At 34.7% G+C, this 144179-nt stretch overlaps 1 protein-coding gene and 1 long non-coding RNA gene across 2 annotated transcripts; both read left to right on the top strand.

Moving 5' to 3' along the window:
• Nucleotides 1-35471: 35471 nt before the first annotated feature.
• On the top strand, nucleotides 35472-43597 carry LOC145663777 (uncharacterized). Its single transcript, XR_014127267.1, has 3 exons — nucleotides 35472-35529; nucleotides 37605-37710; nucleotides 43344-43597. It is a non-coding gene; the product is annotated as an uncharacterized LOC145663777 (long non-coding RNA).
• Nucleotides 43598-54445: 10848 nt separating this feature from the next.
• LOC145663776 (innexin inx2-like) lies at nucleotides 54446-88793 on the top strand. The gene is made up of 3 exons (XM_081729863.1): nucleotides 54446-54497; nucleotides 56299-56355; nucleotides 87121-88793. The coding sequence occupies exon 3, from the start codon at nucleotides 87122-87124 to the stop codon at nucleotides 88343-88345; it is 1224 nt and encodes a 407-aa protein (XP_081585989.1). The 5' UTR covers nucleotides 54446-54497; nucleotides 56299-56355; nucleotide 87121; the 3' UTR covers nucleotides 88346-88793.
• Nucleotides 88794-144179: the final 55386 nt, after the last annotated feature.

Below are 144179 nucleotides of genomic sequence, written 5' to 3'. Positions count from 1 at the left end.
TCAACAAACAGCATATGACTACAGACTTTGTACCCATCTACCTCCCCACTGGAAACCGGCACATAAATTATTTTCAGAAGGGGAGATGTTTTAATGTTTTACAACAATGATGCGCGTAAATCTTTAGAAAGAAACAATGCTGTAATTAGCTCTATAAATATAATCACATTGATCTATGTTGTTTAAGAATTAGAAAAAAGTACACAATTAAGTGTGACCTCATTATTACATCATTACTCATATTCCTATTTGCTTTCAGTCCTTCCCTCTAGCTTAGTGGCTAGCGAAAAACTTTGGTTCACGGGTACCAACTTTGAACTCCCTGTGGGAGGTGACAGAGATGCTAATAATCCAACCAAATGTCTTTGCTGCTAAACCTTCACTTCGTAAGACAACAAAGAAATCATGTCTATAGTGAAAGAAACTAATATGACATAAGAAGAGATTGTCGTGTTCTTTATTTACTAAAATATTCCTGTTAATAATTTATTTCCGTTTTACACAAAGCAATAGAAGCTGGTTTTGGTTAACCAAATATAAAACGTCTATTCATAGAAACACTCATGACTCCATTATAAGTAATAATCAATAATTTCTCAACTAATTGATCATATTAACTTTATTTGCGTCAACTTATTTAATATATATTGATCGGTGAATGTTGTAATGACTAGCGGAAGCTAAAATGTCTGACAAGTTATTTGTAATAATAAGGAATTCTATTCTTCCTGTGTCCTCCATGGGGTATAGCAGTTACGGTGCACGAGCACCGAGCTCGATTCATGGCGAGAGATTATTGAACACATTACAGTGGTTCAAATTCTAGGTTAAAATGTAGATCCACATCTCATATAGCCTCTGCGAAAGAAACGTTAAATTCCAGTAAACAACATCAATTCTCCCTGTTCAATATACCTAGGTAGAACGGTCAAGATACCGTACATATATGTAAGAGGTACTACATCATATTCAACTGCCGTTTGTGACACGGGAGAACTGAATATATTCCTTGTGGGAGGGATACATGTAGTATGGTCTAATGGTAAACTGTAGATTCATATTTCACTTAGCCTTTCTGCTGACAGGGAAATAAAATTTAAAAGAAAGAAATGTAATTTAACTTTTACAGTTCGCTGTTGAACCTCGAATTTTTACAGTCTGCCTCAATAAATCTGAAATCAGTCACATCTACTCTCTATAGATAGTGAATACTTATTCACTATATACTTGTTCTATTATCAATAACTGAGACAATTTGAACAGTTTTATTCTACATAAATGAAAAGAAAGTAAAATCTCTGTTATCAGAAACTTCTCTAAATTACTGAACCAAAATTATTGAAATAAATTATGTATCTAACAAAGAAGCGGCGGCTTACTCACGACTGAACAAGTCTAACTGTGTTGCTGCTCAAAGAAAGCTGTGATCTCCTGTTTTTCCGATCCTGGAAATTATTTAATATTTTTTACAGCAGCTTTCATATAAATAAGTAAAGGGATGAATAGAACACTTCCTTAAGTAATGCGTAAACGGCCAACAATTTTTAAATATCTAAAGATATATCGAATATGGACAATTAAATGTAGTTCCACTTACCAGCTCCTACTGCACCACAAAACAAAATGGCCGCACTATGACTTCGCCTCCTCAGCCCGCTATCTCCAAGAAGACCAGCTACCCACAATAGTTGCACTAACTCAAGTGAGAGACGACACTAGAGTCTCTATGCTTGTCAGGATAACAGAAAGCCCGCGAAAGTTAAACGGACGAGAAGTATGAATCATTGAGGCGTATGTGATGGGCGTTTTCTTGTTGTTTTCTCCCTACTGTTTACCGCTCTTTTCAGATCAAGGCATCGGTGTTTGTCAGACGAACATTGCTATACAGTCATTTAAGCTAAGGCTATTAATGCAAAAAAAAAAAAAAAAAAAAAAAAAAAAAAAATCAAAGGCAGTAATCTATAAAATCAATACCAAGATCTAATATTTTAAATGCAAAAAAAAAAAAAAAAGTTTTCACCTTTATTTTGAATTTTGTGAAACGCAAATTGCAACTTGTGCCACTATAAAATCACACAATCAATTAATTCCCTTATATGCAGGGGACGGTCATTCATAAATAGAGTCTGATGGGGCTACGTCAAGGGAAGACAAACTCAGGAGGACGGGTGAGCAAGCAAACTTTCGTGGACGACCGACAAAAGTGCCATCCATATCGTTTGAAGCTGAACAAACAACCAAACAAAATCAAAATCAGAAATTACTGCAGTAGAATGTCTGTAATATTCTTTAATATAAATACATTTAGAAAAACGTAAGTTCTATTCATGAAACCCCAACATGAAAATCTACAGTAGGAGTCAGCAAACTGCATCCCGCGGACGAAATAAGTCCCGTCGCTTCTTTTTATCCATTGTGTGGGCTTTATTTTGAATTTTGGTGTACATTTGCACTTATTTATAATGTGGCCCTACAAAAAAAAAAAAAAAAAAAAAAGTATCGATCTCTGAGCTACGGGATCAGCAGAAGCTCCCGGCGTGCAAAGCTGTGGATCACAGCCTTTGCTGTCAAGCCGAAACTACGTGACTGAACTTGACCACCAAATAAAAATGTTTTCATTCCTTAAACACCGGGTTACTTGCACATTAAATTTGGTTTATATTCGGTTTGTAGTTACCTAGAAAAGAATACCGCATACAAGCCAAGACAAAATTAGTCTGTCCCTGAACGAGCTCAGCCACCACTGAGCTTTGTTCCTTGGATGGTAGGCTTCTTGTTCACAAATTTGTTTTTCAGATCCGACTAGTAGTTATCAAAAAATAAAGTTCCACACATAAGTTGGATTAAGAATATCCGAGCTGCGGCTGTCCCTGCCCGAGCTCGGCCTACTATAGCAAGCTTTATTCTTTGGGCAATGTGCTGCTTCAATCCCATTTTGGTTCAGGTCCGGCCAGTACCTACTGATAAATAATGTACATCACATAAGAGAAACGAGTCTATCCAAGGCCGAACCTGGCCACCAAATATAACGATCTTAATTCTTTAGATGAAAGGCAACTTTGTCACTAAATTTGGTTCATATCCTGCCAATAGCTACAGAGAAAGAAAGTATCAAATACATACGCACATACACATACATAATATACACCTGGAATAAAACTATCAGCTACTGTGCGCTTACGTCGGAAGTTAAAAATACTGTAATAAAAGGAAATCAAGCATTTTTAAGAGTATTTGAAAACCATGTTCACCTCACTTACGCTATCCTCTGATCTTAACTTCTTTGTTGAGAACCGATGACCACATGTTCTAAGAGGGATGCGAAGCAAAGATTAAACTAAAAGTTCTTCCTATGCTCACATTTTCCTGTGAATGTAGACATTTTTCCTTCCTTCTTTGTTGAACTTTAAATAATTGAATGCTGTCCCCCTGCGACCCCATCATTTCCACCTTTGCATGTGAGGTTATCGAGGGTGAAGGATAAAAGCATACTCTAATTCTCAAAAGTGTACATTATTTAAATTGGTTTGAGTACGGATTGACAGTTCACATCACGTGCCATTTTAATTGTTTCAAAGTATTGTAGCTAATCAGAGCACAGTATAATTTATACGTATTACTACTAGTCCATTCTCCGAGTTATTCTGGTTCCAATAGAGTGGATAATCAGTTGGTGAACACTCTTTAAACTATCACGATTGAGAGAAAGTGTGTAATAGGATAAGCTGTAACTGTCTAGAAGAAATATAATTATTAATCATGAAATAATTATTCAAATTATTTTATTCTTTCGGAGATTAAACAAAGAAACATCCTCTTCTTAATTATTCAACTCCCGATGCGTCGCTTAAAGTTCTCAATTTATCTATGATAAAGCTTCAGCTAACTACATGATTCAAGACAAAAGGATGTTCATTGTAAAACACCCTTATCTTTTAATAACTTACTATCAACATAAGATCGTAATGTTGGTACGTCCGTCTGTCAGTTTATCATACGGAAACTAATGAACAAGAGCGAATTTATGAATTACGTTTTTTGGAGTAAATAGTTGGAGCGATTATAACGACCGAGTTGTTTAATGGACTCAACCCGTTAAGATCTTTACGGATAACGGCGGATTTCTGCTGATTTCCTATTCAAAATATAATACTCATCCTTAACAATACGTGTATGATACTCGGAAATATAGGAAGAATCTGAATTAATCATACAGATAAATATACTCTTCAATTAAATAACAAATTGTTCTCCACATGAAGTAAAATATTAGTATGAGCTCCCATGGACTTTCGTTGAGCGTAGGATTAATGTACACATATCCTGAACAAGGGACTCGGCTCCATTTCCAATGGGAATGCATGTGGTTCGGATCCTATTTCTCTCGATTGTTTCTGCGTCTTATTTCTCATAGAGCTTGAGTGCTCAAAAGAATGTTAAAATTCAAATCATCTATTAAATGCCTACTTAATTTTGATACCGGTAATCTTAGCACTAAAGTAAAAATCTATACTTATTTTAGAAATTAAGAAGAAAACATAAAGTGACTCATTAACTCTATTGAGTCAATTCAGAATTAACAAGAAATTTCTTTTATTTTAAAATGTATTGAATACAGTAAGTTTCGAAACACGTATGATTTCTACAGTTTAAACGAAACAAAGTTTCTTTTACATAAACAAAATTCCTAAATGATTAATCCCGAATGAAAAGCATAAGTATTTGTAACTTGTAAATGCTTAAATACAGTAGAAATTGTTTTCTAAGCTTTAAATTTGAGTTTTTCTTTTGTACTCGGCTCAATCTATGTTTTCTCCGTGAATATATCTAAAAGCAGCATAATGTTGCTGGGGATGCCAGAAATGAAAAAATAGGGAAGGATGAGACAAAAAGAAACGAGGAAAAGAAGATCAGTGTTAAAAGATAAACTGCAACAAGGGTTTTGATTCTCTTTCTTATGTGTTATCATAATTTTTCGTCATCGCTTCCCTCTATTATCAAACATGTTATTTCAGAAACAGTTTTCTACAGCTCCTTTAACTTGTCATTTGGAACAGACAGAGTTGACGGAATAATGGAAACAAAAGTTATGTGGAAAGAAAGTTCTGTTAACATTTGATTCAATAGAGAAAGGAACACAGATATTGCAAATTATTTTATAACAAATTATTTGATATGTACATTTTATAATAGTCGGATGTGTACTTTTTAAAACAGTGGATATGTAGTTTTTATAATAGTTGAGGTCATAATGAAAGGAAAATTGTTATATTTGAATGAACAGAGGAAGGAACGCAAATATTGTAAAATCTTTTTAAACACTTTTTAAATATTCTTTTACTCGACATTTTTTCATAGTTTGTTATTCAAATACTAACATATCCTCATTTTATTGTCCTAACAAACCAATATATGTTGCCAAGAAATTATTTTAGATTGATCAAGCCCCTGGTGTGGTAACAACAGTATTTCATGTCACGCCCCCCTCCATTACGAAATCCAGGCTAAATGAACAAATATATGTTGCCACTAAGAATGATCGAGCCCCTAGTGTGATAACCATAGTATTTCATGTCACGAGCCGCCCCCATTACGAAATCCTGGCTACGTGTGTGAGCAAGGAATGAACGATGAAGGGGAAGTGTATTCTTTGGATGCTTAATTGATTGGAGTAATCTCTTCCCTCTACCTATTGCCGTTCTGGCTCTATAATGATGCACGTTAAAGCCAGAAACGATTGGTTTATACCATTCCAATGAATGATTCACCTCCATCAACACATTTGATTCCTAACTCTTGATCGTGTGTGTCCTGGCCAAAATTAATGGTGATTCATCAAGTAATTGTTAAAATATTTTTTGCCCCGGATGAACGAACACATAGACAGATAGTGAAAATATTGGAGAGAGCTTTTGGCAAAACAAATTAATTAAAAAACATTGTAGTCAGAGTAATTAAAGAAAAAGAGAATATCAACGAAAGGAGCTAACAACTTTATCGTAAATTACAAATATGAGGTAGATTGCCCCGAATAAATCACAGTTTGGTTAAAACTCAAAAACATTTTGAAAGTAACCCATGGAATATGTATTTCGTAAGTTACTGGAGATGGATTAACTGATGCATAAACTTCTAGTGAGAGAAGTCACACCGGTAAAAATTAAAGTTTTCTCGGTTGAAATTAAAAGAAGAAAACGTTCTTAGTGTATTAATTGTTGTATACAACAAATAATACATGAGATAATCATTATTTCCTTAGCTTCAAGCGATACAATTTTAATTTATACAAATATGACTTACCTCACGAGCTGTAACACCATCAACAGAAATAATTCCGTAAGGCTTAACATAATGAAGATAATATTTCCCAAAATTCTAATCCTTCTTCGGTAATCATTACAGAATATTTTCCCTACATCGAGAGGAAGATTTAAACCCTTTTCCTTGATAAACTTAAACTTTAAAAATAAAGTATTCGTTGAGCTGTCTAAAGCCAGAACGAACTAACTACATTGTTCGTGCTGTTGGATATTAGGCCTTATAGAAAAAGGGGAATTAACACGATCTGCTGCGAAAAGAAAATACTATTATGATAGAAAGGCCTTGGTATATTTAAGATTTCAGTTGGATTAGTAGTCTGAAGAAGGAAGTGATATACTTCCGAAACCGTAACATTTCTAATTAATTTATAATAAACATTACAGACAGCCTTATTAGAAAGTTGTATTTGGTTTGTATTAAAGAAAATACTATATGTGAAAATGGCTTGCTTTGGTTTTTTAGATACACGTAAAACAGGAAAGCAAATAATAATAATAATAATATGGCCCATACTGAATGATATTATTTATTTGCACTATCTGAAACTAAAGCACGTTAAGTACATTTTCCGATTTCTCAATTTAATTTGAGTTTCGTGTATTTTATACTGAACCTTATGTTACACCAAACTAATTGTAGACATTAACACAATAGTCAAGTGAAACTGATTTCTCAATGACAATAGCTCACCTCAAGTAGTACTGTTTGCATAACTGCCACTTTCCCTCAACTAAAAGGAAAAATGGTAGTTTACTCGGGCTTTAGACAGCTCAAATATTAATGAAGACCAGAGCCGTAGCTATAGATTTCATCGCTCGGGATGAGTAGAATTCGGCACCCCATCACTCTCCTTACAAAGCGTGTTTTTCTTATAACATATGAGAGAAACAGCTTTTGTTCTTATGATACGCTGAATTTTTATTAAGCAGCTTGAACAGAGCATTGCAACAGCCAAAAGCGATCACTGTATTTTTCTACAAATAAGAGCTACTTTCAAGAGACTTACTTTCAACTTTTTGTTAAACTTGACAAAACTATCTTTGGTTGTAAACAAATCCACTTGGAGAACAGTTATGGAAAATTACAACTATTTACAACGTTTCATACTATCGATAAGATTTGAAGTTTCAATACATTAGATACATGTGCTTTCAAAATGTTCAAAATGTGTGACAACATTAATTTCCACTAGTAATTGTAAACGTGTTTAATTTTATTTTGTATGTGACCATACAAATACCATCTTAATTTCGATTTTTTTACGGCGAAAAATATTTTCTGAAATATGACGGAAATTCAGAGGGAGCCTTCTTTGAGAATTTCTCAATATTCAACGATGGAGGTAAAGAATGTGTTTAATATTTATATATAAAATCCAAAATATAGTTTGGTTAGAACATATGTTAGAAATTATAGCAATTACTTAATTTTTTAGTGAATGAAAATTCTGAATTTAAGGTTACTTATTATTAATTAACATATTAAAATACACTAACTCTCCCTCTCCCTCTCTCTCTCTCTCTCTCTTTCACACACACACACACACACACACACTTATATATATATATATATATATATATATATAGAGAGAGAGAGAGAGAGATAAAAATAGCACAATACTAGATATGTATGCACAAAAATATATCCTAGTGCTCGATGTAGAAGTGATCCCAATAAATTCCTTCAAATTGGAAGCATTTTATATGTCAATGGAATAACAAAAATAACTGATATTATGTCTTTGTAAAAGACGAAATTCGTTGGGTTAAGTTCGGATCCCTTTAAGCCACTATTCTACAATTGCTTCAAGTTCGGAAATGGTATTACTTCCTTTGTTCACCTTCATATTTAATAACTATTCCCGCGCAAACAGCAGCAAGTGTGTACATCTTCAATCCTTTCATTTTTATACTTTCATTCTGACCGTCGTGATTAATCCGATTGTATAGAAAAACGTGATTAACTAAGCAAATCCTTCACCATCAAGACGCCGAACACGTGTTTCAGCCTTCGAGCGTTTCTGATTTTAAAACTGCGTACACTCAGTCATTACTCGGCACCTCGTCATTAAGAAATCATGTATAAAAACTTCCTTTAAGTAATAAGTAAAATATTGTGACTTATTGAAACGTTTGGATTGCCAGCGGAGCAAGCATGAACATTTTTAATAAATCCTTTTTCTTTCAAATCGACTACAATATTGATTGAACAGGGCGCTGATACTTTTTAGGGGCGACGTGTCATTTACTCATTTCCAATACGCTTTTTTCTTCCTGCTCGTTCGTCGCCCTCTTGCTATCGGCGCCCGGGGTGATCGCCCTGCTCACCCTCCTCTAGCTAGGGCTCTGATGAAAACACATCTCAAATTAAATGAAAGTTTGGTTGTTTAACGTAAAACATTAGGAATTACTTTACATTAATTAAGTATTTTCCTTAGTCCTTTATGAATAAAATGCAATTTCTAGTTTTAGGACTTACTCATATGCCCTTCAGGCTAATGGAGATGGATAATTAATGGAAGTGAATGATTATAGAATACTTGGTCAAATGAAAACGGCCCAGGGCACGGGAGAACAGTGAGACAACGTATGAACGCCATCTTGTCCACCACAAACTCACATGGCTTGGGATTGGAGTAGGAGTTCGACACACCACCAACCCTTGATACATTTCGATCTCAACCTAAAGAATAATTCTTAAACTACATTTATGGAATTATTTAAAGGCTTATTATATTGAAACATCCTTTTGTCCAGTACTAGCAGAATGCTTATTTTTCGTAAGAGATGAATAAAATTAGTTGAAAATACAGAGTGGCCCAAAAGTAGGTATGCAGTCCCATACTGATCGGTCATGACATTTTATATAATTTACTTATTGTTATACATTCAGATACTGACTTAGTTTCTTCCTTTTCTGTTCCTAATTTATTTTCACTTGTACCTCATTACTTTAATCAATTAAAATGTCATACTTGATCGATGCTGGCCTGTATTCCTACTTTTGGGCCACCCTGTATATCAAAGAAAGCTAAATACATATTCTACTGGCTTCGAAATATTTCTTAATATAAGATTAATTTTACTGGAGTAATTAAGAGGTTCACATTTGCTTCTTTCAGTAGAGGTCATATTTCGTTAGCGTTGCCGTTTGTCTAGAGTACATAGGAAATATTTCTACAAAATTTCAAAGGTGTACATTTAATAATTTTGGGGACCTGGAGAACGAAAAATATTCAAGTTCCTCTTTTCCTCATTAAGAAATCACATTTTGTTAAATTCTACTTTAACGTTGTCCTGCAGTATTATGTATATACAAAATTTCAAGATTGTAGCCGTAAAGTTTCGGAAATATTGTGATAAGTGTATCGATGTACTTCTAATAGACAAGTAAACAGATATTTAAAACTGAGAAGGTTTCCGTAAAATTCTCTTTTTCCAAGTTTAGTCACAACTAGTTAAAATAATTTGTATTTGATCTTAGAAATAAGTCATTCAGGAGAATACCAACAGTACTTTGCATCTATGTTGTATCTTTAAAAAAAAAAAAAAAAAAAAAAAAAAAAAAAAATGAAAAAGTTTGAGATTAGCGACTTTTTTTGGATGGGTCAGTATGTTATTGTAATCGACTTCTCCATCAGAAAAGTCGCTGACTTTCAACTAATCTCCAACGTTTTCAAACTTTTTGTCCTTGTGTAATGATGTTGTGTTTTGTTTTTGAGATACGAGGTAACTACAAAGTACCGTTAATGTTAATATACCATATAATCAACTAATTTCCTACAGAGAATGTTGCATTTTTATGTATCGTAGTGCTGGTTGAGCACGAAACCAGTCCTAAGAAACTGACAAACACCCTTTGACTATAGATCTAATATATGCTCCCATTTACTCAACGGAAACTGACGCATAAACCATTTACGGAAAGGGAGATGTTTTACAATAGTTATATGTGTATATCCTTAGTGCTGTGATTGCGTTGCATAAATATAACCTGAGTGATGTATCTTGTTCAACAATTAGAAAGAAACAAGACTTTTATTTTTTTTAAATGTCCTTGACCTCATTAAATCCGGCCCTATTACTATAGCACTCAGGCCCGTATTTAGGTAAGTGCTATTCTGTGCTCGAGCACAGGGCGCCAGAATTTAGGGGCCGGCAAAAATTTTGAAATTCTTTTTAAGATTCACAATAAAGTAATATTTAAAAAGTAGTAACTCGGAGAGTCCCGCGCAAGAGAGAGAAAATATGTTAATGTGATTAATTCGCTCTAATTACATTAGTTACTAATTAGCTAGCTTATCTGATTATTTTTAGAAAGTAATTTTCTCCCACCTCTACTCCAAGGGGTGAGGATGAACTTGAACATCATGAAAACTGATACCGCTAGACTCAGCTACCTCGAAAACTATGAATTCAACACTAATACCTGTCGTTTTCGATTATTTTTAAAATCTTGCCCCCTCCCTGGCTAGTGGAGTATAACCTTGAAGTTGAATTGGATTAAAACTTCGCTTCACTATTAAAACTTCACTATTCACTTCTCAGCGACCTCAAAACTATGAATTTAACTAATATTGGTTGTTTTCCGACAACGTTTGGGAGATGATTCCTGACACCAAGATAAGACAAAAAGTATAGACCAACCTGGGTGCACAAATGCTTGATTTTGGATTTACAGGCTGCCGAAAACATTAAAAAAAATGAACTTTAAAGGTCCATAGCTTCAATACTATGGGACCTACCGGAGTCGGGGCAGGACTTTATTTAAGAAATAGTATGAGCTCTATCCAAATATCCAGGATCCAGGACTAGGATTCTGCAGTACTTCAGCAACAATTTTTATAGACGTAGTTGGTGAGTACTTCAAGTTATATCCTCTAGCCAAACTCCCTGTATAACAATTGTTGCGGAAGTACCACAGGATTATGAAAAATGTATTTTCGGATAGCGCACATATTATTATAGTTCCTTAGTGAAATCTTGACTGACTACGGTAGGTTACATAGTTTTGGAGCTATGGACCTTTAAAGTTCATTTTGTCTTGTTTTTGGAAGCCTGTAACTCCGAAAGGAAGCATTTGTGCACCCAGGTTGGTCTACACTTTTTGTCATATCTTGGTGTTAGGAATCACCTCCCAAACGTTATCGGTGTTTTGAAACACCCTGTATAAGTACGGGCCTGAAACACTACTCACCTTCCTATTTGCTGTTACCTCTTCCCGCTAGTCTAGTGGCTAGCGGGCGCCTGCCTTTGGTTCACAGAATCCCGCATTCGATACCCGGTAGTAGATCATTACTTTGGTAAACAGTAAATCCATGTCTCATATAGTCTTGTAGTTGACAGAGATGCTGACCAATTGAACCAAATCTATTTGCAGCCAATATTGGACGCACATAAGAGAACAGAAAAGTCAACTCTGGTTATAGAGGTATTCCTATTAATAATTTAAATTCCGTTTTCATGAATGAATAAAAGCTGTTTTTTGATAACGAAATATAAACATTTATTAGATCTTTACATACTCATGACTGAGTTAAAAGTAATAATTAATGATTTCTCAACTAATTGAACACATTAGCTTTATTTGCTTGAACGACTTACACATATTAATCGTTGAATATTTAAAGACTTCTAGAAAGATAAAAAGATTGACACATTATTTCTAATAATGAAGAAATTCTCCGTATATACTCGATGTAGTCTAGTGCTTTAGTGCATGTACCTTTGGTACACGAGTCCCGGGTTCGATTCATGATGAGAGACTATTGAACACCTTACGGTGGTTCGAATTCTAGATTAAAATGTAAGGCAGTGCAAAAGAGACGTTCAGTTTCCATAGATATCAATTGAAGAACCCTGCCGAACAACGATATGTTACATTTTAGTGATTTCGAGAAAACGAAAAAAAAAAAGAAAAGAAAAGAAGTAATATATTTCAGAAATACAAAAGGAGAAAATCAAACGAACTGGTAGTGACGTTCTTCAGAGTATCAAAAAACGTAAAATAAAGTAGAATAAACTAGCCTGCATGAAACAACGGGAAGTTTTTCTCGAAAGCACTAAAATGTAACATATGTCGTTGCTCGGCGGGATGCTTCAATTCTTCGTGTCCAATACACAATTAACGAGGTATCGAGTATATATATATCGGGTGTTGAAAGGTGACTCCTGCCACTGAGACAAGAAAAAAGTTCTTTTGAACTTTCGGCTATCGGACATAGTTTCGGATCTACAAGGTGCCGAAAGCGTGGGAAAATGACTTTCGGACGCCAATAGTTCGGAAACTATCCAACGTAAAGAGGGCGGGTAAAAAATTCACTGAAGAAGTCATACCTGCTGTATTGAATTTTGCATGTTTCACAATCCTATCATGCACGCGCAAGGGATTTCCCAAAGAAACGTAGGGAGTCCCGGATAATCTGCCAAATGAAAATTGGTCTAAATGGATATGAATTGATAGGGTTTCTACCAGGTAACAATAATTAGTTTGTATTGAGTCGATATCTGGAACAAATACAAAATGGTGGACACTTACATGCCCGTTGTGTGTGGTTGCATAATCGCCAGGTTCGGATGCTGGCCAACAGTAACCTTCTGAGTATTAAGTGTAGCGAATTTGTACTCAAATGTTCTAGAAAGACATCTGGAGTGTCGATAGAGAACAACAGATGAAGCAGGGTGATTCACATGTGTGGAAACGCTTAACGAAAAATGCCCAGAAATGCTCTCACAGTCAGTAAACGTGAGTTCAAAGCGTCCGAAATGTAAGGATTAGCGTCAAGAACATGAAACCCATTGCCAATTCAGCAATAATATTCCATCAATCCTATGCAATATGATCTGCACGGTTGCATACCAATAATGATGCAACAACTGAGGCCAAGTTGAAATTGAGCAAGGGGACTCACAAAGAACTGAATAATCTAAAGGAATGTCACTAGTAGGATCGCATGATCGATATTGAAATGTGGCCAATGTGTGTGTTGATATCAACATGTAGCTAATGGACAAATGTCAACATGTCCTACTACTGTGACACCATCCCAAGTGCGAAAACTAGGAAAATAACGTACATTCTGCTATTACATCTGGTGCACTTTTTTGTAAAACAAAACTAAGACACGATTGTATCAATGTCCCTCTTTGTTTGGACATTGTCCCACAGTCGACACATATGAAAATATATCTCTTAATCTATGGTTCAAATTCTGATAGAGCCTGAAAATAACAAACTTGTATCATGTACCACGTCTTCTGGGACATATAACGTACTCGAACTATAGGAAAAATACCTCCAGAAATTCGTATCTTACATACAGTGCACATGTCAAAACAAAGACCAGAAACGAACCAATTTGGCACATGTAACACTACTACTGGAACACCATACATATGGAAAATAAAATGACATGAGAAATAGGAAGAAACGTCTTAAAGCTCTGATTGTTTACAACTGTGCTGTAGGAGTAAAAAAAAAATGAAACACACAAGCATGTCGGGAGGCTGTACAAGAGCGCTTGCCAAACAAAGTGGGTACACTCCTCAAAGAAATGAATATAGAGAAAATGAGGCTCCTCGAAGCCTCAGGACTAGAGCACTCGCTTTCGCTTGCGTGGCCGCAGTTTCCAATTCAGCTGGGAGCCTACGGCCTCAGATTCAAGACCCGAGTAGTTATTTTCCTATTTTTCGCACGTGGGACGGTGTTCCAGTAGTAGGATATGTTGACATTTGTCCATTACCTACATGTTGATATCAACACACACATTGGCCATACTTCAATATCGATCATGCGATCCCACTAGTGACATTCATTTAGTTTACCCAGTTCCTTTGTGAGTCCCCTTGCACAATTTCAACTTGGCCTCAGTTGGCCTCATGGTAGGATTGTGAAACATGCAAAATTCAACACAATAGGTATGACTTCCTCAGTGAATTTTTTACCCACCCTCTTTACGTTGGATAGTTTCCGAACTATTGGCGTCCGAAAGTCATTTTCCCACGCTTTCGGCACCTTGTAGATCCGAAACTATGTCCGATAGCCGAAAGTTCAAGAAAACTTTTTTTTGTGTGTGTGTTTGTGTCAGTGGCAGGAGTCACCTCCCAAGAGTTGTAACATTTATTTTGCAACACCCGATATATATATACGATACCTCGTCAATTGTGTATGTAGGAAAATGTCATAGGGCATATCACATGGTGTTGTTGCGGTGATCCACAGGTCCCTCCTTCAAGGGGGCCCAGGGGCCAACTTCAAATTTTCAAATGGAAACATGTATTGAATCATAACTCATTCAATAGTCCTTGAAAAACGAAACACCTTTTGCAGGAAACAATTTTCGATTTGGGCCACCGTTTTCAACATGGCCGCAAAAAGTCCTACATCAGTTTGAAGTTGGCACCTGGGCCCTCTTCACGGAGTTCTCTGAGGGTCACCACAACAACACTACTTTATATGCTTTATCATCGCTCTCTATTTCAGTTTTTGTTTCATCTCTCTATTCTCAGCGGTTTCTGATTTAAGCCTATAAGCACTGGGGTTTTATCTGGTACAGGACCCACTTTTTGCTGCCATTTTGAAAACGGTGGCCCAAATCGAAAATTGTTGGGCCCCTTGAAGAAGGGCCCTGGGGATCACCACAACAACACCATGTGATGTGCCCTATGACATTTTCCTATCTCAGTTTTTATTTCATCTTTTTATTCTAAGAAGTTTCGGATTTATAAGCACTGGACGTTTTATCTGAAACACCCTGTATATATACGCAAGAAGTATTACTGTATTATATAGAACTGTCGTTCGTGGTATGACACGTATATTCCTTATGGGAGGGGCCAGTGTACGAAGTGAAAAAAAAAGCAGAGGTGGTATGTTTTATTACGATTTTGAATCGACATACCGGCTATCTAAATGTTGAACTATAGTGAGGGTATGTTGCCTAAAAGATTGCATTTCTATTTACATAATGACTTAAAACTACAGGCTAACTTCTCTCTAGTTACAGTAAGGGAGAACAGGAAGAGACATTGATCCCTCGCCAACAACTTTCTGAAAAAAAAAAATATGCCCTTAAATTATGCTGTATTATAGAGAATTATACACAAAAAATGTTCTAAAACCGAGTTTTTGTATTAACAATTTCCTACTAGAAAACTCCCGAACCCCCCGCTCGACTGAGGGGTATTCCAAACACCCTGGAATATCCGCCCTCTACAGCAGACATCCCTTAAATCCGCCCATGCTCAAGACATAACATGTATATGCATTAAGGCAAGACACACACATATATAAAAAAGAAACAATTCAATATGGCATATCAAAATATAAACTAGTTGAACTTCTTTGAAGATACCTCATTTTAAAAACAAAAGATAGGAGAAAGATAACAAAAATGTCAGTGTTATCAACTTAGAAATTATTTCTACGTAAAAAAAAAATATTTTTCCTGCTATTCGTCAATTACTGTGTATAAGTATGGATATGTTAAAGGTATATCAGCATTCACTTTCCAGTGACGGTATGTCCTGATCATTGAAAAACCAGAGGCGATATGGCATACCACCGCATACAGTCTCACTTCGACCACTGGGAGGGGATACATGTGATATGACCTAATGCTAAACTATAAATCCGCACTTCAGCCAGCCTTTCTGCTGACAAAAGCAATTCAATTTAAAAGAAAGGATTATATCTTAGCTTTTACGGATCGCTGTTGAACCCTGAATCTTTACAGCCCGGCTGAATAAATTTGAAATCCCTTAAACGCACTCACCATCGATAGTTACTAATACTACTTCTTTCCTATATATATATTGAACTCCTTCGTGGCCAAGCGGTTAGCGTACGCACCTTTGGCGTGGGAGACCCGTATTCGATTCCCAACAGAAGCTCATGTGGTTCGGATTCCACGTTAATAAGTAGGTTCCATCTCATATAGCCTCGCTGTTCAAAAGAATGTTAAACTCAAAATTAGCTCAACTCATTCTTTCCTATATACTTGTTTCTTATATCAATAACTGAGATAATTTAAATGTGTTTCTTGTACATAAACGAAAACAAAGAAAAACGCCTCAAAAATATTAACCAGAAATTATTGAAAATATGTATCGAATACAGACGCCATTTTTCATGACTGTAAATTCTAATAGTTTTTGTGGTGTAAGATACCTAATAGTTCCCCAGAGTAGTTTCTATGTTTCAACGCAGTTAAATGAATAAACATTTCAAAACTTGAGACGTCCTTTGAATTTCTGCTTTTCGATCCTGAAAATTACTTCACATCTTTTAAAGACACTTGCATATCAATAAGTGAAAGAATGAATAGAACACTCACTTATGTAATGCGTAAACGGCCAACAATTTCTAAATATCTCAAAATGTAAAGAAAATGGAAACTTAAGTATAGTTACACTTACCAGCTCCTACTGCACTGCTAAAGAAAATGGCTGGACTAAGCTCGTACTGCAACGCCAAACAAAATGGCTGCACTATGACTTCACGTCCTCAGCGCGCTATCTCCAAGAAGACCTGCTACTTCCAATGCTGCAACTGAACTAAGAGACGACGACGCTAGAGCCGCTGTGCTTGTCAGAGGAACAGAAAGCCCGCGAAAGTTAAACAGACAAACACGAACACGTCATTAAGACGTATGAGAGGGGCGTAGACGTGTTGTTTTCTTAATGCTATTTCCCGCTCTTTTCAGATCAAAACATCGGTGTTTCTCAGACGAGCATTGCTGTTGGGAATCTAATTAATGTTATTAACGTTAAAAAATCAAAGAGAGTAATCTATAAAATCAACACAAAAGCCTGATATTTCTCTTGAAAACAATGTTTAAATATACACATTGAATCTTGTGAGACGGAAGATATATCTTCTGCCACTACAAAATTACCCAATCTGTTTCCATATAAACAAGGGGTGAAAATGAAATTCCAGAACTAACAGGAAGGACGGTAATTATTGCATACGGTTTCATCGGGCTATATGACGAGAACAAAAACGCAAGAAAATGTTCTTGGGTTTGCTAAAGCGACACTGTTTGATATAGAAGAAACAACCAAACAAAATCGAAATCAGCGATCATTACAGTACAGTGTCCGAAATATTCTTTAATATAAGTCAGACAAAAAAGAGGTTCCATTGATGAAACCCCAACTTGAAAATCTACAGCAGAGGTCAGCAAACTAGATCCCGCATATTAAATATATCCTGTCGCTTCTTTCTATCCGTCCTGCGAAATTCATTTTGGGTTTTGGTGTTCAGTAGCACTTAAACTAACTAACTAACTCTATGGCCTATGGAACCCGGAGGTTCAGTGCCGCGTTCACAAAAGCTCTCCACTGACTTCTATCCTTAGCTAATTGTATCCAGTTTCTACTTTGTATTCCTATCTCTGCGAGATCCATCTTAATATTGTCCTCCCATCTGCGCCTAGGTCTTCCTAATGGTCGTTTTTCTATGGGTCTACCAGTCAAGACTTTGAAAGCGTTTCTACTTTCTTCCATTCTAGCTACATGACCTGCCCACCTAAGCCTCCTAGACTTCACGACCCTAACAATGTTGGGCAAACCGTATAAACTATGTAATTCCTCGTTATGAAGCTTCCGCAATTCCCCATTCTCGTTCCTCTTGGGTCCGAATATTCTTCTCAGGATCCTGTTCTCAAATACTTTCAGTCTATGTTCTTCCCTCAGAGTAAGCGACCATGTTTCACAACCATACAGAACAACAGGCATGATTATCGTTTTATATATTTTAAGCTTCAAATTCCTCGACAGAATTCGCGACGACAAGAGATTTTGAACCGAATAGTAACACGAATTCTCTGCTTTTAGTCGACATTTAATTTAGTCGACATTCAGTAGCACTTACAAGTGTGAATTATTTACAATGTGGCCCTACAAGAATGTATCTGATTTAGAGGATTAGTGTGAGCATAGTTTCAAAAGTCGACATAAACCTAATTCAGAATCTCCTGGGGTTCAAATTTGTGAAACCCAGCGTCTACTTTCGAGCCGAGGCTATCTGGCTGAGCTCATCCACCAACTAAAGATCCCTTTATTGCTTAAATAATGGGCTACTTGCCCACAAATTTGGTTCAGATCCGGCCAATAGTTATCGAGACATAAAGTACCAAACACGCACACACATACACGAATATACACTTGGAGTGAAATTATAAGCTACCATATGTTTACGACTGAAACTGTGCATTTAATAAAAATATACCGTGTACCTTCGTGTATCTCCTTATATCCATCCCTAGCACATAAGGTCATCGCATATAAAGGCTGAAAGAAGTCTAGAAGTCTCGAGAGCTTCTACGGCACGTTTCTCTCCTTTTAATTAAGATATGATTCAGTGAAGATGTTTCAAATAACACATTCAAGTGCATAAATACGTATCAGAACTGTGTCCAATGATTCACTTTGCAGTACTTTTCTTCAAAAGCGTTATTTTCTTGTATAAAAGCTGATTCTCTTTAATATCTGTATTTTACTGATACCTTGCTCTTCTTATGATTACATTAAGGACTAAAGCTTGAAGTTCTTCTTAGAAATTTTTAGAAAACTATAGGAAATTCTTGGTGTTTCAATACGAAATATCTAAGAACAACATTTTTCCGCCTTAGTCTTTGGGATGGGAATTTCAAATTTTATACAAATGTACTAAAATTGTATTTTTCGTACATCAATTTGGTGCTAAAATCTCCTCTATAAACAACGGTTTCTGTCTTCGTATATAGTAGTTTTTAAAAGTTTTCTCTTTTCCGTGTACGTCCGCCACATTAAATTTATCCTTTCCTGAAATTCACGAATTGAAAGATTTCCGGATTCTGTATACCGAAACCAAATACCAGTTACTTGTATGAGTAACCCTTTTCCCTGCGTCTGTTGTGTCCGATTCGTGCATGTGACTGTTTTATTAGTAATATTTTCTGAATAAAAAATAACTCCCTCCATCAAATACCTGTCTTTATGTCTAGAAGCTCAAAATAAGTTGAATCTTAAACTTTGTGTTTAGTGTCGAGGTTATGAAGGATGGGATTTGCTATTAACACGGGTTCCGAAAAACGACCCATGATTTGAATTCGGTGCAGTTGGCAGGCACAAAAATTATCATTCAATATCAACTTTCGTAATGTAGACCTTACCAACCACACTATCTCGCCTACAAAAGAATCATGCTACGAGCTCCGGCAAGAAAGATGAGAATTTTCATCCAATAACCAGTTGTTGCACACCTTTTAAAATATCACTATTGAGACGAAATGTATGCTAGATTATTCTATATTTTTTTAATTCTGAAACATTTATCCAAATCAGACTATTCTTTCAGAGATTAAACAAGCAAACATCCTCTTCTTATAATACAGCAATAAATCAATTCATACTGTGTTTCTTGAAGTTTTCAATTTATCTATGGTAAAGCAGGCATGCAGTTTTTGAAAGTGTATAAGTTTGAGAACACTGAAATCTTTGTCAAGAATGAGACAGCCATGCCGTGTGGAAGGTGCTTTTGCATTGAAAAGCAACTACTCTGCAATTTCTTTTTCTTTCTTTCTTTTCTTTTTTCTCTGGAAACTCACTCAAAATAGTCATCAGGGTGATGTGAGAGCTAAAGGAAATGGACTAAAACAACAAGTCAAATCGTTTGAGTTCGTCTTTTGTCTCACAATGCTACATCCAGGCTTAGAAATGATCAAGTTACTCTAAAGTCCAGATGTAAATCTACTTTCGGCTGTATCTAGTGTCAGATCGCTTCACAATACAATCCATGAGAAACTCATCAAATTCACGGAACCTTTCAACGAAGCTATTAAGATCTGTGATAGTATGAATATTTCAGATCCTCCAATCAAGAGGCACAAAATTGCAAGGAGTCTTGACAAATCAGTTAGCTCGCAGCATTTGTATGAGACAAAGGAAGATGAGATGAGAATTTCTTGTTATTATCCTCTTTTAGAGTCAATTGTTTATGGCATTGATGATAAATTTAGTCAAGAAACTATTGGGGTCACCAGCGCCGTGGGAAGTCTGGTTATCTTGAATGTAAAGGATGAAGAAATAATTCACATAGCTAGAACATGTAAATTGTCAGGCGACGAGTTGGCAGCAGAAATAAGACTTCTGAAAGGAAAATCGTCTGTACCTAAGGGAAGTTCTTCTGTTACGCTACAGAAGTGATTTCAGTGGTTGGAGAAAGAAGATAGAAAGAAGATATTTACTGCATTCTACTCTGTAATATAGCTTTTCTCTTTTATACCTGTCACAAGCTGCACGTGCGAGAGAATTTTCTTCAAGTTTACTCAAGTTAAAAGTAAATTGAGAGCAACTCAGAAGCAGGATAGATTGATGGTTCTCTTATTGTTGTTTGTGAAACAGGAAAGAGCTTTGTGTGTTGATTTAGATGAAGTTGTTGGTGAATTTATGAACATTGTGTCTTTTGACAGACGTCTCTTGTTATTGATTATGCGCATCTTGATGTATTTGTTTAGAACATTTATGAAGATTTTGTGTGTTGTAACGTTCCTATTTAGATAGGAGCTCGTTACTCGGTACGGGTCTCCCACCGGTGAAGTCCCGCCACATTTGAGAAATAATATATATAGATTTTTAAATCAAGAATAGTTGCTAGAAATCCTAAGCACCTCCATATATTCTGCTTAAATATAAATACCATATAACCTTCCTAAAAATTAGGCCAATCGCAACCATAAATAGGTCAAGGATTTTGATAATTGTTTCGTTAAGTAATAAGTCAATGATTTAGGAAGCTCTTCTTTATAACAAAATCAATCGAAAATTACAAATTTCTTAACAAGACATTAAACTCGCTGATACTGATTGGACACATTAAATCAAATGCCAGAGAAATTAATATGAGTCCCAATAAATCTCAACTTAATAGTGTTCTACGACAACCTAAAAAGATTTGGATAATTGTACCGAGTTTTCAAATATACGTATATACATATATCGAATACAGGAAGTTATAAGTATGGTTAACACACAACTGTCTATATCCCATTTAATCAAACAGATTAGTTTCCATTAGAACATATATGAATTTGATTTAAATTTAAGAAAATTATTATACAACTCACCAGAATATTAAGTAAATAACAATCCACACCTTAGAATGTCAAATTGAATTCACTTGTAATATACACACAACTCTAATAGAATAATTTACTAATTTTCGATAAATAGAGCTTACTATTTCAAGGTTTTACCGAGTACATTTCCAGCACACATCTGATGAGGATAACTCAAGTGCTGGGTGAAGTTACAAAAATCGCCACTAGAGGCGCTATATTCAAAATTTGACAAACGAAACTGGTTTATCGAAGACTCGAAATAGAATGAATTTATATATAATCTTACAACTTTTTTTTTTTTTGTAACTAACAGAGTGACATGTTACACACTCGTCCTAGCCAGGAAAAATAAAAATAATGCTAATTATTTTTATTTTTGAATTATAAATTATTTTGAAAACTTGTCCAGGTGTAAGTTAGTCTAAATCTCTCTACTAATAACCTTCCGCTCAGGATTCATACCAACTAAACAAAACTAAACTAAAAATAAAAAAATTCCCCCAAATAAAACATTCACCATCACTCATCCTTCTCATTCACCCGATCTAACACCATAATTAGTAGGTCTAAAGTCGGCAGTCCATATCCAAAATAATTTATAAGTTTACAATCTCTTATATTGAAAGTGTGGATACAAGAATAATTTAAATTTAACTATTCTTTACAAATGGGATATTTTTTTTTCTAAAATAAATAATATGTAACAGTAGTAACACTTACAGTTTGACAATTCTTTTTGTGATATCTATGCGGGAATAGACTCCGTCCGGCAGATCTATCCTTCCATACAGCAAGTTTACATAGAGAAGTGAAGTCCAACCGATCACAATATTAAACATACATATACGGACGATCTACAATACCAGGCCTGGAAACAACAAACAGATATTAACATTCACATATAAGAGATACAAACATAAAAATTAAAAGCTTGTCCATATTCATACCTATATATATATATTAATAAATTGAAATTTCACAATGACTAGAGTGACGATAGTTTGATTAAAAAAAAAGGTCTATATCAAACATAAATTTAACTTTTAATGCTACTTTAAACCATGGATTGATTTTTTTTTATTTGCCTTTTATTTGCTTACTGTACAATTATTTACATGTTGTTCTCGTCTCTCCCTGTAAGGTTTCGTTAGAGCAACATGGGTCTTACGAACGTCATTCTCATTGCTTAGAGATTTTACTTGAATGCTATTTGCGTTCAAAATGCGCAAGATCTGAAATGGTCCCTCCCAGCGATACATCAATGATTTGTTAAGCTTTTCAGCTAGAGAGGATTTATACTGGGATTTAATAAGTATTTTATCTCCAACTTCATAGGTGACAGGAATTCTTCGCTGGTCGAATATTTGCTTACGCCGTCTCCAAGCTTTCGCCATGTTACTCATGGCATTGGCCATAATATTGGGATCACGCTTACGTAAGTTTAGTTCTTCTATTTTCCATTTCATATCCAATGGATCACAAACATTATAAGCTAATGTTAATTCCATCGGCGAACATTTTAATTCCTCATGTTCTGCACAATTTATGGAAAATTCCAATTCCGATAGTCCTTCATCCCAACGAGTTTGCTTATCATGGAAATATATTTTCAGGGCATCCTTCACCAAACGCCAGTACCTTTCCGAATTATTTGAGGCACTGTGATAAGGACTAATCCTTATGTCCCTAATACCCTGGCTATATAAGAAATCTGTAAAAACTTTAGACACAAATACACTGTGGTTATCCCTCGATAAACAATGTGGGAATCCGAATCTGCACATTAATTTGTACAGTTTATCTATTATAGTCTTGCTATTTAAAATCTTTATAGGTTCTAAAAATAAACGCTTGGAGCATGAGTCCACCACTATAAGGCAATATCGACCAGAGCGTGTAGGACTAAGAGGACCAGCCAAATCTGTAAACCACACAGCATTAATCACTTTTTCATATTGAGAAACGAGTTGCCCCATCTGTTTAACATTGGAGCTCTTGCTTAATTGACAGTCCTTACAGGTAGACACGAAATTTCGAATATCTTTCCACATACCATTCCAATGATACCTCGCACAAATTTTACTGGTAGTCTTGGTCACCCCTAGATGACTTCCCGGAAGTAAATAAGAATGATAATATTCAATAATTGAATTTGCTAAAGATTTAGGCAAACATACCTTATAGGGATTTCTAACTGCCCTAGTATGTTTACATAATATGCCCTTTACTAATTTGTATCCTGGTAAATTTACCCCCGATTCAAGTTGCTGTATCAATTTACTTAATTCTACATCTTTTCTTTGATGTTCATACACTGAAACATTTGCAAATGGAAGACTCCATAAATTAACCTTACAATAATTTGTTACCTGCTCTGACCAAGGTTGTTCCAGTTCTACTGGTTCAAAATTTTCCGTATCATGGATTCTAGAAATAAAATCTGAAGGAAGATTTAAAATTCCAGGTACATGTTTTATCTCGAAATTAAATCCAAATAATCGATATAATAAGCTGCCATATTTATTTATCTTTCTAATATTTCTAATCGCATAAGCGAGACCTTGATTATCAACTCGTAACTCAAATTTAGAATGCAAGAATGGCTTAAATCTTTCCATCGATTCCACAGCCGCCTGAAGTTCAAGAACATATATTGGTTTATTAAAATCATGATTTCTAAGCTTTCTCGAAAAATACATAATAGGTCTGAGAACCCCTGAATCATCATATTGTTCTAACGTCCCTCCTAAACTTCGAGTACAAGCATCAGACGACACAATGAACTTTTTATTTAAATTTGGCAAACGAAGAACGATATGAGTCTCGAATATTTCTTTAATTTTCTTAAGAGCCACCTCTTGTTCTAAACTCCATTCAAAATTTACCTTAGAAGACCTTAATCTACTAATAGGCTCAACAACTTCTTGAAAATTTGGAATAAATCGAGAATAATAATTCAAAAATGATAACAGAGATAACACTCCCTTTCTAGACTTCGGTGGAGGTAACCGACGGATTATTTCCAAACGACTAGGATCCATATACATATCATTCCCTTCAATGATATAGCCCAGGTAAGATAATTTAGTTTGGAATAATGTAGATTTACTAATAGATAAGGTTATACCAGCATCTCGAAATTTACTCAACACCTTTTCTAAAAGAATTTTATGCTGTTCAATTGTCGGCGTAGACAAGGCGACATCATCAAAAAAATATTGTACCCCTTCTGATTTTAACGGATACAAAATATCAGTCATTACCTTAGATAATACGTGACTACCACTAGCTAAACCAAATGGTAAAACAGAAAACTCAAACAATCCACGGTGAGTAAGAAAGGCAGTGAATTTAGATGACCTCTCAGTCAATTTTACTTGTAGATAAGCTTTCCTGATATCTAAGGACGATCTAATAGCATCATAAGACAATTCAGATAATACTTCTTCTATCCGAGGAGTATACTGTGGGTTAACATGTAATCTTTCATTTATTTTTTGGAAATTAATAACTAAACGCTTATCTCCCGATTTATTATTCACCAAAAAACAAGGTGATGCCCAAGCGGACGTACTAGGACGTATAATACCCTTCTCAAGCCAATCATCTAAAATAGCATCCATTTTAATTTGATCACTCCTAGAGAGAGGATATGCTTTTTGCTTAATCGGGGTTTCATCACTTAACTGTATATCATACATTACATTTTTAATACAACCTATTTTATTTGTAAATACATCGGAATACCCATCCACTAAATTGTCTACATACCTTTGTAAGGAAGCATCTTGCTCCAAAAACTTGGGATCCACCATAAGCGGGTTAACAAAAGTATTCGCCTCCTTCCCTGTACTCTCCAAACTCCCGTCAGTTTATTTTTGTGCTGGCTGACGTGCCTCAGAGCCGCCCTTGTGTTGTCGTTGCCGGGTATGTTTACGTTGCAGACTGGTACGTTGAAGAACGCTACGCCGCTCCTCCGTCTCATTTCCCTCCTTTCGACCACTATGAAAAACAAAACTGGAAGCAGGATCACTTTCTTCAGTTTGAGGGGGAGGGGGAGGAGTATAAGTTAGTGGGACAAATTGTCTTCCTTCTAAAGTCAAAAATAATTTATGAGCAACTAGATCCAAATTGGCTTTCATCTGACGAAGCTCACGTATTCCTATTATAAACACTGGTTTTAAGTTTTCAACCAAAAAGAACTTTAAATGGTAAACCTTAAAACGAAATTTAATTGGAACTATTACAGTCTCACTAAACTCGATGGTTTTATTATCAACACCAATACCACTGAAATGTTCCTTCCTAATCTGCAATGGACGCGGTAGAGTTTCATTCCACTGAACAAAACGCTGTTTGTGTAACATTGAAATAGAGGCACAAGAATCTACAGCCCCAAATTGCCTTTTTCCCATAATAAATCCGCACACAAAAACAGCAACAACATTTTTATCGCTCAATGCAGTATCAGGTAACTCACTATCAGTCTGTTTATTTACATTAATCTCCGACGATATCACTGGTCGCGTCGACTGCACTACTGGCTGAGAGCGTCGAATCCCGGAATTATGTTTATTCCAAGCTCGGCTCAGAATAGGTTCATTAGCTGTCATTTTTTGTGCAATTTATTTTTTGCTACTACATAGTAATGTTCCAGTAATGTTCGGCACTGTCATTTAGTGAATTTATACTCTTTTAAAAGCCTTAGTGCAGTTAAAGAGCCAAATGACTGTATTGAAAAGCTACAAAGGTATTAAAAAGGCACAAGACCTAATTTGCACACCCAAATATAAAGTTCTAGCTACGCCTATGCCATCCAAAGAAGTACATGTGCTCTTACGAGAGTGCAGGGTCTCCATAAAATTGCTATCATGTTTTGAAGTGGTATTACGTCGCTTTGGATAATAGTATTTAAATGAAATTGGTTAAATTTGAAAGAAAATCTCACATATATTTTACTATACCACATTGAATGTGGGCCCCATGAGTGGCAATGTAAACATCAAGAAGATATTTCCATTCACACCACACAACATGTCTGATGAAATGGACTGGATGTTTACAAACGCTGATACGAACTTGCACTTCTTGCAGGCTTTGATTCAATGGGGGTACACAGGCACAATCTTTTATGCAACCCCATAAAAAGAAGTCACAGATCGCTAAGTCAGATGAACTCGGCGGCCACTTGTAGTAGAGTTATCATCATTTCCACCACGTCCAATCCATCATCCTGGAAGCTGCTCATTTAGATGTTCCTGAAAATGTAAATGCCAGTGAGGAGTGCTCCATCTTATTGAAAAATATAGTAGTTTTGATTTCTTCTTCCAATTGTGGAAATAACCAATTAGTGGGCATGAAAAGGTAAGTTGGACCTGTGGCAGTGGCCTCTCAAAACAAAAATGGGTCAAATACTTGGCATTTTGATACGGTACAAAAGACATTCACTTTAAGGAAGTCTCTTTCCTTTACCAAAATGGCATGTGGATTCTCGCTACCCCAAACCCTAACATTATGCCTGTTCACTTTTGCACTAACGTTGAAGGGTGCCTTATCACTGAAAATTATTTTTCCTGACAATTTTTTTTATTATTCTCCATCAATACCATAAAATGTGCACAGAAATCTAATCGTTTTACTGTGTCATCAGGTTTCAACTTTGCACTAATTGTAGTTTGTAGGAGTGTAACCTCAATCGTTTACACAGGATCTTAGATACGATGGATTTAGGGATGTCCAACTAATGACTAGTTTTACGCAGAGAATTGTGGGCTAGGTACAAATGCCTCCCGCTCTTGTTCCACAATTCTCACATTGACAGATGGTCTCCCTGAATGGCCTTTCCTTTGATGACATATGCAGCCACAATCCATAAAATCACAGTACCAAATCAAAATTGACGTATGTGTAGGAGCCTGATGTTGAAACCTTCGCCTAAAAGCATGTTGAACCTGCACCAGACTCTACATGCAGTGATATGCTAAAACACACCAACTTCGTTCTTCTGGGGTAGCTCTTAAAACTCATTCTTTAATAATAACACAACATAACGAAAGGAAACAAATTTACGTTAGCACATTACAGCATAACAGTAGAGAAACATAAAAGCTTCCCAAGTGGCCTCCAGCAGAAATAGCAATTGCCTGCTAAATATCCAACAATGATCCCCAATGAACCCGTGATTCATTCACGAAGTAAACATGAGTGAATTTACTTTTTCTGTGTTTTATCTCATCCATTATTGACATTTTTGTCCATTGTTGACATGCACAAAAATATTTAAGTTTCTCTTTCCAATCTAACCAATTTCATTTCAATATGATTATCCAAAGCGACGTAAAACAAGTTTAAAATATGTTATTTTTATGGGCACACTGTATATGTGGCAATGTAATTTGGTAACACAGCGTGTCAACGTGCGCTATGAAAACTATTTTTGAGATTATGAAGAAGAAATATCTATGCAACTTATATTCATGAGAAAAAAGAAAGTAGTTCAAAGGATAATAATAATAATAATAATAATAATAATAATAATAATAATAATAATAATAATAATAATAATAATAATAATAATAATAATAATAATAATAATAGAGCTTAACGTTCTGAGATTATGCCTGTTAGGTTAAGGGAGACGATGACTATAAGAAGTGGGTGATAATGAAAGAATTGGTGGAATGAGAAAATGGGAGGAAATGGTAGTTCACGAGCACGAGCACGATGTTGTCGACCACAAACTTACTTGACCGGAAATCGACCCAGGGACTCCACGTTCCAGAAGTAAGCGCTCTACCACTAAGCCACCTTATCCTGCTGCACAGTGGCACGAAATACCTAAAACGTGGCCAAAAATGAAAATGGAAAGTTGCTATCTGGTTATTTTTAAGTATTAGGTTCGCTACAGTGACAATTGGTCTCCTAAACTTCACCCATGGAAACAGCCAGCCTACTCTAAGCTAACCTACTTTTGTGTATCTCGTAATACCTAATGCTCGCGAGAAATATAGCTCGAATTTCATATGAAATAGTTCATTGTATACTTTTTCGATCTATTTAAATCAAAATGGACGTTGTTCCGTAAGGTATGTAAAGGATTTTAAGACCATATATTATTTATAATACGTTTTTTATTATACATTTATTATCATTAATGTTTATATAAAAAAATTGAAATTATTTCAAAGTAAATTAAAACCTGAACTCAAAAGTTACATATGACGCCCCATTCCGCTAAATTTTGTATTGACCCATAATCTATGATCGATTTACTACAAGAATGTGATAAAAGCAGCTGCGCCTTTTTTCTACGTTGCGATTGAATGAAAAGTTGCTGTTAATAAATATTTAAGTATTTAGTTAATGTTAAAGAGAAGTAGAAAACAAAGGTAAAATTATTATAAAATATGTGAAAATAATGTTTACAAGGTACATGCAAATAAAATAGTGAAAGGCAACAAATGAAAAAGGTGAAAAAATACTTCAGTATAACATAGAAAATGATATTCGATGTATGCATATTTTAGTTTCCATTATTTTATAATAACTAACTCTATGACCTATGGAACCCGGAGGTTCAATGGAGCGTTCACAAAAGCTCTCCACTGACTTTTACCCTTAGCTAACTGCATCCAGTTTCTACTTTGTATTCTAATCTCTGCTAGATCCATCTTAATATTGTCTTCCAATCTGCGCCTAGGTCTTCCTAATGGTCGTTTTCCGATTGCTCTTCCAGTCAAGACTTTGAACGCGTTTCTACTTTCTTCCATTCTAGCTATATTACCCGCCCACCTAAGCCTTCTAGACTTGACGACCCTAACAATGTTGGGTAAACCGTATAAATTATGTAGTTCCTCGTTATGAAGTTTCCGCCATTCCCCATTCACATTCCTCTTGGGTCCGAATATTCGTCTCAGGATCATGTTCTCAAATACTTTCAGTCCATATTCTTCCCTCAGAGTAAGCGACCATGTTTCGCAACCATACAGAACAACAGGCATGATTATCGTTTTGTATATTTTAAGCTTCAGATTCCTCGACAAAATTTGCGACGACAAGAGATTTTGAACCGAATAGTAACACGAATTCCCTGTTTTTATTCGACATTTAATTTCTTCGTGAACATGATTTTCGTATGTTAATATTGATCCTAGATATTTAAAACTATCCACTTTATCAAAATTATTATTTAATATTTTAACGCATCCATAATTTGGTGTATTCCGGTTCCGACGCACTTCCATGTACAGGTATTTAGTTTTCTCTGCATTTACTTCTAAACCCATGTCCCTGCAAGCGTTTAATAAAATCTCTGCATTTCTTTCTATTGTTCTCCTATCATCCCCTATTAAATTTACATCATCAGCATATGCCATAACCTGGTGAATACCGTTCAACTCTAGGCCCTGGTTGCTATCTTTGATTTTCATTATAACGTATCCCAGAACAAAGTTAAATAATAAGGCGACAACACATCTCCTTGTTTCAGGCCATTTTCGACGTGAAAGCTCGTGGACAAAAATTTTCCTACCCGGACTTTATTTTGGGATTCATTTAAACATATCTTAATTAATCTAATTAGCTTTCTCGGTATTCCAAGTTCTGTAAGAACGTTGTATAATGTTTCTCTCCTAACCGAGTCGTACGCCTTTCTAAAATCAATAAATAGTTGATGTACCGGGGTATTGTATTCCCACTTTTGTCGAGTATTTGGCGAATGGTAAATATTTGATCGATAGTTGATCGATTTCGTCTAAATCCGCACTGATAATCTCCAATAATTTCATCTGCGTATGGGGTCATTCTTTTAATAGAATAATTACAGGATTTTATAGGATGTTGACAGAAGAGAAATGCCTTGATAATATTACAGTCAGTTTTGTCGCCTTTCTTGTGAATTGGAAGTATGAGTGATTTTTTCCACTCTTGTGGCAATTATTCCTTGTTCCAGATAAGGAGAATGAGTTTGTGTGTCTTGTTCCATATTTTTTCGCCTCCAGGTAAAATTAACTCAGAAGGAATTTCATCTACACCCGGAGATTTGTGTTTCTTTAATTTCTTTTTAGTGCTTTATATTCGGTTGGGTTCTGGAATATACGGTTCTGCGGTGTGTATCTCCTTTTCTCTAAGCACACTAGTTTTTGGTTGCTTGTTAAGCAAATCGTCAAAGAAATATTTCCATCTATTTAAGATGCTATTCGTATGAGTGAGAACTGTACCGTCAGATTTCTTTAATATATAAGCACGAGGTTGATAGCCTTACTTAAATTCGCTGATCCCCTTATACATGTCCCGGATGCTTTTATTTTTATTATTATCTTCAAGTTCTTTAATTTTAGCTTTCAAAAAATCGCGTTTGTTTGTTCTAAAATGTTTTGGAAGTTTCCCGTCTGATAGCTGCGAAATTTTGTGTATTATTTCAGTCTGATTTTGTAGCCAGCGTAATTTTGCCTGTTTTTCTTCTCTGTTAGTTTAATGCATTCCTGGTCAAACCATGGTTTGTTCCTACGTATTTCCGCGTGTCCCAATTTTTCTTTTGCTGAAATTTTAATGCTATCTCTAATTTCAATCCAGATATCCTCAACACTAGTGCACTCTGAATCTTCTAAAGCCGAGAATCTATTCGTAACTTCCATTTGGTATTCCTCTGTTTCCTGGCTCTCTTCTAATTTCTTTAATCTCTCCGTTTTCGGACAATGAGTGTTACCTTTATTCAACAATATTCTCTCTCGTATTATCGCTGCTACCAGGTAGTGATTTTTCATATGAAATTTATATGAAATATATACAATAAATTGAATTGAATAAAGGTAAGTAATTTAGTAATACAAAAAGTGATATTTTAACAATATTAATTATATTAATTTTATGTCCAAAAGGTGAAATCATCCAATTATCGCAAAAAATATTTGTTTCCATGAAAGACCGTTCGTAAAGCGATCTACAAATCATAATTGAAAATTTGGAACATCACCTCTCTTCTAGGAGTGGTCGTTGTATTAAAATATGTGACGATATGAAGACAGGCATTGTATCTTTATTTTATAGAATGAGGGACAAATATCAAGAGCCCAATAGAAAGTATGACCTTGTTTTTTTTTTTTTTTTTTTTTTACTTGAATAATGAATGGCTAAGAGTTATGTTATCGTATTATGTATATCATAATACTGCTAAGACATCAAGTGAACAAAAGGATCGGCCACCTTCCTCGGAATTTTTATCTTTGATCGAATGTTCGAAACGAAGAAGAACTGAAGAAATTCGCAATAAAAATGACGTTAAGGCATTTGCTTACGATAAACAAATGACTATCCGCTCTTCCAGAAAATTGAGTGCTTCAAAGACGTTTTATCTTCAAGTCCGTCGAGACCACAGTAGTATATGAAAGCTGTAATATTAATGTCTTCGCACACGGACGTGTTTAGCAATGATGAAGCATTAGCTCTTTTTCTTGATATGTGGATATCAAGAAGAAAGTAACTAACATTGGGAAACAGAGTACTGGCAAATGGTTCTAAATTGTAACCACATATGTCAATGTATTAATTTGATACGCCATATTGTATCCACCATATTCAATTTTTCCATTTTTATATCAAATTTCCATTCAGTGATGTGAAAACCCCTAATATAAGTTTTTGTTACCTTATTATACTTTTTCTCAAAATTTGATCCACCATTTTGAAGTTTTCAATTTGGATATCAAGTTAGTGATCAGTGAGATTAAAAACTATAGTATGTCCATTTTTGTGTACTTGGAAGAAGGTTTTGAATTTCGGTCACGTTTTTAGCATTTCATACCACTGTGCGCAGGAAGCAAAGCGCTCTATGTTTATGATAAGTGTGTTAGTCACGGACAGCTGCAAACATTATTTAATGCATTTGGAATGCGTCAATATCCTTCATAACAGGATGTCTTTAGACAATTCTAACAACTGCGCAACAGACAAGGAAGTGGTTATTGTAAACATTCCATTGAACAATAGCTTCGTATATGAAATATCCATCGCTTGAGGAACGGAATGTAATTATAAGTTATATTAATTGTTATGTTATTCGTTTTAAATATTTGTCGAAAATATTACACTTGTAACTGGTAACGTTTGTTGTTTGAAGACTTGAGTCTCAATTTTCTTCAATTTATTAAAGTCTATAACTTTATTAGTATTCAACGAAAGAAATGTCCTTAGAAGAGAAATATAACAATCGATAGATCTAAATCAGCTGAACAAAACGATATATGTGAATGTAAACCCCAATAAATAGTTTTCGTGAAGATTGAGAAAACTATTTTTTTGTAAATCTAAAATTTAATGTAGTACTATAACCAATTGATGTTATACGATAACCTATCGGTATTGTACAGATACGAAAGAAAGTAACCTTCAGTTGACAACATTCTTTTATGACTAACTCAACAATAAATTAACCTACTACAGTACCGATTTTGGTAAGTTATCAAAAAATAACTATCCTATGAATAACAATAAAAAGATTCAAATTAATTCTTTTCTTCCCGAGTTATTTGCAAAAGAAAATTTGTCAACTGTCAAATACTTTATTTTCCGTGTGTACGGTAACCTAGTGATGCAGTAAGGTTGAAAAAAACTGATGTACGAATCATGCTCCGATGATGTTCCAGAAGCAATCAGAGATCAAACCTCACAGTATAGGCCGTTCCTCACCACTATCTCATTCCCAAGAGAACTGGATTGCAGGACAAAGTCAATAACGCAGGTTTAATTTTTCAGTTACCAAACTATGATAGAGGCTTGAAACCTTTGCAGTTGATGGTCCCAGAAGATATTATCAAAGATTGAACCTCACAATATAGGCCGTTCCTCAACACTAGCTCACTCCCAAAATAACTGGATTACAGGATCATGTCGTTAGCTCCAGTTTTATCTTGCTGTTACCAAACTAAGAAAGAGGCCTAAAAGATTTCTGGTTTGTTCTACCAGAAGTAATCAGAGATCAAACATCACAGTATAGGGCGTTGCTCACCACTAGCTCACTCTGAAGAGAACTGGATTGGAGGACCAAGTCACTAGCCCCAAACTATGATAGATGCTTGAAACATATGTATTTGACGGTTCTACAAGAAATCATCAAAGATCAAACCTCACAGTATATGCAGTTCCTCAACACTAGGTCACTCGCAGGAGAACTGGATTCTGGGACCAAGTCACTAGCTCCAGTTTTACATTTCACTTACCAAAGTATGACAGAGGGTTGAAACTTTTGTAGTTCGTGGTTCCAGAAGGAATCAGCAAAGATCAAAACCTCACAATATAGGCCGTAGCTCACCACTAGCTCACTCTCAAGAGAACTGGATTGTAGGACCAAGTCACTAGCCCTGGTTTTATTTTTCAGTTACCAAACTATGATAGATGCTTGAAACATATGTAGTTGACGGTTCTAAAAAGTATCATCAAAGATCAAAACTCACAGTGTATGCAGTTCCTCACCAGTAGGTCCCTCCCAGGAGAACTGGATTGCACGACCAAATCACTAGTTCCGTGTTTACATTTCAGATACCAAAGTATTTTAGAGGGTTGAAACCTTTGTAGTTTGTGGTTCCAGAAAGAATCAGCAAAGATCAAACCTCACAGTATAGGCCGTTGCTCACCACTAGCTGGCTCTCAACAGAACTGGATTGGAGGACCAAGTCACTACCCCCGGTTTTATTTTCAGTTACCAAACTATGATAGATGGTTGAAACATATGTAGTTGACGGTTCTACAAGGAATCATCAAAGATCAAAACTCACAGTATATGCAGTTCCTGAACACTAGGGTCCTCGCAGGAGAAGTGGATTGCACGACTAAGTCACTAGTCCCGGTTTTACATTTCAGTTACCAAAGTATGATAGAGGCTTGAAATCTTTGTAGTTTGTGGCTCCAGCATGAATCGTCAAAGATCAAGCCTCACAGTATACGCCGTTGCTCACCACTAGACGGCTCTCAAGAGAACTGGACTAGGGGACCAAGTCACTAGCCCTGGTTTTATTTTTCAGTTACCACACTATGATAGATGCTTGAAACATATGTATCAGATCAAACCTCACAGTATATGCAGTTCCTCAACACTAGGTCCCTTTCAGGAGAACTGGATTGAACGACCAAGTCACTAGTCCTGGTTTTACATTTCAGTTACCAAAGTATGATAGAGGGTTGAAACCTTTGTAGTTTGTGGTTCCAGAATGAATCGTCAAAGATCAAGCCTCACAGTATAGGCCGTTGCTTACCACTAGCTGGCTCTCAAGAGAACTGGATTGTAATACCAAGTCATTAGCCCCGGTTTTATTTTTCAGTTACCACACTATGATAGATGCTTGAGACATATGTAGTTGACGGTTCTAGAAGGAATCATCAAAGATCAAAACTCACAGTATTTGCAGTTCTTCATCACTAGCTGGCTCTCAAGAAAACTAGATTGCAGTACCAAGTTACTAGCCCCGTTTTAGTTTTCAATTACCAAACTAGACATCTATCAATTTCCATAGAATTTCCATTAAAAATACTTCCTTACACATTTTTCTATTACATGTTCTATTTTACTGTCCGAAAATCTGAACAGGTATCTGATTACAAACTTGTACAATAATGAGCAACATAAAAAACTGATGAGTGAACATGAACAAAATTATTATTTGCCCAGATTTAGAGACGATTTCATATATTTTGTATATATTCACTGTTAAAAATGATTTATTCAAAAATGAATACATTTTACTACTCAAAAAAAATTGAGTAAATTAGTCTCAATTTTGAGGAGAAAATAACTCAAAAAATGAGAATGAGGAAATTTAGTTGCATATTTGAGTCAGAGACTGGTTCTCAAAAACGAGTAATAATGTAGTCTTAAAAAATATTGTTTTATGATATAGATATATCATGGAATATCGTGAGATATAAAAGACAATTTGCAAATGCAAGATTATAGAAAACAAGTACGAACAAGCTAACATAAGAGCACAAAAGTCCTTTATAATCCTGAACTATATGTTCTCATTCTGGCTGATGGAGGAACTACTTAGCGGATGGATAAAGAGAAAGTTAACATGGACGACTTGTTTGTTTACAAATCATAGAGGATTTCGCAGGTAAGTACTGCTAGCAACATGAAGTTTTAAGTGTGAATGCAACATTGCTTGTGTGCGATCATTGTAATCGATTGACGGTTAATCACGACAATCCATTATTTTCCTTCGAAAATCATGAGTAATGCTTCTAGGTACTGGTTCCCAGATAGAATGCCCGGAAGCCTCACTCTATGCTTCTGGGCATTCTATATCTTAGACAAAGTTGTTGTGTTAATGATATGCGACTTTCCAATATATTCAGTAAATGGTTTACTTCTTTTTCTTTTTTCTTTTTTTTTTTGTGGTGAGTTGGGGCGTGCAGGTTTACTTTTGGCGCTGCACTCTAAATAACTGTTGTTAAAATACAATTCTTTTAATAATTTCCTTCTTATTGTCCCCTAAAAGATCTGTGGCGGGTGACATGAAAAAACTCCCTTGCGGGAAGGTTCTAGATTACTGGTCCCCCATGTAGGTTAGTTGCTGGGTTGGTTTCTTTCTCTACTAAAGTTTATACATTTAATCTACACAGTATTGCCGAGCGAGCGTTAGCGAGTGAAGGCGGTTTAGAGCCCCGCAGGGCACGTTGTTTTCTGTCTTTATTATTGCTCAATGGGAAGGGGGACCAGTAATCTAGAACCTTGCCCTCACTTGCAGGCCCGTATCCACGCGGGGGGTCTAGGGGGTCGGGCTCCTAAATTTTTACTGCCTGCCTAAAATGTTCACGGTAGGCTTGCAAATGAACTATAATATGGTTGGATTTCCCCCCCCCCCTACATTTTTGGGCTGGCTACCGGCCTGCTCACTTGCACAGATAAAATTTCAAGGGACCACCAGAAGTATTAGTTGAAAAATTGCAATTCCTTTACGATTGCCATATAAATACGGATTCCGTATCTGTTGCATAAAAGCTACAATGTAAAAAAAAAAAAAAAAAAAACACAGGCATTACTCGAGCAGACTGTTTTATCAAGTTTTGACACATTTCTCACATTCTCAGGTTGGGTTAAAGTTTTTTTTTTTTTTTTTTTTTTTTTTTTTTTTAGCAGCACTAAATAACAAGCTCCAGTACTACATACAGATTAACTTCAGAAGGGCTCGATGTAAATACAGTGTGGACGTATGGCATAAACACGAACAAACTTGTGCTAGGTGGCAATAAAAAGCATGAATGCTATCTAACCGAGTCAGTGCAGGACGAACCTGGTGGCACTGTTCGTAGGTTTCTTTAAGAAAATTTCCCTCGAGTGACACAAACTTTTCACTTTATCAAATTTTCCGTTGTTTGTTGAGTGTCCAATACTTATGACAGAAGTTATGTAATAATTTTAATTTAGCTATATTAAGGGAACTACCACCAGTAGCGTCATTTAGGGGGCAGGGAGGGGTAATTGCACCCCCTGAGATTGAGATTTATATAGATTTTTTGAGTAGAATAGTAGTCAGTGAAAAACGCAAAATTTTCTTATATCAAGGGGTCTTGCCCTCCCACAAGCAAAATCTGAAATGACGCTTCTGCTACCAACCACATTTGTTTTATTCATTTACTTTTTCCTTTTTGCAAAAGTATACACACAGCCAACAAAATGAAATATAGTGAAATCTTTCAGTTTAACATCCCATGATTATGCCTTTAGGTTAAGGGAGACGATGATTAAAGCAAGTGAATGATGATGGAAGAATGAGAAAGTGGGAGGAAACGAGAGTACCTCCACAAAATCCACGAACACAATGTTGTTTATCACAAGCTTGCTTGGGTGAAAATCGTACCAAGGAAACCATGCACCTGAGGTAAGCGCTCCCCACTGAGCCACCGTGCACCCCACTAGCTAACAATGGGTGCAAATTATGCTACTTGCAGCACACACAAACTATTGCAATTGTATTGGTTTATTTCTGAATAACAAAGAACAATTTAAGTAGTGATGTTCGTTAACAAGAGTCTAATTGCTACTTCACATTATTTATGTATGCGCATTTCTAACATTGCAGTAAAACATTATGACAATGAACTACTTTGGAACTTCATGACTAGAAAAAGGTAAAATATATTATTTAATAGAATATATTTGTATAACAATTAAATCTTTATATTTCAGATGGATGCCGAATTTAAAAATTTGTTCGGCGCGACAGAGTCTGTTTTCAATGTCATCTGTTTGGCAGTGATAATTTTCTTTAAGGTTTCGCTAGAGAAAGTTCTTGGTGAGTAAGATCAAGTTTTCGTGTATATTTATCATATTTCAAGTTGCATGTATAAATATGTACACAAGAGTCTATTTGTCATCAACACAACCCTACTTCTGGCAAAGCACCCATTTGTTTTTTTTTCTTTCTTTCTTTACATTATCTTTTTATAGTGTCTATTCACAAACATTGTTTTATTGTTATAATTCAATCGCAGCAAATAGTAGCTTTTATATGCTTTACTTTGAAAAGTAAAAATAAGTCAGTATTTTGAAACACGTAATACCTTTTAAATAAACGTACATGAACTCAAAATTGCACATCTTTGGCTTATTATCTTCACGTCTTAAGACAGTGGTGGGCAAAGCATGGCCCGCGGATTAGATGTAGCTCCTTAAACGTTTCCACCCAGCTCACGACGTGATTCATTACCTGACGAATATAACTTCACTTCTGAGAATCAGTGGATTATACTTCCAGCCAAATTATGAGAAATGTTTAAAAATGCATTCACAATACCATTTATCACATTCCCCTTCATGATCTTTCGAGTATTAATAGAGCTTGGTTTTACAAGTGATACAATCACTGTTGTTTGTTTTTTAAATTATATTGGCCCACCTATATTTTTTTCCGTTTTTCTTTAGCCTGCGGCCCAAAATGTTTCCCCATCATTGTGCTAAGGAATATAACAATTGTCTAGGGCTTTAGAAAGCAGTACACTTTAAGTAAAACCTTATTTCAACTCATGGAAGTAGTTTTTGAATAATTTAGTGTGATTTACATTGTACTTCAAAAAATATTTTGGCAGACAATAGCAATATCTACTAATTCCAAACATTATTATATACTGACTTAGTCATATTTTCTCTCTATAGATCAATTGAGCACTACATTTGCTTCCATTTCTACTACCACAAATTGTAAACATATGTAAGAAAGGAGCTAAAATAGTAAGGAGAAGGCCGGCACCTTACAGGAGCCACGAATATGTCATTGCAGAGCTACAGGTAAGTCGTGTCACTCGTTTCATTGGACACATAATTTTTGTATACCTTCCTGATTAGGAATATGTCCATTATCGTTCAATTGTAGTCATAGTTTCATAATTACAGAGTTAATACATTTACTTTCCAGGTTATACGTTTTGGAAATATCTTAATAGAAGGATGGTTTTATAAATAATTTGATTTGCATCAGGGGCGTCATTTCAGACTTCGCTTGAGGGGGGGGCAAGAGCACCACCGACATAAGAGTTTCAAGTTTTGTACTAGTACATTAGTAAGCAATCTATTAACGTATATGTATTCCTCAAACTCTTGGGGGGGGGGCAATTGCCCCCTCCTGCCCCCCATAAATGACGCCCCTGATTTGCATACTAATGGATGGTTCTAACGTCATGTGTATATGTAGCAGGGTTGGCAAAAACCATGGCTTTTATTGAAAAAAAAAAACGGGTTTTTTGGTTTAAACCAGTTTTTTTTATTTAAACCAGGTTTATTTGGTTTAAACCAGGTTTATTTGGTTTAAATAATTTGCTCTATATATTCATATCATATATGGACAGAAATAAGTTTATTTCGCCTTGATGTTATTATGCAACAGCCGGGTTATGCTGGGAGGTGTCACATAAGCTTAAAGCGGAATAAAAACTGCTTCTCGAGTTACATTCGAGAAAAATTGTCCTCCATTTGAACTCGGAACCAGGACTAATTGGCATCAAATGCGATACGTCTGCCGACTCACTCACGAAGGAATCCTGATAAAAATACGTTGTACTGATCTTTACATGCTTCTTAATATAGCTCTCAAGAGTCATTTCAGAAGGACAAAAAGATAAACAGTGCACAAGTGAAACCATTATACTGAATTACATATGAACAATTTCAAAGTACTACGGAGTACAGACGAACTAATTTAATTCAAGTTAGTTAACAATGACTTTTATTGGTCCAAATTAAAGAAATACAACGACTTAATTTGCATATCACAAAGATACGAATTATTTGAGTCCACTTTGGCTCAGACTCATTTATACATAAATAGATATCGAAGATACTTCTCATTTCACTAAATGCCTCTCGTAAGGTCTGTATGACCCTCCTTCCCCCCCCCCACACACACAAAGTACGGCATTTCGATGTATTTTATCAATAGTAAACAAAACAATTTTTAGAATGTTTCTTTGATTGCAATTACATAACAATAATAACTACAAAAAAAAAATCACAAAACAAACATTTATAAACTTACATAAAAAAAAGTTGCTTTTGTAGTATAATCTTTTTGAGTAATGAATGGGGAATTTAGGTCTGAATATAATACGAATAATATACGGGAGTGAAACGTGATAACCCACAAATGTGTGTTCATCCAGATTTTACAAACACTTACACTTTTACGAACATTTTCGTTATTTGGTTTAAACCAGTTTTTTTTTTTTTTTGAAAAAACCAGCTGCTTTAAACATTGGTTTAAACCAGCCAACCCTGATATGTAGTCATTAAGTTTCCTTTCTATGAATAAAGAATCTGTATTCTCAAGCAGTGGCGTAACTAACAGGCTCCTGGTATTTAAGTTTCGGAGTTTAACTTTATAATGTTTGGATGTTAAAAGCACTTTGCAGAGTTCCTCCGTGGCTAAGCGGTTAGCGTATGCGCTCTTGGCACGGGAGACCCGGGTTCGATTCCCGGCGGGAGCTCATGTGGTTCGGATTCCACGTTAATCAGTAGGTCCACGTCTCACATAGCCTCGCTGCTGAAAGGGACGCTAAACTGAAATTCAACTCCATTCAAAAGCACTTTGCAGGTTTCATATTACTGCAAGAGTACTCTACTTAGAGGAAAAAGAAATCACGGAACCAGCTATAATAGATTTAGTGAATTCTACTCGGAAAATGTATCGCCTTTTGTTGCAACAACTAACAAGTTTCCGATGAGTAGTGAAGAAACAATTTAGTGAAATTTTAACTTGGAATTAATTAGCCAATTATTTAGTCGTAGATAACTTCCTATGTTAGTAGTGTTCTGGATTTGTGTACTTCTTTGCAACTGTATCTCACTGTGCCTCTGACGAAGCCAATCCTGAGCGATCATTCAGTACACTAAAAGCCATCAAACTTTATATTCGTAGAACAAGGTCGAAGATGAAATTGAGCTCAGCTCCGTAACTTGGGCTTTTTCTTGGAAGACCAAACATTAATTAGACCTCCTAAAATATGTCAAGTTGAGGCCCCCTAGAATAATGATGGCATTTGAAGTGAAATCCTTACTAAACGTGTTCGATACTTCTTGGGGCGCCAGTTGATGGTTTACTAAAGTAAGATCCAGATTACATATATGCTACATCTTAAAGGAATGTATTTCGTTCAGATAGTGGGGCAGCAGAAACATCTTAAACTATTTTCAATGCTTTAGAAAATAGTACGGTGCTTCACAAGTTAACTAAATGAGACAATATGTTGAAAGTCTTACTAAATATATATTTTGTCTGGGGCTCTAATAGGACACATTTTACTGAATGAGGCTCGGAACACATTTTCGTTTCATTTTTTTTTTCCTGTTATGTGGTAAACCTATTCCAAGGTTTATTTATAAGTTCCTGTTCATATCACATCATACAAAGCAACAAAGTTTTAACTCAAATGAATCCTATCAAACAACTGGAAGCTTAATTGGGGGGGGGCAGTTTCCCCATTCCCCCGCAAAAGTTACGGCATTGGTTGATCCCTTTGCCAATCCTGAGCACTGAAAGCGAAGAATGGCACCACGTTGATATTGAGAAAGTAGTCAGCGAATTACTCTCCGAAAAAAAAATAAAAAAAATACGCCGGTTTAGAAATATGTGAGCAAGTTCCACAAGTTTTGACGAGTTTTCATATGTTAGTTGTAATGTGAACGTTAGGAAAAAAAATATTTCTGCTCTTGCCTTTGAGGTGAGCGGTCCCAGGTTCGACTCCTGGTGGGGACACTCGGCCGAAAGAGTGTAACAGCTTTTTCAGACCTGCCATCTTGAGTGAAGTCTTTCTTGGGTTTCGTTCATTCATACCATTCAAATGCCGGGATGGAGGTACCTAATATAATGGTCCCAGGCTGCTTCCTTCCTTTCCCAATCCTTTCTTCCTTCCATTTCATCGTACAGTGGGCTCGTTGAGGGACGTCATCCTTTATACGGGATGGGCTAACGTGGCCTTAGATGCCGACAGCCCAGAAATCTAATTCCTAATTCCTAGAAATTATTTCTTTTAAGAAGCTTTTTAGTCCCATGGAATTGCTTAATAATAATAATAATAATAATAATAATAATAATAATAATAATAATAATAATAATAATAATAATAATAATAATAATGTTCAATTTTTGTATATTAGCAAGTAGTGTCTGACTAGATGGAAAAATAATTCTACTACTGTATAAATTGTACGTGTGCCATGAACGTAGAAACAGGAAGAGCCCTTTTGACATTTTCGCGGATGGAGGGGGGCATGCATTCTTAGTTACGCTACTGTTCTCAAAGCATTCTAGTAATTTGTTTAACAATTGCTAAAAAAGTAGAAATCGAATAACGGTGAAATTTTATATAACTTAGCATTTGTGGTGTGATTCATTGTTTCTTTCTTTCTTTTTTTTTTTTTTTTTCGTCACACATAAGCAGAAATGACTAAGTTTCAGGTTTATTGTTTCCTTGTCTTGCATAGATGAAACAGATCGAAATGTTTTTGGTTACCTTTCAATTTCCTTATTTTTATAATCTTATTTCAATTGATATTAATCCTTCCAGAACGTGACAACCCTACTATTATTATAAAGATCGCCATAGACGAGTCATTCATTTGATGTTTATTAGGATCACGCAAGTGGGATATATATAATATTGTAATGTTAGTACCATAGGTGTTCATTTTACTCCGACCTCACTCACCTTCATTCTCACAGTGAATTGGCCCTCGCCCTCACCTTCGAAGAGAGTTGACCATCGCTCTCGCCTTCGTGTTGGGAATTTGTCCTCGCTCTAGCCCTGACAGTGACAGTTGGCCCTCGCTCTCGCTGTCCAAGCTTGTCATCGCCCTCGCGTCATTATGGTTGAGAGGGAATTTGAGGGTGAGGATGCCCTCGAGAGGGCCATCCTCGCAAGGGTAAACACCTCTGGCTTAGTACGTCCGTTACACCGCTCAATAACTCTTCAACAAAAGATAATTTTAAAATTGTTTTCTGCAATCAACAGCTAGATAATTATCTCGGAGGAGTTCGTTAATGGATGTGATCCACCTACTTGTAGTGCTAGAAATAAACCATTTCCGGTTAACGTTGATCACTATAGAGCATAGACAGTAATCTCACATTGTATATTTTTTAATCGATTAAGCGTCCCTAGAATATATTCCATTTCCACTCTAATCACTCTGCTAAAACACTAAATGGTAGATCTACTACAACTTCTGGTTTCAATATTAATTGAAGAAATATTGCGTAATTCTCTTTACTGTCTTTACCAGAGTCTATATTATCGTATTTCAATTGATACTAATTCAAATTAGAACGTAGCAACACTAATATTATTCGAGATATCGCCATACACGAATAAGATTTATAAGTATTTCATTTTATTTTTATTTCTATTGTCACTAATTACACAATCTCTTTGTTTCCAGGGAGATGAAGGCATAGACACATTTATAGCAAATGAAAAACTTCTGGGAGGATCTCGAACATAGCTGTTGTTTATCTTGTCCATTGGCAGTCGTCACAGACTATTTTCCAACGAATGCATACATCTGTCATAGTACTTTGTAGGCATATTCAGAGGGTTCATGTATCCTCATTGTCTTATCTAAGTTGTTATAAAAATTGTGCTCATGTATAGACTTAGTTTATTATTTGACAAATAAAAAATACAATGTACAAACATATTTTCCTTTAATCAAAATGAAACTAATATATATACATTTAAGTTTGTGTGTGTATGTGTGTGTGAATATATATATATATATATATATATATATATATATATATATATATATATATATATATATATATATATATATATATATATATATGTGTGTGTGTGTGTGTGTAACGTCGCATGATTATGTTTCAAGGCTAAAGGAGAAGGCAATGATAATGAAGTGATGCAATGAAGAAAGTAGGAGGAAACGAGAATACATCCAGAAAACCAGTGCACATTAAATTTGTCCACCATATCAGGCTTACTTGTTTAAAACTACGCAAACCAACATCACGAACAGTTTAAGTTACAAGAAGCTTGTGTGTTGATTAAATTAAAATTCTCATCTATGCTATTTATGGAAACAACAGGTATCAGCATAAAAATGTAACCTTGCAGATTCAAAATTGAGTAAAAAAGTACTTTAACAATTAGATTATATTAGTATTCAAAAATAGGAAAAGGAGTATTTATTCTGCTGCCTTGTTGGCACAGGGAAACTTCCCCAAAATTACAAAGGTAGATGAATTTCACACTGCACTAAAAAAATTATAGTAAGTACGCCTTCTACACATTAATATTGATGTTAGACATTTTCATCTTCAAAGCTGGGAAATAGAAGTAATTTTTGAAGTACTCGTATTTTTTCAAAAACTGATTTCTATTTTCCAACTTTTAAGAGGAAAATGTTTTAACTTCAATATTAATGTGTAGAAGGCGTACTTACTATAAATTGCCCAGTGCAGTGTAAGAGTAATCTACCTTTCTAGTTCCAGGAAACTTTCCCTGTGCCAGCAAAGCAGCAGAATAAGTACTTTTTTCTCATTTTTGAATACTAATAAAATCTCATTTTTGAGTACTTTTTTACTCATTTTTTTAAAAAAACCCTTCTCATTTTTGAGTAGAGTTTTTCTTAAATTTGAGAGGAAATATTCTCAATTTTTGAGAACTTGTGTTTCTCATTTTTGCGGCTATCTGAGCATTTCGAATACTTTTCTACTCACTTTTGAGTATACATGTTCTCAATTGTGAGGAGAGCATTACTAGTTTTTGAACAAAGAGTTTCTCAATGTTGATTACATTCATCTCATTTTACGGTTAACTTTCTCATTTTTGAGAAAATATGTTCTCGTTATTTTTGAGAAATAGCAGTTTCTCATTTTATTTAAGAATATTTTATCTCGCTTTTAAGAGAATTTTTACTCAAAAGTGAGTAAAATTTACTCAAATTTGAGTACATATTGTTCTTATATTTTGAACACCCACACATTCTCACTTTTGAGAACAATGTATTCGGAGCTATTCTGAGAACACAATGTTCTCAAATTTGAGTCAATTTTACTCATTTTTAAGTAAGTATTTTTAACAGTGTTATAAGTAGCCGTGAAACAAGTATACATTAGGATGGGTCGGGAAAACCTTTTGGGAATTTCGATTGGCGGGGTTGCGGAAAAGTTGCCTCGTTTTAGTGGTAGTCAACACACAAAATTTGGATTCTTGTTTTGGTCAACCCCTTTGTTTGTCTCATCAGACTTTATGGCTGCGGTTATGCAACTTGCACGACACTACGAAGAAAATTGTGCTGCACATCCATTTTTGTTTTAATTTTCGATTGGCCGGGTTGCGGAAAAGTTGCCTCATTTTAGTCGTAGTATATCCAGGTATTTTTTTTATTTTTCTTGTCATCCCCTTCGTTTGTCTCATGAGACTTGAATATTTTGTAGCTGCAACTATGCAAACCGTATGCCACTGCGAAAATAATTGTGTTGCACAGGTATAACCTTTGGTTCTTTTTCTCACTGAAGCACTCTGAGGCTGAATATAAAACACAAGATAAAAGTGAGATGCAATATTGTTCCTATGTTGTTAAACATTATAATCAATTAGACGAAAAATTGTATTTTTATGTTTCAATTCATGTTCTTCATATACAGCGTGAAAAATATGTTGTCAACCTTACATTGCAGCTTTTTTCACGTATATCGTGAACAATTTCTTTTACAGCTGTTTATATTATAAAGAAAAAGTTAAACGAGTAATCTAATATCAAGCAATTTTGAAATCGGCTGTGCTATAACAGAAAATATATTACCTACAAATCAGTACACGACTATAATACGTAATAATACGTAATGCATTGTTTTATAATAAGTCGGAAACATTATAATTTTATACACAGTCCAGCGGTGTGTGTGTGTTTTGGCGCAGAACTGACCTGACAAAATGGTGTTAGAAGATTTCAGTAATGATCAGCAATACCTTATGGACATTTGTCGAGCCGTTTCAGAAGGTTTGTGTCCTCCAGACATTCTGAAGGAAAAGCCTGGACCAATTGTCATGCCCCGATGGTAAATGACAGCTTCTTGCATTCTCCGATTATATATTTGCACCAAGGATCCCGAAGAAGCATTTCGTTGGCTTGCACAGTACGGCAGCAAAGTATTTACACAAATTTTATTTTGAAATAAAGCGAAATTCTTCTTTCTCTCACCAACGGGACCCAACACTTGTGGCTACTCGCTCGATCTGCATCCTTTCTTCCAGAGGAATTAAGAAGAATCCTGCATATTGTGATTAGCTGCAGCGCTTACTTTGCCAATCCGGAAAACTTGTTGTTGGCAATGATCATCGACAGGAACCAGAACTTCCAAGTTTTAGGATGGAGAAGAATAAAAAAAAAGTATCGACAAAGAAAGCGATCAAGTCTACATGAATTTGTTCCGAAAGTAAACTAACGCAAGTAAATATCATGAGATGATCGATTGTTTCTCAACAGATATCACCAAGCCAACATTAAAAAGAGAATTTTTTTCGAGCCAGATAGAAGAAAATATTATAACGATGGCTACAGCTTCTGAGGAAATTAGATATTTTTCGTGCTATACGCGAGCGGTGGAGAGGATGATAAAACTAGTTACAGAAGCGTAAGCATTAATGTGTAGAGCGGACAGAAAGCTTTATTATGACAAAATTAGAGTGTCGAAGAAAACAATGCCAAAATTGAACTCCCAGGAGAACTATCAAATGTAAGTGAGCCAGAAAGGTAGCAAGTGGGCGCGCAAGTGGAACTCAATTTGCAACCACTTCCTCGTGGTGGGTTCTGGGGAGTTTCGGAGTGTATGTACCAAGACGAGCTAAGAGATACAAGGGAAGGTTTATCAACAATTTTTCATTACCTATATTCATAATGTGTTTTGAAAATATCAATACAATTTCTTCGTCTAATTGATTATAATTTTTAACCACATAGGAACAATATTGCACCTCACTTTTATCTTGAGTTTTATATTCAGCCTCAGAATGCTTCAGTGTGAAAAATAACCAATGGTTATAGCTGTGCAGCACAATTGTCTTCGTAGTGTTGTGCAGGTTACATGGCTGCAACTATAAAATATTCAAGTCCCATGAGGCAAAGGAAGAAGATGTCTAAAAGTATCCAAATTTTGTGTTTTCACTACCACTAACACGAGGCAACTTTTTCGGAACCCGACCAATCGAAATTTAAAATAAAAGTTTTCTCGGCCCACCCTAGTATACATAAATGAGTAAGTCACTTAAAATATAGAAATAAAAAATAAATAAAGGAAATGTGATTATATTAAGCTAAATAGTACAATACATGTACAAATGAGGCGCCTAGTATCAAAATCTGCCACATTCATTTCGTTTAGTCTCAAGTAATCTCGCAAAACATGTAGTTAAACTCCATTTACACGCATACAAAGTCTCATATTGGAACTATTTTTTTTAGTATGATATATTAAGCTTTTATTCAAATTTCAGTTTCCGTGGAATTCCTTTGGATCAAACATATAAGAAGCGATATATAACTGAATTTCGATAAAAAATGGATTTGGCGGCTTTTGATACCGGGCGCCTCAAATATCGAGCGGTCTAATGTTTTCCGTGAGAACACCTGAGTCATATTGTGTTTAGTCTGTTATACTTAGGTGGTGACCACATATGGAAACCAGACAACGTTCACTGAGCGTCTTGAGGGTAATTGGGGAGATATCTGAGAGGAAGATACAACAGACTATGATAAAGAAAGCCAACATCCACAGCGATGTGCTGGTCATTAATCCCTCTATTTCAAGTCTTGGAATCTTCACACTTGTCGAACTTCCAATGCGTTGTCATTTGGTTCCGAGTTTGACTCTCGGTGGCAAATATAGAAAATATTAAAATGATTTCGTTTCCATATTGAATTGTATGTTTATATCTCATACAACCCTTCTGCTGAAATAGGACGATAAACATGAAAGAAGAAATAAGTTTTGGGTTAGCAGTTAACCTTTCGAGGTATCGAGTCAGACTAGCATGAGATACGTAGTATGTCATGTATACATGAGATACTATGTATAAAATTACTGAAAGGTTTGTTGGTGATATAGATGATTAACTTCAGAAGCATTCTCAGACATGGAATTTATGGTGAAAAACGTAATTATTCAATGCTCAAATTTTATGATACCAAAGGCGTATGTATATACTCAATGTAAAATATATGAAACATACAAAATACAATAAACTCGGGGCAGAGAACTTACTAATGTGAGTTTACATTCATTCTAGGTCTATGTCTATTCTTGGCTGGTTGTTTGGGTGAGTAAGCATTTCGATAAGCAATCTGGCTATATGAGACGTGGACCTATATCTTAACATGGGATTCGAACTACATGAGCTTTCGCTGGGAATCGAATCCAGGTCACCGTAACTTATAGGCGCGACATCGCTCTGCCTGTTTCTGAATTTTTACTTAAATGTTATTTATGAAATTCGAGAAACTACTATATTGCATTATCGTTATGAGAACGGAAAAGTTACTCGTTTCATTACAGTTAAGATAAAAATTTCCCTGTTTCACCAGGGCGTATGATGTTCTCTTAAATTATTCTCAAAAGTCCTTCGTACAAAAAATAACATTTATTGATTTATCTACACCATTAATATTCTTCATAGTTTGTGAAACACCGCAACCCTTAATGACACAAGGAAAACAGTCTTCTGTACGTGGAAATAGATATTATTCAGACAATTTATGATACTAGATTCTATATTTGTAGTACTTTCATGAATCTTAAAAATACATGTAACATCTGGGACCAATGTCTAATTTGACCTCTTGAAGGGAGGAAAGGGGTATCAATAATCATGACGCAAGAGGTTAGCTTAAATTATGTAGCTCCAATCTAGTTATTAGCTGCAAAATGTTGTTTTCAATGCACAAGAGAATGATAACTCACTTTAGATAATTTGGAACATGTTTCATTTTTAAGATTCATTCCTAAAGTTCCTTTCAGAAATTGTAAATACCTTTTATAATGTAAGCGTATTATAGAACCTTTCTCTTTTACTCCTTACTTATGTAATTATACTTGATTCTCTTGTGCTCTGAACGCCGCATATACGAAACATTCAGTGTATAAACGGAGGATGCAGAGGGAAGCACCGAACACCAATCTAACATTTCATATGTTATAAATGTATGATGATATATTTAGTTTTATTTTCGATGTCCTCCGCTATCCTATGCCATTCTTATATAGTTCTTCACCTTCTTTGGACTGTTTTCATCCCCAAATATAGCAGTTATTTACGAGTCGTACTTCAGTGCTACTTTGTGTTGACTGCTGTCTGCTCTCAAGTCATTAATGTTGCACTGACATAGCACGTGTTTGAGAAGAGTTATTTTCTGCTTTTACTTCGAGAAAAACTCACAAAAAACATCTACTTTAAAATAAGATCAATTAATTTTATTTGATGATGAAAAGATCAACAGCGTTACTGTGTACACAACGTGAAGGAGATTGGTTGAAAGGCTTTAGTTTAATTTGGCGTTGTCTTTCACGGACAGATTAGTAATTTGCATCCTAGACATTATACTAACCAGCCCATAGCAACAACTGAGCAGGTGGCCTATTAAGCAAGGGTGATATTCATAACTACTCTTATAGGAGTAGGTGAGGATACTTGATCGAAAAAGTGTAAAAGCATTTTCATGCCAGCCATCCTGAGAGAGGCTTTCCTTTGCTTTCCTCATTCACATCAGGCAAATGTCGGGATGGTACCTCACATATAGGTTACAGGCTGTTTTCTTCCTTTCCATTCTTTAAATAGCACGATTACCGAGGGACGTCATCCCTTATCAATTACTGGCCAACATGGCCATAGGTGTCAAAAGCCCAGGGGTATATGTGGAACCGCTCTTTGACAATCCATGCCCTCGTATCAACTAGGTATACCAGCTCTATCAACAAACACGAGTTCTAGCTTTTGACCCTCTGCATCTTGACTAAAACTGATGATGGTCCATCAAGTCTTTCTTGAGATTTCGTGTCTCACGGACAGACAAACAGAAGACATATGTAAAGGTGTTTGGTAATCTTAACTACTTAGAAACAACACTCGTCATTAAGTTCTGTATATTATTTATCAGAGGAAATTAATTTCAATATTCCATGGACAGGAATTTACCGCAGAGGAGTCTCCCGGTGCTTCTGACATACACTATGTGATCAAAAGTATCCGGACACCCCCAAAACATACGTCGTTTCAAATTAGGTGCATTGTGCTGCCACCTACTGGCAGGTGTTCATTATCAGCGACCTCAGTAATCATTAGACATTGTGAGAAAGCAGAATAGGGCGCTCCGCGGAACTCACGGACTTCGAACGTGGTCAGGTAATTGCTTGTAACTTGTATCAGGGGTCTGTACGCGAGATTTCCACACTCCTAAACATCCCTAGATCCACTGTGTCTGATGGGATAGTGTAGTAGAAACGTGAAGGGACACATACAGCAAAAGAGCGTACAGTCCGACCTCGTCTGTTGACTGACAGAGACCGCCGACAGTTGAATAAGGTCATAAAGTGTAATTGGCAGACATCTATCCAGACCATCTCACAAGAATTTCAAACTGCATCAGGATCCACTCCAAGTACTATGGCAGTTAGGCGTAAAGTGAGAAAACTTGTAATTCATGGTCGAGCGGCTGCTCATAAGCCACACATCACGCAGGTAAATGCCAAACGAACCCTCGCTTGGTGAAAGGAGCGTAAACATTGGACAATTGAAAGGTGGAAAAACGTTGTGTGGAGTGACGAATCACGGTACACAATGTGGCGATCCGATGGCAGGGTGTGGGTATGTCGAATGCCCGGTGAACGTCATCTTTCAGCGTGTGTAGTGCCAACAGTAAAATTCGGAGGTGGTGATGTTATGGTGTGGTCGTGTTTTCTTGGAGGGGGCTTGTACTCCTTATTGTTTTGCGTGACACTTTCACAGCGCAGGCATACATTGATGTTTTAAACACATTCTTGTTTCCTACTGTTGAAGAGCAATTTGGGGCTGGCGATTGCATCTTTCAACACAATTGAGCATCTGTTCATACTGCACGGCCTGTGGCGGAGTGGTTACACGACCATAACATTCCTGTAATGGACTCGCCTGCACAGAGTCCTGACTTGAATCCTATAGAACACCTTTGGGATGTTTTGGAACGCTGACTCCGTGCCAAGATTCACCGACCTACATCAATACCTCTCCCCGGTTCGGCACTCCGTGAAGAATGGGCTGCCATTCTCCAAGAAACCTTCCAGTACCTGATTGAAAGAATGCCTGCTAGAGTGGAAGCTGTCATCAAGGCTAAGGGTGGGCCAGCACCATATTGAATTCCAGCAGTACCGGCGCCACAAACTTGTAAGTCATTTTCAGCTAGGTGTCCGGATACATTTGATCAAATAGTGTACATCGAGGAACGCTCGGTTAGAGGTCTTTCAAACAAAACTGAGAGAACAGCGACCGCGTGTTCAATTAGAACAACCATGGCGATTAGTTGATTCAACAAACACACACATGCACAGAAAACAGTCGAACGGAGTCTATGTTCCTACGCTCTTTTCATAGTATAGTCGTAATGATTAATTTCAATTTTACATCTAAGTTTTAAAGATATGATAAATGACAAGAACAAGTATTGGAAACTCTTTATCTCTTTAATTACCTGCATTTCCCGAGACTAAGTCTTACTTGCACGCTAGAGTGTAAGGAGAAAAAGAAAGATTTTAAGTTCCTACATAGCTTTCAGGTTCTTTAGAATTAAAAAAAAAACAACTCAAGTACAGTTCTTCCCTTAGAGTTCGTGTTTCGCAAAACTGCGATTAATTATTAGGGTGGGCCGATTTTCAATTTTTCTCGAAAATTGATTCCGTGAAGCGGTTTAAGCTTTGAAAATGGTTCAATTTAAGCGAACAACTTCAGATAAGTGGGCTTTGGGAAGATGAATTACGTATAGTTCAAGCTCTCCCTAAGGTTGAATCTTTTTTTTTTTTTTTAAAGAAACGAAAGATATTCATTTTAAATAGGTAAAAACCTGAAAAGTGGGAACGTGTAGTGCGTGTTGCATACGTTTTCCATGAAACCTCGAGAAGGCACATGAAGACGTTGACTAAAAATCCTGAAAACAAAAATATGTACACTTTGCCCACTAAAGACACCCTCTAACCGCTTCGTCGAGCTGATTTTCGGGAAAAGATTGAAAATCGGCCCACCCTATTAATTATCCATATACAGTTGTGGTGAACATTTATGCAGAAAATGAATTTCGTACGGCTAACCGTTTTCGAGCTCTGCTGGAAAAGGAAAGAAATGTTGGACCCTTTTCTTGAATGGGGAAATGGATATCTTTAACCCAGACTTAGTCTAAGCAAAGGTCTGTGGATGATATTTGAAAAAAAAATATAAAAAGAAAAGAAAAACAATCTTGAAGCTTCTACCCATATAAATATCGGATGAATAACAAAGACGATTAAATAGAGCCTTATTTCCAAATTAGGTTTCTAATACATTGCTCATTGTTTATGGATATAACGCGTACAAAATGTCAAGTTCGTATGCTCAAAAGCGTCGAGAAGAAATGTTTCAAGTTCTTCACTCAACCCTTCCCCGTCTTATCTACTGTCTGGAATTTATGAATAACATTTACACAATATAGTACATTCTTACAATTTCGTAGAAATGAAATCTTTGAGTTTTACGTTCCACATTTATGCCGGATAGGCTAAAGGAGACTGTGATGATGGGAAATGAATCAAATGGTGGAATGAAGAAAGTTGGAGGAAACGGGTTAACCCCGAGAAAACTCACACGTACGTGTTTATCCACCACAAAGTTCACTTGACGAGAGCTGGGATCGAACCAGGGACCCCTGTTCACTAGAGGTTAACGCTCTTCCACTGAGCTACTGCGGCCCTAAACTCTCTATTCGATAATTCGAAGTAATGCAGACAGAACTTATTAGTGTCGGACAGAATGCGAAAAGAAAAGTGAAGTTTTAGGTGGTATTCAGTCAGATCCAGTCATGGGAAACAAGGGTAAAAATGAAAACTCATCTGAAGATGGAGAAAAGATGAAGGAACAACGTGTGTTAACTCACTTGAAATTTCTGGAAAAGGTTGAAAATTTATGATGATTTATTGATGTGAATCAAAAGTTACTAATGGCGTTTTCTAATAAATAAAATTGTTTTTTACCATTAAAAAAAACACCATAATGGAAACGAACGAAACTCACAAATTTCTTTGAGTGAAAACAGAAAATAAGATTGTTACTCATGCAGTTGTTTTTGTGTGGTAATTTATGTATGTGGTACTGTACTTAAGTGTGTTTAACCGACTCGTTTGATTTATTTATTCGCAAATAAATGGTGTCTGTTATAAATGGTGTATGTTCTTTTTGCAGTGATGGATCACACAAATAATCTACTGCCTTAAAAGTAAGACCTACTGCTTATATATTCAAGTACAGTAATTTTGTTCGGTTGTTCTTAGGTATTAAAATGTATATATGTTTTGATAAGTCGATTATTTTCGCCTCTCCTTGTACTTTGAAATAAGTTACAACAAGTTCACTGAATATAATAATACAAATATGTAGGTTGTCTTAAGAGGATTCTTAATATATTTTCATTTAAGTGTAAAACTCTTCGAGGTATCTTATAATGACAGGAAAATATGGAAGTTCTTTGAACATTCACCTAGGCCCAAATCTTAACAATACTTCAAATATAGTATTTTTCAATACTATCTATCTTTTTAAGTACCTTGTTAAAATAAATACACCATCATAATAAAAACATTCTTACTCAAACAATTACCATTCTGGTGTTAGCAATATATATATATATATATATATATATATATATATATATATATATATATATATATATATATATATATATATATATATATATATATACTAGGATGATAGCTTTCGATTTAAACGTATTTTGTTTAATATATTGTCTTTCATTTGAAATACATTTTAAACATTATTAGGGAATAATTATACTGATATATTTTATAATTTATTTTGTTAAGTGCGAGAAAACTGGGATAAGAAAAATGAATGCTGAAAGAGAGGAACAAAACTACGTAAGTCAAATTACGGTTATTGCATGAGAGGAGGCCCACGCGACAGGAAGACTATCTTTTCAGCGCATGAATAAACAATGCAAACTGCTTCTGATTGGCTAGTTCTTATCAACTATACGTCATTGCAGAAAAGAGTTCCAAATTTCATTCTATTAAAATAGTTTCTTTTAAAGGTAATTTCCTACTCTACAAACATAATTATATTTTCTTTTTTTTTTCGAAGTTCTTACAGAACTATTTGTTCTTTAGAAAACATTAATGGAAAGCATAAATAGCGGAAGAAGAAAGTATCGTCAACGACTTCGGTAGTGCAAAGGCTGCTGTAAGCTATATATATCAAGGGATTACACTTGCAAACTCCTCATTCTAACCTCGTTAGTGACAGAGAGTGTAGGGCTCTGAACGCAGCAACTGCGAAAAGGTGAAAAGTAAGTTTCTTTTCTTTTTTTAAAAATATATTTTCTGGTTATATTTGATATTAAGTGTGTGTAACTTTTATAGAATGTTTGATTAACTTTTGGTGCTTACAATATTTCATGGTGTCCTATCATCGAAAGGCAATTGTGACATTATTCGGCGTACGATATTGTGGAATTCAGAGCACATAGAAAGCTAGAAATGGCGCTGGAATCCAGTTTCCTGATCTTGAATATCCATAACTGACTAACATATCATTCCATTGTCCTCAACTTAGTGTGGTTTGTAGGAACATGAAATATATTTAATAAACACCAAGAAGAGTATTTTTGGTTCCTGTGTCGAGAAATTATCTGTTTTTGGTTCATAAGTTTGGTTCTCTGTTCTCTCATTAGTAATACTTAGATTGGTCAAATATAAACAAGAAATTTAGGGAGTTGATTTTCAGCAAGAAAATTTATACTCAGTACATGAACAAATGTCTTACGTCAAACACTGAAAGTATGTGTATCTAATTGTTTCTTTCACTCTTATAATATTTTATCCCTTAAAAGTTGCATTTCAGGTAGTGAGAAGATAAAAAGGTAAAGTATAATTTTAAATGTTAAATAATAACTTAATGGGATTAAATTTGTATTTTACATCTCACTTATACGCCCTGAATACTGAGAGACACGAAAAGTTAACGGAAGTGAATAATTATGAAAGTTTTAGTGGAATGACTATGTGGAAGGAAGGAAGAGAAAATTCACAGACATGATGTTTCCATCACAGATTGTGACCTCTTATCGAACTAGGTACCCTTGCTTCAGAGGAAAACACTAAACCAGTGAATCACCATGCCACAATCCAATATTTAGAAGTGTTATGAACTCAGACAAATACAGAAATTACACAAATTATATCCTCCTTTAAACTTTTTTTTTATTCCTAAAGCATAATTGAAATATTTTTCACAACACTAAATCCCTTCTCATCTCCTTTATAGATTTAAAACTAAACATAATAATAGCCCAAGATAGGCTCTGCCTGCCCGGACATCTTGTAGGTTTATATGTGGTTTGTAATTTTCCTTTCGTAACCGGTTACTACTAAGTCTTAATTCTAATAGTTTCACAAGCGCCTCACGATGCTTTGGTAACATCGAAACTTTTATTCATTCAGAGAAAATCAAAGACTAATAACGTTGACAAAAGACACATGTGTTAACATTGGAAGAAGTGTGTTACTAATCAATATATTATTTTGTATTTAATTTACTCCCTTTCTTTGTATTGATTGATTGCCTATGATTTTGATTAGAAAGACTGACGAAAGCTTTGATTTTCTGTCTTTTTTAAAAAAAAAACAAAAAATAGACTTAAAACTGAATTTAAAATATGACAAGTACCACAAAATATAGTATTTACCTCTACAACATTCTTGTAGAAATAATTTAAATACGGTAGATAACTCTTTTAGACCATGTTTATAATATGAATTCTGTTATTAGATTGGTGGAATAGATTTTAAAGAAATCCTCTTAGTTTATCTTTGAGAGTAAAACGTTATTTTAAATCTTTTAAAATGACAAAATTACTGATTGTACTTTCCCGCTCGTAATATTTCCATTGGAGTATTTAAATAATTCAGTTGAAAAGTTATTTTAAACCTGTCATTCATTATGTTAGTGAAACTTAAAAAAGAAATAATCTTATCAAATTGATTGATACTGCCAGAATTTTAATCGTGATGGTAATAATTGAAACAAACTAGGGAAGTGATAGTATACGTGATAAATACTGAAGTGATTTTTTTCTTTTCTTTACTTAGGAACTTTGAGGGAAGCAGTGTTATCATTCAGGTGGAAATTCAGGTGTCTTGATTCAGGTAAGCTATCGAAGCTTTTTTTTTTTTGTTATAGATATTTTATCATTATATCATCTTCAATACATATACAGTTTCCATGGATATTAGTATTTCAGCTGTGAATCAATTATTTGTCCAGCAGATTCCTAGTTTTAATTTAAGAACTTTCAATTGAGACAGTAGTTTCTTTTCTACACTTAAACCTTGTTTCTTTAATTCGATTTTTTTAAAGGGTCTTTCCTAGTAAGATAGTGAAATCGGTTTTTGATCCAAATTGGGTCCCTATTGACCTAACACTACTTTTTAGAAAATGACCCCCTTACCGAATTATCGTATCAAACATGCTCAAAATTGAATGTTTTTAAATTTTGGTGGGGTGATCGAAAATTTTTGAAAGTTTCTCAGATTGTAGATACTATCTAGGAGTAAATGTGCATTTTTTCAAAACAATCGATGCGTATTTTCTTTATTTTTTTCCATGTTGAAAATTTCAAAAAATGTAGAAACAAATTTGGGGGGGGGGACACGTCGCTGATTTTTAGGTTAAAAAATTTGTTATACACTTAGGTAGAACGTATATTTTGGGGGGGGGGCTGAAAGTGATGGCAACATTGTCAAAAAAAATAAAAGTGAAAACAAACGTGTTTTTCGCACAGTTTTCCCATCATTTTAGGGCCCTCAAGGTGAGGGCCCCTTCAAACAATCTTTTATCAAAGTACACAATTTTCATTTCTCTTGCGTCCCTTCCGCTTCTGTCGTTCTTCGGCTGCTTCGATTGTGTCCATTTTGGAATAGAAACACCAAATATATCTCCGTAACAGTGCTTCCACTTCAACCGACTCTTGCACAACAAAGTTACACATCTCGCGGTACAGAGCGCCACTGTGTGTGTGGCCAGTGAAGCAAACACTGATAGATACGAGGAGCCGACGCGAGGTGTAACATAACATACGATCAAAACTTTCTATGAGACCATAAGAAAACGAAATCGAAATATTAAAAAAATCTTGCGTTAAGTCTTGGATACAGTTAGCACCAGGTTCAACAGTTTATTGTAGATTCATTTATATTCTTATAAGAAAATTTTATGTAGCGAATAGTTCTTCGTATTGGAGGAACTAAGTGACTATAAACAAGTGCCTCGTTACCCTTCCTTCTGGCCAAGTTAGCAGCGTTAGCGTGTGCAAGTTTTGTGAACAGGGTTTCGGATTTTAGTCCCGGTCAGAGAACATTGAAACTTGAAGGCATTACAGTGGTTTCGATTCCACTTGAAAGTGTAGGTTTACATCTCTAGTAGTCGCGATGCTGAAGTAAACTTGAAACAACCAACTTAAAAATCTCTCGAATTGCTCGTTAGACAGTATGGTAATCACGATAACTATATATGAGGTTTAGTTATTTATATTTTATAGAGGAATAAACTTTGTTTATATACCATATCCGCTTAATTTCTGTTTCAAGTTAAATATTCGTTTTCACCAGGAATTTATAAGATGGGAGTAAGCATCATAGTGAATTTTGCTATGTTTGTGAAGCATCATAAGTTCAAAACTAGAGGAGAGTAGGAAAACCTCACAAAGGAAGAGAGGGAGATTATATATCGAAGTGGAAGATGGTTTATACACCAATCGAAAGCATTAATGATACCTATTACAAAACTGTAATATTTTTTTTCCGAATGCATATACTGTGCGACTTATGTGAATATACAGAATGTCCAGAAAGTTCACTTTCACCCCTAGAAATCGCAAACAGTAAAACAGATGCCAAAACAGGAAAACATGTGTTTGATCATTTTAAAAGTACAACATATAACAGCAAAAATTGTTGTCCTAGGGCCACTCAGAGGGTCCCACGCGGGGTCCAACTCAAAAATTGCAGGGGGGCGCGGTGGCTCAGTGGTAGAGCGTTCACCTCCGGTGCTTGGGGTCCCTGGTTCAATCCCAGCTCGCACCGTGTGGACTTTGTGGTAGACAAATACCGTGCTCGTGGGTTTTCCTGGGGTTCTCCCGTTTCCTCCCACTTTCTTCATTCCACCATTTCATTAATTACGCATCATAACCATCTCCTTTAGCTTAACCGGCATAACCGTGGGACGTAAAACTTAAAGATTTAATTTTTTTTTCAAAATTGCAAATGATGATGGAATGAAGTAGCATATCGTTGGAAAGCTGTTGGGAAATGAAAGAAGACGAAACGAGTTTCGACTCTCTAAAATTACCATGTGCAAAATGGCGGCCGGTCAGAATGTCAGCAAAACCGTCATTGTAAGGTCTATGACCATTTTCATAAATCTGAAATTGTGCAACATATGTCAAAACAGGGAAAGACGTGAGTCATCATTTCGAAAGTAGAATGATTGAAAGTAAAAATATTTGTTCCAAGGTACTCCGCAGGGTCTCAGACGGGGTTCTAGTCAAAATTTTCAAATTTTCATGGGGTCATATAGAATATTGTATGAAAGGTGTTGTTAAATGAAACAATTACTTGTGTATGGAATTAATCATTCCCTATAAATGTAAAATTAACTACGATTTAGTACTTTTGTCAAACACAAATCTCTAGGTAATCAGCTTCAGATTATATTCGAACCATTTCCGGAGTGATCTGATACAATATTCGATGAAAATGGGAATACTTACAATTAAACATGCGTATGACTCGCACCGTACATGCATTCGTCCAATAATATTACAGTTTCTTAATGGGCATAGTTAGTGCTTTCGATTAGTATATAAACCATCTTCCAGTTCGATATATAATCTCCGTCCCTTTTCGTTTTTCTGTTCTTGTCGTTTCTTTTCTTTTTTCTTTCTTTCTTTACACATTAATCGGCCCCGAAGAACAGAATCTCAGACTAGGCGCATTTCCTTTCTTTATGTTACGTACACGAATTAAAGTGAAAACAAAGGAACACCCGACTACAGAATAAAGAAAAAAAAACACAAGATGTTTGTAGTGTGTTGTCATAGAGCGTTCAGACTTGTTCCATCTGTTTTCATTTAACAACAGCTTTCAAACAATATGCTACTTGACTCCCCTTGCAATTTGAAAATTTTGAGTAGGACCCCGTCTGAGACCCTGCGGAGGGTCCTGGGACAAATATTTTTACTGTCAATCATTCTACTTTCGAAATGATGATTCACGTGTTTTCCTGTTTTTACATCTGTCGCACCATTTCAGATTTATGAAAATGGACATAGACTTTACAATGTAGCTTTTGCTGACATTTTGACCGGCCACCATTTTGCCTATGGTAATTTTAGAGAGTCGAAACTTGTTTCGCCTTCTTTCATTTCCCAACAGTTTCCCAACGATATGCTACTTGATCCCATCACCATTTGTAATTTTTGAGTTGGACCCCGCATGGGATCCTCTGAGTAGTCCTGGGACAACAATTTTTGCTGTTATACGTTGTTCTTTTAAAATGATCGAACACATGTTTTCCTGTTTTGGCATCTGTTTTACCGTTTGCTATTTCTAGGGGTGGAAGTGAATTTTCTGGACACCCTGTATATTCATATAACTCGCACACTATATGCATTTGGAAAAATGTTATAACAGTTTCATAATAGTTGTCTTTAATGCTTTCGATTGTTGAATAAGCCATTTTCCACTTCGATATATAATCACCCTCTCTTTCCTTGTCAGTCAATCTCAACCAGTAACAATCCACTGCATCTGAATTTTATTTCACATCGTCTGGTGTCAGATTCAAAACGTGTTTCTGTCCCTTTCAATATATTTTCTCATCATCACAAAGCCTCATTCCCTTTTAATCTTACATATTGAATGAAATTGAGGTTATTCATATCTGAGGTAAAACTCCTGAAATTGAAATTCACGTAGTGGGACGGATTTTACCTTAAAAGTTGCGTACATCGTCCCTGATAACAACAATATTGCTACCATCAACGGTGCAGATACATCCCTATTAAGTAATACACGATCATAACACTGTTACTTATGGTTGGATTTTTGAAGTTTGCGTCCATTTCCTGCTCTGAGGCTGTATGAGACGTAGACCTGCAGTTTAAGTTGGAATCCGTACCAATATAAAGTGTTCAAATTTTAAAGTTCTCCCACCAGCAATCGAAACCGGAAAATAATGGCGCAGGTGCTAGCCACTCACCAGCAGGAAGGACTAGTATAGGGATGGATAATACAGGGTGTTTCAAAACAACACCGACAAGATTTGGGAGGTGACAACCAAGATGAGACCCAGATGAGACCAAGACACCAAGATGAGACAAAAAGTATAACTTGGGTGCACAAATACTTCCTTTCGGAGTTATAGGCCGCCGAAAATACTGGGTTATTGTTTAAAATATCAAAAATGTTTCCGGAATCTATCGCAAGAATATATTACTATGCATTCATCCACCCATACCTTTCATACGGAATCGAAGCCTGGTATGGAAACTTAAGTGCTGAGCTTAAATATAAGCTTCTTGTTCTTCAGAAGAGAGTAATAAGAATAATACAAAATGAACATTTTCTTGCACATACAGAACCGTTATTCCATGAACTGAACATATTAAAATTAGATAAACTTTATCTTTACAGGATAAATTGTCTAATGTACAGAATCCTCAAGAAAGATGCAATTATATTTTCAACACAATTTGTTGAAATAAAACACTCAGTTAGTACACGTGCAAAGACAAACAAAGAACTTGAAAAGCCAAAACCACGATTAAATTATGGCATCAAAAGCATCAGGTACCAATGTATTAAGGCCTGGAATGCCCTTCCCCTAGGTATCAGAGAACTACAAACTTTTAGCAAATTTAAAAAACAGCTGAACGAGTATTTAAAAAATTGAGACAATACCATGTTAATGTGTCATTATTATTGTTATTATTTTACTATGAACTAATTAAGTGTTTATAACCTCATGTAACTTTGTGTTATCTACATATATTAAGTATTTACCCGCCATCCTATAATATGTTAATAATTTCTGAAAGGGAGGACCACAAACAGCAGAAGCTCGGACTCTTCCTGGATCGCTATAAAGATTGTTAAGTAACTGTTTTGTACTCATATACATATTAATAAATTCTAATTCTAATTCTAATTCTAAATATAAAAAAATGAACTTTAATGGTCCATAGCTCCAATACTATGGGATCTAACGTAGTCGGGTCAAGACTTCACTTAGGAACTAATATGTCCCCTATTCAAATATTCAAGTTTCAGATTCTTGTAGTGCTTCCGAAACAACTTTTTTTTTTAGAGTTAATTGGTGAGTACTTCCAATTATATTCCAGTATCCAAACTCTTTATAAAAACTACTGTGTGAGTACCGCAGGGTTCTGAAACTTGGATATCAGTTTAACGATTCTGAAACTTGGATATTTGGATAGGGACATGTTAGTTCCTAAGTGAAGTCTTGACCCGACTACGTCATGGACCATTAAAGTTCATTTTTTCATGTTTTCGGCAGCCTATTACTCCGAAAGGAAGCATTTGTGCACCCAAGTTGGCCTATACTTTTTGTCTCACCATAGTGTCAGGAATCACATCCCAAACGTTATCGGTGTTGTTTTGAAACGCCCTGTATATACGTATATATATATATATATATATATATATATATATATATATATATATATATATATATATATATTCCGCCTCTACCAGTATATCGGTCGCCAACATTTTGAGTTTTGTCTTCAGTTAACTTTTTGTGGCTTAGAAAACTATCCAATTGTAGTCTCTACTCTCCTTCTTTTATCTTCTCCATATCACGTTGTTCTTCGAGAACGTTCCAATCACTTTTTATTTTTCTTCACTACTGCATCATGTTGTTCTTGTTCATTTTTAGTCCCAGGATATCATTATTCTTTCCTTCAGTTCTTTAAATGTTACCAATTTTTTGTCCGTATCCTTTCAAAATGCTCACGTTTTTCTCTCTGAAGAGAGTAATACTTCACTAGAAACATTTGGTGAGTCACTTCCTTATTTACCTAGTTATTCAGAGACTTAAATGTACTTTCGTAAAGGCTTTTCTCCACATTCTGATGCTCTCTGTCAGTTCACCTTCATGTTTAACATTTTCAAACGTACTACCTATTTATTTGTCCTCTCTTCTCTCACCTAACACCCTTAGCTTCTACCACAATTCATCCCATTCTTATAGTCTTTCAATTCATCGTATATCCTACTGAACTTCTTGATCAGCTTGATTATATTTCCATGTACAAGTAATATCATCCTCAAAATGATGGAAATGTGGAGTATTTAAAGCAAACCATGAGTTATTTCTTTAAATTTCAACGTAACAGCAAAATTGAAAATAATTTTCCCCACAAATATAGAGGGCATTATCATTTGGTTGGTAGGAGTTTGTTGTCCCTTTCTAGCTCTGAGGCTATATGAGACGTTAACCTACAGTTGAAGTTCCAGTCCTGTTGATACTAAACTCTCACTTTCGGTCCAAGCGGTCCGGGGTTCGATTCCCGGTGGGGACACTCGGCCGAAAAAATGTAAAAAACTTTTTAAGGTCAGCCATACTGAATGAGGTTTTCCTCATTCACACCAGGCAAATGACGTGGCGATACCTAACTTATAGGTCTCAGGCCGCTTCCTTCCTTCCTTCCCTTTCCCCGAATAATGTGCTCGCCGAGGAACGTCATCCCTCATAGTGACGGGCTAAATGGCCTTAGACGCCGAGAGCCCAGAAATCCAAAAATCCTCATCCTATTAATCTTAATGCATTCAAAGTTTAAGATTCTCTTACCGGAAATCGAGCCCAGAATCCCGTGCACTAAGGGCTCAAGCATGCACCATTTTTAAAAATTGTATTCAAGTTCCTCATACACTGTTGAATTTCTACCAGGATCGAAAGTACTTTTGGCCACGAGACGATACATTTCTCGTCTCGTCATGAAAATGAGACGATAATTGAGGTGAAAAGTGTGTTTTTAAATTCAAGACGAGACGAAAAACGCCAATTCTCGTCTCGCTTTTGATAGTCGAGTTCATTCAAATCTTAGATCTCTAAGCTGTTTTAGTGTTACATGAATCACAGAATAAGAACTATAAATTTACAAATTGATTGTAGGAATACGGCAAAGAGCATTTATCAATGTTTAAAGTTGCGTAAGACACTACACAATATGCTTCAATAATAAATACTGGTTAAATGTACTTCTATCAGATCTTTTGTATCACCTCGTTATACGTATGCATTCTGACTTTCGGATGAAATTAAGAAAAATCAATGCATAAATTTTGTTCATAAATGTACAAAATGTTTTTGAGAATCTAGACGAGACGTAAAAGAATTGTTTGAAAATAGAGACAAGACGAGGCTTCTACAGAATTTACGAGACGAAACGAGGAAAACATAAAACCATTTACAACTATACAATAAGTAGGATATTATTCTTGGAACCATAAATCGGATTTTTTTAAATGCGTTTCTTCTACTTGATTTCCTATATGGAGATTATTATTGGAACCGAAAGTGTAAGTAAATTGACACCACTTCTGGTTTCAGTAGAAAGAAAGAGAAGAGTAGAGGGGGAACCTATTTTCTGAGGTAGCTCAATCCATTTTTTTAAAATACCGTTTTTGCTATCTATTGCCGTTATTGGTTGTACTGATCAACGTTTGAACTGGAGATGGCCGATTTGTACCACATTCGATTTGAATGAAGGTTAGCAAAAGAAACTTGGGACACTCGATCCACATGAAAAATCCGTTTGTCAGTTTTTGTTGCCGATTTTGCTCTGATATCTCTCCACGGACTCACTTGATGAACGGATGTGTCCGATCTATAAAATTTCTTGTGCTTCTGTATACTGTAACATTGGAAGCCTATTAATTGTTTCAGAATATAATTATTCAAACAATACTCGTAGTTTACTCAAGCAAGTCAGTGTTAGAAATATTTTCCAGGAGAGAGATTCCTGAAATAATAATAATAATAATAATAATAATAATAATAATAATAATAATAATAATAATAATAATAATAATAATAATAATAATAATAATAATAGAAGTAATATATATTTAGCAGTCCTATAAATCATGTTAACTGTGAATTATACGTAGTGTAAACTGAAAAATTCGAACGGTTCGAATTTCTGCACTTTGGCCACCAGAAAGAGTATTTATTGTTTACAATTGGTCACTGCTCTTAATCCCTCGTTCACTTCCTTATGCGGCTCATAATTATTATTACTCACAGACCATGGTGAAATTTCTTTATACTACGAAGTACATAATGGAATTTTGATATACCAGATATAATCTGTGTGAGTGAACTCATACATATTACACATTTATAAAGCCATACGGTCAGCCGTAGCCTTTTTTGGTCAGAATGTTTAGTTAATCCACTTTATAAAATATCCTTGTTGAACCGATACGATACTGCCGTGATATAGCAAATGATCGTGTTGTAGCTAGAATCAAGATACATGGTAGGGTACATCTTTTCAAGTTCCCTTCCTTGAGAATATGGGATGAGAAGAAACCTAAATAAAAAAAAAAAATAAAAAAAAATATGATTAGATTGAAGCGGCCAGTATGAATTTTTTTAGGTAGCAAGGAGCAAATTAGTAGAAGTAACTACTTTTGATATGTAGGTAATGTAAGTAGTGAGAAGCTGTTAGTATTTGAAAGAGAAACAAAAGCAATAAGAAGAAGAGTGAAAGGGGTCTTTGGGAATAAAATGTATTCTATTGGTTTTGAGATTAAGAGATATAAAGAAACTTATGAAATGTATTATGATTGACAGGTTATATAGAATGGATAATGGATGGAATAATTACGTAATTATATGATTGGATGGAAAAATAATGAGCAATTATTAGAAATAGAAGAGCGGGGAATAACAATATTGGGGGTTATTAAAAAGGGAAGGAATCTGGTTATGCTTTGTTTAAGAAGAAATTGAAAGATAAAAGGGAAAATAAGAGAGGAGAACAAGATGTAATGAACAGTAAAGAAACGAACAATGAATATTAAATAAAATTAGCTAAGGGTACATTGCATGCAAGCTTTCAACTGGGACACATGAACTGACTGTGACGTATCGGTTATATAAACATATGTTAGAACTTTTCCTTTAGAAGGCGTCGGATGAAGAAATCAAGTAGGCTTCGATGGACCTACAAGTTTATCGTTATTCCTCTAAGTATTGCAGGTATAATTTTGGATTATTATTATTATTATTATTATTATTATTATTATTATTATTATTATTATTATTATTATTATTATTATTATTATTATTATTATTATTATTATTATTGTTGTTGTTATTATTATAGCATAATGAATCAGCCAGGAATTCACATATATTCTATATCTACTAACTTCAAGGTCGATGCATGAAACCTAAATGATCACCAAAAAATTAAAAAAAAAGGGATTTTTGGTCACAAATCAATCACTTTTTGATCACTTCCCACACTACCCACCGTAATATTTCAATAGAAAGAAAAAAGAAACTTTTCTTCAATACCCTTAATATTTTTATACAGGGTGGACCATTTATCTCCATACACCTTTACAGTATGGTAATATTGACAGGGATACATTATCCGACATACCTTGTAATGCCACAAAGTTAACAACGTTGCCATCTCAATATAAAGTGACATTTTTTCAAGCGGAGCTATATATCAAGTTAATGTATATTTCAAATCTACTGTAAAAACAAAACATAAATTATCACATATATCATGCAGTGTTGTAAACTAAGGACGCAATAGTACCACACATACAGAAAAACGACGAAACTTTGGTGAGTTCTGCAACAACAATAACAGCAAGTAAGACGAACGAAGTAATGCAGATCCAAAGTACCTTAACATGAAATACTGTGGTCATCATATTTTTTCTGTGACTTTCTGGAACAAGTAGAATTAGTTAGAAGGAACTAAAAATTTGACTTTTTTCAAAGGACTTAACTCTGGAAAATGTTGAGATAGATATCACTTCGAATTACATACTTGGTTTCCAATAGACATAAATATCAAAATACTGTTTACACCAATTTGATTATCTCAAACTATTTGGGGAATACGAAAAAATGGTGAAATTTTATATGTTGCATAAATTGCGAACTTTTTAAAACGTTTTTAATTTACTTTGCTTGTATAACATTAGACCAATTCTTTTCGGTAAGTATAAGTAAAATAAAATCTAGAAAGTACTTAATTCTAAGCAATGATACAAACTTAAACCGTATTTTTACCATATCTCCAGAACAATTTGTGATATATAATTGCTGTAAAAGACATTGTGATCTTCAATTCTTTTGAAAATTACTTACGTAATTGGATGAGGAATTTATCTACTTAGGTGAGTTGATTTTTTGAAATAAAGGCGTTTTTAAAAAGTCAAGTTTTTATCCCTTTGTAACTTTGTATTCATTCAAAATCCATTATATCATGATTATAATATTAGACACTTAAATACTTTCAATGTGCATTTTCCCGTTTGTCTCACTTGCATTATTACTGCTGTAGAGGTCACGAAACTTTAGATGTTTTTAAGACATTGTAGCATTATTAGTTTTTAAGGCTGCATAACAAGTATATAGAGGTAACCAAGAAAATTCTGTCGCTTTTTCACTCACCACATTCAAAAATCGATACGCCACCTAAGACGTACCTAGAAGATTAAAAATAGTCTTCATCAGCATAGACGACCTTCTGCCAACGTTCTGGAAGGCTATAGATTCCATCACAGTAGAACTTGGTGGGCCGTGAAGCGAAGGAGGTATCAAGTGCATTTTTAACCTCTACTATATATTTGAACTGGCATCCTCTAAGGTAATTGCCCAAGGAATGGAACATATGATAATTGGATGGTGCAATGTCCGGGGAGTATGGCAGATGCAATAACGCTTTCCAGCCAAGACGTGAATGGTCCAGGATCATTCTAGCTACGTGAGACTTAGCATTGTCATGATCCCTTTGCGATTCAAAACTGCTGGCTCCAGAGTTTTGAGTTTTTCTTGAATATAGCTCAACTGCTGACAGTACACTACCGCGTTGATGCTCTGACCAACTGGTAGCAGTTCCTGATGCACGGTGTCGCGAGCAGTCCACCAAACACACAGGAGGAACTTCTTCTGATGCAGTGCTGGTTTCGGGTATTTTGGAACCGGGTCGTGGGGTGCTAACCAATGATAACGACGCCGAGGAGCTTCGTATAGGACTCACTTCTCATCATATGTAGACACCCTGTCCAGAAATTGCTCGTTCCTCAGACGAGACAGCAAAGAAACACAGATGTCTGATCGCGTTGTATTCTGGCCCAGAGTAAATTCATGTGAGACTCATCGACCCAACTTGCAGTACTTCCCGATCTGATGGAGGTGCTGCCAAATGGTTTCTCCACTTATACTGAATTGTAGTCCCAGTTCCTCACGTGTCTGGCCACTGTTCGCCTCAATTACTGTCTGAAGATTTTCTTTTGTACAAGTGTTCTTCCAGCACGTGGTGTGTCTTCAAGCGCTTCGTCACCTTCCTAAAACTAGATAAACCACCGTTGCACTGTACACGTAGTCATGATACCCTCACCAAAGGCCTGGTATATCTTCCGCCCCTCTGCAGCTTCGTTTGACCCCAGTTTGATCTCGTGCAGCATGCACCCCCTTATGGCACTCTGTGGAGACCCCAGCTTCACCCTCTCCTTACGTACTACCATGAGCAAAATAAATGACGCGTCTCTTTATTTTGAAGTTTTTTGAAAATATCTCTGTTTTCTTTATATGTTCGAATTTTCGGAAGGTTTCCCCAGCAGGACAAGTTAATAACAAACCCGTTTTTAATATTTGTGTTAGATATTAGCTTAAAATAAAGAAATTAGAAGCAAAAAACATTAAATCGACAGAAATCTCGAGAATTACCAACTCTGCTAAAGTGGGAAATTTTCAAGAACGCGAGGGAATTCTGCAGTTTAACACGAAGCAGCGACATCTATGTCATTGAGAGAAGCGTGGATTAGATCTACAAACGAAAATTTTAACGAAATATTTCTAGTATGTCTTATAATATGCATTATCAGCGAACTCCAAATATATGAATCTATGCTAGGTATTAACGTATAGATAGTGCAAATAGTGGAAATTGCCTATGGAAAAAGACGAATTGTTAGCCCAATCGTAATGAAAAATAGTCTTTACTGTAGAACAAGTTCAGCTTTCGTAAAACAGCAAATAGCTCAATTAGGTAAAGCAACGAGTTTGTATACCGAAGGTAGACGGTTCGAATCCCGTGGAAGTACTGTTGTCATTTTTATCACTAAGGTTATTTTATTTATTTTTTATTTGGGAAAGAATCAAATTGTAACATATGTGTAAAACTCATGACGATACCAAAAAAAAAAGAGAGAAAATATCGTCGCATTTGCATTAGTGTCTCTAATTTTTGTTTGCAAACAGATTCGTAATTATTTCCCCTGTGCTCACTGATGCATAACGAATGTTTTCCAGTAAATGTTAATTCTAATTTGGAGAATTTTATAGTTTCACAATGTTTTTCACTACATAGTCTTCTATCTACGTGTTTGGATATTTTGATAACAGATTTCCCTATTAAATGTTTAATTTTCTCTATATTTGTCTTAAATTGAAATTGTTTTGAATTTACTACATAAGCAAAGTTGCCCGAAGGAGGGGAGCTCAAGTAATAGATATTCTACGTAAAAGCAACCTATTGTAGAATGACGATGCTTCTTACCTTCAGCACACAATCTTAACGTTAGAGAGTCAGAGAGAGAAAAATCCTGGTTTTTCCTCTTCTATGACCACCCATCTTAAACCTCTACATATCATTGTTCGTCTCACATAATTTCGGCTCTCCAAAGACATTCATATTTATTATTATTATTATTATTATTATTATTATTATTATTATTATTATTATTATTATTATTATTATTAATGAATATGCCACCCTTACATAATGTTGTAACTTTACACATCTTAGTTTAAAGTGCTTTCTTTAGTAATAATTTGAGCAACCACGTCACAAAATTTAAAATGTATGAGGGGGCACGACGTTTTATTTCCCCTCCTCTCTTTTCAGCACCCTCCAACAGAAGGTATATAATTTCTGAGAAGCAGGGCAGACAAAATGAATAAGAAATATATTTAGAGCATCCTTTCCGCCTTCGTGAATGTAATATCACGTAGCATTTTTTATTCTACTGAAGACGACCCTAGGCCGTTATGGTTAGGTAACAAAAGAAATACCTAATATATTTATAGCGCCCCTTATCTGTAATATTACCTCTTCTTTATTTATTCGAGGCTTCCTTACACAACCAAGGGTGACAAAAAGAATAGGAAAAGTGTCTAAAGATTACAAAAGACTTTATATTTTGTCAGAAACAAGGCAGTATATACACAACATTGCTTTCGTTAACAAGTGTTTCACCCTTGAGTCGCTTATAAAATTATGCAGAATAACTTTTGCCGATCATTGTTCTAGAGGGATTTGTCCAGGATGGTTTGGTGTCGACCTAATAACGATAAGTATATTTATTTACATCACTGTTAAAGAAATAGCAAACTTTCTGAAAGGAACTTACTTAGGAAACAGATCTTCCTTCTACTTAGCCAGAGCCCACTCTGAAAAATTGCATCTGGCATTCTGAGTGAAAGTTCTATGGGACTATTAGAAAAATATATTCCCGTTTTCACGCTGATGGTAGAATTTCTTAAACAGTTATTGAATTACGTTCGAAGGGTAGGCGTAAATAGCGCCCCCGCAACAATGTGGCGTGGGGACCGCACAAGCTGCAAGGCCAAAAAATATACAGAAAGTACGCAGGGGCGGAGCAGGCCAAATTTTCACACGGGCAAAGTGACTTTTTGGCGCCCTTCCCCTAGTAGTAGCCTATATTTTACATTTTATCATAGTGTTTTTAATAGTTTAAACCAGGAGCGTCATTTCAGATTTTGCTTTGGGGGGGGGGGCAAGACCTCTTGATATAAGTAAAATTTCGCGTTTTTCACTGATTTACTACTATTCTAATGATAAAATCTATATACATCTCAAACTCACGGGGGGCAAATGCCCCTCCCTGCCCTCCCTAAATGACGCCCCTGTTTTAAACCCATTTTCAAAAAGAAATCCATTACCTAGGAAAAGTTCAGAAAGAATATGGCCCGCTATAAACAATACCAACTCCCCCCCCCTGGTCTAGTGGCTAGCACGCCTGCCTTCTGTGGTACCGGGTCCAATTCCCGGTGGATTACTGTTGAACGATAAAAGTGGTTCGGATTCCACTATAATTAGTATCCACATCTCCCTTGCCCATTAAGGCATAACCGTGGAACGCTAAACTCAAGCAAACAAACAAACAATACATAATTCCCGGCACTCTTTATTCTACATGCCATCTCTCAATTTTTCGATACAGCCCCCTTAGTACTATGAAACTCTCTTCTTCCATAGTGAAATGGAAAAAGATCATATAATTGCCACTACTTTACAAGAATATAAACCAAAAACGTCAGTAGAAAGCACATTATAAAATTTACTTTTTGAGGCTCGTTTTGGTGCCCCTCTTTCTCTAGCGCCCCGGGCAGTCGCCCGGCCCTTAGTCCGCCCTTGAAAGTACGGACGCATAACTAAGGACTGCGGAGGAGAGGTTAACCTTCATGTTATGCCACTGGTTTGACGTGTTTGAAATGTTCAGTAAGTGATCAGTTGGTGAAATAATTTCGACGGTTACTGATGTTTAAAGTTTAGCTAAGACAAAGCTACCTAAGAAATACATTTGATATCGCGATGTTAAAATTTGATTTTTCCTCACATAAAAAAGATAAAAACAATAGTAATAAAAACCCTTACTCGTACTGGGCTCCTAACTAACTAACAATCTAATTCTTACAGACTAGTTGCTCTGACCAACTGAGTTTCGAATTCTTACGCGAAAGAAGTCTGTTATATTAAGAGGCATGCTTTTCATTATCAAAACTGTTCGAAGTAATACGAACATGGCTTAAGAACAGAGACGGAACTGAATTACCACTCGATTGACCTTGAGGGCAAATCACCAAAGCGTAGCTATAAACTTAAGTTCAGCATGCATTTCTCTGGAGTTGTGTTCAGTATTCCTATCTGCCAGTCATGCTTGTTCGTAGGAGTAATATGTTACAAACCTAACCATTCGATAGAGCACAATGACAGAGAATCAAAATTAATGAATTCTTGCCCTTGTGAACTTGGGATACCACCATGTGCAATAGAACTGTCGCGTCTTCTGAAGTGATATTTTATCGAAAATAACTCGTTTTCCTTTATATATCCGAAGTTTTTGAGGGTTTCAAAATGAGGAAACGTTACTGACAAACAAGGACGCATTTAGGGGTGGGTCCAGGTGGTCCGGACTCCCCTCTGAAATCCCAACTTCTCTGTAAATTTAGCCTAAATTTAAGGATTATCTTTTAAATTTTATTATAATTTATCCTAATATTGAAGTCGGACTTCTCCCGAAATAAATTACTGCATACGTGCCTGCTGACAATTTTCAATATATTCCTTAAATAAGTAAAATAACTAAATTAGGAGCAAAAAGCTTCAACACGGGCTAACTTTTGTCCACTGCCAATATTGTTAGAAGGGATATTAATAGCAAAAACTGCTAGGCAATGCTGAACCTTGGAACTTCGCTCCGAACAGCAAGCTTATTATTGAGAACTACATACGAAACATTTTATCAAAACTTACCTAGCTTTTAGCTGGCATGAAATTATTATATACACCAAAATTCACTCTCCTAAAATGTGTATCTAAACATTGCTCTACGTATCTACGAAGCAATGAAAATTATTTATCGAAATATGTGAGCTGGGAATTCTAACAGTCAGCCATTTTATTTAAATCATAGTAAACCCTGTAACCGGGCGTTAACCTGAAGACAAAGCTTGGTCCATTGGTAAAGTGTTGGAAGAATATAAACTCAATGTTCGTAGGTTCGAATCTATCCACTCACCATAACATTTTGTTCTTATGTGTAACGATGAAATAAGAAAGAAAAAATGTATAACCGTTAAGACAAAACTTCAACCAAGTCTGAAGAGAACAATACTAAAATAGTAATACAATGACGTCAACCAAAAATTATTTCATGTAGCGTTTGGACGAAATTACAGCTGTTAACAATTGCAGAAATAAAAGCATGCTGTAATGCAGTCTAGACTTCTGAATGCATTTACTTCCTGAAAACTTCCGTCTCGTCATTGGTATGCCGTTAATCATTGTAAAACCTTTCAATTGGAAGTGAAATGACACAAACTAAAACAGTTTTAAATCAATAAATGTCTATGTGTAAAAGTAGGTGTCTTTTATCTGTAGTTCTGAGTTCCTTTTACTTTGAAGTGACAAATGAGAGAAGAAAGTATGGTGTTCGAAAAAAAAATCAAATTTGAGATTTCAACGAATTTACACGTATTATAGCCCCTAACACCGAAAAAGTTATATTTCGATACATGTCCATTAGTTCGTCCGTCCGTTCGCTACACTTTTCTGTGCACTCGCCTAGAAGCCATACCTGAAGCCATACCTCGCCTAGAAGCCATACTTGAACATACTGTAAATTAGTTGAAAAATTTACGGTATGTTCAACTTATCTGCACCAAATTTTAGTTTAAGATTTTCGTAGTATTTCCTATAGTTTTTTTTTATTTCCCTCCTACTCCCAAAACAAGGGTAGTTTCCTGTACGATGAAAATAAAAAAAAAGATATTTTCTCATAACTGGCTCTAACGATCTTGTTTTCTTTCTTTTTTTATAAATCAATATTTAATTAGCAACCCTATTTTGTGGTATAAGGCATTTATCTGAGAAAAATCTACAAGGGGTAGTTTATACTAAGGGGGTGAGTTTTTTCTCAGTGATTTTCTCAAAATGGACTCAAATGTTTTCGTTCATATTTCATAAATAAAGATTTCATTAATAACTTATCAATATGGCATAACTCGTTTGTCCTAAAAAAATGCGAGGGGTAGTTTATTCTTGGTGGAGTGTTGTCTGAGCGATTTTCTCAAAAACGACTCAAAAGAGTTTATTCATATTTCAAAAATAAATATTTCGTTAATAACCGAACAATATGGCAAAACTCGTTTGTCCAAAAAAAAATATGCGAGGGGTAGTTTACTCTTGGGGGTGTTTTTCCTCCACGGTTTTCTCAAAAATGAGTCAAGCAATTTTGTTCGTACTCAGAAATAAATATTTCATTAAAAACCTAGTAATATGGAATAACTCGCTTACCCTGAAAGAATCCTCAAGAGATAGTTTCTTCGGGGAGTTATTTTTCCCTCATGATTTTCTCAAAAATTACTCGGACAATTTTATTGATAATTCATAAATAAGTATTTCATTAATAACCCTACATTTTAGTATAAGTCATTTCTATGAAAAACAATTACAACGGATAGTTTATTTTTGGGGTCAAGGTTTTTTCCCCGACAATTTTCTCGAACGACAGGTGATTTTGTTCAAATTTCGCAAATAAATATTTCATTAATAACCAAAAGTATATCTTAACTCATTGTTCGAAACAATTCACAAGAGGTAGGTTACTCCTGACGTGTTCTTTTTGAACGACTTTCCCAAAGTGACTCATTTGATTTTTTTCATATTTCATAAACAATGATTACATTAATTGGTCTATTATATGTCTAATGAAAATGTGCTCAAAGTGTGAGTTAGTTTTGTAGTATGGATTTTCTTCAATCGAAGTTTTTTATTCGATAATCTGACATTCGATGTATTTGAATAATACGATAATTTTATTCGTATTATCCAAATACACACTTCAGTAACAACTGCGGCCTAACACAGTTAAGAAATTGAATTGAAAAAGTTTAGTGCGGTGGCCCTGTAATTGAATATTTTTTGAGAAACTCCCTAGCTTTTTGTGGTAAACTCAGGCTTTTCTTTTTCGAGCGACAAAAGAGAGAAGAAAATATAGTGATTGTGAAAATAATATCAAATTCAGATTTTCACGGATTTACATGTTTCATGGCGTCTACATACCGAAAATGTGACTTTTCGACACCCGTCCTTCCGGTCCGTCCGTTCGGCACACTTTTATATGCACTCGCCTAGAGGCCATACCGTTCAACTTATCTACACCAAATTTTAAACTTAGGGTTTACTTAGTATTCTTACAGAAGCTTTTCCATTTTTTCCTACCACCTAAAATAAGTGTGGTTTACAAACAGCCGAAAATCGAAAAACGCTATTTTCTCAAAAATGGTTTTAACAATTTTGTTTATTTTTCATTAATCAATATTTAATTAACAACCCTATATTGCAGTATCAGATATTTCTCTTAGAAAAATTTACGAGGGGTAGTTTATTCTTGGAGGTGACTTTTTCTCGACGATTTTCTCAGAAAAGACCCTGGCGAATTTTGTACACACTTCATAAATAAATATTTGACTTTACAACATGGTATAAGTCAATTGACCTGAAAAATATATGAGTAGTAGTTTATTCTTGGACTTGAATTTATTCCCAGTGAGTTTCTCAAACACGACCAGTTGGCAACCCTGTATCTCGACAACAAAGCTGAATTCGAAAACTGCAAGAGGACCATTTGTCTCCTTTTGATGTCACGAATCACCTCCCGAAGTTTGTGGACATCTTTCAGGTTCACCCTTAATGAAGCTTCTTTTCGAAAAGTTAACTATTGACTTTAGGCATTGTTTATCTTTTTTTAAATCACAAATGTCGTTATTAATTTTAAGGCAGAGAACTACTTCTGAGAGAATAGATCTTGAAAAATAATTTTAAAACTTAGACTTTTGTTTTCGAGACATTCCAGACAAGACGAGACATTTTACAAGCTATCTCGTGTCCAAAACATTTGCCTCGTATTATCTTGGATGTCACAAAGCGCGTCTTGTCTCTTTCTCGAGACATTTCTTATCTCGTGCGCATTCGTTAACACTTGGGAAGGATTATCTTTCTACTCAAAGCATTGTTTTTATAATGGTTGCATATTTATGATAATTGCTGTCCACATAAATTACAGTCCTTTCAGTTGAATTAACTTTTATTATTATTATTATTGAAATTGCAATATCTAGTTTAACGTTGGACGATTATGCACCTACGCTAAGGGAGAATGATGATGAATGAAATGGTGAAATGAAGAAAGTGGGAGGAAAATAGAAAATCTTAAGAAAACACATACCCATGCACACGGTATTTGTCCACCTCAAATTTCATTTGGCACGAAGTGGAATCGAGCCACGGACCCCCTGCACCAAAGGTCCCTGCAATGCTTTATTATTATTATTATTATTAATAATAATAATAATAATAATAATAATAATAATAATAATAATAATAATAATAATAATAATTGAAGCGAGCTTAACGAGTTTCAACCGTACGACTCAACCAACGTTTGGGTGCCTGTTCGTTCGTCTGCTCCTCTCATAAAAGACATTTCATTTTAATGAAACTAGTAAGTGCCTTCTTTTAGCTCTGCGAAGTAACTATTGCTTGGAATATGAATCTGCAAAACATAAGAGGTAAAATTAACCAAATGGTGCAAGTTTCCACTTATATATACAAAACAATTTTGCAATATCAACTACGTGAATCTTGTCCCATAAAGAAGCCGAAAACCCTACACCGAAGAGCCCTCCGAGATTTGATCATTGTCCACACGGACTTAAATTGTCATTTGAAGCCAAGACTTTAATATGAAGCCAATAATTTCTTTAAAATAGACGGAAAATTCGGAAGTTATAAGCATTTTCATATTTTTGCCTTTTCCCATAAGGGAGCCGTAGCTCCCTATACTGAAGACCCCCCCGGAGATTTGATCATTGTCCACTCGGACTGAGTTTGTCATTTGGAACCAACACTTTAATACGAAGCAAAATATTTCTTTAAAATAGACGAAAAATTCGAAAGTTATAAACATGTTAATAATTTTGCCTTTTCTCATAAGGGGGCCGTATTAGCCTACACTGAAGAGCCCCACGAGATTTGATCATTGACCACTTGGACTTTAATTCTCATTTGAAACCAAAACTTTATTATGAATCCAAAAATTAAACTTTTACATCAATTTAAACTGACTGGGTTCCAATTCCCCCCACTATTGTTTAGTTTAATTAAGTGGTAATTTGTGACAACTTCACATCATCAAAAGAATGTTTCACTTCCCCTCCCCTCCCCCAGGAGTTCGTGCTGGATCCACCACTGGAATCAATAGACACTCTTCCTATTCTTTTTGTCACCCTTGATTGTGTAGGGGCTCCCTCGTACAAATAAAGAAGCGGTAATATTACAATCAAGGGGCGCTATATATTAGGTATTTTTTTAGTTACCTACCCCTAACCGCACAGGGCCATCTTTCGTAGAATAAAAAATATTACGTGATATTCCAATCATGAAAGGGGAGAGGATGCTGTAAATATATTTCTTATTCATTTTGTCTGTCCTGCTTATCAAAAATTACTTTCTGTTGGAAGGCTACTGAAATGAGAGGGGCAAAATAAAAAGTCGTACCCCCTCCTACATGGTTGCTCAAATAAGTACTAAAGAAAGCATTTTAAACTAAGATATTTAAGATTTAAACTAGGAAACTAAGATATCCTACATTATGTAAGGATGGCATATTCAGGATTATTATTATTATTATTATTATTATTATTATTATTATTATTATTATTATTATTTGAATGTTTTTGGAGCACCGATATTTTGTGAGACGAACAATGATATGTAGAGGTTTAAGATGGGTGGTCATAGAGGAGGAAAGACCAGGATTTTTCTCTGTCTGACTCTCTAACGTAAAGATTATGTGCTGAAGGTAAGAAGCATCATCATTCTACAATAGGTTGCTTTTACGTAGAATATCAATTACTTGAGCTCCCCTCCTTCGGGCAACTTTGCTTATGTAGTAAATTCAAAACAATTTCAATTTAAGACAAATATTTATAGAGAAAATTAAACATTTAATAGGGAAATCTGTTATCAAAATATCCAAACACGTAGATAGAAGACTATGTAGTGAGAAACATTGTGAAACTATAAAATTCTCCAAATTAGAATTAACATTTACTGGAAAACATTCGTTATGCGCCAGCGAGCATATGGTGAGCAGTGAGCACAGGGGAAATAATTACGAAACTGTTTGCAAACAAAATTAGGGACGCTAATGCAAGTGCGACAACAGCATTTTTTCTTTTTTTGGTATCGTCATGAGTTTTACACATACGTTACAATTTGATTCTTTCCCAAATAAAAAAATAAAAAAAATAACCGTAGTGTAGTGATAAAAATGATAACGGCACTTCCACGGGATCGAACCCGCTACCTTCAGCATACAGACTCGTTGCTTTAACTAACTGAGCTATTTGTTTTTTACGTCAACTGTGCCTGTTCCGGTAAAGACGATATTTCATTACGATCGTCCTACCAATTCGTCCTTTTCCATAGATAATTTCCACTATTTGCTCTATCTTTATGTTAATACTTAGCATATATTCATATATTTGGAGTTTGCAGATAATGCATATAATAAGACATACTAGAAATATTCGTTAAAAGTTTAGTTTGTAGATTTAATCCACATTCCTCTCAATGACATAGATGTCGCTGCTTCGTGTTGAAATGCAGAATTCCCTCGTGTTCTTGAAAATTTCCCACTTTAGCAGAGTTGATAATGCTCGAGATTTCTGTCGATTTAATGCTTTTTGCTTCTAATTTCTTTATTTTAAGCTAATATCTAACACAAATATTAAAAACGGGTTTGTTATTAACCTGTCCTGCTGGGGAAACCTTCCGAAATTTCGAACATATAAAGAAAACGGAGATATTTTCGAAAAACTTCAAAATAAAGAGACGCGTCATTTATTTTGCTCATGGTAGTACATTTAGGGTGCAACTGAACTGCCACAACCAGGTAGTATGTTGGATATACCTACAAAAACAACTGACTTTCGCCTTATTTCCATTCGTTCAACTCACAGTGTGAGCGAAAATGGAACACTGACCTTCACAAAAAGCGACAGAATTTTCTTAGTTAACTTTATAGTGTGTTTTCCTCTTGAATATAGAATTGAAATATGTAATAACTGACGTTGTACCATTTGAAAGAAATAACACTTCATGCTCGATGGGTAACATTGTTAATCTTGTGTTCCGATATTGTCATGGTACAAAATTTCAGCGTTTTTTTGTATATTCGTTTAAACCTTACAAGGGTATTAAGATAAATTATCCACCCTATACAAATAGGGTGGGTAATTTATCTTGATATGCCGTTGTAAGTTTGTGATTGTTTTTCGAGTTTTGTGATACTGTTGCTGCATTGGTTTGCAATACTGCATAACAAGTGTGGTATTCAATTCTTTCCTTTTATATCTAGATTTGAAATATGTAACAACATAATGTAGTGTCATTTAAAAATATACTCTTTATATTGCTTTAAAACACTGCTAACTTTGTGATATCATAGAGTATGCCAAACAATGTCAACCTGCAAATAATTACATGCTACAACATTTCAACTTCTTTCGTTAGTTTGAAAGATACAAGGGTGTATCAGATAAATTTTTAACCCTAAATATTAGGGTGATCCTCACTTTTAAACTTCCGAGGTATTTTGGGTTTCACTCCCTAAAATGGATTCATATTATACCAAAAGAAAACATGAAGAAAAATTAGCTCAATTGAACAATATTAAATTTTACCCCAGCGACCTTAAGTCTTCAATGCAATACATATATAGCTACTTAATTTATCATTTTTATGCATCACACGCAACGGTGTGTAAGTGGCCACCGTTATAATCATTGTTGCAGATGACTTGGGATCATTAGTTTCCTGATGAGAGCAATGCGCTTCAAATCTTTACTAAAGGTGATGGGAGATTCTGAGATAAGTCTAGGTTTCGGATTGTGTCATGAAAACCCAAAATCACAAAGCATTTGGACCATGCAAATATTTTCTCATATGCAAACTTGGAATCATTGTCGTATGAAGTTACCGGAGTTCGGGCACGCAATATTGCTTCTTTGCAGTAAGCACTCTATAAACGCATAGACTCAGTCCTTGGGTAGTAGGGGGGGGGGTTAAGCTTTGTACCTTCGACTTCGAGTAAACTTAAATTTGGCAGGAGCATACTTTTTAGCCTTGTTGGTTTAACGTCGCAGTATCTAATCAATAAGGGGTAGAAATCATCAGTCTCTGACTTGAATGTTACTTCTATATTAGTATAGGGTACGCGCCTTTGGCGTGGGAGACTTGGGTTCCATTTCTGGTGGATGCACATGTGGTTTGGATTCCACGTTAATCAGTAGGTCCCGTTTCATATAGCCTCGCTGCTGGAAGGGACACTAAACTCCAAATCAACTCCATTCATTCTGTAGGACTATACGATAACAACTGAGTTTCATTTCACAGTGTGAAACTATGCTAGACTTCCAACCTATGCAAATTCAATTCTCAGAGTTGATAGAATACATCTATAATTACTTTTGAGAATAGATGAATAAGGTCAAAGATAGACATTGTTCCTCGGACGCTGAATACATATCAAAAAATAAACACTACTTGCTATCTCTTCTGTTTTTGCTCTATAGAGATTAATATTGAAATTACAAGTGTTAATTGATATCTATCACTTCCAGCTACAATAGAGGAATACAATCAGAGGTGAAACATATTCTTGCGGACTGAAGCCATATCAAGAAAATTGCTTATTGCTATCTATTTCTGTTTTATCCATTATGAGTCTTACTAAATGCTGTAACCGTAGAGTCTTAGATTTTCACCATCTCTAATTTAACAGATGGATAGAAGTCCAGACAAAGCTCATTCTTGGGACGTTAAATCCATGTCAAAAACAGTTTTCACAGCTTTTGTTGTATGAAAATAAGTATTAGCATTAAATTTCAATCACTTATGGTTTTGGTAGAGTCTTATGGATAGTAATGGCGTGTTCTCTTAAGATTCTTAATTTATAGAAAGCAAAACTTGTCGTTATCTCTTACCGTTTTTGTTGTATGGTGATTAAAGTTCATACAGAAAACGGTTGATTTGAATTGTTTTTCGAGCTTAACGTCCCGCCCAGCAGCGACGCTATATGAAACGTGGAATCCGAACCACAGGAGCTCCCGCCGGGAATCGAATCCATGTCTCAGAAAACTGTTTCGTGTCACTTCCGGTTTGAACAGATTATTAACGTAGGAAATAGAGTCTATCCTTGGCACGATTGTAAAAGTCGCTTCTTAATATCTCTTATAATTTCCTTTTTGTGTTTTGTAAAGTAACTTTTGAAACAGGAAATACATAAATGTCAACTATTTTCAGTTTTGATGGAATGTAGTAACTGCTGATGATATGTTGTCTTCAGAAAATGAATCCATAGCATAAGATCTCTTGTCTCTATGTATTACCACTTTTCTTTAAGGGCAATCAACGCTGAAACCGGAATTTATTATTTTTATCACTTTCTCTTATTTGAATAGAGGGTTAATGCAGGGCATGGAACTTTTCCTTGGGACGCTAAATCGATTGCGAGAAATCTGCTTCCCGATATGCTTTATCATTTTTGATCTGATACTTGTCGACTCGCCCTTGTATAAGACTGCCGATACTTATGCATAACATAATTTGGAAACCTAAAAGAATGAAGAAATATGTTTTGTTGATACAGATTAAGCATAACAAGAATGGTTTCCATATACCTTAACAATGCTGGAAGTCTTTGTCATTCTCTGAAACTTCGGGTTTAACCCTTGTTCTTCATAAAGCAAAAATGGTAGTAATCACGCGGAAACAGTTTCTTGATATAGATTTAGTGTTCCAGAATTTTCGGTAATCTCGGCTCTAATCCGTTTATTAGTGCATGAATCTATAATTTCCTGTCTTAATATTGATCTTTATGGAGTACAAATTTTAAAAGTTAGATACAAACTATGTTTTATATTGATTGATTGTTTCAAGAACAGTCTTCTATTAACTGAAAGTGAAATGTACGACATTCTCTTCCAATATCGATCTATGTAGATAAAGTTACCAAGACGAGATGAGATATAAGATTTTCTCGTCTCCCCTATCATACAGAAGTTATCACAATCCTTCCGCGTTACGAGAAGTTCATGAAGGATATCATGTAACGACATTTAATCCAAGCATTGTGTAATTGCTTGCATATATTTAAACGGTGATTATATTCATACAACAACTTTAGCAATTTATAGTTGTATCGTATGAGTTATGTTACATTAAAACAGTGTCTGAGATCTTAGAATTGGATGATCTTGTGTTTGTTGGCCACGAGACTGGTGCATTTTTTGCTTCTCTTCTCAAAGTTTAAAATTTACACCCACTTCTGGTTTCGTTTTTGGGATGAGATGAGAAATTTCACGTGTCATGAGCAACATTAACTTAGGGTAAAATTGTTAGATTTCGTGACACATATGAATTTATTGAATCAAAAGGTGAAAATCTTCTCTATAAACTAAAAACGGTAATAGAGAGCGAGAAACTCTTTTTTCTATATGAACCTAGTATTGTAGAGAGACAGAGGTTCAATTCTGCTATTGAAACCGGAAATTGTAACAATTTCATTTCTGGTTTTAGTACGGTTTCTTAAAGAAAACATAAGAAATGGGAAGAATGTGTCTTCCGGTGTAAGTTGAGCATCCAGAGACTAGGTTCCATTTCCCGCTTATATGTCTATTGAAATCGAAAAAAAAAAAAAAAAACTATCACTTGTTGTTAGTGGTTTGTTTTGGTGTTCATCGTCCCGTTCAGCACTGACTACACGTGCTCCCATCGGGAATTGAATTCGCTGAATACACGTACGCTAATCATACGGGACGAGATTGTTCTCTGCCATATCAGGAGAGAATGTTGTACCTTTGTATCTTTTAAGCCTATTGTACTCTTGTAATGTAAATCCATAGTACTCTTTTCTCTATGTTGAAATTGAAATTCCATATTTTTTAGTATTTTATATTAAAAACAGTTTATTATTATTATTATTATTTATATTATTATTATTATTATTATTATTATTATTATTATTATTATTATTATTATTATTATTATTAGCAAAGGACACAAAATCTGTATCCGTGGGTTTTTGAATGTTCCTGGTTTCCTTTCGATAATTTAAATGATCAATTAGTGATATACTATTACATGATTAGATAAAATGAGAGAAAATACCCCTAATTGGAGACGTATTTTAATTACTTATCCAACTGAATTTTAACCAGTGTTTTACTCAGTGTAATTAGCTGATAGTACGAAATTCTCCCACCGACATCTTCCAGATCAGTGAGAGACTAAGCCCGATAAAAATGACACTAGATTCTTACGAGTTCCCTTTAAGTCTTGTTCTTTTTCTTGCATTTTTCCACAATAGGAAATTGAACGATAATATTACCGTATGGACAGACCGTACTGGCCAGGCTGGAATCCGGGCAATTTCCCGGTGGGCCTTAGATGGTGAATTTTTTAATGGGCCCTCCACCTCGTATCGTAAGTAGTAGCGATGTATATATACAAAAAAGGCACGCATTACGCATTCGTTTCATATGGAAGTTTATGGAACTGTGGACGATAATGCGTCGAGAACCGGCAATAGAGTCCGAAACCAACGTTGCCAGCCCATGATGTTGTGAAAACAGCCTTTTAGTTTTTTCGTAATTCAACCCTTGAAAGGTTCTGATTTTCCACTGTGTTCTATAAATTTGCTAAAATTAAAGTATTTAGCTAAGTAGAAATCTCAAATGATGCTATAACTAGAAAGTAAATAAGAATTTACATTTTACAGCACCGTTGTTTTTCGTATAGAAAATATAGAGGACCGGGTTAAGACAATTTTAGACCCTAGAGCGGGAAAATACAAGAGTGGTCCCATCAAAAACTTTCATGATGGGCCCTCTCTCAACAAGTTCAAAAGGGCCCATGAATTATACAGGAGTGACTCATATCATGTTTATGGTGAAACTTTTATGGTGAAAATGATTTCTGTACTTTTTAAATTTTGGGTCTCCCTTGGTCACTGTTAATATAGGACAATGGAGAATTGTTGCATTTCTATACATTATAAATTTCTTCTGATGCTTCATATATTTGTTAATATATGCACCAGGGGCGCCTAGGAGAGGTTGATGGCAAGTTTTTCGCCATTGTTATTTTATGGGGAGATGTGAAGTAATGGAAATTGTGCAGATGATTGTATAGTTACAGGAGAAGAATGGGGGATTGGACAGGTGAGTCAGTGTTAGGGGAGAAATTACTGTCTTTAAAAAAGTATTAAATCTGCATTTTAAGACGTTTTAGCATACTTGATCCGAGTGACACTCCCGGACTCCCTTTTATTGTTGGGGAAGGAGTAGTACGTACATGTGAGTGGGTCCCTTAGAAAGTACTTTCCCGGTAGGCCCCTGGGTTGCAATACGGCCCTCAGTATGGATATGATAATTTCATTGTAGACAAACAAAATAACTACAAGACAAAAAAGTACGGAGTTTTAAGTCGCAAATATGATACATAATATATATTTTTAATCTATAACGATCAAATAATCGATAGAATTAGAGAGAATATCGTAGCTACAAAGAGACTACAGTAATTAACCATCTGCTTCACGCGATTTGCTAATTATTTCACTGCCAATTTGAGTGTCCCCAAAACAAAACATACCTTTGTCCTGCTACTTTCCTTGAAGCCAAAATTACGGAGTAATTTATGAAAAATTCATTGAAGGTAAAACCAAGAATATATGAAAACATTCTGTTGTTTCCTAGCATAACATATGATTCATCCAATCTGTCATTTGCATGGGAGGTTAAAAGGGAACATACTTTTGGTTTTAAAAGAATTAGATAACACAGTAAAACACATTTACTTATAATGGCAATATTACAACCTAGCAAAAAATAACCTAAGCCTGAATAAACTTTGGTGCGTATAATACTACTTACTTTTCTGTCCTTTTTAAATCGAGATCTTAAAACTATATATGCACAGGTGTCTCAAAAGTCCCCTGAGATAAGGTAACTCTTATTATCAGAGTTACAATAAAATGTAAGAGGGGAAACCGTCTCCAAATATGACTTTTTCAATATAAAATGAAGGAGTTTTTTTTTAATCTGTCAAGCCGTTTTGGGCTGTACACTCTTTATGTCCAATATGAAATTAAAATGCAACATTGCAATTTCCCAGAACACACAACAGAAGTGAATGAAGTGAGTGTCTTTTACGCTAACATGTCGATGGTCAGCCTCCATTTCAATCGTACCCCCATTCATCATACTTTTACAAAATTTATGCACATCCTACCCCGCCATTCTCTCACACTTTTTACCCGAATAGTAACCCTAATAACAGTTACCCTATGTCAGGGGACTTTTGAGATACTCTCTCTCTCTCTCTCTCTCTCTCTCTCTCTCTCTCTCTATATATATATATATATATATATATATATATATATATATATATATATATATATATTAAAAATAAGGTAAATACTTTTATAATTTATTTACTGTAAAATTCTTTAAGTAATTCTGTAGTTAGTATTCAAAATTAACATATAAACACGATGAGAAGAATTTTTAAAATTATCAATCTTACGGAAAAATATAATGGTTTGTTTGTTACTTCTATCTCTGATAATTGGGTCCTGCACTTTGTGGAGGGCAAACAGCATGAACGTAGGTGTTCTCCGATTTTTTTCATTTTCTATCAGTTCCTTCATCCTACCATCCTATCTCACTATCGCATATTCTTTAGCCTCGATGTATAATCTTGTGAAGTTAAAATAAACAAAATTATTCAGACCCAAAACACATTTTAAGCTCAATTTCATGACAATTCCACTTTTACCAGATAGAGACATCTGAATATTTAAAGCGCAAGAATAATACTGATGTTTTATTATGTTAAAACAACCCTTTCTCATTTTAAGTGAAAAGTCTCCGACGACTGAGAGAAAGATAGGATTCTTATAATGGCATTCCTTATTATAACTTCAGTATCTGTAAGTGTCTGTATATTTACGTCATTTGGCAATTAACAACCATTCTACTTGCGCCAATGAATAAACATGAAAACGTTTGCACATTTGCTTCTCGTTTCTTCGCTTTTTATGTTCTAGGTAGACCCATATTAAATTAAAATCCGTAATTACATTTATATTTAACGTTGTAACTGTAAGAATTATAAATTAAACGTGATAGTTAGAAGATTACTACAAACATGAGGCGAGCGTAATGCAAATTTGCGACCAAAGATCTAGTTTTTACGATCGTGATATCGTGGGGTTAAATAAAATGCAAAGATGCTGGTACTAATAGTTGTTTGACTCTTTCATTATTTGTTTTAAGAAATACACAATAGTGGTTTAATTTTAATATTCGGAATTGTTAATGTTTGCCTTATGTGCGTATCCAAATTCAAAGATAAGATTCACTCAATTAAGTATTCAAGTGGTCTCATGAGTGATCAGTATTTATGGATGCACACGGGATGAACGTAAGGCTGTTTCGTCTTGTCCCTACAAGATGATGTCTCGTCTCGAAAATATATTACTTCCTCGTCTCGAGAAGTTCTGTTTCATCCCGTCTAGAATTTTGAAACAAGACAAAAATACATAATTTCATTAAGGGCGTGTTCAAAATCCAAGTTTATTCGATAATATTTTAAATAATATCACTTAAACTTGTATTATATACATACATATATACAAAGGAGAGTCTAAAAAATATGTTTCCTTAGGACTATAAGCATAAAGGATACACAACGACCTTACAATATCTATTACCACAGAAGAATCACAGGTGACACTACTTTTAAACATATCCACCACCGAATTCAGACACTTGTCGTATTCTGGGGTGAACTTCTATACTAGGGTCGTAATAATCTATAACTTAGAAGTGGCACCACTACATGACAGCCACTAGCAATTGTTCATCACTGTCAAAATCTTTACCGGATAGGAATGCATTTAGGTGTAAAAAGAGAGAAAATCGCTCAGAGCAAGATTCGGGCTATACAGGGGTAGTCAAACACTTCGCAGTGGAATAGTTGTTCAAGATCGGTTGTGGTAAATAGAAATAGTGGACGAAGGTTTCTGCGCTTAAGGGAATCATACAAGTTACGTAATAGTTAATAAAGCTTGATTTCAAACATTAATTAACAAGTTCAAACATTTTGTTATCTTAGAAATTCAAAGTAATAAATTATGCTGTTTGTTCGAAGGCAGGTAGCAATTTCAGAATGAATACTTCTTACGAAACATTTTTTTTAAATATGACTAATTTTTCGAGATATTCGAGATAGGACGAGAGATGACTCGTGACTCTCCTTTCGTCTCAAATTTCACAAAGAGCATCCTCATCTCGTGTCCATCCCTACCATTCATTTGACTCCTATGGAACCATCATAGAAGAATAAATATCAATTTGAGATCCTCCGTCACCACATTATCTCTTCTCCAACAGAGTTTCAAACTGCATTTTCTTCACTGTACGCACTTGAACTGATACACACTACAACAAATTAATATTTTTATCAGGCATATACTTGTGTGTTTCCAAAAACATATGACTTTATATATATACTTTCATTTCCGAAGTTTCACCTTCTTTTACGTGATTGCTTGTTTCAAATGTGATAATTTATTAATCATATGATATTTATAAAATGTATATTATTTACTCTTAGTTGTATCCTTTGCTAATTGATATTAATGTGAAGTCAATTATATTTTTAGATACTTAAAATTGAATTTCTTAATTTGCAGGATGGCAAGAAGTCCTCTTCATCACCGTATGAAACAGACACTTCGCAGAGTAAAGAGCGTATTCCGTCAGGAGGCCTTCGAAGGTGTCTTTACAAGTGACACGGTTTTTAAACTTCACAAGTTCACCGCAATTATTCTGATTTTCTTCACTATTATTGTGGAGAGTTACCAATACATTGGGAAACCAATTCAATGCACGATGGCAGGAAATGAGGCAACGTCACAAGTTTTAATTGATAGGATGTGCTGGGCTACCTCATCTTTCCAGTTCCCTGATGACTATATTTCTGCCAACTCCAAAGCAGTCTACGAGGTCAAGTATCGTTTGATCCCGTTCATCCTTTCCAGTGTAGCCATTTGCTTCTTCCTACCCTATTGGGGATTTACATCGAAGAGAGAGATACGGATTCCAGTTACTGCATCAACATGTTTGAGGTATCGAAGAATGGAGAATGATCTGCTTAATCCGTGGGGATTCAGTTCAACCTATTTCAAGAGCCCGCTTCGACTTCTGTTCTGCCAGATTCTCAATATAGTAAACGTGATTATTTCGTTTTGCTTTGTCAACAGTTTTCTGGGATATCCACTGACAAATTATGGAGTTGATTTTCTGACTTTTCCAGCAATACCACCATCTAAGAGGAGTGACAAATTGATGAAGATTTTCCCTCAAAAAATCAAATGCAATTTGGGTGATTACGGAATGAAGGATGAGACAGCGTGCACAATTCCAATCAACGCATTCAATGAGATCATCTTCATAATTTTGTGGGTCTGGTTCTTCTGTCTGGCTATGATTTCTGTTGTTGAGTTACTCTTGAATATAATAGTCGCTATCCGGTCACGTCAACGTGGAGTAAATTTACGATTCACATACACGTCTGCAACGGAGAAGGATGCGAGGATAGCGAAAGAGGTGCAACAGATCAACATTAATCCTGAGGAGCTGAATGGTAACAACGAGACTTATGCTAAAGACCAAGACGAACAGGGCATCAAGGAAAGAGAAATTTCGGACATACTGTACACCAATGATGTCTTCTACTTCGATTTCTCTTCGGACAACTTTGATGAGCGCAAAGACGAACTTTTCAGATTCTTACGTCAACTTACGGGTGAAGAGGAAAAAGCACAGGACAAAATAACTAAAGAAGAAGCTCAAAATGAGTTGCCCGAAAAGGTCAAAAATTGCTTCGTTTGTGGAGTCCCAAGGAACTCATCATAAATAGCCTCTTAGCTTTCGACTAACGTACACGTCATTACTAATACTACTAACGATTTTAATGCGAATGTGAAGTCAGTTTATTTTCGAATTTCATTCCATTTGTTTTCACTATCAAACTTCTCTAACGTATTTCACTAGCTCACTAACATATTTCATTTATTATTTTATTAACATACTTTATTAATCATATAGTTGATTTATACACTATATTTTCTGACTTTTATTAAACGTTTGTACTGCCAAAAATGTATCATTTAAGTCATTCAAGGTTGTGAAGTAATACTGAAAAAATGTTCGGTCTCAAAATTTTGTGATCATAAGACTCGGTAAAGAAATGTATAAATAAATAAACTTGATTAAATTGTGAATTGGCTAATCGAATATTTAACAATTTCGAAAATTGTACTTTTCATACGAAATATTGAATATAAATCCTGAAAATATAAGAATACAGTTGAAGATTTAGTTATTAATTGTGACTTTTTTATTATTATAAAAGTATTGAACCAAGTTTTTATTCAATGTTGATACGTCAAGAAAATATGCATTTGGTTTTATGAAGCTATTGAATTTTTGGTTTGTATTTCTAAGAGTTCAACTCTCATGATATTATTCTAATTAAAAATTTAAGAACAGTTATAATTCGTATTTTTTATATTGATATATAATAGTCTGTTGATTGTATTACTTCAAAAGGAACAATAAAAGCTAAATAGAATTCATTATTTTAAAGTTTCATTTCCATTTTCATTGATTTTGCTTCAATTAAGCAATATTATTTTATTATGTTAAATTTCTGGTGAACTGAATATGAAGCCGATGGTACATATTAGTGAACACGTAATGTAATTATTAATTACACAAGCTTTTTTTCTTAAATACATAGGACTATATTTAGAAACAATTTTATACATGATTAACATCTTGCTAAGAATTTAACTAATGCATTATTATAATATTTCTGTATTGTTGAGTATTTTTATTATGTCATTCCTAACTGATGCCTATATAAATAGACACATTCCACGACCTACCCGTATGGTTTTCAAAGCACATTAGAAGCAAAAAATATAAGATAAACTATTATAATTGCTTCCGTTTTATTTTATTCTCATAATATGTTTCACCATTCCTGTACAAAATTCATGCCTTGCATCTTTCGTGGATAATCATGCATTAATCAAATTCTCGACACGTCACTAATCACACGTAAAATCGTGTCTAGATATGGTCTATACAGTTTATAGATGTACCTATTTACAGAGGTACTTATCTATTTTTCTCTAGGAGTACGACATATACCAAATAATAAGTTTGGGTTTTATCAGGAGAATTGCTCTCTATTAATATAAAAAAGTTTGGAGATTATTTGAGTTTCTGTTTTGACTTTACTTACCTGTCAATCTTCGTGTAATATGCATTTCAAAGATTGCATCAGGAAGTGATTTCTCAAAAATACAATTTGACGTTTAAAATAGTATTTTTATTTTCAATATTTATGTTAGATGTCCTGTCTATTATATTTAGGATTTAGATTTCTGGGCTTTCGGCACCTATGGCCATGTTAGCCAGTCACGTAAGAGGAATGACGTCCCTCGGCGAACACATTATCTGGGAAAATTGAAGGAAGAAAGGATTTGGGAAGGAAGGAAGCGGCCTGGGACGTAAATGGTAGGTACAACCCCGGTATTTGCCTGGTGTGAGTGAGGAAAACCCAAGAAATAACTCATTCAAGATGGCTGGCCTGAAAGAAGTTTTTAACACATTTTCGGCTTAGTGGCCCCACCGTGAATCAAACCCGGGACTGCTTGCACCGTACTGTATTGTAAAGATTAAAACTTCCTGGAGACGAAATAACATTATTATATTTTGTTGCATAATATCTGTAATTAGTTGTGATTTAATGATTGTGAAAGGTAGCTTTCAGTATATAAAATTGTCATTTTAATAACGATATGTTGTTATAGTAGTAGTGAAAAAGGAAACATACAAGTAATGATTCAGAAATGTTATATCTTCTTTCAATATCTAAATTACATTTAATGTACTTTGGATAACACTATTTTGTGTTCCACGCCGAATCAATTCTACGTTGATCTATTGTCTTTATATCCTTGTGAGAATTCCTCAGTGATCTATTTTTGATGAAAGAATTATAATAAATCTCAAACGACCAGTCTCCCCATTTATCATCACAGGCTTGTATTTAATTTCACGCATCATAACAGAGAGGTGTCTTTTATATTAGAATATTGTACTACAAACTTAAGGGATTATCTGAAGGCGATGTGTATTACACTGTGAAAGTGACAAGAAATATAAGAAAATCTATATTTGGAGACAAATATTTTATCCAAGGACATGAATAAAATGGAGAAAGCAACAAGCAACTAAAGAAAAGCATCAAGTGTACCCTAGTATGAAATCTTGAATCATTTTTTAAAGTGTAGACAGAAAGCAGTTACATTTGCTTATTTTAAAACAATATCAATAATGTGTTACAATATTAATAGTCTAACAATTATGTCGTTGTAACTTTATCAGAACTTTTTAGTTGATTTTTATGCAACATTGAAGTATCATGAACTTGCATCGATGAAATATTCTTGAAAATATCAACATCAACAATGATTTTGTTTTACATTGTTATTTTCTTTCAACAAATTCATTCCCTTTTACATACGGAATATTTAAGAAAAGAAAAGGGAGATAAATAGATAGATATGTGTAGAGAGAGAAGAAAGGAAAGTTTCTGTTAAAGACCTTGAATTTTCATTTGGTAGTTATAGAAGATTATCACAAATTTAGGTTAATACTAGTATACAGATATTCATATTATGGATTAGAAAGATAGGAATCAAGATACTATCATAGTGGTTATGGACGTTGTTGGCTTCAAAGTAGGTAAGTTAGAGCTCTTAATATAATAAACAAGAAAGTAAAAACTCGGAAGACCATATAAAGGGTGTTGTTGACTTCATGATCACACAATACAGAGTAACTTATCATTATTTCTTTTATGTAATTACCTCTGTGAATCATTTGCCTTTTGATTTTTGCTAGTACGAGGGTGGTACAATAATTATTGTCCCTGACCTAAAAGCAGTACTTTTTTTCCAAAAAGTGTCTTTTATAGTAATGCACTTCTTCCACCTACGCTGTAAAGCCACTATGCCAGTTTCAAAGAAAGTCTCTGGCTAAGCCATGAGCCATTCCTCCACAGCTTCAATAACAGCTGCATTTGAGTGAAACTCCCTTGCCTTGAGGTGCTCCTTCAACTTTGGAAACAAATGGAAGTCACTAGGGGCGAGGTCGGGTGAGTAGGGAGGATGTTACAACACATCAAAACCAGCAGCATGAATTGCGGTACCAGTAAGATGGCTTTCGTGGCCCGGAGCATTATCTTGGTGGAACAACGCTGTTCGCTGCAACATCCCGCGCCGTTTTTCTTGATTGCTTCACCTAACTTAGGGATTAGGGCTCCATAATGGGCCCCCGCAATAGTGTGTCCAACCTCCAGGTTGTCAATAAGGATCGTACGTTTCGCATCCCCAAAAATTGTGGTCATAACCTTACGTGCTGACGCTTACACCTTGAACTTGCATGGTGGAGGAGATCTGCTGTGCCGCCACTCCATGCTCTGTCGTTTGGACTCAGGATCATAGTGGTGGAGCCACGTCTTATCCTTTGTCATAAATCTATCACAGAACTGAATCAGGTTTGACCTCATAACCTCCAAACCAGCCCTTGAACATCGAACTCTGTCTTTCTGATGTTCACGAGATAACATTTTGGGTACCCATCGCGCTGACACCTTTCTGAATCCCAAGTGTTCACGCACAGTGGTTTCCACTGAGCCTACTGAGATGTGCATGACATATGCTAACTGTTGCACCGTGATTCGCCTGTCTGCTATAATCGTATCATGCACAGCACCAATGTTTTCTGGGCTGCACGCTGTTTTTGGAGGACCAGCACCGGAGGCCTGTTGACAGCTTTCCCTGCCGCAACTGAAGTCGCGTTACGAGTTCTTTACCACCTGGTAGGAAGGAGCTCCATCACTGAACACACGGATCATGTTCTCATGAATCTCCTTTGGTCTTAACCTTTTTTTTTTTCTGGAGGTACTTGATGACAGCTCGTTGTTGGATTTTCTCCATTTTTCAAGCTAGGCGCCATCTCTCACACCTGAGACGGCAGAAAAGAATATTAATATAGCAGCTATGGTTCTGTAATCTAAGACATTAAGCTACAATATCCCTTATCTTCCATCCCAGCTCAAGTATTTTAAATATGACGGGGAGAATAATTATTGAACCTCCCTCGTACCTTTAAGCAAATTACCGTTGTTCCATTTATTTATTTCTAAATTTGGTTACCATGAAAATAAAATGTAATATTTGAGCTTAACGTTCTACGATTATACCCTTTAAGTTATGGGAGGCGATGATTAAATCAGGCGAGTGATGATGGAAGAATTAGTGGAATGAAAAAGTGGGAGGAAACGGGAGTACTCCGAGTAAACCTACATAAACAATGTTGTCCACTACAAAATTACTTGGCCTGGGATAGAACCGGGAACCCACGCATCAGAGATAAGCGCACTACTACTGAGCCACCGCGCCTCCTATTAAAATGTTTCATTAATTCAAACATCTTTCTAAGAATCTTTCTAATAACATCTTGTCTGTAGGTATTTTGGGTATTCTGGTTTCCTTCCACATTCTCATCCCACCATGGTAACTTCGTGAGTCACTTGTCTTAATCATCGTCTCCCTCAGTGTAAACAGCATAATCGTGAGACGTTAAACTGGAAGTTAAGCTGGGCTATGGAATGTGATGTCACACATAATTGAAGCGCTTAACAATTTCAGGATTTCCACTTTTTGAGGTAAATTTTAGTCTTTCACTCAAACAGCTACTGCTTCTTTACTGTTTATCGTAGGATCATGCTTCATATCTGTGGTAGGATCATGGTTCAGAGTCATGCATCAAACACGATTTTCTTCAGTATAATGATCCCTTTCCAACGGTATCACTTACATGTCCGTTCACACACTTAAACCGGAAAATTCGTGAAAAACTCGGAATTTTGGTTTGAAATTCCTGCCAAAATACTTTGCGTTTCTGACCTGGGCCTGGGTTCTAATTATTGGTATCTGATTTTTCCTTAAGGTAATACGTTGTTATGTATATGATACGTGTGCAAAATTTCAATCTTGTATCTTGGAAATAAAGGGCGGAAAAAATTATTGAAAGTCTAATAATACAAATATTATAAACATTTAGTGCGTCATTACTATTTGGTCTAGAGTCATGGTACAAACGTATTTTTTTACAGTATAACGACCCCTTTCTAGCGGTACAACACACATGTTTGTATCGTACATGTGAACCGGATTGTTTTTGAAAAAATCGTCCCCTAGGAACACTTGCGTAGCTCGGGCCTGGCCCCGGTTTCACTTAGGGATCTCAGAAAAAAAATGAGAAAAACCCAAAAGTATGCACAATCGGTATAAAAAGTTTCAGTCTGATATCTTGGAAACTAAAGACGTGAAAATGTTTCGAAATTTGCTTTAAGAAAGGAAAAGGGAATAGCCCCTGCTCCCACCCGGTGCCACCAAATTGACCATCCGATTCCAAAACACATCTACGATTTCTTTGGTCCATCCTTGATTTGTTCAGTAAAAAAAAAAAAAAAACGACTTAATTACTTGTTAGAGAACCTAAATAAGCGGTCAAAGCAACCGCCTAGTCCTAAACGATTGCAGATACATGGGTTTAGAAGTAAACGCAGAGAAAAGTAAATGTATGGAAGTACATCGGGACCGTAATACGGCAAATTGATGCTTTAAAATATTAAATAATACATTTGATAAAGTGGATAGTTTCAAATATCTAGGATCAATATTAACAGACGAAAATCCTATTCACGAAGAAATTAAATGTCTACTAAAAGCAGGGGATTCGTTTTACTATTCTGTTCAAAATCTCTTGTATGCAGGTCATGTATCTAGAATGGAAGAAAGTAGGAATGCTTTCAAAGTCTTGACTGGAAGACCAATCGGAAAACAATCATTAGGAAGACTTAGGCGCAGATGGGAGGACAATATTAAGATGGATCTAGCAGAGATAGGAATACAAAGTATAAACTGGATCCAGTTTTCTAAGGAAAGAAGTCAGTGGAAAACTTTTGTGAACGCGACATTGAATTTCCGGGTTCCAAAGGCCATAGAGTTAGTTAGTTATAAACTCAATGGGAAAATCAGGTCCAAATTATCTTTTAATAAGACGCATTTCATTAAAAACTCAAGCTGAACAACAGAAAATCAGTTTTCATGCTGTTTGATAATCTTGAGATTTTATAGGCACTGATCCTCAAGGAGAAGGAAAAGAAGCAGATAATTTTGAGGAAACTAAAGACTTTCAAGCTTTCCGTTTCAACGCGTGTTTACAATTTATTTCCTTCCAGAAGGAAATTGTAAATAATCTAGAAAAGTATCCAATCTTAGTTTAGATCCAATTTTGATTTTCTTCTGAAATGTTTGCATAGTGCCGCAACCCACAATATTTTGTATTGTTTCTGGTTGCATAAATGACAGGTAATGAGCTGATCTCACAGAGAGAAAAGATCGTGTCTGTCTAGACAGCTACACCTCTCCTGAATTTCACCAAATTAATCTCAGTCGCTTGTGGATCGTCTGTACACGCAAAAGTGGTGAGAGCTCCTTCGTGGCTAAGTATTTAGCGTACGTGCCTTTGGCGTGGGAGACCTGGGTTCAATTCCTGGTGGGAGCTCATGTGATTCGGATTCCACGTTAATCGGTAGCTTCACGTTTCACATAGCCTTGGTGCTAAACGGCACGTTAAACTCAAAATTAACTCAACTTAACTACGGAAGAGAACGTCTACTAAAAGGACTAAAAATGTGATTACGTATAATACCTGAACAACTCTATCTAATGCAAGAAAGTAAATTAGTGTATAAAACTTCTTTTCATTTTAAGCATTTCAAAGATTCTCGTAATTTAGTAGCGTCCGGATTTTCATTTTTGGAATATGGCAACTCTAGTAACAATATATCATAGCTGGGCACGGAGACTTAATATTGGAGTAATCACCGTTGGTTTGAAGAATACATGGTCAATCACAGGCGGGTGTCTGTGTGCTTGTACTGACAGCACTTTGGTCATTTTTTCTGTCTAGTATTTTCCTTTTTGAAACTCTGATGCATTTTTCAGAATAAATATTTTGTTCTTACGTATGGTTCGGAAAATTCAACCCATTAAATGGTATTTCGTTAGAGTTACGAGGTAATGAGGTTCAACGTCTCTTATCATTTTTCGTCTTTCAACTTCTGACATCATTTTATTGTAATTGTATTTCCTAGGCCCCATTCTTATTATATTCTTATTGACTGAGAATACAAACCTGCAGTGAAAGGAAAAAGAATGGTAGCTCAATTGCAGACGGTACTCGCCGTCAGGCTTCACTGGGCTCGGACCCCTCAAAACTTTATAATTATAATGAAATAATACCACCTATTTTGTCTGCATACAGGTACACTAACGGAGACACGCATGGTCTAGACCCCCTGCAATCTTTAGCTTATGGATCGCTGATCAAAATTTCTGGGTGCATGCATGCACCTATAACTCAATTTGCAGAATTAAGAATGTCTAAAAAACACACAGTGCTGAAGTTAAACCTAAACTCTTCATATTACAGCCATTGTCACTTTAAATGTTTTCTAAAATTTCCGATATTACACTGATGAAAATGTGGCAATCTAAGTATCCAGTTTCGAAAACTTCAATCGTTAACTACTTCATTTAATAAAGCAAAATATTATGTTCTCTATACATTTTTATGCTTACTTAAATAAATATTATATTCTCTTTTGTCAAGGACACATTCGTCTTGTGGCTTAATTTACACGGTATATTTACTACTTGATTTACAGACTTTGGTGATCGATCCATATAGAATGTTTTATCTATTGTTTACTAACGTCTTTGCAAAATTGTCTAATAGATGTATTCTGTGCTGTGCACATTATGATCATTATATTATATTAAGTTAATAGATATATATGGTTTAAGATATGTTTACTTTGTTGGTACTTAATAGTAGTCATACAGTTTGGTATTAACACAATTTAAATACAATAAATTAATCTCAATAAATTAAGTAGAACTCAGCGAGTTCTCTCTTTGTGCGTACATATTTATTCAATATACGGGAGGGACACTAAATTTGCACGAAAATCCTGGGTGGAAGTTTCAGAATGTCCTCTAAGCTATACATTTCACCTAATAAAGGACGACGTATGTTCAGTGTTACAGCTATCACTTGTTGTTTCAGAGGCTCTTGGTTTGATCCCAAACCATGGGAATTTGTAGTGACATTGTTTCCTTCGGTCTTCTCCAAGTTTATTCGTTTCTTCGCTCACTTTCTTTAAACCCATATTTTCAAAATCATTCACTTTCGGTAAATAACTCATCTCCTTTAACTTAAATAATAAAATCGTTTGACGTTGAAACATAAATCTCAATTTATTTCCCTTTAAAATGTTTATTTCGTTCAAGAGATTCAATTTTCTTAAATATTGTATACATAGCATTTATTGATTATAATACTAACAGTTGCTACATTCTGTATCTATCATATGATTACCGGTGAAAACTCAGATTGAGAGGATTCCCTATTCAGCTATAAGCCTCATATAGCTTCCCTATTGCAGAGGGAACTTAAAAAATCAAAGCCAAGTAATAGGTAAGTAATCATATTATGACAGTTTGCAATTTACATTTAGCTGTCGATAGGAAATGTATAATGCACAATATCATTTGATGTAAAGTATCCGATTCCGAAGAACTCAAGATTTTCTCCATAAAGGGTAGAGAATGAAGTTACACAGTTACCCAAGATATTCTTCTTAAAATACATGGTACAGTAATGTATAATAGCATCTTTTCTAAGATTTGCTCATACAATTCATCTTGGATGACAGGAGTGTACTCAAAATAACAACCTTTGAGGTTTTACTGAAGTTAGAAGATGAGAGATGAAACAAAAAATGGAGGTGATAGAACAATTGGAATCCAAGAGTGCTCAATTTGAAAGCCACAATGTAGGACATGTAAACTGGGCAATTGTGTAAATGAAAATCTGTTTGAGCATTCTTTCCGCTGCATTTTGTGTTAGTTGCCTCATGTAGCTAATCTAATAGGTTAGAATAATACCCGTTGGTAACACTAGAATTCTGAGATAGCATAATACTGTCATCGTCCCAGAGAAGTGAAGCCGTGATCTTTGCTAGTTTCTGGGTGATGAATTTCTTGGCTACACAAATCCGGAGTATGACCACTTCATTGAACAATCTGAAGGATAACAGGCGTGGAGTCAGGCTCCATTTTCAGTCATAAGTCTCGTAGAAAAATTCATCGTACTAGTCGCAAATTCGTAGTACTAGATCAAAAATGCCTTAGGTGCTTTAACATGTTCCTCCTAGTCACTGTTGTTCCTCCTTGTCACTGGAGCTTCAGTATGTCCAGTATACTGCTAACAATGAACCCAAAACATTATGTTGAAAAGTTTAATATTTGAAATAATGTTTGTCTACACCAAAGTATTAGTTCATACATAGTATCACATGTCGCCGGGTAATTTACGTTTATTCTACGCTCTCTCCAGATCTCAATTTTAGCTCAGCTTTAGATCTTATACTAAGCTATCCAGATATTGATGGCGCAGTAGAAAAAACCCTTCTCGCCCAATGTTTGTGATATTTCAATGAGAATGTCATTTGCAGAATTTTTTTTTTTGAGAAACAGTATCTTCATAATGATTTGTCACTCCAAAGATGTGTAACGTTTTGCGCTTCCACCAGCATTGCTTGAATTTTTTTAATATTAATAACACGGATCTTATATTCGCACCATAGCACACTAAGTTACTTATCTTTGGCATAAACTTATACTCAAGGTCTTATGTGGAGAGGAGGGAGACAGGCATGCACTGTGCAGCAATTCCCGTATAGACATTTGGAGTAGGATAATGTAATTTAAGAAAACTGTAATTTTCTTTATACTTGGTAATCCTATATGTATGTTATACGGGAAAACTTATTCATTTTTTGATTCATTTTTGTATATGAATTTCTTTTGTATGGTATGAGTTTTAGCGTCCTTTTCAGAAACAAGATTATGGGAAGTGGACCTACAGCTTCATGTGGGATCTGAGTCAAAGGAACTAACGTCAGGAATGAGACCTGGGTGTCTCTCACTAAAGAATCATACCGTAAACATATAACCACGAAGGAGCTTGTAGTATACAACGTTGTAACATGGCTGTTACTAAGGAGCGACTTTTGCTAATAAGAAATAATAAATATCGTCTTTGTATTATCCTATTACCAAAATGGAATTTTTGTATTATTATTACCTTCTGTAGGTAACTACATATTGAAGGATTGGTCATAACATATAAAACAAAACTTGCCTACGATTTAGTACTCAATTGTGAAACTGAAGACGTAAAAATCACGTATTTGCATAGAACAAAGAAACAATAAACGGGTGTGCATGTTTATAGAAGACATGTAATTGCAATGAATAATGTTAAGTGACGCATGCTTACTGAATTTGAAATGTGTCAATAGTCTTTGTAACAGTATGTTTTCAAATAGTTGTGGATAGCTTTATTCAAATAGAAACTTTGTAATATATAAGGAAGCGGCAGTAAAAACATTTCACTAAACAACATGTTTACATAGGCAAATTTTATCATAAATATAATGTTAAGGGCCAATTCCGTCCACATATAAAAATGACTGTCATTATTTTGCACGTTATTACTTATCTAATATTCATCGACAATATTTTGCTTCTACCTGATATTATGGAATTATTCAATTACTCTTCCTAGGTTGACGTAGAGGTACAATGATGTCCGCTTTCTTGTGAAGGACACGATGATTCAATGATAGAATAACACTTCATGTTCATGAATTTTCTCGGGGTTCTCCCATATTTCAATTTCAACAATTATTTCATAAGCATTTACTTTCATTAATTGTCCGTCTCATTTCGTCAACACGGGATGAAAGTGGCATGTAAGAGTAGAAAAATTATTGTATTTTTTCTGTGAAATGCACTAGTTTGGTTTTACTGTTGTGAAACTATTGTAAACTTCCTGACTATCCGAATTGAATATTTTAAACAGATCTATAACTTAGGGCGACAGGGAGGTAGGGAGAGACAAAATCCGTCAAGTAGTGAAAGTGTACTTCTTTCAGTTATACTAGAGAGACAGGTGAGAAGATGAGATTATATGTTAAGAGGTGAATCTATTTAAAACATGTTTCTCAATGTCTGTTCTCTAGTGATAAAGACTGAAACCAAACATTGGAGACAATTCTCACATCCGGTTTAAATGAAGGAGATATAATATATTCTTCTGATGCTAATCGATTGAAAAAGAAAGCAAAATAGAAACGCTTCTAGGCATTTTTTTCGGTTTTTTTTCTGATATCTGTCGACAGACGGACGGACAAATCCGTTGCATAAGACTTGTGATACTTATTCGTATGTTTTAATAATGAAACATTACTTCTGCATTACTTGATATTTGAACTAAAAGGGAACGAAAAGGTTAAGGAGGTTCAGTAAGATGCTTATGTGAGGATTTAGAATTTCGTGTGAGATTTGAAGTTTACAGGAAATCTATATACAATTTGAAGAACCACTAACTCAAACCATAGCTCTAGAGAAACACAAGGAAATTTCCTAGTCTATCATATGTAGCAAATACTTAATGAGCAGATCGCTAGATATATACATATGTATGATTTAAAAGTTTTTTTATTTCAGTTGAAATATGACAATAGTTAATTAATATGCTATTAGCTAATAATTTATTATTATTAAACCTATCATTTTGTTAGATCTTCACTGCACGGTGTAAATTAAATTGTTTAAACACAGCATCCTATTCCTCTGTACCCTTGATATGTATGTTACGTTAAACAATATTTGTTTTCTTGACTTTTGTAAAAAGTAGAAACATATTTGATGTATAATGTTATTATTCGAATATTAGGCTAAAGGAATGTTCATTGCTGTTAAGAGTACGTAAATGGCATTTCTTTTTACTTATTTTCAGTATGTTATTTTCGTACCATTGATACATTTTTTTGTATAGGAAACGTGATACTGAATCATTTTATTGACTATTACTATACTTGTTGACTATTACTCGACGCTTTAAGACGTAATTTCCTGAAACTGAGTACGTAAACAACAAGGAACTACGTAGAATGATAAAGAAACAATAAGAGCATTATATTTCTACATATTAGCAGAAGACAAAGGACTGTAAAGTGTACTGTAATCAGAACCTTATTTATTATGTTTGGAATGCGTCAATATTCTGCATAATAGGATGGTTTTCTTCAATTCTTAATAGCTTTGACCAAATAACAACTGAGTAATAGACAAGGAAATGGCAGCAAATGCATTCCACTGAGTAATACGTTTCCGTAGTAGAATTGACACAAATATAATTTTCAAGGCCAGCCACGCTGGGCCAGAAAATATAACTATATGTACCTTATTTTTTTATTTATTGCTATTCTAATATTCATAGAAAATATTTTCCTCCTTTATGCTATTATTGAAGTCAGTAAAGACACAACCTAGGTGATTTATGGGTACAATGTTGTTAGGTTTTAAAAGTCACTACTCCTGTTAATGCAGTTAATCGAATAATTATTTGGATTGTAAATGGAAGCAATACCTATAAGGCAGGCTTGTTATTGCTAAAGGTACCACATTGAGATTATAGGTGGAGATGGTAGTTAATATATTCAAATATACTAAAAACCAAATCATTAACATTGTGACACTTACAAATAAAACGTATTTTTATCAGATAGAATCTTTCACTGAAAAAAATAATAAAAAATAATAAGATAGAAGAAATAATTGAGTGTTTGAATATGCTCTGAATATTCTTTTGAAACTACTTTTCACCATTCACCTTTGTTCACCATTTCCAAAAGAATATTCAGAGTTCTTCCAGTGACCAAAAATTGTGTAGAATTCCTCCTAACAGTGGTTAATAGAAACTATTCTGAGAGTGGTGATGTATTTGATCAATAGGTACATCCAATGACTAGATGGGCAGAGAAATTACTTTCAAACAGTGTTAGGACATTAAAACTTTCACATTTACAAATCTTTTTCTGCCTGCATACTCATTGGACACACCAGTGGTTCAGTAAACTTTGAAAGCTCTCAGGGAGATTCCTGTTAGCTGATGTTAGGATGGATTCTATATACAGGGTGGACATAAAGCCTCTCCCTGACAACAAATATTAGTAACAAGAAAACAAAGAATGATAGAAGAATGCGGTCTGAAAACTTCGCTTGTATTACTGTATAATTCACGATTTTGCCACAACCTGTGCTGCCATTTACTTCAGCTGATCTTAGTGTGACAGTCGTTTGTTTAATAATTGCACCAGCACAGCAAAAAGTGAAGTGTGTGTTGTGGAATGATGAAACAAAATATCCCGTCACATTACAACGAACATTCAAGAGAAAGTATGGACAGCATCCAGCAGACGTTAAGAGCATAAAGGAATTGTATAGCAAGCTTATTGGAACAGAACGTATTTTAGTTCGTGGTAGAAGTGGTAGGCTGTTAGTGAGAAATGTGTGGAAGCTGTTCGCGTTGCTTTAACCTAAACCCAACGAAATTCTTGCGTTGCAAACTTCTTCCTGTGAGTTTATGTGAAAGATAGGGTTTACGCGACATTGTCTGTGATATTGCAACACTCAGAAACAGGATAAATATCGCAATAGATACAGTGACTCCTGAAATTCTGAGTAACACAATGGATAGAAATTGAATATCGTTTGGGTGTCTTGGGGGCAACTAGTGGAGCACATGGGAAAATTCTTGAAATCACACTGAGAGAAACATTGTAGGTTGCGTACTTAAAAAGATAGATTACATGCGTAATTCCTGTAGTTTTTGAATTTAATGTACAGCAAACATATAGCTGAAAACGCATGTTTTGTAATACTTTCTGTATAAGTGTTCCATCTATACGTACTTTTCGTATGAAAGAACGTAGGCGGTTAGTATCTTACATAAAAATGAACGTATGTAACATATAGCTGAGGAATGTAATATAAGTATATGCATGTGATATACTGAAAATTGTTAGATGTCAGACATCCTGCAACGGCATGATGTAACATCTAAGGGCAGTGCCTATGTAGCATACGAATAACGTATGCTCCGTACTGCAGTCCGAAGAACGGATTTTGTGTTGTGGAGGTGAAAAAACTTCTTGAATTTTCCTATTAATTCCCTCAAACCGCATACTTATATCATTCTAAGGTTTCTTATTATTATTGTTTGTTATCACGGAGATACTTTATGTCCACCCTGAATTTTTGTTGATTTACATTTTTCGACAGACCACAGAATGGCCGAATTTTCTAAAATATATTGAACCATTATTTATTTTTATAGTATGAGCAAAGAGTTTATTTAAGAACAATAATCTTAAATAATTATGAAAATGACGTTGCTTTCTTTGAGGTGGGAATGATGCAACGGAAATGCATTTGAAAATTTTTTTCACGTATGCACATTAGTATAGTAACTACATTAGTGTTGCAATAACATGTTTTCCAAACGGTAAATAACCTATTAATTTATTCATGAACGCTCGTTGAAAGCCATTTATATAAGAACATTCTATTTCAGTCATTGGTATTGTTTCGAAAGCAATGTGAAGCGCAAATGTTATGAGTGCAAGTATTGCAGGTACAATTATCTTAATGGTTCTTTCTTTCCACAAACAATAATTGGTCTTATCCATTAGGGTTAAAAGCTTTCGTAAGATGGAAAAAGTATTATACTTTAAAATTGCTAAAGGAAATAATTATGTAATGTTCACTTAAATCGGTTTTCGACAAAAAGTGGAAACTGGATAGCGAGAACGGCATTTGCAGTTCTATCGTTTGCATAGACGTAATAAAGTAAGTATGTCTTCATTTTATTTCTTTCAAGACTCTCAGCAAACGAGCTATATGCAACATAGATTTAAACACAAGACTTTAAACCACGGATTGTTAATATCCGAGTAATACACGAAACGAGTGCAATGCTATTTATTAGATAGGACTAAATGTAATATCTTACACAATGAGAAATTTAGAAAATAACTTATGAATTGAAAGTATATATGTACTCTTAAATATATTCAAGAAAGTGTAACACTGAACCGAGCTTGTAACTAGCCGAGTTTAAATTCACTTATATTACAAATGCCATTAAATGATTAATTCCATACTTATAATAAATAAAATGTATGTTCATTCTCCAAAATTATGGAAAACGTTTGGCAGTATTTCCGATATACAATGTTTTGTCACATTTACGGATTTGTTTTCTACAATTTCCCGCTTATGCGTTTATTTACGAATTCGTTCTCCACAATTTTCCGTTTATGCGTTCATTTGTGTAGCGTCCGAATCAAGCTTTCTCTATGAAGGGTGATCTGTATTCTCGAGAATATCTAGGTTATTAGTGGTAATTACCTAATTGGTTTTAAAGAGAGGTGTTTGTGATGTCCTTGTAGAAATATTGATTCACACTGTTCCACACATTAGATCCGATATACCAAATATTATTTTAGATTTAACAACTACGTTGATGAAAATCATAGTGGAGACACTTTCGATGGATGACGATACAATTACTTAAGGCTTCGGAAAATAGGGATAAGAAAGAATTCCTAATTATTTAATACTATCAGATCATATATATTATTTTTGTGACTCAAATGTACCAGAATAGGGCCGCGGTGGCTCAGTGGAAGTGCGTTCACCTTTGGTGTATGGGGACCTTGGTTTGATCCCCGCCATGTGCACTTTGTGGTGAATAAATACCATGTACGTGGGTTCTCCCATTTCCTCCCCCTTTTTCACTTCATCAGTTCATTCATTTCTCATCATCACTATCTCCTTTAGCCTAGATGGTATAACCGTGGGATGCAAAAGTTAAAAAGGAGAAGAAATACCAGAACGGTTAGAGTAGTATTATTATATAAAATCAATTGCAAACATTATTATATAAAATTAATTACAAACATTATTATATAAAATCATTTGCCTATTATTTAGAGCAACAACAAACTACACCAACTTCTCGAATTAATATTGTTTCCATGAGAAGAAGGTTTTTGAAAATTAAAACAGTTATACTCCAAATAATAAAACCCTGGACACTTTTGGTGACAAATTTTCAAAAATAAGCCAATATGTTTCACAATTTGTATTGTTCCCTCGATGGGGAATGCATTTTCTGTACACTCTGGAACATATAGTAAGTTTCACAGTGTTTCTATACAGAAGTAATATGTTATCATTAGGCAAATACAATATTTACTCTGTACCAACTAGCCAATAAATTACAATGAGTAAGATAAAAATAAAGACAGGAATATTGAATATTGATTATATAACATGTGATGAAGCGAAATAAATTGTCCTTGAAAAATTGAAAGCAACTCCAAAGTCATTTTTGCATTTTTGTAAGTATTTTTAACTTACCTCAAGGGCTGTTTGGGTTAAACTAAATTCTAATCACGTAAATGTAGTCATATGTTGTTTCAGTTTCAGTTCCAACACCAATTCATTATTTTTAAATGTTTGATAAACATGCAACATTTCATGGTCGTGTACAGAGCAGCATCTGAAGAAAATAATTTGTGTTTCTTGTACACGGTATTAACGTTGAAGCAGTTAAAGGTATTAGTAAACGACTGCAATAACTGTAGCATATACAGTGTTGTCATCACACGATACAAATATTTGTTATCGTTCCATGAACTTAATGACAAAAAAAAAGCTTTTACACAACTTAGTGTAGTTAGTGTTGTGCAGAAATTGATCAGTTTTAACAGCTGATGATAATACACTGGATTGCTGTCAGTAAAAATGTATCAACAAAGATAAAAGTTAATCAAGTTTTTCATCTTCAAATTACTGTCCATGACTACCAAGATATCTTTAAGTCCTGGGACACTTAATTAGATATGCCATGGAATTTCTAATTAGAATTTGGTTTCATCTCAACAAATTTGTCGAAAGGACGTATTTTCAATGTGTAATTTTAGTTTATTAAGGGAAAACAATTTGCTGAGGCCAAGGAGTCCTAGCTTGGCTGGAGTACAACGGTTGTTTGTTTTCAGCCAGAAGATTGCCGCAAAAAATAAGTGACCAGACATATTTGTCTGCAACAAAAACTCAGTTTTCTATAAGGGTGTGGTTATTTGGGAGCAATTTCCGATGACGTTTTAGAACTTCTACATAATAGTGCTGTTCTACTGTCCTGTTTACTGATGATCAGTTTGTATTGACGGCAAAAGAAAACCACCAAGAACAGTTTCAACTTGTTTGGCTCATCCATGGATTCCTCGGTCTACATGAAAACTCTCCTTCCTACTATTATGACTGAGATTTACTTGTGACGTCAAAACTGAAAAAAAAACATTATCTCCTGTTACATGTACCTATATTATCTGCTCATACGGCTGTTTTTAAATGTTTCTATCACAATTGGCAATTTGAAGGTGTTCCTTAGTTGTTTCAATATTTTCTCTATTATCGTCTATGTTAACACAAGAGGCACTAAAGTTGGCTGTGATGTGGTGTATGTACAATTTTTCGATCAAAATTGCTTGACATGATATAGAATTTTTATTCCTGACATAGATCACAGTGTGTTACTATAAAGGGAAATGTTTTAGAAGCTCACATTTTATCACGATTCTTGTAGATGTATTACTTATATTATAGGAAATCACGAATATTGTCCGGTGAGTTTGTCAACATCCGAACGATATAGCATTTTCTTGGATTTTTCAAATGCATAGGTGCTTTTGAAGGTATATTCTGAAATGAAAAATTGAAATGTAGATCTTTCTGCTTGGTGTCCGTCTATGGTTAAGCCGGTATTATCTTACGAACGTTAATTCTTCCAATAATCTACTGTCTTAGAAAGAACTGAAGGTTTAGGACCAGTAGCAGGAACTCACCCTGACGTCATAATGGCCCTAAGATAAATTGTATTTTGGTGATAGAAAAGCGGATGCATTTTGCTGATTTAAATTAGGTAGTTGAAACTTATCAAAGATGCATACTAAGATGTAGAGGTTGCATTAGTTACATTCTCTTGTCCGAATTTGATACATGCGTTCACAAACCCGCAAAACGTGAGACACATAAAGCAGTGCTTTCTAGTAAGAAACCAAGGACGTAGTATAGAATCCCTGTTCAAGTGCTATATTCAGACTAGTTCTCAAGTTTCAGGTTCAACATCCCACGAAAAGCAACTCAGAATTCACTACCCTGTCAAACAAAACCCACTTTCAGCTGTGGCAACCATGGTTAAAAGAAGCGTGTCCATCCTGTTTTTGCATCAAATGCATCATTGAAATATGAATTAATAATATCTACTTTCTTTTGTTCTTCTCAAGTTGTTTTCAGCCCGGCTATTACAGGGTTTGTCTATATCTTAGATAAGACTCTAGTTAGAATAGAGATTATTAAACATGAAGTATCATCCAAACTTTTACAAACTCAAACAATTATATAATTATCATTGACCAAACAACACAAAAGATAATTAAATTTCAAAATTTGTTTTTGGGTTTAGAATAATTTCTATTTGTAAAGATTCGAATATGTCAAATTAAAATGTTCTTACTATGAAATACAAATAAAGCAATAAACATCTGTCTTTTATAACATATGTTAAGTTCGTTGGCCAGGAATTTCGGACTATTATTACAGAATTGCATAAAATAGAATATAACATTAATTTTTAAAAATTTCATTTCTCAACATAAATAACTTATAAATGGCAATACATGAAAACCTGTAACCAAAAATGTTAATATTCTTACATCAGAGGCATATTCATTACAGATAGTATCTGATTACGTCATAGTTCCTTAATTGGTAAGATATATCTGAAACAATGTAATAAAATATAGAGTAAACTATAAAATAAGATGAGCAAATAATATCAGTAAATAGTAAACATATTCTCTTTGATATGTATATAGTTAATTATACATTTTATTAATAGACACTCCTAATTATAATCATAGCGTTTGGCGTGCTGTACGATGCATTACATTCAGCTATATTTGTCTAATACATCTCTCCATGGGTTACCAGAGCTAATCAGAAGAAAGAGAAGGTTTGCAGACAGGTACGCTTGTCTTCTTTCTATAACTTAATATTTCTCTTTATTTGTTCCGGATATCACGTAATAAAATTACATAGTTATATTAATTTTAATATTGATACAGTTATACAGTAACATTACTATATATATAGATACTGTATATACAGTATATATATATACTGTATATATATATATATATATATATATATATATATAATTTATGAGTGAACAATACAGCCTGCTTCCTCATTATAGTTGAACAATTCTCAGTTACAATTGTATACACGTAACGTGAACGGACAACTTAGCATGGAATCTGAAATACTTAATACTAGAAATATTATGGAACTCATACGATAAAGAGAGAACAAAATTCGGCTTGTTTTAGACAACAAGGTAATATTTAGAAACCAATTTAAGTGATGTTACCATGTTACTAAGGTTTTTTCTAACTTGTGATTATAATTCACATATTCAGAAAAACATTTGTAGTATTATTCACGTTCTTTATCGGAAGACACAAGAATGTAGGGTTTATGAAACCTATAAAACTATAAAAATACTTATAAGAAAAAGATAAACATAAATGTGTTAATTTTTTGTCCCTTACCTTTCTTTTGTTAATACATATAGGTGACCCTAAGGAAAGGCGACCATGATGACTTGCCTCTATCGATATAGTCATTAGCCATGGATAACATACTTAAAATGTTCCTCAACACAAAATGTATTGCATTAGTTAAATTCTAAGTATAGCACTAATTACAACTAAAATCGTCACTGGTTGAGGCACAATATGTTAATTAATGTTAGTGTGTAATTACAGAAACGACTAAGACGACAAGTAATACTTGAACACCTTTGATAAAAAGTAATATGGTCATGCAATAACTAGAGAGAACATGACAAAGAGAATTAAAAAATAAACGAGAATATGTAATATATGATTATTTCTTAAATATGACATTTTCGTTGACTCTACACAATATAATAATATAGTCGCTAAGTTGACTATATACAAATGCGACAATCAATGTCCGATGTCTAAGAGAATAGAGATTTTACTCGTATGTACTTCAAAAAGTGTCTCAGGAATTTACCCAACTTAAGAAATACAAAAATGTTTCAGTGATATTCTAACATAAGATTTTGTGACTTAAGCTCTGCCTTCCACCGGCACAAAAGCCAATAATTCAGCACAAGTTTGAGGTAAAACAGTTCAATTGAGGGTTTCGATCTGGAGATCGAGTGGAGATCATGCAAAATTGATACTGTTATGCAATGAAGTGCTGTTTTCCTCTAATACAAAAACATATCACACACATTACCTTTCAATTAAATACATTAAAACGAAAATAGCTTTTATTTTGAAGTTATAGTTTTGGAAACCTTATTTGACGTATCAAAATGAAGCCATATAGTTTTCTAATTATTATAAAAGACAACCTCACGCTCATAGTATCTTGAATTTTAGTTGCAATTTAGAAAAGAGCTATATCTTATAATAAGAACTACTCTATACAAAGAGAAGTAAGACATTTTAGTATATAGTATTCAATTATGTTAAATTCACAAATGTTTTGAAAGTGGAATAAGGAATCACTACAATTACTTCAAATATTATAATTTTAGGATATTACTTAAAAATGAAATACATAAAACAATAATGAAATGAAATCTTCAAGTTTTACGTCCAACGATTATGCCGGTTAGACTAAAGGAGACGGTGATAATGAGAGATGAGTGAAATGGTGGAATGAAGAAAGCGGGAGGAAGCGGGAGAACCCCGAGAAAACCCAGGAGCACGGTGTTTGTCCGCCACAAAGTCCACACGGCTCGAACTGGGATCGAATCAGGGACCCCAAGCACCGGAGGTGAACGCTCTACCATTGAGCCACCGCGCCCCCACAAATAAAACAATTAAATGTCTTTCTTGTCTTCTTTGCAACCTCACGGAAAGAGAAATGTCAAGTAGATGTATTACTTTGCTATAATCTTCATCTGTCCCAAATCCAATACCTCTGCCTAATTGGCAAAATACTTTAGTATCTAAAATTCTATCTACGTTTTGCCTAGATATATTAATGTAAAGATCTGCAAGTACGTGTAGGTAACGCTCATAGAAACGTTTACTGAGGAAATCCTGAATCGACTGATAACTAACTTATCTTAAATTAATCTAATTTCGCAAAGTTTATGATAAGGTTTTATTCCTAAATTACTTTTGCGAAAGTGACTTCTAAACTAAGTTTTTATCAAAATCAGGATCTAATTTAAAATTTACTTTTATATTACCAGAAAACATAACATTGCTGAAAATACGATTATATCAAACCAATTTCAAGACAAAATTTAGATATTTTAAAATGGATTATTCTATGCAATATAAAATAATTTTTCCACAGGTAATTTATAATACAATCTAACAGAAACCAAGTGGTAATATCTGAAACAAGAGTAGTAAGAGCGGCAGCTGATCGCGCTTTAGGGCCCGGGGTTCCTGCCTCAGGACCCATGGTCCCTGTCCCAGGGTCAATGACCTAAGGGTACATAGAACTACCACTATAGATTTTGGCAGAGGTATCTTGGCCCATCCCTTAAATTTTGGTGGGGTTACATAGTACCACCCCCTTAAATTTTGTATATTGCCAAATCTAAAAATTCGGTATGGCAGCCTAGGACCCAGGTATGTACCTCTATTAACATTAGAGGTAAATCTTGTTCACTTTCATGGGTAATGAATTGCCAAAAATTCAAATTTCGGAGGTTTTTGGCCTAATTTATCTCCTTTGATGGGGTTTTATTATGTTATATAGTTTAATGGGCATGTACAGGGTTTATACCCTTTGATAGGACAGGTACACTAGTGCATCCCTTTATAAAATTGGGAGGGATACCTTGGCCCACTCCCTAAATTTTGGAAATTGCCAAATTTAAAATTTTGGTGTAATAGTATAGGACCCTAACATAAATTACTATAAATTTGGGTAGTCCATCTCGTTCCCTTTCATGGGAAAATTGCCAAATATAAAAATAAGCAATACGTTATACCACGTTTCCGGATTTGGCCCAATTTATTTGCTTTGATGAGGTATTATTACTTTATATGATTATATGGACATGTACAGTGCTCCGTTCTTTTTCATAGGACTTAGATACATTGATGCACCTCTTTAAAAATTTGGGAGGTGTACATTGGACCATTCTCAAATTTTGGAAATTGACCAATTTAAGCATTTGGTATAATAGTATAGGACATCAATATGTATCACTATAAATTTGGGTGGTCAATTCCGTTCCCTTTCACGAGTAAAAAATCGTCAAATTATAGACCTAAGCAATACATTGTACCACGTGTTCGGTTACTGACCCGATTTATTCCCTTTGATGAGGTCATATAAGGTTCAATTTTCTTTCATAAGGTATGGGTGTTTCCGTGGTTAGAATACCCACTTTCAATTTGGAAATTGTCCTAACAAGCCAAAAAAAATCCCGAAAGATATACAATCCAAAACTATTGATAACCTATTTATGGGAACATTGCCAAATCGTATTATTGTAGGATTTACATCGAATGAAGCATCTAGTGGAACTATTAACAGCAATCCGTTTGAATTTCAACATCTAAGCATTAATTTCTTTACATTGTACGTGGATGGAAAAGCTGTACCTTCGAAATAATTGCAACCCAGCTTTGAAGAGGAACTCTACATTTCACCGTACAACACTTAGTTCTCAGGCTCAGAAATACATTTTGCCAATACTAGAAATACAATTTTAAGAGCCGACTACAAGAATTTATATACACCTTTTGTATTTGACCTATCTCCCGAATCTTCTGCTGGAGATTGTCACTATTGGAATTTACAACGACATGAAGCCACCGATTGGAAGTTCATTTCCGAGAGAAATTAGCAGCACCTGCAAACTGTATTGTGTATGAGGAGTTTTTCTCACTCCTAGAGATCGACCACCAGTGCAACATTATCCTGAAATTTTAAATAGCAAGGTACGTATACGTTATCTATCATTTCTATTTACGATGTTGAATACATTACAATTAGCTACTGCCTTAAACGGTAGTCCATTATTCAGAAATCATTTTACCGGGATATTTGTAAGCGATGATTTGCCCTTACGGATTTCTCTTCCTCTGGCATATCATTGTGAATACAGACCCATTATCGTGGTTATAGAGAATATTTTGACAGCTAAGGTCTTTCTCCTTATGTACTACAACATATTGCATTCCTAAAACTTCATTGTATGTATTGTAAATATAACAAAAACCAGATGCAAAGTCTTGGTTCATTCTTATCTGGATATTGTGCTTATTTTTATTTGTGATGTAAAGCCCAAGGAAAATCCCTGCGTGAAATTCAATACTTGTTCACAACAGTACCCTCGGTTAATGATCGTTGACTGCTGCAATATACCTTCCAGGTAATTTTATAATATTTATCATTGAGAGTGAATTTTACATTGTTTTATCATCATTTAGTTCTATACTAATAATCGTTTTCCTCGTTCTTTTTACAGAATTCACAATACGAAGCTTTGCAAACTGGTGCTATGCTGCATAACAAGGAAACAAATAATCGCAATCAAGAAGAAAAAGGTGTTGAGGTCTAATGAGAAATCCAGCTCAATATAAAAAAATATATATTTACAAACATTCTCAATACTTAGTGTACCAAGAAAGAATAATGAACCAGAAAATGAACAAAACAAAATTTATGCTTATCTATGTGTTTTTATGTTTCATTCCATGTCAAGGTATACTATCAATATGGTACATACAACGTTATCAGATTGAAAGTAATGTTCTCCTAAACAAGTGTGTGGTATAAGACAAGAACCAATGCCATGAATCTTGTTCAAAATTTCCACCTGACACATGTCGTAAAGAACATTGACCAGGGACCCGTCGTCGTATCAAAGACTCGCTCACCAAAATCCAAATCATCGATCACGTGACCATACTAATATTTGACGCCCTAAGGATAATACAATTATTTTTTTGTTTAGACAATTCCCAAATTGAAAGTTGGTACCCTAACCAAGGAAACACCTATCCCTTATGAAAGAAAATTGAACCATTTTTGACCTCATCAAAGGGGATATATCGGGTTAATAATCGAACACGTGGTACAATGTATTTCTTACGTTTGTGGTTCGACGATTTTTTACTCATGGAAGGGAACGAAATTGACCACCCAAATTTATAGTGATACATATTGACAACCTGCTCAATTCGTGCCTTGAAATGGGGATGCGAAAGTTGAATTGAGCAGATCACCTTCCACTCACCATCTAGAATGAGTGGGCAAGTTACTGTTTTATATGCGAAAGGTTTTGTATAAAGCACATTTCTATTGGGGATTAAATCGAAATGACAACTCATAAATTCAATTATTCAATTATTCAATTATAAATTCAATTCAGTTATTCAATTATTTCTCATTTGAAAGTGTGTTGCTTATGTAAAATGTCGTGGATTATAACGGATATCTAGAATCTTTGCCAGACGAGCAATGCATACCAAACATTTAGCATTTATACTCTGAATTTGAAGTCACATATACCTTTACTGATGTTTTCGGTTGACGTTCCCTGATGGTGCTCTCCTGGGTAGTTTCGTAGATTTCGATATCGCCAAGTTGATATCAAAGCTGGCAGGCGTCTCTGGTCAATAGATGGTCCGCATTGGAGATGGCGTCTCGATCCAATGCTCTGGTATAACTAACGTTAACTGTTAGTTGTCTGAAGATCAGATTACCGATGTTGTGATTGACTTTGTACTACAAATCACATTCGAAACTTAGCAGCGATTAACTTCTTCTTTCAATAACTCAGAACTACTCATCGAAAGGCTCAGTACTTCTCTCTCAAAAGGCTCCATACTTCTCCATCAAACGACTCGTAACTTCTCCCTCTAGAGACCTCCTGTCCCCTGGATTGTTTCAATTTGTACGTCTCTTGATTTATCTATCTATATATCTATATAGGTACATAGGAAGGACAATTTCTCTTGAAATACCCTTCTAACTTTTGAACTAATAGAGAAAAATGCCGAAATATTGTACCACCACAATAACAACATGGGATATTATTTTGCATCATACTGTGCAGTACAACTGATTATCCATATTGAAAACCCAATAAAAGTTGTTTTCTTAAATAGTACTAACTCATAATTATTATTATACTTCATTTCTCGAAATTAAACGAAAATATGGAATTCAGCATATATTGTCCTGTGTTGTACAGTAAGATTTCTTAAGTATTACAATAGTTTGAATTTGGTGGCCTCCATAAACAGTAATAACGAAAGTGAGACAGATTGGACAATGTCTATCTTTTGAACACAGAAGGATGCAACTTCCGTATCAATGCTTTAAACCTTAGTTGCTCAACCCCTAATTAAGCCAAGAAGGTAATGTTGGTATAAATGTGTTTCTAGAGGATGAATCTTGCCACTGATATCCACTTTTCGTATCTAGGGGGTACCACGGTGAACAGAAGGAGAGTAAATTTCGTGTCTTTTGGTTTTTGCAATAAGAAATTCGGGAGAAAGTCCCCCCTTGGGGCTACAGTTATAAAAATTTGTATGCAAAACAATGAATTAGTCTGCTATACGCTAATATCCTGAGAAAGTACTTGTTCCTTATATCAAGGACGTTCGAGAGGGGCAAAGTTGGCCGATTTTTTGAGTCTCAGATTTTTGACGTAAATTACATTTGTTTTCTGGGCAGTTCCATATAAGACAAAATATTTTTTGGATTGAATTGGTTTGCACAAAGGTTTGCACAAAGGTTGGAGTGTAATCTATAAGCTTTCCAAAGATATGAATTATGAATCTGTGGTAATAAGGGAGGTCACCAGGTCCGACAACCTGAATGTCCGCAACAGCTGTTCGAAAGGGATATACAGGGCATTTTTATAGGATATTTTCTGAAGTTTTATATCGGTTTGTATTGCAGCAATAGCTACCATTTTTATATTATTGTCACAAGTGTATTTTCTACACATTAGGTTTATTTTGTCAGTGTAGAGTGACTGTTAGGATTACCAGCACTCCATTTCTATTTTTGATATCTTTAAAGGTTGTTGCTTCTTCTTCTTCTTCTTCTACGAATAGGGAGAGAATTACACAAGTGTTATCTACTTGTAATCAGTGTTCTATATGTGTGCAACGAGGTATCAATCGTTATCCTGTGATAATTAAGGAATCACCAAGGCCCTCAACGTGAGAGTCTACGATTTTGTTCGAATCTCTGCCCGGTATATAAAGGCTATCGTAGGTTCCATACTTTCGAGTACCACAATTATGATGTGTGATATTTCGAATAAATGGGAAAAGGTTGTAGTGAATTGCAAAATTGTCTTTTTGCGAAAGGCTTTATTTTGAGAAAGAGCTTATAAAATTAACACACCTAATCCCTTAGATGGTTTCAATAGACGGAAATATCATAACATCGTTGACGTAAATTTGATATTTCAAACCTTGTGGGACATAAGAAACACATGGTTAGTGGTGGTAATGTATTTTATCTTAACATGATTGTTACTTTCGTTTTTTTTTGACTTTACAACATCAGCTTTTGGTAGTTGTAATTACACACTATCCCAATTACATAATTTCAAGCGATGTTAAAAACATAATCAATAAACGTTGCAACTCCCTCAATGCTTTAAAGTATCAAATTACTGTAAACACCATTATTATCTTAGGTATTTTAACGCCATTCACGGGATTAGGTGTTCTGCATATTCAAATTCTTTTTCGACAAAAATAGAAGAAAATACCAAATTTTCAGTCCTTTGTCACTTTGTTCAAATTCATTCAACACATCTTATATCATGGTCATTTTATCCAGCACTAAGACATTGTGGACATTCATTGCCCCTTCTATTCACTTTGCGAGAACTTGTTTCGGGTCGCTTAGATTGTACCATAGTCTTTAGAGTGTACGCATTATTTTGTAGTTTGATTAAGAAATCATTCTTCTTTATTTCATCCATATACTACTTTGTTTGCGCGCAAAAGAAGTAACACTGATTAATGCATTAACACTTTATAAGAATTATAACGTTAGTACTATGTTCGTATTGTGTCTGATTATTTCTTACATGTAAACACTGAACCATATATTCTAAACAATTTTAAGCTGTTTATTTGATGCACTCGTTTGTTGATTATTTAGCTCCCTCTTTGCGTTTTTAGTTTTAATTTCAATTGTTAATATGGTGACTGAGAAGTACTAGTCGAGAAAAGAACATATTGAATATTAAACATTGAGTGCTGACATAAATTGAATTGAAATAAATTTGCTTTCATTAACGTATCGAGGCTCAGTTGTTGCCTGCTGTACCAATTAATTTAACATAATTACATTAAGAAGTAGAGAAAAATGTTACGTATGAATACACTGAATACAATCTCACATACCAATGAAGACTATGAATGGCATAGTTATAGCGTGATATATTTACGGTTATAGTTACAATTATACAATTACAGTTTAGTTACATCATGATATATTTATCCAGATATAGTGAAATTTACATTATTCATTTGAGGGTATATGCACTGAAGCTAAGTCCTTGTTGAGAGATATGGTAAGCTTTAATTACATATGCGAAAATAAAGAATTCTTTACATTAGGTTGAAAAGGGAAGTAATGAATTTCAAGAATTCACTGCTGCCAAGGAAAAGAAAACTTTTGCTTCTTCTGTTGGTGTTTGTTGTGTCATGTTAAAAGTTCGCGGAGCCTTTATTTGAAATGAGTGAATTAATTCCGTTACTTGCGTAATTTTTAAGATAAAGCAAACACTGTTATTTAAGTTTTATGTACCTGGCTGTGCAGATGCTATAATGTCTTCGTGACATTGTTAGAATTTTGTTTTTTATTTCGTAAGGGTTGATTATGTTCAATGTTATACATGTTATAGATAAATCTTTAGTAGGGATATTGGTCATTTTGGATTGATACTACTAAGGATTTTGTGATGGTTGGCCCATATAAAGAATCAGGATAGCCGAAAACTGAACAAATGAGCGAAGTTATCAAATATAATGTTGTGTTCTTATTTAAGACTTCATGATGTTTTATAATAATCTAAGTGGTAATGTTAATTTACTTACAGCAAATATGTTTTATTTCCAGTGTAGCTTTCATTTGGTAACAATCTAAGATGCTTTTGCGGTGGGGGTAGTTTGTTGTTGTCTTGAGTTTAGCGTCCGCTTCAGCAGCGAGGCTATATAAGACTTGGACTTATAGTTTAACATGGGATCCCAACTACATGAGCTCCGCCGATAATTGAACTCGAGTCTTCCACGTCCAAAGGGCGTATGTTAACAGAGGTAGTTTGAAAGAATATTTCGGGATGATATATTTTCTCATTTTTTTTTGAAATTTTATCAGATTTTCTTATTGCCGTGAATATGCAGTTAGTTACATTTGTCTTGAAGGAACTGAGTAAGTGCAAATCATTTGATGTTTCTAAATCCTCTTTTATGGGGTCAGCACTATGTGATACGTTGTCAGAAACGTTGATAAGCAGAGTTGTGTGTAGTCCGTATATAGATATATTTTAGCAAGTAACTTCGCTAATGTTGAGATAATGGTGAGAATCTATTCATGATTTATTTTCGATTAGTTTTAAACAGACCAATATATAAGTTCCTTGTCCACCAAATGCGAGCAATGCTATGTAACACTGGTTCAATTAAACTATTCTTAATAGTTCATAATATCTCGTAAGTCATAATAACACAGAAATCATTATCTTAGGAGTCAATTTATTATCATGTTCAAGATTTAGAATAAATCAATGGTAAATATACAATTTATCATTAAATGCTGACCAAATAAGTTCTTGTCTGCAGTGGACACCGATTGTAGAATTAAAGAATATCCACTTCTTGGATACAAAGAATATTTAATTACGTTTAGTTTCAATTATCACATAAAACCTTATTTATATACATGTTCCATTAATTTTAAGTGTTTTGATCTGTAATTTGGGTAAATAAGAAATATTTTGTAAAGATTTACTGTAATTCTTTAGATGGCGGCCTAAATACAATATACAAAAATACAGAGTGATTCTTTATAGAATTTACAACTTGAATCACTTATAATTGTTTATTGGAACCACATACATACCTGGTTTATTTGTCATTAAACTGCATAACATTAAAGTTTGACTCACGTAGTGAATAATTGCGGAGTTGACCACACGCGGCGCTAGCAATCAGTCGTTGAAAATGGAGACCTTCACTTTTGGGGAAAGAGCTAGGTGCGTGTTTTGGTGTGACGAAACTAACAATCAGCAACAAATATACAGCGTAAGTTTCGCACATAATATGGCAAGGAACCACCCAGCAGACCAACAGTGTACAAATGGCACCAGACATTTGTTGAAACAGGTTGCTCTGAGTTAGACACAAAGGCTCTAGGACGCTTACCTGTGACTGACGATGTGGTGGAAGCAGTTAGGTAGAGTTTTTTCCGCTGTTCTCGAAAATCTACACGACGTGCATCACAGAAAAACTGTTATCCCTCATATCATTGTTTGGCGTGTATTGCGTAGACGTTTGTCCATGAAAACACACAGACTGTCCTTGGTTCAAGCATTGGGTGAAGCGGATAAACATACCCGACAGGAATATGTGTTACCATTTTGGATCGCATTAGTAGTGATGAGTCATTCTTGAACAATGTGATATTCAGTTAGGAATTAACTTTTCACATTTCCGGCCGAGTCAACACGCACAATTGTCATATTTGTGAGTAATTGTCCACATGCGCACCAGTAGCAGGTTTGTGACAGCCCTAAAGTGAACGTGTTTTGCGCTGTTTCTAGAGCAAAGGGGTATGGATCATTCTTCTTTGTTGAGAGCACCATCACCGGCATCCCCTATCTTAATATGCTCCAGAAATTTCTTGTTCCACAATTAGATGAAGATAAACACGATGACCGTTTATGGTGGTAACAAGATGCCAACTCGTCACACTACCTGATAGACGTAAGGGAATTTCTTGACCAGCGATTCCCAGAAAAGTGGATAGGTTATGGTGGACCAGTTGCCTGGCCGCTACGGTCTTCAGATTATACGCCACTTGATTTCATTCTGTGGGGGGTTTGTGAAAGATAAGGTGTTTACCCCTTCCCTATTTGATAATGTTAATGAACTGAAACATCGCATCACAACAGCCATCGTGGACGTTACCACAGAAATGTTGGCTTCTGTTTGGCAGGAAATCGACTTTCATTGGGATGTGTCCAGAAAAACCGCATGTGCACACTGTGAGACATAAAGGATTTGTCACGAAAAACTTGAAGTGTTTCGCAGTATAATTACATACAAACCAAGTCGTATGTAGTTCCAATAAAGAATTATAACTAACTGAAGTTGTAAACTTCATAAAGAATCAACCTGTATATAAATGTATATATTATACGCTTAAAACATTCTAAGAATGTTGTGTTAAATTGCCATACTCAATTATAATAGTACTTAGTAATTCTTTAATAAAAATCTTTGAGGCAGTAATAAAGAAAATCCTTACTTTTTAACTTTCAGATTAATTCCATTTAATGAAACTAAAATTGACTACTACAACAATTTCATCAGAAGTATAGCAAAAACCGATCTACTGAATTTATCTGAACTGAACACTTACAAGAACGACTCGATTTTGGAAAGCATTGCTCTTTCTAAGATTTGGCAAAAGGTAAATCATATTGAAAGTACTATGACGATTTCTCTTTAAACATCTCAATAATAATAATAATAATAATAATAATAATAATAATAATAATAACAGGGTTTAATTGGTAAGTAGCGAGTAAAAATAAACAGTTTCAATTGTATTCAAATTATTATTTTATATCTGTTATTCAATACAGAACTACAATATAATGCTAAAATATATTGAAAGTGAATTTACTCACTCTTCTATCGTCCAGCTGGCTACTTCATATCTCCAACTATCATTGCCTATTATAATAATATGTCATCATTAGAAAGTTCTGTGGCACTCATCTTTTCTTTATTCTCTGCAAATCATATATTGACTTCTACTCACTATACATCGCAATATAGTGGTTTATATCAATATGATGTCGTAGTCATCTATAATCTTTAACAAAACTATTATAATATATTTTCAACAACATTATAGTAACATTGTACACGTTAATGATCAAAATTAACACAACAGTAACAAGTAATTGGCTTTCTTTTTCAAACATGCAGCATGATCTAATACACATATACTTGTCAAACGTTATCAGCCAACTTTCATTCCAACAACTGTTCTATAAATTTATTAATTTCTTTAGCTGCCCTAGTTGCGTATTTATGAGCTACATTTCCGTTTTGAATTTTTCTGTGAAGTATACACAATATTTCCAAAATCATTTTAAAGAAAACCTTCAGATGTAGATTTTTCTATTTATGTTATATGAGTTTTATAAAGAGAAAATGTGATTTTGCGTTTCCAATATTACTGTGTCATTACGTTATTTCAAGCGAAAGATCTCTGTTAAGTTTAATCTATTTCAAAGTATAAAAGTAAGCAAGAAAGTTCTGTCACTTCCGTGGAGGTCTGTGTTTCATTGGCCTTCATACCGTGAGTTGAACGCAAATGGAGATAGAGCAAAGATCAGTTGCTGGTGTGGGTATATCAAACATACTACCTGGTTGTGGCAGTTCAGTTATACCGTGATTTTGTGTTAGGATAGAGTGAACGTGAGACCTCCACACAGCTTCTGAAGAGTGTGTATGCTTTACAACTTCAAATGCCGCTGCAAATGTACTGGGGTCAAATGCCGCTGCAGCGAGGCGGAAGATATGACAGGCCTTTGATGATGGCTCTGTATCTACGCGGACACTATAGCGGTAGTTTAACAAGTTTAAGAAAGGTGACGAAAAATTCAAAGACGCATGAACAAAGGTGCTGGAGAACCAACACATCTCCAAAGTGAAGATCTTCAGTCTGCAATTGAAACGACCAATGGTCAGACATGTCAGGAGCTGGGATTACAATTTAGTGTGAGTGGAGAAACAAATCGGCAGCACCTCCATCAACTTTTGAATCACTACAAGTTGAATCGATAGGTCCCACATAATTTGACTCCGGGCCAGAAGGTGAAGCGAGCAAACACCTGTGTTTTTTTGCTGTGTCGTCTGAGGAAGGAGCCGCTTCTGAACAGGGTGTTGACATGAGATGAGAAGTGGGTTCTGTGTGAAGCTCCACGCCGCCATCATAATTGGTTAGGATATCATGTATCGGCTCCGAAACAGTCGAAACCAGCAGTGCACCAGAAGAAGGTCCTCTTGTGTGTTAGGTGGACTTCTCGCGCATCGTGCATCAGGAACTGAAACCAGCTGGTCTGAGAATCAATACAACTGTGCAATGTCAGCAGTTAAGTCGTGTTCAAGAAAAACTCAAAACTCTCGAACCAATACATTTGGATCACAAATGGGTTCTTCTATTACAAGACAACGTTAATCACCACTTGGCTAAGATGACGCGAACACCATTCTACACCTTGGATGTTAAACACTATTGCATCCGGCAAACTTCCCAGGCATTGCACCATCCGATTATCACCTCTTCCATTTCTTGGGCAATCGCCGTAGAGGATGTCTGTTCAAATCATTAGTAAAGGTGCAAAATGCACTTGATACCTTCTTCGTTTCAAGGCGCACAAAATTCTACCGCGATGGAATCCATGTCCTTTCAGAACGTTGACAGTAAGTCGTCGATGCTGATAGATACTATTTTTGATCTTTCAGGTACTTCATAGGCGATTTATCTATGTTCGAAGGTGATGGGTGAAAAAGCGACAGAATTTTCGTGGTTACCTTATTCGTGAATATCGATTACATTCACTTTTGTTGTCATATTTTCTCTCCTTAATTACAAAATATCATATTAAGTTTAACTATCAATGTCTTGTTCTATTCATTGTTAATTAATTGTTTACTTTGATACTTTGAATTATCAAATCACGTTTGAATTATCAAATCATGTTTACTTTAAATTATCAAATCATATTTGAACTTCATATCTATTTGTTCTTACTCTAAGAATGCTATTTTGTCACTATTTTACGCACTGAGAAACAGCTACCCGCCAGAATGCTAATAAATGAAACACATTGATAGCAGTAAATAATCACAAATTACAAATTGTAATTTCGCCATCTTTACAAATTATGTTCTTAACTCTTTGAATTAAGACATGTACTGTAAGATGTATACGCCAGCCCGCAGTATCCTATTCGCTAAATTCACTTTGACAACGCCTGAAACTATTGTCCAAGTTGCCATACGAATTGTCGTGAGTTTCGCATTCTTGGCTATTGGAGAACTGCTGCCTTCTCTCAAAACACGCTTCGTCTGGCTACTCCATTTGGACCAATTAAGTAGGGGTGGCGTTTCTTATAGTGTACTACTATCGACATGACTCTAAATTTCACTGTAGCACCCAATCCTGTTTCCCGGACATATAAGTGTCTTCGTAGATATTGTATTTTCGGGGAGGAATAAGTACAGTAAAAACTTCAATTCTTTACAATGTATTACATACATTTTAGAAAGATAATAATTCAGTTTTTATGGAAGGTACATACGATAATCTACTCTACAACATCTCATTATGATAAGATTAATGTGACCTATAAATTAGCTAATTGTCCTCTTTATATCATTGTACAGGTAATGGGAACTTAAGGTTTAAAAGATCGATTCATTTCTCATCTTAAGACAAAAATATATTTGAAGAAAGTAGTCTCCATTATTCGGTTAGCCACACAGCTTACTATCGTTGTAGTACTACCATAAAAAGAAGTTTGTTGAGGCTTTACTTCAGTACGAGGTTCTTCTTAATAGGTTAGGTGATTATCATGCACAGTCAATTTTCAATTTTGTATATAAAAATGTTCTTCTGGATTTCCTCACAAACTACCTTGATAAGTTACCTTCACAGATATCTTTTTGAAAATGAAATGGAATTTTTATGTTCCATGGTTATGCCAGTTAGGCTAAAGAAACGGTGATGATGAGAGATGAGTGAAATGTTGGAATGAAGAAAGTGGGAGGAAACGGGAGAACCCCTAGAAAACCCACGAGCACCACGGGTATTTACTGCGTTTTCCACTACGAAGCCCACACGGCACGAGCTGGGACCAAACCAAGAACCCCAGGCACTGGAGGTGAACGCTCTACCACTGAGCCACCGCGCCCCGAGATAGCTTTTTGATCAGCTCATTAAGATTTATTCATTGACTTATATCGTATCTTTGGGCATTTTCCCTTTATTTTTCACAAGAATAATACGTGATTTCCGACCTTTTGTTTATTTTTATTCTATCCTATGTTACTATAGACAATGTATTTACACTTTAAGGCAAGAAATGAACAGTCAATTTGTGAAAATACGAGTACCTCTAAGGTTATGATAAGTGATTAGAAGTGTATTATTTGTCTATAATATCTATTCTCTTTTTCAGTCTTGCACTGACCATGATCCGAGAAGATCTCTTAATTTTGCTCTTGGATCATACTTAAGTCTAAGTACTGACAAGTATCATCCAAAACTTACACACATTGAATTTGGAGTTTGCTTCCTGTACAACTCTATGATTCAGAATCGCGAAATGTGAGTATATTTATAATAGGAGTTAATTACATGAAAGAACATAAATGTAACTTTCTATAATCTTATCGAGTTTGTGTTTCCATGCCGAAAGAAATTATAGAAGTTTTAGCTGTAATTCAGTTTGGCATGTGTTGAGATTTCTAATATGAGAGTAGTACTGTTTGGACTATTAGAAATTGCTCCTGGCTCACTGCGGCTTAATCTGAGTCCAGCTGTATTTTATTAAAGGTAATAAGATTCAGTCACTCAATTTTCGAAGGAATTTACAACAGTATTTCTTAGATTTTGGAAATTGTAAAATATTAAATTTCATAGGTGTGTATAGGACCAGAAGATATACCTTTGAAAATATGGATTATTCTCTCTATGCTTTGCATAGTATTAAAGTGCCAAAATTCAAATTTTATAGTTTGTAATTCCAAATTATCCCTTAATATATGGGTTTATTGCAACACATTTCTATATGAATCGGTACATAATTCCATTCTGTTCTAAAGTACACTGATATCGTAGTGCATCGTATCGAAATTAAGGTGGGATTTATTAACTCACCTCTTTATTGTCAAGCAATAATATTTTTGGAAAAGTTGTGTATACGTATTTGAAAGTGTTCGTGTAAATATCTTCAAGTCTTGCTGATCTACATTGTTCTGTTCGTGGAGAAAAGATGTCAAAAAAGTAACCAATAATTTTCATAAGAAAAGGTTTGCTCTTATTTAATGTCTAACAAGGTACATTCGCGAAGTTTTCCCTCGGGATCCGTCTAAAAGCGATCCAAAGCGATGAAAAGTTCTCCACGGTCCAATGTATATTGTACTAATTTTAGTGGCCCATACCGGTAATTCTTATATTAATGGGCCTTCATATATATATATATATATCCGGAATTCAATTATACACTATTATAACAATCGGACACAGAATTTCTTTTAGTTCCTTTAGATCTAACCGGACATCAATGCGAGCATATGCTAAATACAGAAATTGGATCAACGACTGCTTCTCTGTCACTGTTATCCACTGCACCCGCCATCTTGAGTCCGCCATATTAGATTCAGCTTTCGTTTTTTCAAATGGGAATAGGTGCAACTGCCACATCAAATTCATGAATATATTTTTTTCGTAAATTCATTGGTTTAAATGCAAGGCACTTCACGAATATTTAAAATGTGCTCTGAGTACATAGATAGGGACGCCAATACGGAAATGGAAGGTCTTCACCCACATCTGGTCGTATCTGGATTTACATTAGGCATTTTGACCTTAAGGCATTACTCCTTTGTCATAGTATAACATGGTAGTAGTAACAATCCCTCACAGAAATGTAATACGATTGTGAAACCACTGTTGTAAAGAGTTTATTTTTATTTACAGTATTTTTCTAGTTAGAAATTCTTTTGATTTGTCAACATCAAAAATGTAAGCGTAACTGATATTACTCTGCAATGTCTATTCGCGAAGTGCCTGAAGGGACTTAACATGCAATACCTTCCAAACGGTACAAGCTACGATAAAATTCATTACACCAGTGTATTTCGGAGAAAATTGAACATGATTTTGATGTATCACTTGAACGAATTCCCCTTTGATGTGTTAGAGAAGCAGTATTTGATTAAATTTCTTTTCCATATGCCCACATTCATGTCCAGTTACATGCAAGGAAAACTAAAATCAATTTTGTGTCCGAGAGCTATAACAGTGTATGATTGAATCCAGGATATAAGGAGGCCCATAAATATCCAAATTACCAGTATGGGCCTCTAAAATTAGTACAATACACATAGGGCACGGAGAACATTGCATTGGAATGAATTTTACACGAATTCTGAGGGCATACTTGTCGAATATACCTTGCAAGATTATATATTTTTGCGTTATATAATTATAAGAGTGGGTACAGTGATCTATTTACTTGTACAGAACACAAGTACTATGTTGCAGCCCTACCAAGTTCTAACAGGTTGTATTGATCCTATTTAGAAATTGCAAAAAATGGCAAATGTTGCATAGAAGTACTGTACACACCTGCATAAATTTCGACGGTGCACTTTCTTCCCTTCTTCTCTATCATCAGGTATTCTGTCATTGTTGGCACTGAAATTGCAGCGCCTTTTTCAGGTAACCTCTTCGTCTTCATTTACGAAATTTACACTTTTTATACCGTGCATTAACTGTATTCCTAAGCCTCTCCTTCCCTTTTCTGCAAACATACCATCTAGTAAGTTTCTCAGTTCGTTTTAGTTCTTTCTCAGCCAATGTTCTAATAAGTTTTCCTTCCTTTCTTTCAATAATATGTAGAAAGGTTATTTTCAGTACCATAATTTCAAACATCGTCTCGTTCGTTTTTGCTCGACCCAAATATTCTTTCCATTCTTCTTCACTCCTATTCCACTTCTCTACTCCGTCGATAGCTTATAATGCATTCTCTTGTACGTACTAGAAGAGCAAAATCACGTTTTATTATTGTGTGCAAATGATAATGTATATGGTATGTGGCTGATATGAATGTACACATCTATGAGTGTATTTGAAAATTAAGCGTACCAAAACTCTAATTCAAAAATCAATTAAGAGACACATTTTTGGAACTGTAAGTGTATGTTATAAATAAGTGCTTGCTACGTTTTTAACATTGTATAACAATAGTTAGGCATATGTAGCCTTGGTGCTGTGATTGAACAGAAGCATCGGTGTATTTAACAGATTTGGTAGTACCTGCTCCATGGTACTCCTTCCAAATATTTGGAATCAAATTAGGTATATAAGTAGCTACTTAGCAGCTGCATATCTTAGCAGACACTTTCCTTGTTTCAAAAAGTTTCATGTTTGCCATAGAAATATTTGGGAGTTAGGTGTTCTCTTTCTCAAGATAACCTGACGAAATTAGGGAACCAAATGGAATAGATGTCATTATGCAAGACACTTTTGCAAGTTGAAATTATCTTATATGGTCTTTTTTGTGGAATTACTTCAGATTCAACATGGAATGATTCCTGTGCTAAGTGCGTGAAGTATCTTCTTTGTACGTTTAGAAAATAAAGTAACAAACTTTGTTAGTAAATTTAATATTTAGCATGGAATAATAATGGTACGTATGCATATTTCCTGGCTTTTAAAGCAAAACTTATTACAGTGTTATTAATTTAAACATGATACAGTACATCTCTCTCTCTCTCTCTCTCTCTCTCTCTCTCTCTCTCTCTCTCTATCTATCTATCTATCTATCTATCTATCTATCTATCTATATTCAGGTGGTTCAAAAGTATGTGTACACCCCTGCATTGATCAAGTATAACATTCTAGCTTACAGGTTTATTTTCTTAGACTGTACCAAGTTTAAGATATAAGTAAAATGACATTAAGAGCAAATAATAAATAACAAAGTTTACCTAATGGATAACAATAAGAAATGATATAAACAGCAATGAGTTGTTCAGTATGGGACTCTATACCAACTTTGGTCCCCCTTTTACATATATACTTATAGTGTGACACATGTGAGAATATGAGTATACACAAATACGAAAATACAAGTATACACAAGTGAATACGTATCATTCACTTATCCATATTTTGAAAATTGGAAGTTGGTAAGTTTATTCGTAATAATAATTGAACCTGCTTCATGTACAGCAAATCACATTCTGTACATTAGGATTTATAGTCAGGACTTCTTCTTCTTCTTCTTCTTCTTCTTCTTCTTATTCTTCTTCTTATTCTTCTTCTTCTTCTTATTATTATTATTATTATTATTATTATTATTATTATTATTATTATTATTATTATTATTATTATTATTATGTGTTCTGCCTTTTGGCAGGTCCGGGACTAATGTGTTTTTCTCTTTTTTCTTCTTGTTAATATTCACTTTGGGCCTGGAAATATTTCTTCAATGTTTCTCGATTTTCTGCTTCCTCTTTTAACTGCCAATATTTTCATAAATTTTTCAAATTACTTGTGTTCTTCTTCTTTCTATTTCTCGCTTTCCTTCCATATTTCCTTCTATGGCGGAATGAAGAATACCAGTTCTTTGCAAGGTATGCTCAATTCAAGTGGCCTCTCTTCAAAGAATAGTGGCTAAAAGCGTCCTCTTCTCTTCTATCCGTTAAAAAATTCTCTCCTATCCGCAGTTTGCTACTCTTTCTCTTCATGTTATTTTGTCCATCTTTCTCCAACACCATATTTCGAACCTCTCTAAATATTTCTTCTCTAACTTGCGTAATGTCCAAATATCTAAACCATAAAGTCCAATGCTTCATACATAATACTTGACCAATATCTTCCTTAGTCCAATATTAAGGCTGCTAGTTAAGAGTGAAAATTTCTTGTTGAATACTTCTTTGTATATGGCCATTTTCGAACTGATCTGTCTGGTGCAGTACGCGTCTTTTGTAGTATACATGATTGATGGAAAGATATCTTTGATGAATTCTTTTTAGTTGGGCATATAGATTAAATGATGTTCTTCATCCTGATTAATAATTGTATTGCTCTAAGAAAATAATTTTAAAGAAGCAAAAATATTTAGCGAAATAAAAATATATGTATATACATTTTCTCATTTGAAATCACGTTTCTGTCAGAAATTATTAATTTTAAAAGTCGACGGTATAAAATTTGCAATTGATATCAATCTTGTGACCTGAATAGTTAGAAACTGTAAAAGAATTAAAAGTTGACAATGAAGAATTTTTCTTTCTACAAAATTTTGTTTCTACAAAGCACGGAAAGTAACTTTTCGTTTGACAGTTTTTTTCTTGATACTTTAAAATAAACAAAATTCGAATTGTTCCGGAACTTAAGTTCCTTTTACATTGATTGCTTCATTAAACATATTTTAGTTTTAGATAACATTTTTTGTCTCAATATTTTATGGTGATAACTTTTGCCATAAGTTTTAATTGTAGATAAATATTTTTTGTTTAAAACGTTTTACTTGCTAATTTCCGAATCACTGGAACTTTATAGTTCAAAATTCTAATTTTATTAGTCTTGATTTGTGAACGACAATCATTATAGAACTTTTGCTCTCATAAAACTATTTGTTATTTTGATTTTTTATTTATATATGTTTTAACGTCTTAGTGAATGCAATTTTTTTTTCTATTAGCAGAAATGTATTTTCGTTCTTGAAAGATATTGCTTCAAAGTTACTAATATTAATATATGTCCTCGAATATCATTTTATTATGGCGACCAGGTTATGAAAGAATAATCATGATTGCACAACTTCAGCAGAACTGCATCGTGTTCGTTTACAATGCACTTTATGATATTTGTGTATATGGTCAAAATTTAAAACAGTATTCATCATAAAGTTATAATGGATACTTGTTTACAAATTTGAACATCCAAGATACCGTAAAATTATTTACCTAGACTAGCAATTAACAAGGCTTTATAAAATATTGCCCAGTCAGAATTTTATAATTAATACAATTTTTTTCGTACTGTTCAACTCAAGTTGATCTTCACAAAATAAATGTGACATTATGTCGGATATTGCGGATCAGCTGGAAGATGACGAAAGAACAACTTCTGAACAATTGTTTCCAGTGGAGTACTTATATCTAATTTTATATTGTATATTTATTTATTTACAGTTTGGATGTTCCACAATATCGAAGTCAAAGGCGTTCTAAGAATTTAACTAAAGACCTGAAATATATACTGAAAATTGCATTGAGTGACCGAACTTTGCATTTAGAAGTTTATGAACCGTCAAGTTTTTATCAGGTAACAGCTATATTTCAGTCGTTTTTGAAATCGTTAATCCATAAAACGTTAAAAACTGAAAATCATTGAATATCTTTCGCTTAATTATTATTATGCATGGCAAATTATAAAATGGTTTCATAATTCTAGATGCCATTCATGATTTCATGTGAAAGCGAGAAACATATTTGATTCTTCAATGCATTTTTACATTAACGAAAAGAAATATGATTCGCATTTTCAAAGGATTTAAACAGTTCTTTCTATTCCTCAATGAGGTCAATGAATGTCAACAACAGAAAAATATTTCGTATTTTGGAATAAGAAGTTATTACTAAGATTAATATTTAAAATTATGAAAACATAAATTTATTCTTTTCTATTATTTGTTATTTCTTTTTTCTCTATTAGTTTAGATATATAGATAATATATACTCAACACTTGCCAAGTGTAAGTCATATACGTTCATAACTTTAACATGTTGAATTAACACTAAGAATAATAATGTTAATATTCTCAACGTCTAAAATAAGATTATATATGTATAAATATTTAACTATAAAACTGACAAGTAAACCTTACGTTTGGGTGAATCGAGTTGCTGACTGAGACACATATGAGAAAGTAGTACTAAATGTGGTCAGTATTTCAGTGAAGTTGTAGGTGCGAAGCTCCAGGGGTTTAGGAGATACAGCTACCAGAACATCACATGGAAGTACAGAATAGTCTTCATACAGTTGGAGGTAAAAGCTCTGTAAGACCTCTTGTAACGACAAAAGGTAAATAACAAATATATGGGTACATATTAGGACTAGGGGGAAGTCATATAGTAAGGGTATACCTGACGGCGGCCATTTTGAAATCCGCCATTTTGAATTAAGGTTAAGTTTTTTAAATAGGAATAGGGTCATGTGATACATGATTTAAGGCGCAAATTTAATCAGAAGAACAATGGTGACGTTAATTTTGATTTACGCGCAATTGGTAAAAAGTTACAGGGAAATTAAATATTGTTGCAGCGTATGTATTAGTCCTTTACCCCACCTTGTAAATTTTGTATTAATGATAATAATTAAATAAAAAGCAGGTGGATAAATATTAGGTCTATGGTAAGAGTTGCCTTGATGGCGGCCATGTTTAAATCCGCCATTTTGAATCAGACAAAAGTTTTAAACAAAACGCATAACAGTAACACCTTATTAATAGCAAATTTTACCATAACTCCAAAGGTATAACCATTTTTGCTTTATCATTAACAAGCACAAAATTAAATGGATCGCTCCTTACGACTACTGCTTTGACGGAATTGTTAACGACAAATGTGTCTAGTGTAACTCCTTTCTCAGGTGTGCTCACTGTGAGCAGAGCATTTGTGCAAGTTATGCACTGTTTTCTGAACTACATATTGATTGTACTAATTGAGGGTTTTTCTGGAAGAAAGACCCAAGTTCAATTATGACTCAATTCCACTTTGGTCATTTCTCCTTAAATTAGCAACTTGTTTATGCGATAATAAATGCTGGTTAATGATAAAGCAAAAATGGTTATACCGTTGGATTTATGGTAAAATTTGCTATTAATAAGGTGTCAATGTTATGCGTTTTGTTTAAAACTTTTGTCTGATTCAAAATGACGGATTTGAATATGGCCGCCATCAAGGCAACTCTTACCGTAGACCTAATATTTATTCACCTGCTTTTTATTTAATTATTATCATTAACGCAAAATTCACAAGGTGGAGTAAAGGACTAATACATATGCCGCAACAATATATAATTTCCCTGTAACATTTTACCAGTTGCGCGTAAATCAAAATTAACGTCACCATTGTTCTTCTGATTAAATTTGCGCCTTAAATCATGTATCACATGACCCTATTCCTATTTAAAAAACTTAACCTTAATTCAAAATGGCGGATTTCAAAATGGCCGCCGTCAGGTATACCCTTACTATATGACTTCCCCCTAGTCCTAATATGTACCCATATATTTGTTATTCACCTTTTGTCGTTACAAGAGGTCTTACAGAGTTTTTACCTCCAACTGTATGAAGACTATTGTGTACTTCCATGTGATGTTCTGGTAGCTGTATCTCCTAAACCCCTGGAGCTTCGCACCTACAACTTCACTGAAATACTGACCACATTTAGTACTACTTTCTCATATGTGTCTCAGTCAGCAACTCGATTCACCCAAACGTAAGGTTTACTTGTGAGTATTGTAAAAATATGCAACAATTTCTTCATAAATATGGAATTTTTGAAAACACAGAATCATGTGTTCACTAAATTTGATTAAAAAAATAGTACCAAATTTTGTACACCAAACCTAACTTATAATGACGTGTTTTTTTGTGAATAAGGAACCGAGTATTAGAAAGTTATGGAAATTGTACTTCTTTATAATTTTAGTAGTAAAACTGTAAAAGACGTTAAAACCTGTATAATGTTATTTTAATAAGGAGTACAATTTCATCCTCCAACTGTACGTTACGTATATGTACAGTTTCATCCTCTAAACACCGGGGATTGAATAGAAATTGTTTCTTGTAAAAAAGAAATAAACTTTTCTCTTTACCCCAGTTCAGGATAGCCATCTCAAAACAACTTTTTCTTATCCCTTCTTCCTAGACTAAAATAGATTTCTCTCAAATTTTACGTTCCTAGTTCGCGTATTATGATCTGGATGTGCATGGGTAAATCAGCTTTACTTTTCATTAAAGAATGATATAGTTACATAATACATATTCTACTAAGAATAGGTTTAGTAAAATGTGTCTGCTTTTAATGAAAATATGCACTTACTTGCATTATTGATTAGACAATTAGGATATAGTTTGAGATTGAAATCAAAATTACTGTGGAAAACATTGGTTACAGTAAACCACAGATTGAGGGATTGCTCGTATATACACTATCATAAAACGGTGTTCCACGATAAATAAAGTATTCCAATAAAATGTTTCGATCTTGATACAACATGATGCATTTTCTTTGAGGTTTTCTTTGTTTCTCCATTGCTAAGATAGAAATACTTGAAGAATAAGACTGTAAGCCTATTCGTGCTTTTAAAATGTGATTCTGTTATACCTTTCTTAAGATGTTATTGATATTCATGCTCTTTCCGCTGGTCCTGTTGTTAACGCTTGCGCTTTCGCTCATCTAATCTTGGAAGTGAGCAATAAAATTTAAAGGAGTCAGTTTGGGTTTGACATAAACTGTAAACCCAAGTTAAGTTTAACAATGGCTTTAGAAAAAAAAACATGATACTCGTCTACAGGACCGTATTTAGATACTTTACGCCCTTGGACTAAAAGATTTGTCCTGGATTCATTATTTGTTCACATTTACTTATTGTTTAGCAAAGATATCTCAAAATAAACGAGAAACATGATATTGTGTCTCTAGGATATAAACGAAAAGTACAAATCTCTAAAACTGCTAAATACTAGTGTACAGAAAGTGTAAAAATGTATTGTCAATAAGATTCCGAGTAGAGGTAATTAGTTTTCAGTTTTCTCTCTGATAGACTATCTCCATTTTCTGTTAATTGAAATACATATTTGAATTAAATGATAACATGAACTGTTCATTTATTTCCTTTGTTAATTACTAGTCACCATTTTCACTATATCTATGATCTTAGTGATCAATTTAACTAAATTTGTTACCCTTCTTCTTAATTCCTTTTCTTACATTAAAAAAGGAAGAGAGGAAAGTTACCCAATAGTACAAAAGCAAGACTTTGAAAATAATATATTTATCAGATACTATCAACACTGATTCCGAATCAAATAAAATTCATCTTTGCAGCAAAAGCATCTTTACAGACTACAACAAATCTTACGTTGTGATTCCAAATTATTTGCGGTAGTATATAGAAAACACCATACAACGTTTTAGTGACTAGAAAGGTCTAGGAGCCTAGGATGATTCTTGGCAACTAGCAAATCCAAAGTTTATAGCTTAAATCAAATATACTCAGCAATGCTTTTAAATCAATTCTTTATTTAAATTCAAGTATCTTTAGTAATATCAGATTAACTCTAACTGTTATCTCGCACATCGAGATCGAACTATCATGAAATCTTCCTAAGTTTCAAGAAGAGAGTTAGATACATATTTTTGTCATGAAATCAGTTGATACTAAATACGTTCCTAGTAAACAACGAATATAAACAATCGACTCAATTATTTATTTATTCGTTTATTCCGAATATGAATACACTTATATAGAATAAAATTACCTCTCTACACTTAAAAGATACTCATAATAATATATTTCGTTCTAAAAATGTTAGTGCATTCATTACCGCTTCAAACACACTCTAAATATTACGGGGTGTTACTTCCTGCTCAGATATGTTCCCTTAAAAACACTTCAGTAGTTTGTTTACGAATACTACGCTCTTTTGCTATAATTTAATAAAATCACTATCTCCCATCTTAATCTCAACATAGTCATATTGTTTGTGCATCTTCCATAACTACACCTTACATACCCATGTACCTCTCTAAGATCGCCTACAATATATTACATAGACATTTGTGTTGAAATACTTTTTCCCTCTTTCGGACATCTGTTATTACTTTAAATCCCAAAAATGTATTGTCACTTTAATCCTTCTAAATGAAAAACAAACAATTTCTTAAACACAAAATATCATTTTCATCAAATATTTCTTTATCTAAATTTGAAATTAGATAAGTAATTTTCTCTGTTGATACAGTTATATATATGTGGTCCATCTGTCTGGAATAGACGATAGAATAGTGGATGGTATAATCAAATGCCATTTTGATGAAACACAAAAATAAACATTGTAGTTAGGGACAAAAGGTTTGGTCACACAACCACTGTAATCACCATCAATGAAGTACGATATTTAGGCCTTAAGTTTATTTTCTTAAATGGCAAGAGGGTTATCCAACATATCTAAGTGAAACTTGTGAAGAATCAGAATAAACCATTATAGCTTCACGTTTACTTGATCACTATGGCATTATTATGTTGTCGAAAATAATCAAAGTTTTCTGCAGAAAACTTTGGAGATAACTCTTATAACACTTGCCTAAAAACTTAACCATCATGAGTTAGGTTGAGTGGTACATGCCCTTTCTCTTCTCATGTATCAGAAGGAGAACATTCAGGTACAATGTTCCACACTCTTCGCCTCGTGAATGCACTGTTCTAATTCCAAGAGTTTAGACTTTGTAAAACATTGTCTTCAAATGATCACACAGGAAGAAGTCCCATAGTCTAAAGGTGGAAGAATACAGTACCCACTGTTTTTCTTTAAAGAAAGTGATTTTTTCCCAGTATTCCTGTACCGCTTCAGCGTATAGAATGAAACATAATTTTGCTGGCATATTTAGGTAAATAACCTTCCGAGCAAAAGCATGCTTGCACAAAAGACCAAATGCCGATGTTGATCTCAGAGTGAAACATTTACTAAAAATGGGTAGTATTCCAGGCTATTTCGGGTATATGAACGAAAAATGTTCCAATGAACCATGTTTTCTATATGCCACATAATACTAGAAGCATTCTTTCTCAATGTCCACGCCGATGTCTTTAGCTAAGATTTGACGCTACAGTCATTTTTCTCTGAACTTTCGCCACTGTCAATGTTATTTCACATCTCATGGTCTCTTCTAAAAGGTATTGGACGAAAAAGGAAAGATTTCCAAGTAGATTCTGTCATGTAAGCGAAAACATTTCCTCACTAACAGCGATCTTTTGTTACTTGTTTGATATACGTAAAATCCATTCACTTACAGTATATGTTTCAGACTTTCGGACCATTATGTAGGAGGCATTACTAAAATTACCAATTGAAAAGAAGACATATTCACTTTCTTCGACTGTGCAGTGTCTTGCGTGTGTGGAAACTTAAATTAACTTTTTTATAAGCAATGATATTTTCCCTTTCCCTATGCCTCTTAATACCAAACAGGGCCTCTTAATGCGTATAGGCATAGAGTTAAGTTTGTACTCACTTGTTACTTCTTACTCATTTATTTTAATACTCTTCCTCTAACTTCCTATATGACAAATTTATTATGTACTTGTATGTTATTTGTATATATTAATCCTAGTAATTATCTATTTCATGAGGGAATACGAGTTAAGAAATACTTTATAAATTCACCATACGATTATCCACCAAGATACACTCCAGAGAGTCAGTCTCTACTCGACTTTGATAACGCTGTTATGGAAATTTTTGAAACTGAAAGTACTCCTGATGTTAAAAGACTCTCACCTACACAGAGAAATTGTTTTTATATTGATGAAGTGACACTTCAATCCAGTGAAATGTACGGATACAATGCGTGTAAGATGCAATGCAGAGTAGATGCTTATATTGAAGTATGTGGATGTATACCTCACAATTACTTAAACACAGGTACATACTAAATGTTGGAAATGTATAGATTACAATTTTATAAAATTTTAAATTCATTTTATACTATGCGCAAGTAATTTTCCACAATTTGAAAGAAAACTATTTAAGAAGCTTGGAAACTGTAGAAACGTTTACTTTATTGCTCACTATTTATAATTAATTATCGTAATTATTTCCGAAAACTAGAAAGTAATCTTTTAGACTATATAGCATACATTTATTCTTAAAACAGTAGCTGTGAAGAGTGACAAACAACAAACTTATAGTGGTATTACTGGCTAATCTTCAAATCAAATGACCGTACGTAATAACCATTTCAGAGCTAACCATGGGTGTATCTCATATTTGACAGCTGTACACTTTATACTCTTGGGTTAAAGTTTATATACTCATGTAAAAACTTAAGAAATGTCCAGAATTTTAGCTAAGTCTAAATATGATAATTTGAGCACTTAGTTCATTATTCATTTTTTCAAGGAAACATCAAGGAATGCACGCTTAGCGGACTCATTTGTGTTGATTCTCAGAGAGGTATGTATTTTACAAATCAATATATTTGAAATACAGCGTATACTATCTGTTGCAAATAATTATACATTTCTTTATCAGAGACGACTCATATAGCCTCGCTGCTGAACCAGACGTTAAACTGAAAATCAACTCAACTTCTTTATTACAACATCATACATTAAATTAAACAGCGATAATTATTCTTACTTTCCGGCTTTAAACAACGTTGAGATATTGAACCATTATTAGACTCATTTCAAAAAACGATGAAAAGTATGACTTATTTGTAGTTAAAATGGTATGTTCATTTTTTAGTGCAGGTACACAAATCGATTTGTAACGGTATTACTTAGGTACACATGGTTTTTATCTTTTGTCCAATTATATATTTTTATTGTTATATCATAATATTTCCTCATATTAAGGTAAAAACCAGAAGTCTTATCAAGCGAACAAGGAACAACATTTATACTCTTATCATTGAAATATAATGTTAAATATTGTTTTTCATAATGAGATCTTATCCAGAATTATTGTCTTGATTATTTTGATATAACGTGAATTACATTTCAATATGCATTTCAATAAATTCTGAGTTGTAACGTTCATAAAATCACTCTTAGATATAGTACTCCTAAATCACTACTACAACGTAGTTTATTATTATTATTATTATTATTATTATTATTATTATTATTATTATTATTATTATTATTATTATTAAGTGAGGAACAGAAAAATATTTGAGGTTAATAAATTTGGTGAACCAACGTTTTTATAATAAACAAATTCATAAATATCATTGAATTGAACAGAAAAACATATGACAGTATCAGAGTTCATGTGTAGTTCATGATAAAACATAAAAAAATAAAGAACCAAAGATAGTGCACAAGAACCGTGCCACATGCCAAGGTGAAACTAATTATGAATTGTACCATTATGAACCACTGCATTCCGATGATTCAGAAATTAAAGTAGGTCGTAGAGACGCACTGTAGTCCTTTATTACAAATCTTATCTTTCTAGCTATCAATTCAAATGTCTTCTTTAATTACAATCCCTAAAAGGATATTTCTCTCTGAATATTCGGATGATCAGTTGGTCAGGTATTGTAGCATATTCTTTAGGTTGTTAAAATATCCAGTGTATCTATATATAATGTTATTAACTAAAGTGGATTTTCATTGCAGATGAAATTGAAAAGATATTGCGTTCAGGTACTTGCGGTTGTAAGCAAACTTGTCAAAGTGTGTTTTACACCACCCACGATACCGAGTAAGTGAAATAATGTAAAGCATTTGTAATATACTCGTATATAAATTAATAGTAGTATGTATATATAGTCCAGAGCAACTGCGGCAAAACTTGACCAAACCTAGACATTTAAAATGAAAAGATGAAACCTGTTGGAATATGTTCTTCGTATCGGTCTTATTACCCTGTAAAAAATCCCAAAAAGTCCAGTTGCGGGTTTTCCGCCATTTTGAAAAAATATTCTACCATTTTAAATTTCTCACATGCAGTTAGTTTATGCCAAATAACTTCTAAACTGATTAACGAAGAAGGATAACTATTTCTCTATTATACTTTAGATATTATAGACAATGCAACAAGTTATTATCACTTTTCTTCGAGTAACCATTTTGCATAACTTTAGGATAAATTTAAAAATTGTGATCTGTATAAGGTGACATATCCTTTTAATTGTCTCATACAACTTAACAGAGTAGAAATATGAAAGGAGTGCTTGAATAAAAGTTGTTGGTAAGTTCATAAGCTTTAAAATGATGTATATATTGTCACTATAGACGGCTTTTCATTGCAATTTCCAGTAAATATCAACAGTAAGTCTTGTTTAATAAATAGTTCGTAAACAGTGGCGTTTCTAGGGGGTGCGAAGAAACCCTGAAAGTAGACTTTCATACTATCTTTCTGTATGTATCCTTTGAAATTAGTGTTCGAAATAAACATTTTAAAAATATTAAATCTATAGAAGTATATTTCACTGATCTTCTTATCCTGCAAATTAATCCAGTTGCGGATTTTCCGCCTTTTCAATAAAATAGTCCTAGTGCAGTGCAATTACGACAAAAATCGATCAAACTTATTTTTCTTTAACCCTTAACGAGTTTTCGTTACCATTTGGCTACACATGTTTTGATGTTGCCTATTGCATTTGAAGACTTTTATTTTTAGGTATTTTTCCTTGTGGTTATTTGTGTATACGCTTTCCGCGATCCAGAGAAGCTATTGCCTCCTGGTGACAACTCTGGTAAATTTTACGCGGAAGGTAGTCTGTGGATATATTATTTTGCAAGCGGTGCTGGAAACAGACAGAAAAGATAGTGAACCGTTAAGGGTTAAAAAGATATTAAACCTGTTAGAATGTGTTCTGTGTATTGATATTATACTAAAGCAGTCCCAAAACTCTAGTTGTTGGTTTTCCGCCGTTTTCAGGGCTAATAAGCAATATGTGTTGTATTTCACTAAACACTACGGGAAATAATGCGTTATATTTGATGGTTGTAGCGCAGAGGATATAGAACGCTGGACATGAACAAAGAGACCATGAATACGCGTAATTGTCGAGGATAACATCCATGTTTGCTTATCTCAAGGGGAATTTCTTTTTAACCCAAAGAACAAATCCGAATTGATATCACTTCTGAGGAAATATCTCGAAAAATCTGGTTGTACCGTACATGAATCACCTGGAAAACCAGACACGTTAGTTGTGTCAATTGCAAACATCTTGCAAGATCTGTATCGTTGGTAATAGTGGAAAATTATTCAGATATTTTGTTTCTGATGGTAACATTCTCAACCGAGGCTTACATGTTTATTCCTAGGTCGAAGCCACCACATAAGATATACAGCAGTACCAAACTTTAGAAAGCATTGGGATATCTGGTGAACCGCATTTTATTTCTGCATGTCTTCACTGGTTGTGATACAACTTCTTCTCAACACAGTAAAGGAAAGAAAGTTGCATACAAAATAGTGGAAAAATAAAGAACTACGTCGAGAAATGGATGTTTTCAACATCCCATATCCAATCAACGCATTGGTGACACTTTCAACTTAGCAGTACTACCTCCAAAATCAGGTACTGAAGATTAGTTTGATCTCCTTGAGTTCTATTAAGTCCAGCTATGAAAAATCAAGAGTTGACTCAATGAGGCTGAAGAATTTGTGGTGATTCCATTCTTCTTGTAACAACACTTGAACAACCTGCTCCAAAAGATTAGCTAAAGTTTATAGCATGCAACTGCAACTGCGCAAACACTTATGAGTACGAAAGAAGAGGGCTAGATTGTACATCTTTTTGTGGGCAGATAGTGAAACATGGATGTGGTAGTAGCACTACTTTAATTGAAGATGCAGATGAAGCAAGTGACGATGAAGCTGTCACCAAAACCAACTTGCTAGAGAAGGAAATTAACGAAAACTGTGGACATTCAACAGCAAAACACCATTGACAAAACTAAATCTGAAAATACATCGGTATAATTAGAACTATTGTTTAAGTTCATTTCTCATCGCAAGGCTTTTTACGGTTCCATATACACTGATCAGCAGTTGAATTAGAGACAGCAAGACAGTTGCAGAAACCACCCTGCAGAGGCTCCAGCAGTGCATGTGAATGAAACGCATCTCGAAGGAACTTTGCCGTTTACTTCCTATCTCGGAATCCGTGTGAGTTTAGTGTGTGATAAACAAGACGAAGGACTTGAGTGCACTTAACCGTGGTCAAATCGTACGGGCCAGCCGACTGGATGGCTCTATTTCGGAAGTGTCTGCGGATCCGGATATTCAAATGCAAGAGTGTCAAGGGTATATCGCGAGTACCTGGCTTCCGGTAAAACCGACCCCATAAGGGCAAATTGCCGCGGTGAAGGCGTGTTAACAACAGGGTCAGACGTCAAGTGACTCGCATCGTAACGGTTGAGCGACGGACCACAGTGCGTCAAATCGCGGAGAGATTCAACGCAAGACAACAACGCTGTGTCAGCAGCCACTTCATTGGCAACCATCTGCTCGCCATAGGGTACAGAAACCATTGGCCTACACGAGTATCACTTCTAACAGCACAAAACAGGAAACAACATCTAGCATGGGCAAAGAAACACTGCCATTGGACTGTGAAAATGTGAAAAAAGACTGCCTAAACAGATGAGTCACGTTTAATATTGCTACATGCAGATGGACCAGTAAGGGTGCGTCGCCAATCGCACGAGGCAATGAATTCATGCTGACAGACAACGTACACGCCACCGTGATCTTCTAGACGACCGTCATGTCATTTGCTCGGTTGCCACATCGAGGTGGTGACCCCGTCTTGCAGCAGGACGATGCTGCGGCCAACCACTTTAGGATGACAGCAAAGTTTTTCGATGAGCACTTCTCTGATCTGAAACAAAACATTCCTGATCATCACGGGCACCGAACCTCAATTTGATCTAACACATCTGGGACGCCATGGAACGACACCTTCGGCTGTGGACCATTTTCTGACTAACCTACAGGTTCTGTGGGAGACTTTGCAGCAGACATGGATTGAGATGCCACAACAGCACTTCAGATACCTGTGGAACCCATGATGCGGAGGGTAGCCGCCGTTATCAGAGCGAAAGTTTGTGTTATACGGTATTACGTAGGTGTCTATAATTCAACTGGTGATCAGTGTATACTGTCTTCCTATTTATAATTGCAATACTTTTAAGTTTAGCAGGTTATGAGATGAACAAAAGAATCTAAGTACATTTATAAAAGCTAGTACGTACGGGCGGCTACTTGGTTAAATAGTAAAAATCATGAAACAACATATGATATTCTTTACTGTAAATCGGATACAAAATGCATCTCAAATAATTCCGGTAAATATATTTTCCTTCATGCATAATAATCAATTCCTTTTTTAAAATCAGCATTTTTAATTTTTTCCTAAAGTTATATTTTCAGGAATTAATAGATAAAGATTTAAAGTACACTGAACTATTGTTAGCTCGGAGGAAAGTGATAACTTTTTATATAAACAATAACATTAGAAGTATAATAAACAAACATTAATTCTTTTACGTTTATTGGTTTACGAAATAGAAGACGAAATCTACGTGTTGTGGAAAATCTAAAAATGGTGTACTACTTATTAAAAAAGGCGGAAAACCAACACATAGAGCTTTGGGATTCTTTTAGTATAAAATCAATACATAGAACAATTCTAACAGATTTATAGTTTTTTTTAAAGAAAAAAAAGTTTGATCGATTTTTGTCGTAATTGTGCTGGACTAGGACAATTTATTCAAAAAGGCGGAAAACTCGCAACAGGATTTTTTGCGGGATAACAACATCAGTAAAACATACTTCTATAGATTTCATCTTTTTAAAATGTTTATCTCGAACACTAATTTCAATGGATACATAAGCATACATACAGAAAGGTAGTTGAAAGTCTACTTTCAGTTTTCCTGCGCACCTCCTGGCGACGCCACTGTTTATGAACTGTTGATACTTACCGGGAATTGCAATGAAAAGCCGTCTCAAATCACTAAATATCTTTTCCTTAATGTTAAATAATTCATCATATATTTTTACACAAATTGTGGGCAGTCCGATGAAGTTTGAAGCTTAATTGCGCATCTCTGACATTGTGCAAGTGAAAATATATACATCGTTTTAAAGCTTATGAAATTCCCAACAACTTTTATTCGACACCTGTTTCATATTTCTACTCTGTTATATTGTATGATGCAATGAAAAGAATGTCACCTAATACAGTTTACCTAATAGAGAAATTTATGATGGTAGACTATTTATTCAAAATGGCGGAAAACCCGCAACTGGATTTTTTGGGATTTTTTTGCAGAGTAATAAGACCGGTAAGAAGAACATATTGCAACTGGTTTAATCTCTTCATTTTACATATCTATTTCAGACGCTAATTTCACTGAACTAATATATAATGCAATTAAATTTCTAGTTTGTTTATGTGATTATGTGTATTCCTTGATTGATTGATTGATTTATATTTAATGGACACGCATATGTATAAGTTGGTTGCGAATAAAATATCCAATTCAGCAACACAACATAATGACTGGGTAAGACCACATGACTAACGTCAGAAACTCCATGCATGCCCAGAAAAAGGCATACTCAAGGGGAATACATTGGTAAAGAAAGTGGTATGAAAATGCACCATGAAGAGCATACTACTGCGAAAGTTTTCTTTAGAATTCAAACTAACGTGTTCTGCACAAGAATAGCATCATTTAGCACAGGCATTTGGCACATTTTGCTCAGGAACGGCTAAAGAACACACTATTGTCCGTTCGTTTTTTTTCAAGAGAACCCACATGGACACAAAACAGCATAATTTTCGGGTTTTCTCCTTAGGCATACCGCAGAAGCAGATCCTGGAAAGAGTCTTTGGTATCATTGCAGGGGACTTAAGTATATACACATGTTTAATTAGAGATCACCCTTTTACTATTCAATTACAATCAAGCCTGTAGACAAGTTTTGCAATGATTACTTTGTTTGATTGGGATCAAGACTATCCCAAACTTATCCAATGCTATCGATATATTGGTAAATATTTCTATTACGTAAATAAAACAAAGTGTCTACTTCCTCTATGTACTATTTATTATGTTATTAAAAGAATACCTATTCAATTAATACCGCCTGTCTAAGTTCCTTTTAACCCTTTCAACAAAGCGACAGTCTTGGCTGTGTTGAGAACTCTATTTTTCTTTATTCTTGTAGGCGCTAATAATGACCTTTCAGAAAGCAAAACAATTGCAAAATGTTGAACGAAACTTACACAGTCACTGCTCGCCGTTTCAAAGCACAAAAGTAATAGGGGGCACTTCTATGTTGATTTTAATCAACACGGACAATTTTATTTCCCCGTATTAAAGGGTTGAGTTCGCCAAAACACGCACTTCTTTGTTCTTTGGTCAAGAACCGCCTTTGTTCCGCTTTTGTTTTCAAATTATGCAGTTGCCATAATACTTTCAAGGTATTAGTACGTACATATTCTCAGTTCATTTCTTCATGGATTACAAACCATGCTATTTATATCATTGAGTAGAAGCAAAGAGAAAGTAGCTAGCACCAGAGGAAACATATTTTGACGATAATATTACAATTTTAAAAAATCTTAATCGTTTACGTCTTGGTGAAAGTTTTTCAGCTGCATCAGTTTTATATTAACTAGCTCATTGTACGAAGTACCCAGGAATATAAAAACACACAAGGAAATACATAGATTCTAGTTCGCTATCAGCAAACTCCGTGAGTGCTCCAAGAACTGAAAAGGTGGAAACTATATTAAATATATAGATTTGAGAGCATAATAACAAGGAATCACTTTTCGTGATATATTATTTCTGAGAAAATTAAACATGCTTACATAATTTAAGAAAGCTACCAGAGGATATCCGACAGCAAGATTTCAATCATCAAAAGATTTGATTTAGAGCATTCATAGTGCTACAATCACTCCGGGACATCAAAAGTATGAGAAAACCTTCATATCCAGTCACTATATTAGCAGCATCATATATACATGAATTTTTAGATTTAATATCTGAGAACGGATACAAAAGTGAACAAGAAACTCGTTTATTCTGATAAACACCCAACTAACTCTTCATATTAAAAAAGGGAAACATTTACACCTGCATTTAAGGCGGGTAAGATAGTTGTATTGCGATTTTGTTCTAATATGTATAAGATATTATTTAAATAAGCTATATGTGTTTAAATTCATATGTTTTAGAATGTAGTATGACTTACTAGTGATTTCGAAAGAAAAAAGAAAGATTTCAATGCCCCTTCTTCCGTAGATATATAATTAGCATATTGTCTTTGGGTGGACGATCCATGCTTAACTTCCAGTGGGAGCTAATATTTTCTGGAACCCACGTTCAATTGTGGGTCGATCTCTAAAAAAGACACAAAACTAATCATTCAGCCAATAAAAATGCCTCGACTAATGTTGCCATTGTAAATGTCGTGTTTGAGAATTTTGTTCAGGCTGCCAAGTACTACGTCCTTTTTCTAACTCAAGAACTAAGGAATAATCCAAACCTTTAAATTCTATTACAAATCTAAACACTTTTAAACTCTACTTAACACATTAAAGGCCATGCTCAGGCATTGCACGAGCGTGCTATTTTGTTCAAGCCTGCGATGCACGTGCATAGCACGGGCAGACTAATTTTATTATATA

Source organism: Thermobia domestica, chromosome 11 (assembly GCF_964235325.1).
Source record: "Thermobia domestica chromosome 11, izTheDome1.hap1.1, whole genome shotgun sequence".
In the NCBI taxonomy this organism is placed as follows: domain Eukaryota; kingdom Metazoa; phylum Arthropoda; class Insecta; order Zygentoma; family Lepismatidae; genus Thermobia; species Thermobia domestica.
This window is presented reverse-complemented; position numbering and strand designations above follow the sequence as displayed.

Excerpts from the sequence above, each read along its gene's own strand:
- LOC145663776 (XM_081729863.1), top strand. The coding sequence starts at position 87,122 with ATGGCAAGAAGTCCTCTTCATCACCGTATGAAACAGACACTTCGCAGA.